Here is a 144,179-nt window from a genome sequence, read left to right on the forward strand (position 1 = left end):
TTTTTTCATATATATGTAAATTAGAACATATCATATTGCCGAGGCGTCGGCTCCGATTCATTTAGCCACATATATCCCGCGTCCGGGATGATATTAACCGATGTGGGATTTGCCTGAACCAATGTGGGATTTGCCTAAACCAATGTGGGATTCGCCTAAGGCAAGCCTTACACTCACCCCCTTTTGGGACACAGCGTTCTTGCTGAGGTTTGCCCCACCATTGGGTTTGCCCCACCACCGGCTCTGATACCAACTGATCAGGTGGCAATGCGTCTATAGCGCCTCACCTTTCCCCTTACCCCATATACATATACATATCTCATGTTCATGTAGCGTGTATATATATATATATATATATATATATATATATATATATATATATATATATATATATATATATATATATATCATGTAAGCAGCATGCAGGAGAGCCCAGAGAATGTTATGCCTCTATCGGAGGGACGTAAGGTCGGTAACCTCCGAATATATTATGGAAGACTCTATGAACAAGTATACTTACTGGCACCTGAAGGCTCAGAAACAAGTTTCGGGTCAATCCGACTTAGTATAAGAAAGTTACGAGCGTTTGAAGTACAAAACCTTCCATGAACGTTTCAGAAGCTATTTTTGGAAAATCAAAGCAATAATCATATCAAGTACCTTTCGAATATAGCTATGAATCAAATCAACATAGAACTTTTGGAACCACACACTTGTATCAAGACATAGAAAAATAGTTCTTCGAAAATCAAGAACATTAGCCATCCTAGTGGCTCTAAGAATGGGAATTTCTTTGAAATAATACATATACTTTGTCATGTTGGTTTCACAAAGATCATGCCAAAGGAAAGAAAGGGTAAGCCTTACATACCTGTTCCACGTCCTATTAGCTATGCTTATTCATCCAAACTTGCTAGTCTACATTCAAGAGAATTGACATAATCATTAGATTCATCGACATATACTTGTCTTAGTCTTTCAAATGAATTCATTTATATTCCACCGAAATTTCGGTAGCATTTCCCCTGTAAATACACCATCCCTGAGAATTTAACTCGGCCAATTTATCGACGACAATCCGAGAATTCAACTCGGCCAAATTATCCGCAACAATACCAACAATCATACTAACAACTTCAACAATCAATCCAAAATATATTCTAACATTAGCAACCTTCGTCACACAATTCAACGGTATTTCATTTATATTCAATTCAATCACATATTATCAAGCTAACACCAATGATCAAACATTCAAGTATTAATCCGAAATCTTTCTAACATGATTCAAAAATACTTAAAACTATTCACATAACATTCAAAACAACCCAATCAACCTACTACTTCACCCGAGACCTTCCAAATTCAACAAGAACAATAACAACCTATTTCCTTCTTTCAATTTCAATTACAACAACCCAACTTACAATCTTCCAAACACATGTCTCACTTCCAAATTCATGAATTATATTTACAACCTACACATTAGCAATATCATTCCTACAAATATAAGAAACCATACTAATGTCACATTAACTTCTTCAACTATCCCACAATGATTCCAACTTCATTTCAATTCATCAAACCTTCATTTTTATTATGGAATCCACAATATCAACAATCAAACTACTAAATAAAATCAATTCATCATACCTACACAACATGGCCCTATTCGGCCACCACCTCCACATATATAAATCATGAATTTCATCCATTTCCACATACTTCAACACTCACAAATCATCCATAACACATGAAAGAAGGGGTTAAACCTTACCTTTATTCTTTGACTCCTCTATTCGGCTAGAGCTTCCATCTTGCACCATGAATATTTTGCTTGTTCCAACAACCACTCCATGTTAATTAGGGCCTTCAAATTAGTTGGAATACTAGAATAAAATAATGTTTCTTGATAAATTTCCTTGGCACCAAATTTTGGAACCTTGGCCGAATTGCCCTATTTTCTCTCTCCAAGTTTTCTTCTTGAAATTTCATGAATAATTTTTCTTGCTTGGTCATCTCTCTACATATATATATATATATATAGCTCCTCCCAATACCAAGTGGACACATGCCCCCTTTCTTGAAGTTTCTTAAATTAAAAAAAAGGATGACTAATTATCTTATTTTGTCATCACTTTTCCATATATATATATATATATATATATATATATATATATATATATATATTTATATGGCTCCTACTAATACCATGTGAACCTTCTTGAATATTTTGTGAAATTCCCATTTTACCCTTAGCCTTTCTCAATATTTCCATACCAATAAACAACTTGTTCACTAAAATAATTTGGAAAATAGTCTTACCTTTAACTTCTCGCAATTATCTTGAATTATCCGATCGTATAAAATACGGGCTATAACATCCTCTCCCCCTTTAGAACATTCGTCCTCGAATGTTCAACTGACCTCATGGGGTGTCATAATATTTCGGGAGGGTCCCTTTTATAGTTGTTCTTTTCTTCATGCCCATTCCTTATCCTTTACCCTATTCTCCTTATAATCGAACTCCTGGGTCTTTACACGAGTCCTTATTCCACGTCATGGGTTTTCTAACCCACTGCTCCAACTCATTATCCTTGTCCTTCCCAGGTCACCTCTTCTCTGTTATTGTTTCGTCATAATATCTTAATAGAAGTCATGTCTTTGGCATGCAATCTTCACTTGACGATCCAATATGGCCACAGGTTGTTACTTGCTCTCACATTTCTTGACACAAGTATACTTGTCTTTGATTTCTTTGTATCGACGCTCGTTTCGTCCATTGCTATTCCTTGTTGGCTCTTCGGTGTGGATTCCTTACGAATATGGTTGGGCATTGCTTCACTTCGATGATTCATATGATTTCACAGCGTATATTCTCATGCTCCGTATAATTAATGGTCCATGAACCATTTTCTGGCATCCGATGAACTTTTTTATTTCACTTGTAGACACAGCGTTCTTTCTTTCCTTCAAAAATTTCCAAACTACCAAGTGTTGGCACTTTCATTATAATAGTCGTTGTTGTCCGAAATATCCTTTGAATCTTATCATTTTCTCTGTTATCCTTTGTGCACTTAGCTTTTAGCCATTTTCTTGCTCTTCTTATGACTCTTTAAAACATGTCGTTGCATACTTAGATACTGCACAATTTTTTCTCGATACGGGGGATTCAAATTATGGCCTAAACATATCGTAATTCATGTTGGCATGAGGCATTCTCTTAAGGTGTCTTCCATCCTTTCCCTTCATGTCGGCCTCACGGTACACTTCATTGTCAGCTCGTTTCTATCTTTGTCATGTATTCTCTTGGTATGCCGATATGTTTTGAATTCTAGCCCCGAGCTAATAAATTTCCTTTTCTGGCGCTTGAAATTGTTGTGATTCCTTTTTAAGCCTAATATAATATGGTCTCCCCCCCCCCCCCCCGCCCCCCTTTAAGGGGGCTCCTTATATGCCAACAGTCCTTTTTGTGAAGTCTTCGTTATACCTTACTCCTCATCTTTCTTCCCAACTCTGTGCCTAACATATCGAAAACTTCTTATCCTAAGTTTTTCTTTTACTTTCTGTCTATGTCATCATTTTGTCCACATTTCCATACCCTTCCATCCACTATTCGTCCTTTCACTTGCTTAGCTCACTTGCTCGTAATTCTTCTTTAACTACGCGTTTGTGTTGTAGCTGTGCGTCCATATTTTTCAAGCGTCCTGCTACTTTTGTTCTTACCACAGAATCCTTACAATTTTCACTCTCCCTATCCTTGTTCATCGAACCTTTAACTATATTAATATAGCTACACATTTATTCTTTTATATATCTCTCACCTTAACATCATCGCAAGGCCTAAGCATTCTTTCTCTTACTTCACATCCCCTGTCCTAGTCACTATTCCTTTAGCCCCACTTATTGAAATTGGTTCTCGAACCTCACACATTCCTCTTTTGTTCACTTTATCCTTTTCACGTGCCTATCCTTGAATTTTTATCCAAGTAGTCTTGTGCTTTTGCCGGTAGTTTCTCTCGGGGTTTCACTCACCGAGGTTTCTTACCTCTCACCTTCTTCCGACATTTTAGTCTTTTTTGCCTTCCATTTACTCACTCTTTTTTTTTTCCCAAATATCGTTGTATTAAAACATTTCCAATCTTAACCTGTAGTGAGCATAGCATTAGTTTAGCTCGTAACGCTTGTTCCGTTTATTTTTGTTGTCACTTGAACTCTGGTACCCTTACTCGATTGGTGCCTTCCATACCGTAACACCGGTTGCTGGCATACACATGCCCGCCGATACAATCATATATGGGATATCATACGCATTCATATATATATTTATATAATTACTACCAACTAGCCCACAAAATACTTCCAAACGCTATTCAAGCCTATTCTAATTCTGGAGCTGTGATGCACTTTCTGTCTCTTCACCAGTCTAGTCTGCCTCGTCCTGCATGACCTCTTATGGTCTCCAACCATCCTGTATACTCTAGTTCCCCTTAGTCTACTCTAGCTTCTCATTTGCCTCTTATATCTCAATTTATAGGACTTTTAGTTCACTTCCCAGGGGGTCACCCATCCTAAAATTTCTCTCACCTCAGCACGCTTAACCTCGTAACTTCGATGGAATCCGGTGCCTTAATGCTGATATAATCGCGTCCACCTCCTCGCATGACCTTTATTACATGATCTGGAGCAAGTTGAAGTCTTACAGATTCCGAGACAGTTTCATAACACATCTTTCCTTTTACAATTACTACTTTACCCTTTTCAGTCCTAAATATTCACCCTTCACCTTCGTGTATTACTACCTTTCGTCCTAGATTCCCAGATTCCCGATGGTAACGAATATACATTTGTCACTGTTACTTATGAATACTTCGGGTATCAGTCTGTTCGGATTTCCACTCACCATCCTTACAAAACAATCTACAGCAAAACTAATTGTCAACTTTCTCTGAATCCTCCAGCAGACCTTGTTCTTACTATACCTCGAATATTATCCATCTTAATCCTTTGGGCTGCTAATTGTCTTTCTCACAATCATTTTTCGCGCCATGCCCAAATCCGTAGCTCCCTTAAAATGTCACATCCCATTTATCGTCTGTTTACAGTATTTTCTTTCCACGCTTCCTTATGTTAGGCATACCAAACCAAATGACCTGATTTTGAAAATTTTCTGGCAGAATCTCCTTTACAATTCTTACTATTCAAACTCTGCACGCAGCAAATACCAACAATGCCTCACAGGGCATACATATGCATACTACACATTCCAGCCATCCAGAGCTCCCAGTCTCAGATAACAGAACAAATATATCAAGACTTACCTTTATGACTTTCCATATCATCCCTCACCTTCTTCCGTCGTATGTAAGGCTTACATAAGTAGTCTCATTTTCCTATGACTTGGCTCTATCGCACGATCTAAAACAGAAAGAAGGTCAACAATCCCTAGATGCCCTGTAGCCCCCTGTTTATAAATGTGGCCGGCTTCACACCCATAAACAGGACTCTACTGGACACGACTTTGCAGACAACCCCTAGGACAACTTGCTCTAATACCACTTTGTCACACCCCGATCTTACTAGGGTGTGATGGGCACCCGACCCCATACTCGGAGCCGAGCGAACCCGCTGACTCTTATTACACACATAGTCTCCTTGAACTCTTAAATCAAATATAATGAAATACATAGTAAAGCTTTCAAAATCTTTCTTTTCATCGTACTCAATTCAAATAAATTCTATCGTCACATGAAACTTGTAACATGAAACTCAATAACACATCGGCTAGTGGAGCCGCTTACAATACCGACATTCTATACCCACGACTCTGTGTGCAAAGTCTCTAACTTCGAACAAGACATCATAGCATAATACTCTGACCCGGCAACTCTCCAGGGGCAAATGGAGCTTGCCAACTTCGCTGGAACATCTTCTATAATGGCTTCTACTCATCTGGGTGTACCTGTGCGGCATGAAACGCAGCCCCCGAAGAAAGGGAGTCAGTACGAGCAATGTACTGAGTATGTAAGGCATGAATAGTAAGATAGTAACAGATGTAATTATGAATAATAACAGAATGGAGATATAGAGCACATCATAGGGTAAAAGAGTAACCTGTACATCTGAATGCCTTTTAGGCGGGTACCATGCATGCTTAGTGCTGCGGAACGTGCAGCCCGATCCATATATATACATATCATATTTTACTTTCTTTGAAAACATTTCTTTTTCATATATATGTAAAATAGAACATATCATACTGCCGAGGCGTCGGCTCCGATCCATTTAGCCACATATATCCCGCGTCCGGGACGATATTAACCGATGTGGGATTTGCCTGATCCAATGTGGAATTTGCCTAAACCAATGTGGGATTCGCCTAAGGCAAGCCTTACACTCACCCCCCTTTGGGACTCAGCGTTCTTGCTGAGGTTTGCCCCACCACTGGGTTTGCCCCATCACCGGCTCCGATACCAACTGATCAGGTGGCAATGCGTCTATAGCGCCTCACCTTTCCCCTTACCGCATATACATATACATAGCTCATGTTCATGTAGCGTATACATATATCATGTAAGCAGCATGCAGGAGAGCCCAAAGAATGTTATGCCTCTATCGGAGGGATGTAAGGTCGGTAACCTCCGAATATATTATGGAAGACTCGATGGACAAGTTTACTTACCGACACCTGAAGGCTCAGAAACAAGTTTCGGGTCAATCCGACTTAGTATAAGAAAGTTACGAGCGTTTGAAGTACAGAACCTTCCATGAACGTTTCAGAAGCTATTTTTGGAAAATCAAAGCAATAATCATATCAACTACCTTTCGAATATCGCTATGAATCAAATCAACATAGAACTTTTGGAACCACACACTTGTATCAAGACATAGCAAAATATTTCTTCGGAAATCAAGAACATTAGCCATCCTAGTGGCTCTAAGAATAGGAACTTCTTTGAAATCATACATATACTTTGTCATGTTGGTTTCAGAAAGATCATGCTAAAGGAAAGAAAGGGTAAGCCTTACATACCTGTTCCACGTCCTATTAGCTATGCTTATTCGTCCAAACTTGCTAGTCTACATTCAAGAGAATTGACATAATCATTAGATTCATCGACATATACTTGTCTTAGTCTTTCAAATGAATTCATTTATATTCTACCGAAATTTCGGCAGCATTGCCCCTGTAAATACACTATCCCCGAGAATTTAACTCGGCCAATTTATCAACGACAATCCGAGAATTCAACTCGGCCAAATTTTCCGCAACAATACCAACAATCATACTAACAACTTCAACAATCAATCCAAAATATATTCTAACATTAGCAACCTTCGTCACACAATTCAACGGTATTTCATTTATATTCAATTCAATCACATATTATCAAGCTAACACCAATGATCCCACATTCAAGTATTAATCTGAAATCTTTCTAATATGATTCAAAAATACTTCAAACAATTCACATAACATTCAAAACAACCCAATCAACCTACTACTTCACCCGAGACCTTCCAAATTCAACAAGAACAATAACAACCTATTTCCTTCTTTCAATTTCAATTACAACAACCCAACTTACAATCTTCCAAACACATGTCTCACTTCCAAATTCATGAATTATATTTACAACCTACACATTAGCAATATCATTCCTACAAATATAAGAAACCATACTAATATCACATTAACTTCTTCAACTAGCCCACAATGATTCCAACTTCATTTCAATTCATCAAACCTTCATTTTTATTATGGAATCCACATTATCAACAATCAAACTACTAAATAAAATCAATTCATCATACCTACACAACATGGCACTATTTGGCCACCACCTCCACATATATAAATCATGAATTTCATCAATTTCCACATACTTCTACACTCACAAATCATCCATAACACATGAAAGAAGGGGTAAAACCTTACCTTTATTCTTTGTCTCCTCTATTCGGCTAGAGCTTCCATCTTGCACCATGAATATTTTGCTTGTTCCAACAACCACTCCATGTTAATTAGGGCCTTCAAATTAGTTGGAATACTAGAAGAAAATAATTTTTCTTGATAAATTTCCTTGGCACCAAATTTTGGAACCTTGGCCGAATGGCCCTATTTTTTCTCTCCAAGTTTTCTTCTTGAAATTTCATGAATAATTTGTCTTGCTTTGTCATCTCTCTACATATATATATAGCTCCTCCCAATACCAAGTGGACACATGCCCCCTTTCTTTAAGTTTCTTAAATTAAAAAAAAGGATGACTAATTATCTTATTTTGTCATCACTTTTCCACATATATATATATATATATATATATATATATATATATTTATATGGCTCCTACTAATACCATGTGAACCTTCTTGAATATTTTGTGAAATTTCCATTTTACCCTTAGCCTTTCTCAATATTTCCATACCAATAAACAACTTGTTCACTAAAATAATTTGGAAAATAGTCTTACCTTTAACTTCTCGCAATTATCTTGAATTATCCGAAAGTACAAAATACGGGCTATAACATATGATTCTAAAGAATTTCAAAATCAGCTAGAATTTTTTTTAATGGAAGCTGAGAATCAGTTTTTGTCTCGGCCTTGGTTCAATTCTACGAATGTAAAGTTCTAAACCTCTTTTTGATTAAATTAACTTTGAGAGATGCAGTAAAGTAATTTTCAAACTAAAACCAGATTTTTAAGCTTTCTTTGGAATCTTGACAATTTTTTGCTCCATGATCATCTGAAAGCTCATTTTTTTTTAGAACTTTCGAATTTGCACATTTACAATGACCTTTCCGATGTAATCTTTTGAGCTATCTTTAGCCTTTCGGCCTAAAGTTCAAACAAACATTTTGGATTTACAATAGCGTCTATTTCAAGTTTAAATTGTTAAAGTCAGGCTTATGTGATTAAAATTCTTTGTTCTAAATGTCCAAATGTTGCCTTATGTGTATCGTTTGTCTAATCTTTAACATGTTACTTATTTTTCTCCAACATTCTTTCAAAGTACTATATTTCGTGTTTTTGCATATTTTTAACTAACCTAAGTTTGGCCGGTTAACCGTAGTTATCTTAAAGGATGCTTAACCCCTTCCCTTTAGGATAACTAAGAACCCTTACCTAGAATCATTAAGTTAAGTAGACCATTAATCGAAGTTAACTTTTAGCATTACTTAGTTAATTATTAGGTGTCCTAATTCACCGTTAAAATAATTAGATGGTGACTCCTTAAGTTAAATAATTAGGAATCACCAATATGTTGTACTCCGCTTTGACCCGATTAAAATGGGGTATAATAGATGGACATAATTGTTGAAGATTATATAGAGATGTGTCGTTATATTGTGATACATGTCTTACAGATTTTGATATCCAGGAGCTATCTTTATTGTCCACCTAGAAATGTTTATGAGATGTATGTTTAGAGGTGCTCGGTGTGTTAGCTCCGAGGGCACATCATGGCCCTCTGGTTGGGTCGTGACAGTCACCCCAAGACAAGCATTATGAGTAGAAGTTAAAGTTCATCAAGATCAAGCATAGTAGTTGTGTATATGTGGCACTCTATGCGTGTAGGTGATTCAGTTGTCCCCAATAAGAGAAGGGCATAGTAAGGCGGGCGATAAGTTATTAGAAGCAGGAAGAGTTAGAAAAGGGGAAAAGGTAACAATTGGACTTTAGAGGAATAAAATCTTTAAGCTTGAGATATTAACCATTCTCCTAATTGGGAGATAAAGGGGTAAAATATCGAGGTAGATTCATGTGTTCGCATAATGATAAAGTGAAAATGAGGATTACGACAAAGGCTTGGGAATGAATGAGATGGTCTTGATTCAAACTCTTCAAATGTGCCGCAACTCTAGAACGATACGTTAGCACAAATACTAGGGAGGAGACGGTAACAAAAACCTGGATGGAGGTATCAACTGGTAGTAAGCACAGTCGGGCATTTCAGACTTAGAAAGTTAGTATGAGGTGTAAGTGAAGGCGGAAGGATATGACCCTAAGAGGAAGTATTCAAAATTAACATATGAAAGCTAGTTCGACATGAACAATCGTAAATTGACTTGTGGAGGGCCTAGGTGTGGCGAGATAAGAAGTCACATACAAGACACTAGATTATATAGAATTACATATAGGATTCAAGTGTATGGAGTTTTCGTTTCATAAAACACAATTGCGACCCTTGGAGAGTACTTCAGATAGAAGTAATAGCAAATAAAGTTCTGTATAAGCATTTCAAAAAGTACAAAGGGGACCATTGAGCCTAGGATATGAGGTAAGCATTTAAAATTTATATTTGAAAGTAAGACTCTTGGAATAAGGCAGAGAATGGAAGTAACTACACTTTGGGCAGTTCAAAAATCGCCTAAGGTTCTACAAGGATACCTGACATAATAAGTTCGTAGCTTATTGTGAATAAGAGAAACCTTTCTATGTATAATTGATCAGGGATGTTAGTTAAGAGATGGGGAAGGAGATTTCGTGTTACACCTCGTACTATTTTGCATCGTTTGCATCGTAAGTAAACTAACATAATTCCAGAGAAGCCATGGAACCCCTATAAGGTTAAGAAAGGTCTTGAACAAGTCTGATATGTATGTCGTAATGGTTAGAGGTTAAAAAATTGAAGGAAACGAGTTTTGTCGAAGTTCGGGAGTGTTGGAAAGGTGTTCTGTGTCGCATAATGGGATGCAGATAAAGGCAAACAAATGCCAAACTTTCTACTGATAAATGCAAAAAGGGATGTGACTACATCTTATGAAATGAATCGCATATCTCGGCACAATTTCGATGCTGTGCAAGCTTATCCAATTGTATATAACGATAGGGACTTCATAAACATTTCATTTTCAACCCAAGTTGATCCTGTACACCTCCAAAAATCTTTCCAAAGGTTCTTGAGTTATTCAAGGTCAAATTCATAGGTAGATTACATAAATCTTTAATTAACAATCATGGGAAGCTAGTAGCTTGTAGTTTTCCTCATTGTGGTTGAGTGGAGAGGTACCTAAGGTTGAAGTAAGCTCAGATTCAAGGCTGCTCTTGTTGTTTAAGGTATGATTTACCCTCCCCTATATGCTTAAGCTTATCCAAGTCTTAGCTAGTTTATTGATTAAGAACTTGTGAGATAAATATTGGAAAATCATAGTTGAAGTCTTGTTGAAGTTGCTAGGTTGTTTTGAGTTGTTCTTGTCGCGACCCAATTTCACTGAGTCGTGCGGGCACCTACCTTTCCCACCTCGGCAGGCGAACCCTTAACCCAACATTCACAAATGATGGAAAATAGCGGAAGAAGGTAAAATAACTTTGTCTCACAAATATAACATAAATAAGTACGGAAGCAAATGAAATCCACCCCAGTATGTGGTCTGGTCATACAAGGGCATCTAAATCCAAATACTACAAGTCTGAATAATAATACAAAAGTGGTCTCAAAATCATGTCGCAGAATGGAAAGCAAGACATAACAATAGGAAGAGTCTTTCGGGCAGCGAGCGTCCTCATGCTCACCCTGAAGAGACTCAAATTAGCAATCCTCAAATATCAGCCACGAGGGGTAGAAGTGGATCCAGCCTAGTACTTTGCATTCATAAAAGAATGCAGCAAGTGCAGGTCAGTACAAACAACAAGTACTGGTAGGTATCGTAGGACGAATAAGACTAGCCAATGTATATAAGGACAACAAAGCAAGATAAACATGTAAAACAACAAGGTACAAGATAACACAAATCTATATCCACGGTACAAGTCATCACCTATATTATAGCATCTAAACCCAACTGTGCCAAGTCTCAGTATAACCATTTTGAATCAGTATATCACAACCATATCACAGAAAACCAAGGGATACAATGCAATGCAATAATGTATGAATGATGAATGCAATATCTATACACCGTACACATGCGCTCCGACCAATGGAACATCACATCTCGGCAGCACAACCTATGGGGGACCCGCGAAGTCCATGTACCACTCGTCTCAGCAACGACCTCGGCGATGAACACTCTTTCGACCCCGACAAGAGACCTCCAGCATCGAGCACTCATTCATTCCTAGCCAGAGACCTCGGAGGCTACACCCTCTCACTCATCATCATTAGTACCATACCAATGCAATATCAATGCATCATGGAAATGAGTATGAATAAAATGCAATGTTTTATCAACAACCAATTCAATTCCAAATAGTACCACACATAACACTCAAGTAATATCAATACTAAAGCAACACAATGGGCCACAATGGAATCGCAATTCTCATCTCACTATCAACCTAGTAAAGTACCACAATATTATGGCCATGATATATCACCAATATCCAATGTCTCAACGTGCCAACGAGCCAATAAGTAAATCGAAAAAGATAGGTCAACAACGCAATGGGGTGGCAAGCCCCCAATCACACAACAAGGCCCAACCTAAGATAATATCCAACCCAACTTCGAAGGTTTACATGCATTCTCTGACAATATCATCTAAACATAAGCTTCGCTAATCGAAGTCTCACCATAAGGTAAACCGTAACCTACATGGAGAGCTGAACAACAAAGTCTCCAATAGTCAAACCTTAGTCTTTCCCTTCCTTTGAGCCTCGAGATAATGGAAGTCTAATCATATAAAAATGATGAAATTTGAATCAAGAAGAAGCATCTTTCAACCTTACTACTATTCAAGACCCAAATCCCAATCTATGGAATGGGGTTTATGAACTTTGAGATGAAATTAGGAATCTATAGGTCTCAACATGAAATTAATGCTCTAGGTGAGCAATTCTCATCAATTATAAGCTAGAAGAACCAATAGTGAACCGTGATGGCACCTATACTGTCCCCCTAGGTAGGCGAACCATTCCCAATTCATTTTAATCATTTATAAGAATTATGCAGAAGTAGACAATAATTTAGCTAACAGATTCGAATCATATAGATAATAAATGCGGAAGTAATAACAACCCTAAAATCTAGTCTAGACTAGTACAAGAGCCATTATTACATAGATACAAGTCTGATAGGAAGTACAAATCTAAAATATCAATATTGTCTCAGAAATATAAAGTAGACAGTTAAATACATAGAAGAGTCTTCGGGTTGCAGATCTAGCCAAAGCTCACCCTGGAATCTATGTCAAATAGACTCGGATCACTCTCAACGACAGGATCTAGAGCTAGTAACAAACTCTACACTCAAAAGAAGAGTACAACAAGAGTAGCATCAGTACAAACAACACGTACTGAGTAAGTATCACAGGCCGACTAAGATTAGTCCACACATAAAAGCATAAAATCAACAAGATAAGCAAGTAAGCACATAATACTCAAACCAAGTCACAGAATATCCCAGAACCGAATCACCACCTAAGATGAAGCTTCTAAACCACAAGTCTGTATTATCACAATAATCTCAATCGATAATCATAACCCAAGTTCTGACCTAGGCATAGTCACTACCCAGTGATCTAACCCAGTCCATAATCCGATCCATGCAACCATAACAATACTAATCGACCATACCAAATCAGAAATATAGAGTCATATGAAGATGCATGATAATATGCAACGATGTGCAATGCAATACACTGGCCAACACCTCAAAACATTACACACATGCTAATGGTATTGTTTGCCCAACAGTCATGACCCATGGGGACCCGCAAAGTTCATGTAACCATCGCCCCGAAACAGACCTCGGATCAGGAGTTCACAAGCAGGCCACACCCTAACCCCCTGTCAAATGTGCCTTCGGTATATACCAAGATAGGCCATATCCTCATCGCCTGTAAGGTGTGCCTTTTAAAAACCTAATGTATGCAAGATGAGTGTTACAGATGTGGTTCAAGTCTAGAACCCTAGGATTAAACATCAACTTAACAGTAGCACGATAAATCAATGAAATCAAATGCCAATGAAAATGCAAGTCACAATGCCATAAGCCATATTAGTACTTATCTAAATCAGCTCAACCATGGAACAAATCATACAGCCCATCTCGATCGTCATAAAGAGTCTTTGAGACCTTTTACTTCCAAATATAGCACGTACATTTGAGAACTATGTCTTGTGTCACCAAGTGCTCCAATTTCTCATGTATCATAATCAGTACCAAGTCATAATTCGATATCAACATATTTGTGAAATGAGAATGTATGCCATGCATGATGTCATCATAATTATACACCACGATTCAGGCCAAATCTCATTATCCTTCCTATCTCCGATGATAAATGACATAACGAGAGAAAAATGAGTGCAACACGTATCACAACACAACAAATTAAGTAACAAGCCTAATCACCATAAAAGGGCAACGAGCCACAATCAACAACACCAATATATATAAACCTTTTCCTCCTAATATCACAACAAATACATCTCCTATTCAATATATAAAGTAATGGCGACAAGCCCACATAATCAGAAGTCATACCAACCTAGGTAATATCCAACCAAACATTTTTTTTTGAACACCTATTAATGCTTTCTGTCGACAATCCTACACAATATATACGTTTCGCTAATCAAAGTCCAACTAAATTAAGTTGTAACCTACCTCGATGCCGAACAGGTGTCACCAACTAATCCACTTGAACCGTGCCTTTCTTCTTTGGAGAGCCTTGGAATAATTAACGTCTATCAAGTACGAATTACCCATACTACCATAATTTTACCCAAAATCCAAAAATGGACCCAAAAGAGTCAAATTCGAGCCACAAGGGAAAAACTATAATTTCATTAAAAAAATGGAGTTCAATATAGTCAAAATACTACCCTACGAGTTTAAACGAGTCCAATGATACCCATATTTCTATACGCGGATTCAAAACCCCAAAACGGTAACCCCGAGCCCGCAAGGGAAAATTGGAAATTTATCATAAAAATAGTTTACCCATAGCTTAATTAATATAGATCTAGAAAACCCATTCAAAAAGCCATCATCTTGATCTTCAAAATCATGATTTACCATTTTTTAACTTTTGGGTTCTAAACCCCAATTTTTCCCAATCAAACTCGGATAAAATCGATAACCAACGAAAATAAACTTGAGGAAACATCAAAATAAGGGTTACATACTTACCTCCTCGTTGAGACGAGAATAACACCATGAAAATCACTTCAAACGAAGCTCTAGAACTCAAGATATGCCTAAAATACAAAATTAACGCAGTCTGATCTTTTTATACACAGATACTTTTGCTACAACGGTCCAATGTTTGCTAAAGTGGACCCACATGGTACAGCTATTATACCCAGAAAAATTTCGCGTTACCAAGACTGTAGACTACTTAGTATAAGCTCAAGGGAAAGCAAAGTTATACAAGGACTAGGGATGAAGATTATATTATCTGAGTATAGAAATATATATATATATATATATATATATATATATATATATATATATATATATATATGGAGTAAATCAGTTAGCACGTTACTTGATGAATAACCCTCGTAACCGTAAGTTAAGGTGGGGCCCACATGTCAGGGTTTTATAAAGGACATATGAAAAGTGATATGAGTAGTACATGGGACGTTGAACAAGTTCAAGAAGGACCCTTAAGCCAAATATGTGCATAAGCCCTCCAGAAGGATGATTTAAGGATACGTTTTCAGATAATCTGAATTAGAGGGGCCAAAACGCTATTATAAGTTTGGAATTTGAAAAAACCCCAAAAATAAAGTTGTAGATAATTGAAAGAGATTTCCAACCATATGTCGTGGGCCCTCATACGATAGCGGGATAAAGAATTATGGTCATTTTAAGATAAAGACTCCAAGCTGCCAAATGGCTTCCGCAGGTCCCACTTGAGAAGGTCGGTGGAACCGACTTATGAGGGGTATAAATACCCCATTAACTCCATTTTTTCAGTATTTTACATTCTCAATAGTCCTAGAAACTTCTCAACACAACCCCAAAACATTTATAGCCCATTAAATCAAGAATTTAACTAGATTACACCAAACTAGTCCATGAAAGGTGATTGTTCTTGCTTCTACTTGATGTTGTGGTAAGTTTGGTCTTGAAGCAAGTTGGTGTGGCTGAATTTCTTCAAGTATAAGGTATTTGCTTCATCCTATATCTTATGTTGAGTTGATTTGAAGGTTTAGCAAGTCTTAAAAGTGAAAATAGTTATGGAGGAAAGGTCATAAAGTGTTGTGTTGTAGTTGTTGTGTTTATGGACTATTTTGAGTATGTTGTGGCCGTCTGGCTGGGATGATTTACAAGTATAGAGATGGTATCTAATGTTTTTGGTGTGTTTATAATATTATGCTCCTTGATTGGGAAGAAAGGAAGTGTATATTGTTATTGTATGTTGAAAAACAACGTGTGGGATGTTTATGGAATATATTGGTATGGATAATAGTGTTATTGATTTTGGTATTGTTATTGTTGTTGATTGGTTGCTGAATTGTGATTTCGAGATAGGCATATAGACAGGGGAGATGCTGCCCGAATTTCGGCAGATTCTAAATGGATTTAAATTGAAGGCTTAAGACAAGTGTATGATGGTGAGCCTGATAATAGTATGAATGGTTTTATATGTAGATTTCAAGATAGAAGGTAGGTTGAAAAGTCGAGAAGCGAGCTTCCAGGTATGTTAAGGCTTGTCCCTTTCTTTCAAAGGCATGATTCCATACATGACATCCATAATATTTTTACTCCTAGAAATGCCAGAAGTCTATAATTTCTGAAGATTCTTATGATGACTCCAATCCTATAGATTTCCAAGCCTAAGGTTCTAGATGATTTCATGGCGTGACTGAGCGTGCTAGATAATTTTGGATTATATTTAGAATATATGGCCTCGGCTTATGTCTGGGCGTGCTACATAATATGTTACATCCCGTACTTCTGAAGAAGCACTTGTTAAATTTAAGCGTAAGTATGTCGAGCTATGGCTAAGTAAAATAACTTTGGAATATATGAAGCGAAGCATTATTAAGTATATTTTATGAGTAAATATGTATATAAGGAATACCGGAAGATCCTATAAGGAAAAGTGTAGAAGAAATTGAGTAGTATGACTTTGGAGAAAAGATGGGCAAGGTTTCATACGATAATTCTGGTCCAAATTGGGGAAGGAATATCTCTTAGAGTATGATGCGTTTTGAGGTGAAACAAAAGACTAAAATGAAGTTCGTCGAGTCTAGTTTCAAATGCAACAAACCGCTCATCGATACGATATCGGAGAAGAGAATTATGGACGTTACAAGTTAGGCTGACAGAGCAGAACCGCGTGCTACAGTAACTGCTACAGTACGACCCTGAGCTCCTATTTAAAACCAAAATCTGGTCTTTGGCTTCAGTTTCCCCACTCCTCTCCACCAAAAAGCTTCCAAGATACCCAAGAAGTATTGAAGGATCATTTTTTTAGCGGATTAAAGTAACAGGACTACATCCGAGGCTCGGGAAGCGTAGAGAGTTTTGTTGTTCTTGTTTTATACATCTTGACGGATCAAAAGAGCCTATTGAAGATAAATAAGACTTCAAGTTCTTCCAACCTTGATTGAGGTAAGGATATTCCTTATTATTGATATTACAAATTGTATCAAGGAGATTTAGTTGTTAAAGCTTCATAAAGTCAATTGATTGGTTGAGAAATTGGGTAAACATCGTGTGGGATGTTTTATTGAGTATATTTTGGTATTGATGATGATGTTCTTGATGTTAGCGTTGTTGTTGTTGTTTTGTTGGTATTGTGATTTCGGGCTAGGGATATAAACAGGGGAGATGCTACCTAAATTTCAGTAAATTTTAAGAGGATTTAATTTGAGGGCTTAAGAAAAGCATAGATAATGAGCCTAACAATAGTATGAATGGTTTCATATGTAGATTACGAGACTACGAATGATCTTATGTAGATTGCAAGACAGAAAGTAAGTTGGAAAAGTCAAGAATTATGCGTCCAGGTATGTTAAGGCTTTGCCTTTCTTTCATTTTGGCATCATCCTATGACATGAGCGAACAACGAGTAATCGATCCTCCATATTAATCTACTCTTAAAGTACTAGGAGTATCTCAGTTCTTGATAATCCTATACCCCTTGTTATGATTATTCCCTTCTGTTCATGGGTCCTGAGTTAATATCATGATTATGTTAGTTCACATTCATGCATTGTATTCATTTACATATATGCATATTGACCGGTGACTAGAAGGCTTTATATACGCGTATATTATGTGTGTACATATATATGGGGTATGGGGAAATGGGTGAGGCGTTATATACGCATTACCACCTGATCAGCCGGTGCACAGTGATGATGATTATGATGCCCGAAGGGGCCATTATGCTATTATGCCTGAAGGGGCCATTATGTTATTATGCCCGAAGGAGCCTATATAGGTTATGGATCGGGCCGTACATTCCTCGGCAATATGACCTATGCATATCATACGCCCTCAGAGGCATTTTTAGTAAGCAGATGCATTCATACAGGTATGTTCAGATAGATAGACATATAGATGCATTCGTACAGATATGTTCATACAGTCAGACATATAGATATATTCAGTCAGTCAGTTTAGCTTATGATTTTCAGATTTCATTCATGACTCCTATGTGTATGCTACTCTTCTGACCTATATACTTGATACATTTTTCGTACTGACGTCCCTTTTGCTGGGGGGCACTGCATTCCGGCCTTCAGGTACAGATCGACAGATTGACAGAACTCAGCAGTAGACAGTACTTGACATCCGCTGGTGGTGAGCTCTCTTTTGTTCGGAGTTACTGGGTCTATGTGGAGTCTTTCTTTTGTGTTTATGGAGGACGGTTGGGCTGGAGCCCTGTCCTGACCATGACTCAGTTATGCTTCTTTAGAGGCTTGTAGACACATATACAGTACCGTCAGTCAGTCTGTGGCCCTGTGGCCCATCCTTTGATGCATAGTTACTTATGAGAGTCGTTTCGGCTCGTATAGTGGTTTGAGCAGTTTCGCATATATTCCATGAGGCGGCCGGACCGCATACAGTTACGTTTTGCTTCTTGAGGAGGCGGCCAGACCGTACAGAGTAATATGTATATATCTGTGTGGGGATTGTTTTCTGAGTGCAGGTGGTCACTTTAGGCCTATCCACATTCTTAGCTAAATGTAATTTTAAATGTTGGTTCGCCCGGTCCAGGTAGGCACCGGGTGACGGTCGCAGCCCTCCAGATTTGGGGCATGACAAACTTGGTATTAGAGCAGTTCTGTCCTAGGGTTGTCTATAAGCCGTGTCTAGTAGAGTCTGTCTTATGGTGTGTTGCGCGCCACATTTATAAACAGGAAGCTACAGGGCATTTAGGATGGTTACTCTTCTTTCTTATCTTAGATCGTGTTGTAGAGCTAAGCCATAGGATATGAAGTCCCTGATTGTAACCCTAAACATTTTGGGTTGTGGATGAGCAGTTGATTATACAACTTGGAGAAATTGATGAGAATTGAAGTTTGTTGACCCGAAAGGTATGTTCCCTACTTTATTGATATTGATGTATATGGACGACTAGTACATGAGCGGGATGCCACTTGTATTTGTGATTGCCCTGAGAGACATTGGATGTGTTTTCTGGGCTGTGTGCAGGGTTGAGGTAGTAAGAATTATAGAGGAAACTCTGCCAAATTTTTTACAAATTGAATTGTTGGAATGTCTATGCCATAGAGAAAGAGTAAAGGAAACGTCATAACCACACATTTGGTAAGCTATGAGTGAGTAAACAATTATGAGATACTTTTAAAGAGGAGTTTTAGAATGATTTTGATTTGAATTAAGGGATGAACCCAGGGGAAAGCTAATTAGTTGTTACAGGAACTAGAATGAGTTGCATTCAAGATTTCAGAGGACTGAGGCTCATTGAAGATATAGGGAAAGCCGACCTTAAGAACTAAAGTACAGTATTACGATTCATAGATTGACAAGTAAGAGATAATGAAGAGATATTAATAAGGAAAAAGGAAGTTAATGAGTAGGAGAAGGCTCCATTTTAGAAGTATGTATATATAGGATCAGGACGGGTTGATAATATACACGTGGACTCGTTTTATTGAAACTTCCCTATATGATGTAAGTTCTCTTTGGGATTCAGAAGTCAGTAGTTATTCAACTTCAAGGGACTCTGAGTATTCGATAGTTGGTACTATTCTGACAATCATTATGACCAAGTTACTTTTGATACTAATGACGACCTCGGACCCAGGAATGAGAAGTGGTTACGTAAGCTGGGCTACAACTATGATTGCCTTCTAGATTATTTATATAATTCCTAAAATGCAATGTTGTTGACCGATTAAAGAAATGAAGGTCATACCAACTTCAGGAAATAGTTGAACCTTATGAGAAGGTTTCACCTTGATTTTTTTTCAGACGAATGTTGTGAAGGTCACTTGATGACAGAAAAATAAGAGCGATGTTGGATTATGAAAAGAAAAGTAGAGTAGGTATTCGAGTGGAGGTTATTCATCTATATCGCCAGAAACTCATAATCAGGACTTAGAAAAATATGCTAAGAAGTCTTACAAATTCAAACATGCAAAAGGTACGAGAAATCAGAATAGCTGAGGGGAAATTCAGAGCATATGAGCCTTACGATTAGAAATTCAAAATGATTATAAGTTAGGAGTCCAGCTAGCTGGTTAAAAAGAGAGGAGATGTAATAAGTCACAGACTCAGGATAGAGTTAAAAAGCAAAGGGAGTATTTTGTAAGTCAGATATTGAAAAGCGACGCAAATGATAATTCATGTGTGGCTACGTTAAATATTATGTGTGACCTTATGATCAATCTTATGATGTGCTAAAGGAATTGATTGGGTTGGATATTGAAGCTAAGGTAGCAAGTGCTACAGGGCAGATCGAGATTGGTTTCCTCTGAATATTAAAAGTTAGATAATCATGATGCAGCAATAACAAGGGGAATAGGATTAGGTATGCATAATAGTAAGGAGAAGATTGTGATGTCAAGATAAGAAATGAAACGTGGGCAGGAGAAATATATTCCTAGTAAGGATCGAGCAAAGTATTCGAGGGAAGGGTTAAGGTGGCGGTAGAGATGGAAAGCCATTCGGATAAATTTTTAAAGTAAACGAGCAGAAAGGATAGAGTGTGGCAAAAGGTAATAAAGGGCGAATGCGAAAATCCCGGAAAACAGATTGTGGTAGATAGGATCGAAGTATAATAACGATGGATATGGATGAAACCTGAGGAAGAATAATCAGATTTTATAAAAAGTGTCAAGGGATTTCTGAATCTTAAGGTATACCCGGAGGGGTAAATATGAAGCCATATTGATACGCCCGCCTAGAAAATGGAAAAGCGCCCCAAGAAATAATCTTTGGAATAGAACGGATTTGTACATATAGTGAAATGTTCTACAGAATCCCAGGAAATTGTTATAGAATGGAAAATGGGAAAAGGGAATTTATTGAGTAAAGGGAAATTCAGGGAAACTATAAGGATAAGAGTAAGAGAAGGTGTGTTAATGAATTGGTTAAAGAAGTGACACGATTAATAAAGTTCGCTGGTTTGGCCAGAAGCAAGCATTGATGCTATAAAACAACGGTCTTGATATGGAGTGCAGAGATACGATACTAAAGGAAATAGGATGAATATGTGAGGGATATATATATGAATATGAACAAGTTATGAAATCGAAAAGGGAAGTCAAGAAAAGGATGAAAGGAGGAAGAAAAAGAAACATTTTATGGGTATTTATGATTAGGACAAGGATCGACAAGATGTTTGAGGAACTATGACACATGACTATGGTACAACCACTTAGTAAAGAAGAACTACAGAACAGTATAAGATGGGCAAATGAAAGAGCGGGTCGTGGGAGATAGATGCGATAGTACATTGACTTACGATGGTATTGAAAGAAGAAACCAGATTTGGTTGGCTAAAGGATAAGGTTAGTGTAAGAGAGGGAAACAAACAAAAGCCTTAAATCGCAAAGATAAGCAGAGGAAATGAGTATCTCAGAACATTAGATATCTATGTGACTGATAAACTCAAACAACAAATAGGGTATGCCCGACTATGGGGAAGACTTATCAATAAAAAAAAATTAAGCGAAGGCCAAGAGTCAAAGAAGAACCTCAAAGGAGGTAATAAAGAGATGATATGTCTGATTGGAACAAATCTAGTGACAATGAACTCTCATGGAACGAGTAAAATAGCGGTTCTTCTAGGAAGGAAATGTCTATGATTGAAAACTGCAGACAAAGGAAAGAGTGAAATGATATGAATTCGCTGCATGATAACGAGCCTGGTTCCCATTTAGCCAAATTTCTAAATTTATCCCTAATTTATTAGCTAGATTAAGGGATTAGCAACCTTAAGAATAAATTGAAAGAAAAGGATCCTCGAAGAAGAGATTTGAGATACTCTTGGAATAGGTACAATAATTACCGATAGCCAGACCGAGCATAAGAAGCCTTATCAAGAACAAGAGATAATCAAGTAAAGTGTATGGCTGAAAGGAAATTTCGGCGTGAAATTAGCTGGAAGATAAAATACCGCAAAGATCGATTCAGTTGCTACAGGAAAGCAAGGGATACTACATTACCAGTTTCTAAGGTTATCCTTAAGGGGGAAGAATAAGTTAAATCCTAAGAAGATGAGGGCACGGAACATCTGTGAAGCATAAGAAGGCTACATGAAGATCAAAAGAAACAACGATTTCTAGTATATTGGGATAAAAGGGAAGATAAGACCAAAATTGAATAAAAGTATATGATAAGTATTGGGTAAATGAGTATATGAGGATGTAAATGACAGAAGTCGAAGAGACAACCAGGATGACAAATTATGAGGAGTTAGTCGGCAGACGAGTGAAACGAAAAAGAGATGACCATGAGTACAAATATAAATTTTAGCCTCAAAAGGAGGAGAATAGTACCCAAAAATTGATTGGGCAAGGAATTCGGTGAACCCGGGAATACACCCATTGATAGAAAATCAACAGTAGTCAAGAAACACCAAAGGAATTGTGAAACCAAGAATATAGAGTCTACATGTACGTGAGGACGATGAGCTAGTAGTTGCACAAGAAAGAACTGTATATGTTAAGAAGAAACCATGTTATTGCTCATACAAGAAGAAACCATGTTATTGCTCATACAAAGGAACCAAAGAAGATTACTCGTCAGAAATTGAGGCGCTCCAGCATAAGGAATTATCGAGTACTAGTGCAGTAAGACTGGAAATGCCACAGATTCAGTGTAAGAATACCCAAAGAGGGTAAGGAATATTAACTAGTTGAGCAGAATTAATCAGTGCCGACACAACTGAACGGTATGCAGACGAGAAATAGAGTAACAATTCAGCAGAAGAGCTCACAATACAACTGGCGATCAACTGGGAAATAATGTCACGACCCGACTAGGGGCCGTGATGGGTACCCAGGCTAACCACTGAGCACCACTCGTTCTACACCTCATCATACTCATTAAATGTTCTTTTATCAAGTTCATAAGAAAATCATTTTTCTTTTGAAAACATAAATACTTTTATATACATAAGCCTTCCGGCTAACAAAGTAATGTATGTATTTACATAATAGCAACCTCGTGAGACCATATAACCCACACTGCTATCTACGAGCCTCTACTAGAGTGCTAGATATAGGGACGGGACAGAACCCTGTCGTGCCCAAAATATACAAATATACACAAAAGAATAATCAAGGCACCTCCGGAACAATGGAGTGCTCTCAAATCAACTACTAGCTCCTACGAGTCTGGATCAAGATCACCTCCCTGTCTACCTGTGGGCATGAACACAGCGTCCAAAGAGAACAGACGTCAGTATAAACATTGTACTGAGTATGAGAGACATAAGTAATGAAAATACATCAATGAGATAAAAGAAGTATCAATAAATAGCAACTGTATCTGACTATCACTTATAAAGGAAATAACACATTCTGGCTTACTTCATAATCATCATCATAATTGAACTCATAATGTATCTCTTATCTCATGTAGCTATTCAAGGACATAGACTCTTAGCTTTCCGGGATATAGAAGATTCATAGAGAAGAAGGAAAGTCATACCATAGGATTCATGCCATAGAAAGAAAGGACTAGCCTCACATACCTTTTACGTTTAAATAATCTATCGCTTGCTTGTTCTCCTTCAACGCCCACATTTCTACCTTCAAGAGAAGTTGCATGAACATTAGCTAATCGATTACTTAAACGCGCTTACTAAGGTTAAAGAAAATTGGGCAGCATTTCCTTTGTTTCTACTATTTTTCCCATATAATATATCAACTCCCAAACATCCATATCAACATTCATAATATAATAGGCAACAATTAGCATTCACCCACATTATTCGCATTTCACAATTCCTCTTCAATTTCTCCATAATCGTGGTCATAATTCATTATTGCATTTTCTCACGTATAATACTTATTCCATGTTCTAAATGTCATTCATAACATATTTACAATCACAATTCATCAATTATCATGACTCAATCCCAAACTACTACTCAACAATGACACTATTCACTCATTTATGACCCAATTCCAATATCTTTCTACAATCCATGTGTTTTTAACTTTCAACACCTTAAACAATCAAGAATGATCATAAACTCACCTTGGATGATGGCTGAACAACACTTGAGTGGAACTTCTCTTCTTGCACAAAAACCTTAACTCACTTCCCTTGAGTTTTCTTGGTGTAGATGAACTTTTAATAGGTCTCATACACTTGATTTAATGGTTTTGATGTAGTTGATCATGGATTTCTCTTAGTTTTCTTGTGGATGAATAATGGAGAGTGTTCTAGAGGTTTCTTGAAGAGAGGAGAGTGGAGAATGAAATGAATTAATAAGGGGAGGGTCCTTATGTTAAATCATGAAATCAGTCCCGACCACATTATACAAACCAACATGCGGTCCGTACATTTTATACGGGCCATATGTTTGGTCCAGAGAGGTATGGCATTCTGGGCTAATTATACGGCCAGGCATACGGCCAGTATGTTGGGCCGTATAATGCCAATTCATCCGAACTCTTTCTCGTTGACTCGTTTGATCTCCAATCCTTATGGAACCTTCTTGACACTTGTTTAACACCTCAATACCAATCTAAGGAACGTTATCACTCGTCTCTGAAACATCTTTCAGCCATCATTAGCTCGTCACTCATAATTCTTACCCGACGCGCAACATATCCTTTGCTTTCCTAAACAACTTTCCTCCATTACGTCAAATGTCTTTGAACCTGGATTAGGATCAAAAATGCTATCTCTTACTTATAAATTCATCGTATACGTCGTGCTCTTCGCTAGCCTATTCACTGTACGTTAACGGGGAATTTTCCAAGGTGTAACAAATAAAGAGTAAAGCTCAGAGTATTTTAGGAACTATTGGTGATGATAATTAAATATCAGGTTGATCGCTATGTATATGAATGATGGGGTTAACAGATAAGTTATCGAAAATCATCAGCAGAATATGAGGGAAGATTGAATGGACCATAAGTAGAAAGGTTTCAACCCCGAAATGAATAAAGGAGGACTGTCGCTTCAGGAAAATGATACAGCGTCATAAGTCTATAAATTATAGTCGCGATTTATTAATCTAAGGTGTATATCCTCCAAGGAACCGCGAAGAGGATCATAAGTTGCATAGTTCGAATAAATTCAACTCTGAATGCATGAGTAACACTACAAGTAAATTGAGTCAATACCAGCAAACACCGGTGATAATATTGATAGCAACGTCAGAATGAGCTCTATTCTAACATTCGTCATCGAATGATCCTAAAGGGGGAAGGATGTTACATCCCGTACTTCTAAAGAAGCACTTGTTAAATTTAAGCGTAAGTATGTCGAGCTATGGCTAAGTAAAATAACTTTGGAATATATGAAGTGAAGCATTATTAAGTATATTTTATGAGTAAATGATGTATGTAAGGAATACCGGAAGACCCTATAAGGGACTGAGTACAAGAAATTGAGTAGTATTACTTTGGAGAAAAGATGAGCAAGGCTTCGTACGATAATTCTGGTCCAACTTGGGAAGGAATATCTTTTAGAGTATGAGGAGTTTTGAGGTGAAACAAAAGACTAAAATGAAGTTCGTCGAGTCTAGTTTCCAATGCAACAAATCCCTCATCGATACGATATCGGAGAAGAGAATTATGCACGTTACAAGTTAGGCTGACAGAGCAGAACCGTATGCTACAGTAACTGCTACAGTACCGACTTGCTGCAGTACTGCTATAGTACTGCTACAACAACTGACCTTGAGCTCCTATTTACGACCAAAATCTGGTCTTTGGCTTCAGTTTCTCCACTCCTCTCCACCAAAAAGCTTCCAAGATACCCAAGAAACATTGAAGGATCATTTTTTTAGCGTATTAAAGTAACAGGACTACATCCGAGGCTCGGGAAGCGTAGAGAGTTTTGTTGTTCTTGTTTTATGCATCTTGACGGATCAAAAGAGCCTATTGAAGATAAATAAGATTTCAAGTTCTTCCAACCTTGATTGAGGTAAGGATATTCCTTATTATTGATATTACGAATTATATCAAGGAGATTTAGTTGTTAAAGCTTCAGAAAGTCGATTGATTGGTTGAGAAATTGGGTAAACATCGTGTGGGATGTTTTATCGAGTATATTTTGGTATTGATGATGATGTTTTTGATGTTAGCACTGTTTTTGTTGTAGGTTTGTTGGTATTGTGATTTCGGGCTAGGGATATAAACGGGGGAGATGTTGCCCAAATTTCGATAAATTTTAAGAGGATTTAATTTGAGGGCTTAAGACAAGCATATGATAATGAGCCTAACAATAATATGAATGGTTTTATATGTTGATTACGAGACTACGAATGATATTATGTAGATTGTAAGACAGAAAGTAAGTTGGAAAAGTCGAGAATTAAGCTTCTAGGTATGTTAAGGCTTTCCCTTTCTTTCATTTTGGCATGATCCTATGACATGAGCGAACCACGAGTAATCGAGTCTCGATATTACTCTACTCTTAGAAGTACTAGGAGTACTGTTACACCTCAGAAATTTCTCCGTGAACGTACAACGAGTAGACCAATGAAGTGTATGAGTGTGCGATGTTTTACTAAGTAGGGAGTGACTATTTATGAATTTTGGAAATGAGAAAGTTACAGATTTGCACTTCAGCCCAGTTGGTCGTAAAATAGAATACGGCCCCGTAAAGTGGTTTACAGACCGTAAACTGCTATCGTCCTCCAATATACAAAATTTCAACTTTCTGCCAAATGTCTACATGGTTAAATACGACTCAGAATACGGACCGTAAATCGAAATACGGCTCGTAAATTGTGACTGTAAACCGCCATAACTCCAGTAAACCTTTCTATTCCTGATATGCTTAAATACGGTCATGAAGGACGGACCGTAAACCAGAATACGGCCCGTAAAATGGGTTTACGACCACTGTGCACCCGACTACTGTTCACTAAAAATTAGGTTTTGAGTTATTAAAAGGGACCCTAAGCTCATTTATTCATTTCTCATCTACACGACTCAAGAAGTCTCTAGAACACTCTAAACACTTCGTTCATAAGAATTCAAGAGGACCAAAGGAAAATCATGGTCAATAACATCAAATCCATGAAATCAAGTGTAAGAATCACATCAAAGTTCATCTACACGAAGAAATTGCAAAGGAAGTGAAGAAGGGTTTTTGGTATAGAAGAGTATTGCTACTCAAGGCTTGTTCCTACAACCTCTAAGGTAAGTTTTATGACTTTCTCATGATGATTGAAGTATTTATACGTTGAAACACTTGGATTATAGAAGAGCGTAGTAAATGGGTTATAAAATGTGAATAATGCCATAGTTGAATGATAGTTGGATTAAATTATGAATGTTGATGAGTTGGGAGTATAAATATGTTATAAATGACGTGTAGACCATAAAATAGGTGTGATGTATGAGAAAATGTGATGATGAGCTAAAACCCATAAATGTGGAGAAATTGGAGAAAAATGGTGGAATGTGGTAAATGTAGATAAATGACGATTGTTGATACGATATTGTGAGTGTTATTGTGAATGTTTTGTAGTTGGAATGAAACATGGGAAAAGTAGTAGAAACAAAGGAAATGCTGCCCAATTTCCCCCTAGAAAATAGTCACGCGTTCTTAGATTCGATTTACTGACGTTGATGCGAATTCTATTGAAGGTAAAGACGCGAATATTGAAGAGGAACGACCAAGCGGTAGAATAGTTAAAGGAAAAGGTATGTAAGGCTTATCTTTTCTTTCAAAAGGCATGAATCCTTCAAGTCTTATATAATCCTTCTACAAAACGAAGCCTATGAGCCCTTCAATATATTGAATTACATATGAATAGGATGGTGATGATAATGGGCTAGAGTATAGCGATTCAAGAAATTGTGGCATGATGTTCCTATAAGGCTGATGATGTTATCTTTGTTGACACTCGACTTATGCTCTATTTCCTTCAAGGCGAGGCACGATACTCATAAACGTTCATAATATAAGCGGGGGCTCTCGACCGTACGTCACCCCGACATTGTTCTAGCTTGTTCATAAGCCTCAATGCATGTCCTATGACCAACGTTTCGAGAAACTACGAGTCTATGTTTATAAAGGATGTCATGTGAGATAAAGATAAGAGATACGCTATAGAAATGATAATGGGAATGATGAGCTTAAGCCCAAAGATTATAAATACTATCATACGATATTTATACGAAATTCATGCTACGAATATGATGTGATTTTCATAGATTGTCTTTAAATTTAAATGTGTGCATTAATGAAAGGTTACGATAAGATTATAAGATGTACGTGATGGCAATGATAATGATGAGATATATTGGTCCTTGTATGATGCATGTGATATGGTCAAGCCACTACGTGGCCGAATATGGAAGATATGTATGTGATATTGTCGAGCCACTACGTGGCAAAATACAGATACTGTCGAGCCACCCCGTGGCCGAATGTGGATGTTGTCGAGCCCTACGTGGCCGAATACGGATAATGTATTACGTGTATGAGAAGCTACGGTACTACGATGATGATGTATACGCTATGATGATTCATGTACGACGATTATGTATATGTGATATATGTATGAAATGTTTTCATCCCTAAGGGTCGCGCAGGTTTTACCTCCACCTTATGACTTATGATTTCTCTACCATGTTTATTTCATTCATGCTTTACATACTCAGTACAATATTCGTACTGACATCCATTTTCTTTGGACCCTGTGTTCATGCCCACAGGTAGACAGGGAGACAGCGCAGACCTTTAGGAGCTATCAGCAGATTTGCGGAAGTACTCCATTATTCCGGAGGTGCTAGTCGGGTTCATACTTTTGTGTATATATATATATGTATAAGTATTTTGGGCACGACAGGGTCTTGTCCCATCGATATGTCTAGTACTCTAGTAGAGGCTCGTAGATACGTATGTGTGGGTTATATAGTTTCACAAGGTCACTACTGTATATATGTAGATATGTGTACATTATCTTTTGATAGCCAAAGGACTTATGTATATAAAAGTATTTATGTTCCCTAATGAAAATGATTTTCTTATGATTATGAGTTTATGAACGGAAAAGGAGGCTTAATGAGTATGATGAGTAGTAGAACGAGCGGTGCTCGGTGGTCAGCCCCGGGTACCCGTCACGACCCCTAGCTGGGTCGTGACAGAAGTGGTATCAGAGAAGTTCGTCATAGGAAGTGTCTACGAGTCGTGTCTAGTAGAGTCTTGTTTATGGTGTGTTGCGCGCCACATCAATAAACAAGAGACTACAGGGCATTTAGGAAAAAAATGAATGACCATCTTTCTTCTTATGAGATCGTGCGATAGAGCCGTGTATAAGATTTTATCCTCCCTAATAGTGTGTTGTGATTTCAGAATACCGCCAAAGGGAAAAGCTACAACCGCCCAGAAGGGCAAAACTACGGCAAAGTGGCGGGTAGAATGAGAGCCTCCGGTGTATGTAGAAGAGGGCGAGTCACATAATGAGGCCCTATCTAATACTTCTTCCACGCCGCCTGATGTGGAAGAACAAGGAGGAGCTCCAGCTCCAATTCCTCCCCCGGTTGCTTCGGGTCAACAAGTGACCGAGGCTATCTGCTTATTGACACAGCTAGTTGCCGCCCAGGCACAGCTACAGGGTTCGGGTTCAAGTGACAGGGCCGTTAGTACTAGAGCCCGCGATTTTATGACTTTAAATCCTCCGGAGTTCTTTGGGTCAAAGCCGGACGAAGACCCGCAAGGCTTTATTGATGAGATGTTGAGGACATTGAAAATTATCCATGCCTCCGAGACTGAATCCGTGGAGTTATCATCTTACAGACTCCGGGACGTGGCAGTCTTATGGTATAATAATTGGGTATTATCAAGAGGAGAAGAGGAGAGAATGCACCTCCTCCGGTTTGGCAAGAATTTGTAGAAGCCTTTATCTGCCACTACTTTCCACCCGAGGTCCGCTGAGCTAGAGTGGATAGGTTCTTAAACTTGAAACAAGGAAATATGAGTGCTCGGGAGTATAGACTTCAATTCAATTCGTTGGCTAGATATGCCCCGGCTATAGTGGCTGAAATGGGAGATAGAGTGCATAGGTTTGTGAATGGCCTAGGGCCACATTTGTTCAAAGATCGCTTAACGACTTCATTGCAAGACGGGATGGATATCTCCCGCATTCAAGCCCATGCTCAAAATCTCGAAGATCAACAACATCCGTAAAGGGGTGAGTGTGATATGGATCAGGGGCCATGTAAGAGGGCCAGATCCATAGGTGTTGATAGCGACCGTAGGAGGGGATCGAGGCAGACGTATTCTAGGCACTCAGGTCAATCGGTGACTAGTATACCTCCACGAGTTGCAGACCAGGGGTCCGACTTCTCTAGTCATCCCGGAGCGGATCAGAGTTTCACCGAGTCGGGCTCTTGGTATAAGAGTGATTCAGGCCAGAGGAGATCATCTATACCACAATGTACCTAGTGCGGTAAGCTACATTGGGGACCATGCCGATTGGGCTCGGATGTTTGTTATGTTTGCGGCCAGTCGGGTCACATTATTAGAGAGTGCCCATTTCGAGGCGGTAGGCACGCGGTTCAGCCCGCAGGATCAGCAGCTGGTTTTTCTTCGGTGCTCCCAGGAGGGCAGACTTCCCCGGTTTCGGCAGGGCGAGGTAGAGGCAGAGGGGGAGCAACTACTTCAGGTGCCACTCAGCCCCGTATATATGCTTTTGCTGAGCGACAGGATCCAGAGTCATTTCCCAATGCCGTCACAGGTATATCTGTACCTTTGATAATGAGTGAAAGGGAAATAAATATTTATCATATTAAACAAGTATGAATTGAGAGGTTTTATGCTATGTAGCGACGGTAATCGGTAAAGTACGATATGTGGTATTAACAATTTTTATATATATATCCTTGAGGATAGTATTGATCCACCACTGGTAATCTATATGAAATACCATTAGAAATACTACCGATAAGACTTAAAGAGGATTGTGAGGACGATGCTACACAAGCTTTAAGGAAGTAGGGTGTGAAGGGTAGGACCTCTACGATAGCAGTTGCTAAAGAATAGATAAAATATAGGATCAGTTAGAAAAAGTAAGAGAGTGACATGCGCTACCGAGTGAGTTAGTTATTAATGAAAGCTTCTTTATCGTGCAGACTATATTGTCAATATATATGTTCTATGAAGATGTGAGTGTAAGGAAAATATCCGAGACATGAGTTATAGCACGTTACAAGTTACCACTATAGGATTATTGAGTTAGTAGTACGAGGCTGCATAATCAAGGAAGGACATGAGAGGTGTCCTAGAAGAATCTATTGTATGATAAAAAGGGAATGGGAAAGATGTAAGTTAAGAACCAAGCTTGAAAAAGGTATGTACGTTTTCTTTTCATGCCTTTGGGTCGTGTGTGGCCATAGATATGTTGCTATTATGTTGTGGCCCTGTGAGGCAATGATATTATGGGTTGTTGTGTCAAAAGTGGTAGTACCATTTTACAAGGGAAACTCTGGCGAATTTTTCGTAGAATCCCGAGTGATTAACAGTCGAGGACGAATGTTCCAAAAGGGGGGAAGAGTTTTACACCTCGGAAATTTCTCCGTGAACGTACAACGAGTAGACCAACGAAGTGTATGAGTGTGCGATGTTTTACTAAGTAGGGAGTGACTATTTATAAATTTTGGAAATGAGAAAGTTACAGATTTGCACTTCAGCCCAGTTGGTCGTAAAATAGAATACTGCCCGTAGAGTGGTTTACGGACCGTAAACTGCTATCGTCCTCCAATATAAAAAATTTCAACTTTCTGCCAAATGTCTACATGGTTAAATATGACTCAAAATATGTTATATCCCGTGTTTTCGCACATTTAGAAAATTAGAAATAATCTTGACTTGTATGAAATAAAGTCATAATTGATTACATCTAGCACATGAGTTATTTGTGAAAGAATATTAATGTGAAAGTGTCGGCGAAGGTTAAGGGCAAAAATTGGAATTTCGGAAATTAGTTTCGGGAATTGTAAAACAAGGATTTAAATCCATTGGGCCAAGAAAAATTGAAGAGAAAAATTGGGCCCAATAATAGGGGGTGGCCGGCCATGCCAAGGCCCAAGCCTTGGTTAATTAATTCCCCATGTGTTAAATAATTATAGGGGTCATATTCTTTAGAAGGTTCAAGAATTGAAAAGAAGAGAAAAACAAAGAAAAACAAGAGCAAAGAAAAGAAGAGGGTTCGGGTTTGGCCATGGAAAATTGACTCTCAAAAATCTTGCTTCTAAAATTTTGTTCTTGTTGAATTCCTACTAAACTAAGTGCCCTCTTCAACTTGGTGTAGTTGTCTTGGAGGAAGAAGCACTTGGATCCTCAATTTGATCACCTATTCAAGTGAAGAAGACTAGGGAAAAAGGTAACAAATTATCCCTTGTTCTTGTGTTATGAAGTCATGTTTATGTTGTAGTATGTAGAAATGAATTGATTGTATAGAAATATGGAAGTTTGCAAAGTGGGTAGGAGATATAGTATATGGCCGTGTGTGTATATATGTTGTATAATTATGGTGAGTTTAAATTATGTCATATTTTAGTTGTGATTGTGGTAAAATGCATATTGGGAATGAAAGTTGAATGAAATTGATAGAAGTGGTTAGTGGGGTGTTTGGCCGTGTGGTTTGGAGTGTGCGGAATGGAAATGGATTAAATTTGTTTAATGTTTTATTATGATACTTGCAATGTATATGGAGATAAAATGATATAAGTTTGTATCGAAATGGAATATTGAAGCTTATGTCGTTTTAGTACGATTTTACGACATTATGAAAATGAATTTATTAGGTTGCTAATTATGACAAGTATTGATGAACTTGGAAGAAGGAAACATGTTATGAATACGTATGCCAAAGATTAGGAGTTTTGGATAAATTATGACTTTGGCGGAAAGTTTGTATATTATGTATATCGTGTGTATAATTTGAGGAAAACGATATGAAATGCTTCTAAACTATGTTGTGGTGATCTAGATTGATAATGAATGTGAAATCGTTGAGATTAGTTTGAAAGTTAAGGTTAAAGTAAAGGTTATGGCATTATGTCGGCAAGTTGAACTAGTTGTGCCATATTGTGTTTCTAGTGTTTGTTGTTGATGTTGATGTTGTTGTTTGGGTTGTTGTTGATGATTGTGAGCCGAGTTGAATTCTCGGGGGTGCTATATGTATAGGGGAAGTGCTGCCGAAATTTCGGTAGACAAATATGAGTTGAATTGAATTCGTAGCATCTATAGCTTACAATTGGTAAATGTGACCATTTGCAGATTTTCGACGAAACGGAGAGTGAGCTTGGATAGGCTTAAAAAGCTCAAAAGGTATGTAAAGCTACCCCGATCCTTCTTTTGGCATGCCTAAGTGTATTAGGATCGAATTCGAGCCTCGAAAGACTTTCTGCCCCTCGGAATCCGCAAGTGAAAATATCACTTTTTCTTTCAGTAAGATTGAACTCTTTTGGTATGTTTTCTTGGAAATTATGCAAACCTTCTCTAAACTCCTTGGAAAGCTACAGAATGTCCGTAGAACCTTTATAGGTGATCCCATAAGCTTAAAGGGCGTAATTTGGACCCATCGCCTTGCTTGTCCCGAGGTGGGCCCACTATTCCCGGTTTTGCCCTTAATGTACTTAAGTCTTCTTTTCGAATAGTTCTTAAAAGAAACGTTTTGACTACCATTCTAATTACCTAACAAACGTTGTTTTAAATATTCCTTTAAGTCTGATAAATTGTTTTGATGCTCGAAACTCATTTACTATGATTCCTTCCGACTTCATTGGATCGGTTTGTCTTTGATATGCCTCATCGAGTCTATGGAAACATTCATGATATTTTAATTGCATTAGTCTCTCACTACTCCATTCGTGGATGCCCCAATGTTTCCCACACTGAGCCCGGGCCAGGATATGTTGTCAAGCGTGATCCTTTGCATTGTTCGCCATGCCTCGATGTGAGGGGGCAGGTATACGCGTACATGGGTTTGTGGAGTATGCTGTGCCATGTACGCTTGTTCTGATATGATTTGCTATGGCCATCTGATATGATATAATATGTGACGGGGTTATGCCCCATTCTGATTCTTCTGTGTTGTGGCACCAGCGTCGGGAGGGTGGCCACGTTCTGTCTACCGAGTCCCTTGGCAGGGGCCAGATTTGATATGACATATGTTTCTGTACACACTCTGCATGTTTTGAAATTATGTATCTGATACTTTGGATTTTTCTGTTTATTTCTGTACGTTCTATACAAGTTATTATTTTGTTTCTACAACTCAGGCTTTACATATTCAGTACATATTTCGTACTGACCCCCTTTCCTCGGGGGCTGCGTTTTCATGTCGCGCAGGTACTGACGACAGGTTTGCTGATCCGTCCGCTTAGGATCTCATTCTGCTATTTTTGGAGCGCTCTTTTATTCAGAGCCACCTTTTGGTATAGTCTGTCACTTCTATATATGTATATTCTCGTTCACGGGTACGGCGGGGCCCTGTCCCGTCATATGATTCTGTCGGTCTGTTAGAGGTCTGTGGACATGTTTGTGGGTTGGGATCTTTCTGTACAGCTGTGTGTATATGTTGTGTTTGGGCGATCCCATTCGCCGCGGCGGCCGGTCCGCATATATTTAAATGTTACTCTGTTGGCCCTGTGTGGCCTTTGTTGGTATTTTCTGCGTGCAGGGTATATGGGATAGTCCGTAAAACAAAGGAAACTCTGCCGAAATTTTTCTAGGGATTATCTAAATTGGAATTAAAGCCTTGTCGGCATCTGCTATATACTAGAATGTGATTGAGTGCCCAGATCGGGCACTAGTCACGGCCTACGGGGTTGGGTCGTGACAGAATAAGGACCATAAATCAAAATACGGCCCGTAAACTATGACCGTAAACCACCATTACTCCAGCAAACCTTTCTGTTCCTGATAAGCTTAAATACGGTCGTGAAGTCGGACCGAAAACCAGAATACGGCCTATAAACTGGGTTTACGGCCATTGTTCACCCGACTACTGTTCACTAAAAATCAGGTTTTGAGTTATTAAAAGGGAGCCTAAGCTCATTTATTCATTTCTCATCTACACGACTCAAGAAGTCTCTAGAACACTCTAAACACTTCATTCACAAGAATTCAAGAGGACCAAAGGAAAATCAAGGTCAATAACATCAAATCCATGAAATCAAGTATAAGAATCACATCAAAGTTCATCTACACCAAGAAATTGCAAAGGAAGTGAAGTAGGGTTTTTGGTATAGACGAGTATTGCTACTCAAGCCTTGTTCCTACCACATCTAAGGTAAGTTTTATGACTTTCTCATGATGATTGAAGTATTTATACGTTGAAACACTTGGATTATAGAAGAGTGTAGTGAATGGGTCATAAAATGTGAATAGTGCCATAGTTGAATGATAGTTGGATTAAATTATGAATGTTGATGAGTTGGGAGTATAAATATGTTATAAAGGACGTGTAGACCATAAAATAGGTGTGATGTATGAGAAAATGTGATGATGAGCTATAACCCATAAATGTGGAGAAATTGGAGAAAAATGGTGGAATGTGGTAAATATAGATAAATGACGATTGTTGATACGATATTGTGAGTGTTGTTGTGAATGTTTGGTAGTTGGAATGAAACATGGGAAAAGTAGTAGAAACAAAGGAAATGCTGCCCAATTTCCCCCTAGAAAATAGTCACGCGTTCTTAGATTCGATTTACTGACGTTGATGCGAATTCTATTGAAGGTAAAGACGCGAATATTGAAGAGGAACGACCAAGCGGTAGAATAGTTAAAGGAAAAGGTATGTAAGGCTTATCTTTTCTTTCAAAAGGCATGAATCCTTCAAGTCTTATATAATCCTTCTACAAAACGAAGCCTATGAGCCCTTCAATATATTGAATTACATATGAATAGGATGGTGATGATAATGAGCTAGAGTATAGCGATTCAAGAAATTGCGGCATGATGTTCCTATAAGGCTGATGATGTTATCTTTGTTAACACTCGCCTTATGCTATATTTCCTTCATGGCGAGGCACGATACTTATAAACGTTCATAATATAAGCGGGGGGCTCTAGACCTTACGTCACCCCGACATTGTTATAGATTGTTCATAAGCCTCAATGCATGTCCTATGACCAACGTTTTGAGAAACTACGAGTCTATGTTTATAAAGGATGTCATGTGAGATAAAGATAAGAGATACGCTATAGAAATGATAATGGGAATGATGAGCTTAAGCCCAAAGATTATAAAGATTATCATACGATATTTATACGAAATTCATGCTACGAATATGATGTGATTTTCACAGATTGTCTTTAAATTTAAATGTGTGCATTAATGAAGGTTTACGATAAACTTATAAGATGTATGTGATGGCAATGATAATGATGAGATATATTGGTCCTTGTATAATGCATGTGATATGGTCGAGCCACTACGTGGCCGAATATGGAAGATATGTATGTGATATTGTCGAGCCACCACGTGGCCAAATACGGATGTTGTCGAGCCCTACGTGGCCAAATACGGATAATGTATTATGTGTATGAGAAGCTACGGTACTACGATGATGATGTATACTCTATGATGATTCATGCACGACGATTATGTATATGTTATATATGTATGAAGTGTATTCATCCCTAAGGGTCGCGCAGGTTTTACCTCCACCTTATGACTTATGATTTCTCTACCATGTTTATTTCATTCATGCTTTACATACTCAGTACAATTTTTGTACTGACGTCCGCTTTCTTTGGACACTGTGTTCATGCCCACAGGTAGACAGGGAGACGGCGCAGACCTTTAGGAGCTGTCAGCAGATTTGCGGAAGCACTCCATTATTCCGGAGGTGCTACTCGGGTTCATACTTTTGTGTATATATATATGTATACGTATTTTGGGCATGACGGGGTCTTGTCCCGTCCATATGTCTTGTACTCTAATAGAGGCTCGTAGATACGTATGTGTGGGTTATATGGTCTCACAAGGTCACTACTGTATATATGTAGATATGTGTACATTATCTTTTGATAGCCAAAGGGCTTATGTATATAAACGTATTTATGTTCCCTAATGAAAATGCTTTTCTTATTATTATGAGTTTATGAACGGAAAAGGAGGCTTAATGACTATGATGAGTAGTAGAACAGCGGTGCTCGGTGGTCAGCCCCGGGTATCCGTTACGGCCCCTAGCTGGGTCAGGACAAGTATCTCAGTTATTGATGATCCTGTACCCCTTGTTATGATTGTTCCCTTCTGTTCATGGGTCCTGAGTTTCATATTATGATTATGTTAGTTCACAGTCATGCATTGCATTCATTTACATATATGCATATTGACCTGTGACCCGAAGGCATTACATACGCATATATTATGTATATATATATGGGGTATGGGGAAATGGGTGAGGCGTTATATACACATTACCATCTGATCAGCTTGTGCACAGTGATGATGATTATGATGCCCGAAGGGGCCTATATGAGAGTCGTTTCGGCTTGTACGGTGGTTTGAGCAGTTTCGCATATATTCCATGAGGCGGCCGGATCGCATACAGTTACGTTTTTTTTTCTTGAGGAGGCGACCAGACCGCAGAGAGTTATATATATATATATATATATATATATATATATATATATATATATATATATATATCTGTGTTGGGATTTTTTCTGAGTGCAGGTGGCCACTTTAGGCCTATCCACGTTGGTTCGCCCAGTCCAGGTAGGCACAGGAAATCGGTCGCGGCCCTCCAGATTTAGGGTGTGACATAATATGTGGCCTCAGCTTATGTCTGACTTTGCTACATAACATGTGGCCTCAACTTATGTCTGAGCGTGCTACATAACATGTGGCCTCAGCTTATGTTTGAGCGTTCTACATAACATGTGGCCTCAGCTTATGTCTGAGCGTGCTACATAATTCTTGATTATATTCAGGATATGTAGCCTTGGCTTATGTTATGGATCATTCAAAGTGAGACATGACAGTGATGATGGTTATGGTAGTGATGATGATCCTTATTACCTGAACGAACCCAACAAATAAATAGATTCCAAAGACTCTATTCCTAGAAAGTGTAGGGATATTTGTATCCTTGACCTCTTATGTCCCGAAGGGGCATCCATAAGTTGTACGTTTTTATAATGATGTCTAAATCCCCAAGGGGACATTCATAAGTTTTTTTCTTTCCTATGCATTATACATTTAATTTTTGAATCTCGAAGGTGACAAATGAAAAGGGGAAGAAGTTCCCATTTTGAACTAAAAGTTGCTCCGAAGGGAGTCTATTGATGGTTTTCAAAGATTTTCATGCATTTGCATATTTACATACATGCATGACATCATTTCATGGGGAAGGGGAAAAGGGCTAAGGCGTTATATACACAAACCACCTAATTAGTTGGTATACGATGATTATGATGCCCGAAGGGGCCATTATGCTATTTTGCCCGAAGGGTCTGCGAGCAGGGTGAAGGCATGCATTATATATATATATATATATATATATATATATATATATATATATATATATATATATGCACACATACTCATGCGGCATCAAAATTTCATATGCATACATGTTTATCAGAGTTGGTTACAGGTACAGATTGAGTCTGTTACTCTTTTATCATCCGAGTCGAGATATATTGTTCCAGTTCTACCTTACATACTCTGTACATTGTTCGTACTGACATACCTTTGCCTGGGGGCTCTGCGTTTCATAGAACGAAGGTGCAGACAGATGAGTAGAAGACATTGGCTATAGAATGCTCCCAGGCTATCAGCTGGATTGGTGAGCTCCATCTCAGTTCGAAGTGTTGCCGAGTTAAAGTACTTATGTCATGGTATCTTGGTTCATGTTAGAGACTTTTGCAGACAGTGTCCTGTAGATAGTGCGTCGAGATGTCGACAGTAGTGTAAAGCGACCTCGATGTGTTTTTATGCTTTATTTTTAAAAGATTTTATTTTTACTAAAGGTTTTCTTCGAGTTAACCATAAGGGAGAAGTCCCTGATTTGACGAAAGAGTTTTATTGAAGAGTTTGTCCTGTTTTACTTGATGGAAGCTTCATTTCATAAATTAAAGGTTCACAAAAAGTTGTGACTCGTGGATGGAATGGTAGTATGGTACTCAACCGAGTAGGGTCTTGGGTGTCAGTCGCGGCCCTTCGGTTTGGACCGTGACAACAACAAGAGTTGTCCGCGCTAAAATGAGCATAACTTCCTCATACAAAGGGGAAATGCGACGATTCTTTTTGCTACAACTTTGTAATTACTATACGGATCTAATGGTTCAATCGAAACACAAATCAAAGGTTGTTTGATCAATATGGTGCCCTTTATCGCAAAAGAACTACGGCAAAAACATCGAATACGAGCGTGACACAACCCAAATTCATCTGAAACTCTTCGGAATCTCACCAAAACTTGTGGATAAGTCCAAAATAATCATACGAACTTGTTGGAACTTTCAAAACATCGACAAGGGGTCTTCTTAACCCGATGTTGACCGTGGTCAACTCTATCTATTTAAGTTAACTAGTTCCTACACCAATGACTCAAATCACACTCAAAACTTTCGGGAACCAAACCAATGACTTCACTAAGTCATAAATCACGATCCGGACCTAATGAAACTATCAAAATTCGATTACCGCCACTTTTACCCAAAAGTCAATTAATGGTAAAAGGTTTTTTTCAATTTAAGACTTGAGATTCCACAAATCCTACTAGAACTTGCAGATGACCTAGGGAACCGTGTCACCTATCCCCGCGAGTCAAAATTATACTAACATGACTCGGGGAAGGGTCCACAAGAGTAAATGGGTCAAAAACACTATAACGACAAAACAGGTCATTACATCAGATACCAATTAAACAATCGTTCGTCCTCGAATAAAGAAGGGGAGTACGAAGGCTGACGATAACCTAAAAACGTGTATTATAACCACCTGGAAACCTCTAAGGCAATAGGTGCGCCAAAACACTGCTTGTTCATCTAATCACCCAAACTTCTTTTATTTGGCTCAAAGATCTAATCGGCTGTATTCCCCATCCTCAAATTTTCTCATAATTGACCTCCAAATACAAGAACTGTTTCTGCTGGAATTCTATGTTTCGATATAGCCATACCTCTAGGCGCGATAAACAGCTCCAATAACATTTCTCAAAATAGCACAAACCTCTAGATATAGACACAATCAGAACCCACTCGAACTGACTCCAATCTTTTAGAAACCCGTCACAGTCCTATCACCCATCTGGAGAGACTAATTCTAGTCCTTTAATATTCTTAAAATGCTCACTAAAGCTGTCCGATTTGGTAATACCCATAACATAGCACAATACCTCGAATATGGTCTCATCTCAAAGAGACAACTCTAACCTTCACGTTATAGAGATTTCCAAAAACCCTTTCCTTTAACCCACATTAACTCCTCCATTGTAGTGTGTTACGAAAATATCAAACTGCGTATCACACAAGCCACTTCCCATAAGCCTTAACATACCGGTTACCTGAATTTTTCTTCTCGCTAGTCGCTGATCCCGAATCCTCATGAAACTCTGTCATATCACTTAATCATTTTTTTTGTAAACTCATTTCCTTAAGTGTACTCATGATCACACCTCATCTAAAATATGTAAGACAACATCTCCACGATCTATACTGACCCAAATAATCCCGTAGTGTACCTTATTTATATTGATCTCCATAAACTATACTTTTCCAACTTCTCAATCCCCATTTCTAATCAACTCGCAAGCATCGTCACCGTCTAGCCATTTCTCAAACCCACTCGACAGGATTCCGCACATCATAAGTCTTGCCAACTAACCGAGTCAATCCTAGATATAGTAGCATGTTACACATTCTACACCCTAGAGTTCCCTTAACCCACTAAACTCTAAAACTAAAAACTTTGTAATTCCAACATATCACATATACAGTCCTACTACTACTCTGACTTATATCCACCAAGGTGCCTTTGCTCAAATTCCCTTAACTCAAATTTTGAAATGTTTTCCACAACTAGAATTTATTCAGACCTCATTATTGATGTATCACTTCGAATGTCCCAATTGTTGAACCAGAACACCACTAACCATTCACGCGATTATCCATTTCATTCGATTAACTCAACGGAGTAGTACCACTAGTCGTAGTAGGAACTAGCTAAACTCACACAATAGGTACAAGGCTCTCAACATCGCCCAGATACGCTTAGAGAACGATGAAGGGAAGATGACAAGGGTTTAAGTTTTTTAACATAGGAAATAAGAATAGAATCTGCCCGCACGTCCGCTACAGCGGTAGGACTGTATCTACGGCGGTACCACCACCGTGGTTCTGGTACCACTGCGGCAGGCACTAGACACCAAAAAATTCTCTTGATTTTTGACATGTCTCAACCCCGACTATTACCCGGTAGTTCCTTGAGTACTAAAAACTCCGCACTTGACTAATACCAAATTCGTTCTTATTAGTCAAACACCGGCTCCCATTAGCCCATGGTATAACCATACATACCAACTCGACACAAAACCCTTATGTCCATTCTACCATGCTTGACCGTAACATAATCCTCAAATCACTAGTTCCCGATTCCACGATATCCTTATCCTTCCTCTAAACATGAAGAACGGATGAACGTACCCTTTACTGAAGGACTAGGACCATAGCTACATGACATCTTAACTATCCACTCGTCACAAGTAACATTTCTTCCCGATCTAAAATGGACAACCACCTTCCTGAAAGAACCCACAAACCACTACCATATAGTCATGTCGAAACCCAAATTAACTTTTCATGACCGAATACTCAATCCACTCTCATACAACTTGCAACCTTACCCGACGAGTACGTCAGATACCAATTGTTCCCTGAGAGAATAGGAGTGAAGTCATACACTAATTAGAACATCCAAGATACCAATTTGAATAAAGTAGCATGAAAGAATGAAAAAATTTCATGTTTCCTCAGTGTCCTTTAGCCTCTCGCATATAAGTACGCAGCTGATCGTACCGATCCTTCTTATTACACCTCTTTCCCATTAACACGAAAGTACTCATACCCAGTACCCTAAGAATCTCACTTGCTACGCGTTTCACACAAAGTCATCCTTCATGTCCTTATTCGCAATTTCTCTTCTTTATTACTCGCGGTCACTACACCTTTGTCCAAATCCTATGATCGTTACCGAACTTACATTCGTGCCACGCACGGCATCATAATACCTTGACGAAGTTGAAATTTATTCCCAGCACCAATCATATTTCTAAAAAATCATACTTGTTAAGTCATAAATGCACTTTTGCGACTTCCGAGTAACTAATCATTGAAAACACGGTGTCACGACCCAACCCGCCATGACTGGCACCCACACTAATTTCTATTGGGCGAACCAATACGCCTAACCTTCTACTCGTTCAAGTCCATTTTTAGTTAACCAATTCATAATAGTTAAACACAAGATAGATCATTAAATAGTCATGCCATAAAATAATAACATAAATGCGGAAGTCTTAACTATTACCATCCTAAAATCTGAAAGTCACCGCACAAGGACGCTAATCCAAACATGTCTAAGGAATGTGTACTGTCTGAAGTAAATAACTATCAATATCTGGAATGGAAATAGACATTAGGAAAAAGGAGATCTTCGGGCAGCCTGGCATCGATAAAAGCTCACCCTAAATCTTTCAGTAAACGGCCTCAACGCTAAATATAAGGTTGGGTAGCAGTCTCTGGATCATAATCTGCACTAAAAAGAATGCAGCAAGGTAATATCAGTACAAACACTATGTACCGGTAGATATCATAGGCCGACTAAGATTAGTATCATGCATGAATCATAAAATCAATAAAATAGAAAGACTAGTGAACAACACATAATCAAATAACCCAACAACAAGTCAACTAATGGTATTACAATCAAGTCACCCAATAATATCAAATATCAAGTCAACGGAAGCAAACAACGGAAATAAGTCTACCAACAACATTCTCAATACTCAATCACTGATCACTTGTGTACACACATGCTAATCTTTGTCATTTCCTAATAATTATGACCTGCAGAGCACCTATGGTGTCCATGTACCACTCCTTCCGGATTCACTCCTTGGACCTGAGCTAACAACTAGGCCACATCCTCACCCCCAGTTAAATGTGCCTATTCCTAGCTAGGTCTCATCCTCACCCCCGGTCAAATAAGCCTTTTCATATATATATATATATATATATATATATATTCATATTTACTATCACATCGCTTTCAATAATCATTTTATCATTTTGTACCTCAATTTCACCAAGAAGATCATATTAACTTCTCACCACAACATCATCAACCTGTAGGTCCCAACATATCGAATAGTGGCACAAAGCCCACATAATCACTCAATCAATAGCAATTAGGAATTTCAACCACACACATTATGCTTGAAGACTAGATATGCTTTCTCCTATAAATTTCACAACACATACGATCCCTCTATAAAAAATAAGAAAAAATTAAAAAAAAATTAAAAAAAAAAACTAATCAAAGTCTAACTCAAGTAGACCGTAACCTACCTCAATTGTAGAGCTGGAACAATGCAGATTACTCCGCTATATCCTTTCCCTTCCGTAATGCCTCGGAACACTCAAAGTATAGCAATTAAGATGCTAAATAAGTCACATTCACTCTAGTCAACAATATCAATCCAAAGAACACCCTTCCCATTTTCCCCATTCTAATGGGTGAATGCTTTCTAGGTGAAAATCAACCTAACCCTTTCCTTAACAACAACGAACTATCAATTTACAAGGCTATTTAATCAAATTATCTCTTATAAGCAGTTTGTATGGTCAAGCAACCATTTTTTATGAAACCCTAAGTCCCAATTCACTTAGTTCATGTCTCTAATGGTTCAATTCTTGATTAAAAAGGGATGACCCAAGCCATTAGATGATAAACACTCAATAGCAATCATAACCCACCAACTATTGAAAGTTTATTAAGTTCTAGGGTTACTATTCCCAATTCACCATTATAGACCCACAAAAGGGATGATAATCATAAAGATGAAGGCATAAAGATGGAAAGAATGGTTGAGACCTACCTCTCAAGGATATTCTTGTCCTAGCTTATAATTTCGCCGTAGGTTCTTGTTGGGAACTGTTTTGGAATTTTATGAATAAAGAATTCGAAACTAAGTGTTTAAAACACGGCTGTTGTTTCCCGTCGACCACTGCAGGGGTCGTTCTACCGCTGCAGCTGTCTCGCTATAGCGGGCAATTGCCCGCCGTAGCAGACCATACCAAACCGTCCCTCCGCTATGATGAGCCAGGGCCAACTGCAGTGGCCCCGCTACAGTGGTCCAATGCCCTCCATAGCGGACACCTCATTTCCCAACTGACAGTTGCTGCGAGATGACCACCGCTATAGCGATCCCGCTGCAGCGGTACATGCCCCACCACAGCGGTACCACTGAGGCAGTAAGCTCACAATTTTTCCTAGTTTTCCACTCTACCACATAACACTTCATCCGAGGCCTCACAAATATAAACAAAACATGCACATTAATGTAATAATACCATACAGACCCACTCGTGGCCTCAGAATCCCCAACGGAGGTCTAATTTCCTACTTCACCCCCCAATGGACTCAATAAAATCAAACAATAAACACAAACAAACCAATTTACCAGCTCTTAAGCTTCTACATTTGAGTTTATATTAGCTCGTTCTACCATTGGAAGGGCTCTATTTGGTAGGATGATCCTAGATTTTCCATAATGGCCGGGAGGGTCCTTACATCATATACTAATTAAAACACCGTTCGTTCCTGAACGGACATGGATGAGGAATCTGTAAAAAAGGTTCATGTCTCTGCGAAAAGCTGAGGATACTTGCTAAACATATCCGATTTTGTTTCCTAAGTAGCTTCCTCAACTGGGCGATTCTTCCATTGAACTTTTACGGAGGCTATTTCCTTCGACCTCAACTTACGGATGTCCCTATCTAAGATAGAAACAGGATCTTCCTCGTACGTCAAGTTCTCATCTAGAAAAACTGAATCCCAACGAATTATGTAGGAACCATCGCCATAATACCTCTTCAACATCAAAACGTGAAATACCGAATGAACGCCTGATAAGCCGGGAGGTAAAGCCAACTCACAAGATACCTCCCCCACACGCTTGAGAATCTCTAATGGACCAATGAATCTTTGGCTAAGCTTTCCCTTATTCCCAAACGTTATCACACCCTTCATGGGTGAGACTTTCAAGAACACTTGTTCTCCCTCTCCAAACTGAAGATCTCGGACCTTACGATCCGCATACTCCTTTTGCCTACTCTGTGCTGCCAGAAGCTTAGCTTGAATCACCTGCACCTGCTCTAAGGACTCTCTCAGAAGATCCGTACTCTAAGGTCTTACCTTAAAGAGATTGAACCAACCAATAGGAGACCTGCACCTTCTCCCATACAACGACTCAAATAGAGCCATGTCGATGCTCGAGTGGTAACTATTGTTATATGCGAACTCGGCCAATGGTAAGAACTGATCCTAATGACCACCAAAGTCTATCACACAAGCCCGAAGAATATCCTCAAGAACCTAAATAGTCCACTCGGACTGCCCGTCAGTCTGAGGGTTGAAATCTGTACTAAGGTCCAAGATAGTACCCAATTCCTCATGCAGATGCTTCCAAAAACGAGATGTAAACATTGTGCCCCTGTCGGACATGATGGAAATAGGAACCCCATGAAGTCTAACCACCTTACGAATGTAGATCTTGGCTAATTTCACCGTGTCATAAGTTATTCAAGTAAGAATAAAGTGAGCAGACTTAGTCAACCTATCAACGATAACTCTGATAGAATCAAACTTCCCTAATGTCTTTAGAAGACTAACCACGAAATTCATTGCTATTCTTTCCCACTTCTACTTAGGAATAGGCATCCTCTGAAGTGTACCCCCTAGGTTTCTGATGTTCATATTTCACCTGTTGGCAGTTTAAACATTGAGCAACAAACTCTACTATATCGCGCTTCATCCTGGTCCACCAGTAGTGCTGTCTCAAATTGCAAAACATCTTAGTAGTGCCAGGATGAATAGAATACCTAGAAATATGAGCCTCTACTGTTATACCCCGTATATTTATATGTCGAATTATTCGCGAGCAAATCGACTCGAGCTAAAAGCAGAATCATTTTCGGACCAAAAGTAGAAACGTTTAATTTTCAATTTTAATTAAAACATAAATTGTTTATAAATTTAATTTAGTGTAAAAATATAAAGATTGAAAATAATGTTAGTCATATTTCAATGGCAATTTCAAAGTAAAGATTGAAAAGAGAGAGAGAGCAACATTGCCATGGCATTCACGGCCATGGCAGCCACCGAATAAAAAAAATGTTCTTGTTAGATTAATCCCAAGGTGATTTACAAGTTCAAGGAGGTGATATCAACATTGGGTGTTGAATCGAGGAAGGAGAAATTGCGAAATTGGAGCAATTGAGAGTAGAAATTCCTCCGAGAAAAATTTGGTAAGATTTTCGTATTTTATGGTGTAATTATGTTAATGGTGTTGTAATGGAATTATAAGAATTGGATTGGACGAAATTGGAATTAAGGAAATGCATGAAATCGATGTTATAGGAAATTATGGGTTGAAATGGATTAAGAGAAGTTGTTGGGTTGTTAGAATTGTTATGGGCTGAATTGTCAGAATTTTATATGTATATCTCTGTATTTGGTATTTGTGTGCTAACAAGAGAATAATGGGAAATTCGGGTTAGGCGAATATATAGGGGAAGAGCTGCCAGATTTTCGCTAAGTCTTTAGCTAATAGAAAACCCTAAACGAGAATATATAAGCTAAAATATAGGTTCTGTAAGAAATGGGCTATATATTTGTGAACTAGAAAATATAGTTACGAACGATAACGTTACTCTTATATTAAATAGGCTAAAAGAGCGACGAGGCGAACGGGTTACGAATAGCCGCCAACAGGTATGTAAAGCTGTCCCTTCTTTCTTTTGGCATGTCCTAGATCTAAGTGATAAATGATATGAACTTTGGGGTGATTCTATTCATAGACTTTGGATGTGATTTATAATCCTTATTTACTTCTTGATGTTAGAACTCTCGAGGGATTGAGCCTCCCTCTTCAGTTTTCTGTGCGTTGGATACTAGTCGATATACATCCGTTCCTATTCTTGGAAACTTTATGATAACTTGTGACTGGACTCCTTTAAGGTGTTTCATACTATAGTGACATATGACTATGATCCCTAAGGCTTTGTAATATTATTATGATGACATTCAAGGGATGTTTGATATGTTTCCGAGTGCCATTCGAAAGGTATTTGATACGACTTTTGTCTTGATTTTCAAATGGAAAATTCGTGTTGATTACTCTATTGGGTCATGAAAATATTTTAAATTGCATATAGTTTCTCACTACTCTGCTCGTGCATGCCTCAATATGTCTTTCACTGAGTCCCGGGCAAGGATCTGTTATCGTGCACACTTCCACTGCATTTTTCACCGAGTCCCTCACTAGAGGGCCGGGTACGGTATATATTTGTATATTATGGTGTTATGCTGTGTTACGGAGTTATGCTGTGTTATGTTGTTATGTTGTGTTACGGAGTTATGCTGTGTTACGGAGTTATGCTGTGTTCTGGAGTATGCTGTGCTATGGAGCCAAAGACGGGGTGGCGACCATGTTCACCGAGTCCCATAATGGGCTGGATATGATATATGATATTGACATGCATGATTTGTGTCTCAAAAGTAAGCATTTTGATATTTTTGTTATTGTACTCGTTTTCTGTACTTCTTATTTAAGTTATGATCCTGTTTACTGTATCTTATGCTTTACATGCTCAGTACATATTCCGTACTGACCCCCTTTCTTCGGGGGGCTGCGTTTCATGCCCGCAGGTGCAGATACTCACTTTGGTGGTCCGCCAGCTTAGGATTTCCCTTCTGCTGTCTTGGAGAGCTCCGTTGTTCCGGAGCCCAGATTTTGGTATAGATCCTTTTTGATGTATATATGTATATATTGTCCAGGGGTACGATGGGGCCCTGTCCCGTCATATTTCACTGTTGAAGCTCTTAGAGGTCTGTAGACACGTATGTGCGTTGTATTCAGATGTGATCAGTTATGTCTATATGATCATCATGGATGTCCTGTCACTGTAGCAGCCTTGCCGGCTTGCATATATAGTCGTTTTGTTGTAGCAGCCTTGTCGGCTTGCTTATATTATCGTTTCGTAGTGGCAGCCTTGTCGGCTTGCGTAGTATATTAATATATATACAGTGGCAGCCTCGTCGGTGTGCGTATGTTATCACGATGTGGTCGGTTGCAAACCTATAGTATCCGTCCGATTATGTTTGACAGGTACATATGGGTGTCCAGCTCGAGTACTAGTCATGGCTCACGGGGCTGGGTCGTGACAAAAGTGGTATCAGAGCAGTTCGTCCTCGGAGTGTCTACAGACCGTGTCTAGTAGAGTCTTGTTTATCGGTGTGTTGTGCACCACATCTATAAACAGGAAGCTACAGGACATTTAGGATGTTACCTTTCTTTCATATCTAAGATCGTGCGATAAAGCACAGTCATAGGAAATGAAATTCCTTATAAGTACCTTTGATTTCAGCTGAAGAACGACATCGACAGAAGAAAGCGACTGATGATATTGGCAGTTACACGGTACACAGGTAAGTTACGGTGCGAAAGAGGCATGTTGGATAAGGTAAGAATATTGAAACATGATTGAAACGTTAAGTTGGGGGATGGAAGAGGAGGTGGATAGGAAAGTATAATAGAACAGATCGTTAAAGGATCAGGTACGTCTCGAGGTGCGATATGTGAGGTAAGTTCCGACACCTTTATACCTTTTACTTGAAGTGGGAGCCCTGTGTGGCTATGATACGATATGATATATGTGTATATATGTTGGCCCTGTGAGGCATTGTTGGTATTTCCTGCGTGTAGGTTCTGGGATAGAAGTACAGAGGAAACTCTGCCCAAATTTTCCCAGAAATAGGAAAAAGGAAGAGAATGAAACATAAGTCCATAATATGTTTTAAAGGTTGATACCGACAAGGTAAATCTATTAAGTTGGACTAAATAGTTAAGAAATACCCCCACGTCATTTATAAGAGGCGTCATTCTTGTTTGGAAGGCCTTGTTTTGAAGAAGCGTATATGAACAGCGAATTCGAAATTCACTTGAACGGACGCGAATACGTTCCAACCACATTTTTCCTTAGAAGAAGGCTTATGTTGGAGGGCAAAAACGTTCGCTAATTAAGTTTCACCTTATTGGAAGAGTATAAGGCATACAACAAGTAGTTGTGACCTAAATGGTTCGCTCACGACCCAAGGACAAATATGGAGGTAAACTATGTGAATCAAGCACTAAGAAGTCCTGTGGTGCTTGTTGGATTCTAGTTTGATGTTATAGCCCGTATTTTGGACGTTGGAATATTTTAAAGTCGTCGCGGAAAGTTAAGGGAGAAACCAATATCAAATATTTCATTAATGCACAAGTCGTTAAGAATACTATTTATGACCATTATTAGTATGAAAATAATGTGAGAGCCTAGGGGCAAGAGGAGAAATTTGCAAAATGACCAATGGAAACAATGTGGAAGGCTAGGGGTAAAATGGTCATATTGAGAAAAGTCAAGGGACGGAACGGGAATTTCACAAAAATTTTATGAAAGTTCAAAAGGGCCACATTGGCCATGTGATGGAAACTATATGGGCCAAGGTGTACATGGCAAGACTTTGGTTCATCGTTTATGCTAGGAAAATTTCAAGAAATTAAAGGAAATTTCTAGAGAGGGGCATGTGCCCCTCACATGCTTGAAATTATAACTATATATATGTGACTCCCTTTCTAATTCAAGACAAGATAAAGATGAACAAAAATAAAAGAAAGAGAGAGAGGTGAGTTCGGCTAGGGCCTGGCCGAAACCAGCCCCTCAAATTTGATCATGGAGGGTTGTTTTCTTCTAGTTTCTTGCTATGGGGAAGATTCTTGTCAACAAGGTGGAGTTGTTGGAGCAAGTAGAATACTTATATGGATGGTTCATGAGTCATAACCAAGTGGAGAAGATGAAGAATGAAGGTAAAGAACTAACCCTCTTTTATGTGTTATGAATATTGTTGAAGTATTGTAGTATGTAGAAATGAGTGAAATTTGTGAAACATGTGTGTATTGGTGTGTGTAGCCGTGTGTATGGGCAGTTTTGGAATAGAAAGAATAAGCAAATTTTACTTCGTATTAAAATTGTTGTTATGAAGGATTCATGCGTATTGTAGTATATGGAATTGGAAGAAATTCATGAAATATGGAATTGTTGGGGGTTGGCCGTATGGTCCCCTTTTGTGTAGTTGGGAATGAATAAATTGTTGTTAGTATTTTGGTTGTCGTCGTTGTGAGTTCTATGATGGAAAATGAAGTTTTGATAATCCAAGTTAAGATTTTAATTATGCGGGCTGATTTGGAAGATAATGTGATTGTAATATAGTCGTGATGCGGTTTCTTGAATTTATGAAATGAAGTTGTAAATGAATGTATTGTAACATAATGTGTGAATTTGGGAGGAAAGAATGTGTTTAGTGTTGTTCTCGGGTTTGGGAATGAATTCGGGTAGGTCGGGGTGTTGGTTGAGTTGTTTGTAATATCGTGTGAATTGTTTAAAGGGTCTGGAATATTGTTTCGATTGGGTTCGGATTAGAAATGGAATGTATGAACGATGATGTTGGTTTGAGTGTAAGTAGTCGAATTAAGTATAAGATTATGATGTTGAATTGTGTAGGAGTCGCTAATGTGAAAATGTGTTTTGAACCTCTTATTGGTGTGTTAGTATCCTTGTTGGTTTGGCCGGGTTAAATTCCTGAATGGTTGTTGTTGATTTGGGGCCGAGCCTTATTCTCGGGATTGGTACATTTACAGAGGAGATGCTGCCGAAATTCCGGCAGAACATAAGAAAACGTGTTTGAAAGGTTAAGGCAAGTATGTGACAACGAGTCTAACGAATGAATGAATCCTTTTGTACGTAGATTGACAAGATGGATGAACCCTCTTGCGTGTAAGAAAACAAGTTGGATGCGTAAGCACAACCAGTTGGTCATCGCCCAGGTATGTGAGGCTTACCTTTCTTTCCTTGGCATGCCCTAGAGCCATGTAGGATATGATATGATATGTATCTTGAGGTTATTCCATTCTGTAATTCGAAGTCTGTTTGTGATCTGTATGTTTTCCCTAACTTAAGTGTCAAATGAGTCTGATAGGTGAATCGTGATTTAAGTATTTTTTATATAAACACTCTGGACTAATCGTACCGACACAAATGTTCTGACGTAAGTATTTGGCACAAGTGTTCCGATATGAGAAATTCAGATACAAGTATGGACTCTGACCTGAATATTCCGACATAAGTAGGTTGAATTAAGTATCCTGGCATAACCCTTTTGATATATTTATTCTGACTTAAGTATTCCGACGTACGTATGATTCCAAAGGTTCTATTTGGTTTGATCCATAAGCATGTCTAAAAGGGTAGTTAACCTGATTACGGCTTTGGTTTTCCAAGAAAAGCTTCTGAAATGATTGGAGAGCATTTTGTACTTCGAACGCTCGTAACTTTTGTATACTAACTCCGATTGACCCGAAACTTGTTCTGGACCTTCACATGTCGATAGGCATTCTGTCATAATCCATTTGATATATGTATTCGGACCTAAGTACTCGGTTAGAGGAAATCCGATGCAAGCAATTTGGAACATGTATTCTGATTGAGTAAAAGCGATAAGTACCTTGATAGAAATATTCTGTTAAGAGTAATTTGACATAAAGTATTCTGTAATAAGGAATCTGTTATGCATATTCTGAGAATATGTTTGAATAATCTATAAGTAATCGGTAATAAGTAATCTGTATGGACATTCTGAGAATACGTTTGATTAACTTATTAAGCTCGAGTTATGCGCATTTGATTCTTCACGACTCTGCTCGTGCATATGTTATGATTTCCTTCACCGAGTCCCGGGCCGGTATGTATCGTGCGGATGGTTCGCCGGGTCCTCTGTTGGGGGCCGGGTTCCATATATGAATTCTGAAGTATGATGTGTCCGGTTCCGGGGTACTGTGTTATATGTCCGTCCCCGGTTACCGAGGTTATGTTACGAAGTATGATGTGTCCGGGCTCGGGGTGTTGTGTTATCTGTCCACCCCCGGGTACCGTGGTTATGTTGTGATGTGTGACGGAGATCGGAGAAAAACTTCTGGAAGTTAGATGTGTTGTGGCGCCAAAGGCAGGAGTGGCAGCCACGTGCCTATGTTATCGTGCGCATTCATTGGCACTGTCCATCAGTTCCTCGGCGTGTTATCTGTCCCCGAGGCCACCATGCATATGATATGATGTGACCGTTCCTCGGAGTGTTATTTGTCCCCGAGGTTATCGTCTGTATGATATGGTACTTGTCCCGGTGTGTTATTTGTCCCCGGGGTTACCGCGTATGTGATACGATATCCGATTCTGATATGCATGACTTATGTGGGAAAGTAAGTATTCTGACCTTCCGTACATTCTGTATTCCGTCTGCTATGTGATGTCATTCAAGCAATTTGTACGTTCTGTAATCTGTCTGGTATACGAGATGAGTAAGTATGATTCGTGTCTGGAAAAGAAAAATGATAAGTGTTTGATATTTCTGAATAAGTTTTTGTATGTTGTTCTATCTATATCAGTCATGGTTTCGTTTTCTGTACTTATGCCTTACATACTCAGTACATATCCGTACTGACCCCCTGTTCTTTGGGGGCTGCGTTTCATGCCGCGCAGGTACCCACAAATGGCTAGACGAGATGAGCTGAAGATGGTCCAGTGGATTGGCGGGCTCCATTTCCTCTAGGAGTGCTGCCGAGTCAGGGTATGTATGTTGTGATGTCCGATCAGTATTACAGACTTTGCAGACAGCGTCGTGGGTAATGATAGTCAGTCTGTAAGCGGTTTCATCAGCCGATATGTTATTTTGTGTGTCGCATAATAAATTTCGTACAATTACAGACTTGTTAAATTCTGGAAATAGTAAGCGGAAGATTTCGAAAGCACAATATGTATTTTATTTGTAATTGACTTTCAAAAAAAAAAAAATTAGGTGTGTAATCAGAGTCTGCGGGTTCGCTCGGCTCCGTATGTGGGGTCAGGTGCCCATCACACCCTAATAATATCAGGGTGTGACATTTTCTTCTGGTGGTGATTGGAGAATGCTTCATAGTAACATTTTATTAGTTCTTAATCAACTAATTGGAGATGGAATTTGTGGGAGGAAAACTTAAACTTGTGGGCTGTCTAGGATCATGTATTTCATATGTTGTTGGTGAAATACTAGGATAATTTGGAAGGGCTTGTGATACTAAGGGATGAGTTAGAAAAAGTGGCAAATCTTAACAAAACATTTTATTGAGGTATCAGGTGAATTGACAAGTAAGGATAAACTACTTGTAGAACGAATAAGAAAGACTTGCAAAGTTCTATAGGGAAAGTTCAGAATAAAAGTCAAATGGTAACGAAAGTGAAAGTGAGCACAGGAAGAGAAGGAGTTAATAGAAAGAGGAAGATAAGAAGAAAGCGAGTGGGATTATAGTGTAGCGATGTGTTATGACATGTATAGCTGGAAAACGGGTAATATAAGCGACAGAATTGTGAAAGATCAAATTAAAGAAAGATGAGCAACGAGGCAGAATGAGTGCCAGAAGTGACTGGGATGATAAGAACAAATAGGGATGAACAGAATATGTTTTGAGAATGATAAAAGAGGTTATGCAGAAATAATGTTTTCCGAAGAGTACAGGAGTAGCGTGAGATTCCTCGTGCATAAAATAAAAGATTGACATAGACTGGAGAAATGAAAGGAATACTGAAGGAAACACTCAAGATAGACATAATTAATTAAGTATGAGTATAGGACAAAAGGGAAAATATAGCTACTAACTAAAGGTGTAGTATGACGAGAATGTGATAAGACAACACCACTATTAAGATGAATTTGATATGATTTTAGGCAAGTTAGAAGTTAATGTTGGGTATACAACAAGGGTGAAAGAGCATAAGGCATAAAGGAGTACTGCATGTGTATGACTTCACCTCGGAAATGGTAAAATACTTAAAGGACAAGGATTGCGGGTTTGCGAAACAACTGATGTATTATAAATTTATTAGAAGAAACAGACGATATCCGTTGGGATAAAGATAGTGTTATGAGAAAGCTTGAGACACTTATCATTAGAATATAAGTGCTACCGAATGGATAATTTAAAATGACTATATGCACTAGCTAATTATTGATTGGAATGAATGGAATGTAGCTTCGGACAAATTAGGCTACTTTAATTATATTACTTGAGTACCAACCATCATACGAGGTTTTGTACTATATATCGAGAATTCTCATCACCTCGTAATTGTGTTAAGGTTTCGTACATGGGTAACCTAAGTTATAGATGATAAAGAAAAGACATGGATATGGCGCAGTATACCAAATGCATTGGAAAAAGAATCATAGGAATTTAAAAATTGGAAATGGAGGCATAGAGCGGAATATAAATAGATAATGATGTGAGTACACCCAAAGGGGGGGAAGCGGATGAGAGAAATGCAAGTGTAAGAAGAAATTAACTGACACTGCGACACGTTTAATGTGAATACTTAAACTTCAAGTGAGATCCCATGCTGAAACAAGTTAGTGCGATCTGAAAGCCAGCGACAAACGGATAAAAGCCAAGATGGTATTTGAGACAGTGCTGAGAATTATTGGTAAAAACCTTGGATAATATGACATCAGAAAGTGGATGCTTATAAAAAGGAAGGATACGACAAGAAAATGGTAACAAGTAACTTAAAAGATATTATACAGGATAGCGAGGCTATACTAGATTAGAGGTTAATATGTTGACAACGGAGTTATTGGCTAATGATATTGTGACATATAAGTAGCAAAGGAGAAAGGATAGGAAAACTTTCCTATAGAAGGATATGAGAAAACCAAATGCTAAATAGAGGAAGGGAAAGGAGTATGGCGAAACAGACAGCAAGTGAGTGTTAGTACAATAAGATAGGTAGAGCAGAATAAGCCAGGAGAAGGAAAGACTCTACCTAAGATTAGATACACTTTATACAAGTTGTACAAGAATAGTTATGCAACCTACGAATATTTGTGTACTGAGAATGAGACCAAGTAAGTACTTGATAAGACGGGTAAGAATTCAGTAACAACAATGCGGTTGCGATATTTTGGATACATCAAAGAAAGGTGTAAGATGTTTTGAGGAAAAACTATAGAGATATAATTAGTACTGAGGGAAAAAGCCATAGTTGAGCCTTGATATCAATTGAAAGATACAAGAGAAGGATGTATGGTCTATATAAAGACTAGTGAGGCGACGCTAAGATATTTCTTGGGCTGATTGGAACACCTACACATACTCCTGTAAAGATTGCAGTATGATGCGTGATAGGAGAACTAAGAGCAAATTTAGGTAAAGGGGCAATAGAAGAGTTGAAGTAAAGATAAAGAAATGACACGAGATAATATGCCTAAAGTATTTCCAGTTAGGGTAAAGGAAATTCCGAAACGATCTAATCGAGACGATCAGAACAAGCGGGTTACTGGTTACTGGATGACAGTAAAGTTATAGTATGGGGGAACCCTAGCGCTAATTGACAGCCAACCTACAGATCGAGATCAAGAACTAAAAGCAAGTGACAGTTAAAAACCTTTAAAGGAAAGTTAGAAAGTGACACATGATGCTGAGGATTCCAGAATACGGACTGAGTAAAACAAGGATATTGGAGTACAAAAAAATGTTACCTTCTGTGAAATTTCGTTTTACTAGTAGAACCTGCGAAGGGTTCACAGGTTACCAGAAGCATGTGATACTCCAGGGAATATCAAAGTCTAATGAACCGACGAGGGACGTCTACGCGTTACAAAAAGCTTAGTTAAAGATTTTGAGTTAAGATAAGAGAAAAGATATCTTAAGGGAATAACTATAGGAAAAGAAGGAGTCGAGTTAAGACTAAGCGCACAAGGAAAAGAATAAGATCTCAGCGGAAGAGCTCGTAATACCATTGACAACGGACTGCGAAGTAAAAAGAAGAGTAAAGATAATGACGTGGAGTTATTACCTCGGGAAACAACAGAAAGAGGAGATATTACAGGAACGACTATGTAGAAGCCTGGAATGCGTTATAATGAATTATAGCAAATCGACCGATGGAAGAAGTATGTGAAGAGCATAATTAAATAGAAAGAACACTTGAGAAAGTAATGGGAGTTCAGGACCAGTTTAACATTCGAGGACGAATGTTCTAAAGGGGGGAAGGATGTTATACCCCGTATATTTATACGTCGAATTATTCGCGAGCAAATCGACTCGAGCGAAAAGCAGAATCATTTTCGGACAAAAAGTAGAAACGTTTAATTTTTAATTTTAATTAAAACATAAATTGTTTATAAATTTTATTTAGTGTAAAAATATTATTATTGGAGATTAGGGACTAATTAAATATGATTAAATTTCTAAGTAAGGGATTAAAATATATATATATATATATATATATATATATATATATATATAATTAAAGGGCTGCCACGTGGCACCCATTAAGCAAAGATCAGTGGCAGTAACGTGTCCTAAAATGGGGCAGCATATATAAGTTACAATTCATGATTAATGTTAGTCATATTTCAATGGCAATTTCAAAGTAAAGATTGAAGAGAGAGAGAGAGAGCAACATTGCCATGGCATTCACGGCCATGGCAGCCACCGAATAAAAAAAATTTGTTCTTGTTAGATTAATCCCAAGGTGATTTACAAGTTCAAGGAGGTGATAACAACATTGGGTGTTGAATCGAGGAAGGAGAAATTGCGAAATTGGAGCAATTAAGAGTAGAAATTCCTACGAGAAAAATTTGGTTAGATTTTCGTATTTTATGGTGTAATTATGTTAATGGTGTTGTAATGGAATTATTAGAATTGGATTGGATGAAATTGGAATTAAGGAAATGCATGAAATCGATGTTATAGGAAATTATTGGTTGAAATGGATTAAGAGAACTTGTTGGGTTGTTAGAATTGTTATGGGCTGAATTGTGAGAATTTTATATCTATATCTCTGTTGTTGGTATTTCTGTGCTGACAGGAGAATAATGGGAAATTCAGGTTAGGAGAATATATAGGGGAAGTGCTGCCGGATTTTCGCTAAGTCTTTAGCTAATAGAAAACCCTAAACGAGAAGATATAAGCTAAAATATAGGTTTTATAAGAAATGGGCTATAGATTTGTGAACTAGAAAATATAGTTACTAACGATAACGTTACTCTTATATTAAATAGGCTAAAAGAGCGACGAGACGAACGGGTTACGAATAGCCACCAACAGGTATGTAAAGCTGTCCCTTCTTTCTTTTGGCATCTCCTAGATCTAAGTGATAAATGATATGAACTTTGGGGTGATTCTATTCATAGACTTTGGATGTGATTTATAATCCTTATTTACTTCTTGATGTTAGAACTCTCGAGGGATTGAGCCTTCCTCTTCAGTTTTCTGTGCGTTGGATACTAGTCGATATACATTCGTTCCTATTCTTGGGAACTTTATGATAACTTGTGACTGGACTACTATAAGGTGTTTCATACTATAGTGACATATGACTATGATCCCTAAGGCTTTGTAATATTCTTATGATGACATTCAAGGGATGTTTGATATGTTTCCGAGTGACATTCGAAAAGTATTTGATACGACTTTTGTCTTGATTTTCAAATGGAAAATTCGTGTTGATTATTCTTTTGGGTCTTGAAAATGTTTTAAATTGCATATAGTTTCTCACTACTCTGCTCGTGCATGCCTCAATATGTCTTTCACTGAGTCCCGGGCAAGGATCTGTTATCGTGCACACTTCCACTGCATTGTTCACCGAGTCCCTCTCTAGAGGGCCGGGTACGGTATATATATGTATATTATGGAGTTATGCTGTGTTACGGAGTTATGCTGTGTTATGGTGTTATGTTGTGTTATGGAGTTATGCTGTGTTACAGAGTTATGTTGTGTTACGGAGTTATGCTGTGTTCTGGAGTATGCTGTGCTATGGCGCCAAAGACGGGGTGGCGACTATGTTCACCGAGTCCCATAATGGGCCGGATATGATATATGATATTGACATGCATGATTTGTTTCTCAAAAGTAAGCATTTTGGTATTTTGGTTATTGTACTCGTTTTCTGTACTTCTTATTTCAGTTATGATCCTGTTTACTGTATTTTATGCTTTACATGCTCAGTACATATTCCGTACTGACCCCCTTTCTTCGGGGGGCTGCGTTTCACGCCCGCAGGTGCAGATACTCACTTTGGTGGTCCGCCAGCTTAGGATTTCCCTTCTGCTGTCATGGAGAGCTCCGTTATTCCGGAGCCCGGATTTTGGTATAGATCCTTTTTGATGTATATATGTATATGTTGTCCAGGGGTACGATGGGGCCCTGTCCCGTCATGTTTCACTGTTGAAGCTCTTAGAGGTCTGTAGACACGTATGTGGGTTGTATTCAGATGTGATCAGTTATGTCTATATGATCATCATGGATGTCCTGTCACTGTAGCAGCCTTGCCGGCTTGCATATATAGTCGTTTTGTTGTTGCAGCCTTGTCGGCTTGCTTATATTATCGTTTCGTAGTGGCAGCCTTGTCGGCTTGCGTAATGTACCGATATGTAGTGGCAGCCTTGTCGGCTTGCGTAGTATATTAATATATATACAGTGGCAACCTCGTCGGTATGCGTATGTTATTACGATGTGGTCGGTTGAAAACCTATAGTATCCGTCCGATTATGTTTGACAGGTACATATGGGTGTCCAGCTCGAGTACTAGTCATGGCCCACGGGGCTGGGTCGTGACATCTACTAGAATAGTCTTGATCAAATCACCCACATGTGACATGCAAAATCGGCCCTTAATCCGTAACACCCCCTCTTCGTCGATCACGGCCTCCTTGGCCTCACCACGCAACACCGTGTGACGAATTTTACACAACTCAGTATCCTCAAACTGTCTAGCCTGAATCTGCTCAAGAAATGATGACCGAGAGTCAACACAAGAAAACACCCTACCCGTGTTAGAAATATCCAGCCTCATAAAACTGTTAGCCAGAGTCTGAACCTCTCTAGCTAACAGACGCTCCAAAAAGATCAAACGAGCCAGACTTCCCATACTAGCTGACTTCTTGCTCAACCTGTCGGCCACCACATTCACCTTACCATGATGATATAGGATGGTAATGTCATAATTCTTCAGTAACTCCATGCATCTCCGCTGCCTAGAGTTCAGATTCCTCTGAGTGAACACATGCGCCAAGCTGCGATGATTGGCGTATACCTCACAATGGACACCAAACAAGTAGTGCCTCCAGATCTTTAACGCGAACACCACTGCTGCCAATACTAAGTCATGAGTAGGATAGTTCTTCTCATACACTTTCAGCTGTCTAGAAGCGTAGGCAATCGCCTTCTTTTCTGTCACGGTCCAAACTGGAGGGCCATGACGGGCACTCAATTGTACTAGTCAAGTACCACCTGACCTACATCTGACATGCATATGAACATAGGTAGGCCAATAGGGCCATCATATGACTCGCAACATCTCATAGGGAACATGCATATATCAAATACTCTGAAAGACTCATCTGTATGAAAATACTGAACATGTTATATGAGCTGGTAAAGCTATCATAATCGATCGTGATGAGAAATGCATTTTCAAGTGTGGACACCATCTGACTGTACATAACTGTCTACAAGTCTCTACTGGAAACATAACATAACATGGCTGGGACAGGGCCCCGCCATACCCATAAACATATATGCATGTACATATTTGTATATACGTAAGACCATGCTGACTCCTCGCACCTCTGAAACAAAAAGTGTGCACCATATTCATCCGTTGAGCTGACATCCTAATAGATAGGTCACCAACCTGTATCTGCAGACCTGCGGGCATGAAACGCAGCTCTCCGAGCAATAGGGGAGTCAGTACGGACAATGTACTAAGTATGCAAGGCATAAGAGCAACATATATAAATAAGAATCATGAGAGGAATTTGAAACTCATAACAAACTGACAGTCTGAATGCATCTGTATGACTGAAAATACCTATGCGGTATATGATATGCATGTACACTGTAAAAAATAATATATATCAAGTAATAATGCCGAGGAACGTACGGCCCGATCCATATATCATATAATAGTGCCGAGGAACGTACGACCCGATCCATATCTCATCATATAGAAGTTAATATTTTCTAAAGGGGTGTGCAAATGGCTAAGTGGACACTATTTTTGATCGAGAGGGAGTATTATTTTAAGTTATATGTTAATTATTAAGTGTGCTTAATATAAATTTTCAAATTAAAAAAAGACACGTGCCTCTATTAATCGAAAACTAACTTTTTTTTAATCTCTGGCCCTCCCTAAGTGAGTGAGCACACTCTCTATGCCACCTCGTCCCCCAAGGGTATGTTTGTTCCATTTTTAAAAAGTTCAAGGGGCTAATAGAACGCCCGAAGAGGTTAGGTGTGTCGTAGCAAATCCGGACAAACGTTAGGGTGCACTTTAGCCATTTTCCTAATATCTAAGTTGGCCAATTAGAGTGAGATATTTTGTATCTTCAGTTGTCGGCTGAGATTTATTTTTTGAATCAATCTTCGATTGTTTCCTCATCTGTCTCATCTCTGAAATCTTTTAGTGCCTTTTTATGAGCTCTTATGGATTTTCTTCAGACCACTTTTTTGAGAACATCTGAGGGCGAGTATTTATCATAGATCTCTAACTTGTCTCTGTGGATTGAAAAATCTTTCCTTCCTTATATATTGCATGAAGAATGTCCCATATTTGTTTCACACTAATATGTGAGAGAATTTATTCATGAATTGCATGAACAGTTGCTTTGATGCGTGAACGGGAAATTTCCTTGTCTTTGCCAACTTTTGTTGAGAATGTTTCTTGGTTGTAACGCCTCGTACCTTTGGGCTAAGGTTTGACCCGCTAGATGAGGACAAAATGGAACCAACATCAGAACTGTAGGACGTGTATGGAAACCTATAAAAATTAGAAGAAAGTCTTAAGAAAAAGTAAAGTTGGAAGCAACTCTACAGAGCATGTTTTCAAGTGAGTTTGCATAAGGCTTCACTTCAAGCGAGTATAAATATTAGTTGGAAATTTGGGAATTCTTCCTGGATAGATGTTTTAGCCCTTTAAAATACCTTTCCATCTATATAAGCATCAAGTCAAACGAATCTATGTGCATAAGGTTATACCCATTTTACTGGACACTGCCCAATCTACGTGGCCAAGCTTTAGGTGCGCGATCGTGCATTGGAGGTAGTCTTACTGCCTTTGATGTGCATTCACTGAATGGTTTGGCCTTCCAGCTTCGTGGCTGCGCATGGGAAACACGTTCTAAAAGCCCTAGGTCATACCTCACACCTCAAATACAAAACATTGGTTTAGAAAGGGAAGCCATCAAGAACATAACTTTCTCCAAGGTCCCTCCAACATCCAAGGTAAGATTTGGCCATAGAATGTTGATGATTTCTTCATCTTAACACAAATTATACCTCCTACTCATGTGCAATCAATAGATTTTCATGGAATCTTATCAAGAACTCGAGTGAAGGATTTTACAACCTCAAACTCTTGTGCATGACTAATTGATAATAATGTGATTAAGATTTTCGTGTAGCAACTTATTAGATGGTGATTGTGTCACACCCTAATCTTACTTAGGGTGTGATGGGCACCCGATCCTTATATAGGGTTGAGCGAACCCGCTGACTCTTATTACATACATAATCTCTTTGAACTCTCAAATCAAATAAAATGAAATACATAGTAAGACTTTCAGAATCGTTCTTTTCATCGTGCTCAAATTGAGTAAAATCTGTCAACACATAAAACTTGTAACATAAAACACAATGACACATCGGCTGGTGGAGCTGCCTACAATACTGACATTCTATTCCCACGACTCTGTCTGCAAAGTCTCTAACTTCGACAAGACATCATAGCATAATACTCTGACCCGGCAACACTCCAGGGGCAAATGGAGCTTGCCAACTCCGCTAGAACATCTTCTATAATGGCTTCTACTCATCTGGGTGTACCTGCGCGGCATGAAACGCAACCCCCGAAGAAAGGGGGTCAGTACGGAATATGTACTGAGCATGTAAGGCATGGAATACAGAAAAGAGGATCATAACTGAAACAAAGATTTATCAGAATCAAGTATGACTTCTTAAAAACGTCAAAGCACTTGCCTTTTGAAACGAAAATCATGTATGTCATCATTATAAATCATAAATGAAAATCATGTATGTCATCATTATATATCATATATCATATAACATGCCCCGACCCTCTAGTGAGGAACGCGGTGAATAAAATCATGTATGTCAATATCATGTATCATATATGCATGTAACATGCCCCGGCCCTCTAGTGAGGGACGCGGTGAATAAAATCATGTATGTCAACATCATGTATCATATATGCATGTAACGTGCCCCAACCCTCTAGTGAGAGACGCGGTGAATAGGATCATCATATGCCATCCTCGCCACCACCCCATCATCATATCATCACATATATATAACGTGCCCCGGCCCTCTAGTGAGGGACGCGGTATAACATGCCCCGGCCCTTTAATAAGGGACGCGGTGAACAATGCAGTGGAGTGCGCACGAGAACATACCCTGGCCCGGGACGCAGTGAAGGATATATTGAGGCATGCACGAGCAGAGTAGTGAGAAACTATATGCACACAAATCAATTTTCTTTCAAGACTCGAAAGATAAGTACACAAACCGACACTTGAGGATTGTAAACACGTTTCAAATCAATCCGAGTTAGTATGAGAAAGTTATGGACACTTTTACCACAGAACCTCTTCGAACGTTTCCAAAGCAATCCAAGACTGTATACAAAAGTTAGAGACATTAACACTTACATGTTACATCCGACGTTTTTGCTTATTCGAAAATTCAAGATAAATTGACTTGAAATAAATAAGGCCACAATTGGACATTACTTGGTGTGAATGTGTCAGTTATAAATACGTTGGTGTGGAATTACGGAAGGAGGCCAAGGGTAAAATTGGAATTTTGGGAACTTGCTTCATGAATTACAAAATAAAGCCAATTGGACTAAAAAAAAAATAAGATAGTGAGGCCCAAATTTAAGGGCCCAACCGGCCACACCATTGATCCAAGCCCATGGATTAATTAAATTCCATGGGAAATTATATATCATGGATAAGTATCAAGAAGTTTCAAGAAAAAGGAAAACAAGAACAACAAACAAAAAGAACAAGAGGGTTCGGGTGAGAGAGAGAAAAAGAAAGAAAAGAAAGAAAAAAGATTTGGAGCCTAATCCTTTAGTTTAAAATTCAATTCTTGTTGGAATATTACCAAGTGAGAAGCCCTCTACAAGTTGATATAAGTATTGTGGCAAGAAAGCAATTTTATCCTCCAAGTGAAGAACTTGAAGAAAGGTAAGGATTTTATGCTTTTGATATGTTATGGAAGGTATATGTATGTTGTAGTATGTGTGAATGAATGAAAAACATGGAAATTTTGTGTGTTGAAAAATATGCATGTTGGCCGAATACATGTACATGTATTACATGTCTTGGATGATTTGAATTCATGTTGTAATTTAGTTGAAGTATGGTGGAAATTGTATTAGAAATGGAAGTGGAATGAATTAGTGAAAATTGAAGAATGTAGGAGGTGGCCGTGTGGTATTGTTATGTGTTGATGGAGTATGAATTTGATCTTGTTTGTATGTTAAGTATGTTATGGTGAAGTGAATGGAAAGATAACAATCTTTATTGTCTTGGAAAAATGGTTATCAAGTTGTTGTAGGAAAGTATGCAACTTTGTTATGATTTATGTAAAAATGGAAATGAATGTATCAAGAGGCAAATTATGATTATTGTTGATGAATTTGGAAGATGGAATTGTATAATGAACTTGTATGTTGAAGGTTAGGAGAATTGGATAAATTGTGGCTTTGATGGAAAGTTTGTAAATTTGCATATCTTATGTATATCTTGTGAGAATGGTATGATATGCCTCCAAATCGTGTTGTAATGAATTTGATGGGTAATGAACATCAAAATAATAAGTTTGGTTTGGAAGTGTAAGGTCGGAACGGAAAATGTTAAGTTATGACGGAAAGTTGGCAAATTGTGCCTTATTATGTATTTTGAGCTACTTGTCGTTATTATGAATATTGTTGTTGGGTTGTGTTGATTGTTTGGCTGTGTTTAACTTTTGGGGATGTCATATATACAGAGGAAATGCTGCCGAAATTTCGGTAGGCAAGTATGTGTTAAGTTTGGACTATGGAAAAGTTGAAACTAACAAATGGTAAACTTGACGATTTCTAGATTTTGGACGAACTTGGGATCGACGCCAAGCGAGCGTGAGGCGCTATCGAGGTATGTGAAGCATTTCCCTTTGTTCCTAGGCATGTTCTGGATGTGATAGGCTCGGCCGCGAGCCTTAAGTACGACTCCCTTCCCCGGAATTTGAGACGGAAAACCGCTCCAATTCCTTCAATTCAATTGAAGCTATTTTCTTATAAATTGCCTTTAAAGTGAGTTTTTGTACAAAACTTCCCTAAACGGAGTCGGAACACTTCCAAACGATTATGGGTGACCTCATAAGGTCTATTAGCGATGATTTACATATGTTGCCTCGAGTTGGTCCGAGGCGGGCCCGCAAGGCCCGATACCTTCGGTAATACTTTAAATACTTCCGTTTTGTCCGATTTTCTCAGAAACCATCTGAACTATTATTTTGATTATGATACAAATATTTTTATGAAATTCTTACAAAATGATTTCTGAACATCTGAGAATCTGATTCTGATAATAATCTCTCGTGCCTTCCCAAGTAGGATATAGGCGCGTACTATGCATACTATCCGGATACTCTGATTTTGACTCGTCGTTTGGCACCCTTCAGTTTGATTGAGTCTGTATGTAAGTAGTTTCTCATTTATCGGTTCGTGTCTGTCTCAATGCATTCCTTCACTGCGTCCCGGGCCAGGTTCTGTTATCGTGCATATTTCTCTGCATTGTTCACCGCGTCCCTCGGCGTGCGGGCCGGGATCTCTATGTCTGTATGATATTATGATCTGTGTATGGGGATGGCGGCCAGGATGGCATATGATCTGATCTGATTCTGTCTGTCCACCGCGTCCCGTACTAAGAGGGCCGGGTTCTGTTACCGCGCCCCCAGACAGGGCCGGGATCTGTATGAATGTATGCGTGTGCCATCTGTATTTATTTAAGCACATGCCTCTGTATGACTCTGTATGACTCCGTACTACTCTACATGCATAATTTTGTCCGACATACTTTTGTCTGTCCGTCTGGATTACGACTATGTCTGTATGTCCGTATGGATTCTGATTATGTATGTCCGTATGGATTTTTATTCGGTACGCCCGTATGGACTCCGATTCTGTACATCTGTATGGATACTGATTTTGCTCGTCTGTCCGTATTATGATTCCGTTTGTCTGTCCGAACCATGATTCTGTTTATCTGTATGAACCACGACTCTGTATGTATGTATGGATCATGACTCTGTCCGTCCGTCTGATTCATGGTTCTGTCCGTTATATTTCTGTGACTCCGGTTCGGACTATGTTTATATCTGCTATGTTTCTGCTTTACATACTCGGTACATTTTTCGTACTGACCCCCGTTCTTCGGGGGCTGCGCTACATGCCCGCAGGTACAGACACACCAGGTGATACGCCGCCAGCGTAGGTTTCTGACTCTGCTGTTTGAAGAGCTCCTTCGATCCGGAGCATATACTTTTGGTATATATCTTCTGTTCTTCCGTATGTTCTGTATGTATGGAAATTTTGGGTACGGCGGGGCCCTGTCCCGTCATATGATTCTGTATGTCTGTAGAGGCCTGTAGATAGATGTGTGGGTTACGGGTTTCGTCGGTATGTTAGCCTTATCGGCTTATATGTAAATGTCTGTATGTTCAGGTATGTATGTATATATATGTATGTTTGCGCGCGTGCCGTATTTGTATCGACCTACTTCTGTAACTTCTGTTTTAAAAAGAGAAAACAAAATCCGTATGATTCGAAAGTCGGTTGGGTAGGTATGTACGGGTACCCAGTTAGGGTACCAGTCGCGGCCCACGGGGTTGGGTCGTGACAAAAGTGGTATCAGAGCGGTTAGTCCTCGGAATGTCTACAGGCCGTGTCTAGTAGAGTCTTATTTATCGATGTGTTGTGTACCACACCTATAAACAGGAAGCTACAGGGCATTTAGGATGTTACCCTTCTTTGGATTCTTAGATCGTGCGATAAAGCAGTATGATTAGGATAATTCTCCCCTACGAATTGCTGTACCTACAGCGAGGCTCCAAAGAGCAGAAGTGTCGGTATTTGGGGAAAATGTTTCTGACCCTCTTCCTGCAGGTGATTGTAGGTTGATAAATAATGAAGAGGAGCGCTTCGGATGATGGGGATGGGGGTGCTAATAAGGCCCCTAGGACATCACCAGGACCGAGTAGGCAGATCCCCAGCTACTCGATTGAGACAGACCCTTCGGAGGATCCAGAGACAATTCCTCCAGAGTTTTTGATCCCCAGAGCAGAGGCTCCCAGGGAAGACAGTTATGACACCGACCCTTCGGAGGACCCAGCGACGATACCTCCAGAGTTTCTTACTCCCAGGGAGGAGGATAGCCCCGATGCTGAGCCACCAGAGCATCCCTCTGGGACGCCGGAGGAGGAGGTTCCCGAGGGTGTGCCAGAAGCTCTGGTAGTGGAGCAGTATGTTAGACAGGCTTCCCCGGAGAGTGTTACGCCCTACTCCAGCCCTTTGTCCTGGCCGTCGGTGAACCAGGAATTGCCAGGCTATCTACACTCCTCCGATTCAGATGCAGGTAATAGTGGGGGCCAGACAGACGACGATGATGAGGGACACAGTTCCCACGGCAGCTCCCCAGGTTAGACCCGAGTTAGATTAGTTATGAGTACGTAAGTTTCCTGAAATTCTCGGTATGTGTATGATATCTGTAAAACGTTGTTCAATGACGATAACGGAAATTTAAAAAGATTAGAGACCTAGTGACCAACGGCAAGGGCGACTGAGATGTCCCCACCACCAATGTGAGTCTAGAAATCCCGGATGAAAGTAAACAGGAAAGTGCCTCCGATGCTGTTTGAGTTGGGCACGTGTGGTAAGTGTCGACGACGTTATAGTTCTTATTTGAATTTGTCAGCCCGTGTGGATGCGATACGACATGATATGATATGTATGTGTGTGTATATGTGTTGGCCCTGTGAAGCATGATTGGTATTTCTGGTGTACAGGTTTTGGATAGTAAGAAAAACAGAGGAACCTCTGCCCAAAGTTTTCCAGAAATATGGAAGTAAATATGTAGACTAAGTACAAAAAAGTCCCGCGATACTTGTCGGACTTTAGTTTTCTTCTGTCGGTGGCCGGAGAACACCTTACGGTGATATTTTATCAGATTCCACCGACTATTTGGAGGCGGAATTCGTGGGACGAAGACTTAAATCCGTGGGTTATCCGTAATCATATGTATATATGTATGAAAGTGAATGTTGAAGATTCAGAAAGGCAGCACGGTAATTGTACGACTTAGCCGGGGGTGGGACCCGCTACAAAATTTTTCTGAAAATTTGCTAAGATCCCGATTTTCTCTAAAATTACGCGACAAAGGTCGTGCGGGGCGATCGATGAAATTACATCAGCCCTAACGCGTCGAAATGCATGAAAGTTTTGGAGTTAAGCGTGCTCAAGCCAGAGCAATTCTGGGATGGGTGACCCCCTGGGAAGTAATGCAAAGTTTTGCACAAGTGTAGGTATGATGGATATAAATGAAAAGTTTGGGGTAATCTAAAGGAAAAGAGAATGTGTGGAGTAATTAGTGCCTTTACAAAAGCCACACAGACCGACGCGGAATTAAATGGGCAAAAAGAAAAGGGTACAACCCCGCTCGGGAAATTGAGCGAATTCGAATAACAGTCAGAGACGCTCGCCAGTAAGATATTAGTACATATATCTGTATGTGTGTATGTGTGTGTGTATGATTTTCGTCTGGTGCCCATATGGATCAAGAGCCGATTCCCGGCAACTAATGTTGTGATAGATGAAAGGTTTTACTAAACCGAATACATGAAACGAAGCGGGGGCGAGGACACAAATGCTGTCAAGGACTAGAAAAACCCCTATCCCATTATAACTCAGTCTGGTATGACGATGTCTGAAAAGGAAAATGAGTATGGATGGTAGGAAAGACGAAAGATAAGAAATGCGAATAAGCGGAATCTTTGAAAGAGTCGATAAGCGACATGCGAGACGATTTGTATGATAACTTGGCTAACCAGGTTACCAATAAGGGAATTTTCCATAAATCACTGGAGCCTTACTCAGAGTGATCTGATTCGGCTTCAGATTCTATCTGTTATACTTCTGCACTTCCGATTCTGCTATGGCTCTGTCTATTACGCCTCTATGCTTCTGAACTCGATTATGTTCCCACCTGATAAATCTTCGTACATCCGATTCTGAATGTGTTTCTGGTCGACATACTTCTGTATGATTGATTCTGAATACGTTTCTGTCTGACATATCTCTGTACGATTAACTCTGATTACAAATCTGTCTGACTTTTATCATGATTCCGTATGATACATTTTTGTACGTCTGACTCCGATCTCAAATCTGTCTGACATACCTCCGTACCCCTGACTTTGACTACAAATCCGTCCGCCATGGTTTAGTACGTCTACCTCCGATTACGAATCCGTCCGATATGCTTCTACGCGCTCGGTTCTAGTTCTGAATCTGTTGGTATGAAGTATCTAGTATGAAGTGGGATTACGAAAACGTGGTAGGAATCTCAGGAGTGTAACAAGAAATGATATGGACTATAAGGTTTGGAAAGCGTTTGTCTGTTACAAGAATATAGCTTATGGTTTGATGATTATGTGGGGTATGAGAAAATATATTATGAAGGCATTTGAATCAGTAATGTGAAAAATTACCCCATAATGTTGGTAAAGAAGCCAGGCCGGAAAGTCAGTAAAGGACGACTATAAAGAGAACCCTCCCGAAGTAGTATGACGCCCCATAAGGTCAATTTAACATTCGAGGACGAATGTTTTTAAAGGGGGGGAGGATGTTACATCCGACGTTTTTGCTTATTCGAAAATTCAAGATAAATTGACTTGAAATAAATAAGGCCACAATTGCACATTTCTTGGTGTGAATGTGTCAGTTATAAATACGTTGGTGTGGAATTACGGAAGGAGGCCAAGGGCAAAATTGGAATTTTGGGAACTTGCTTCAAGAATTACAAAATAAAGCCAATTGGACTCAAAAAAAAAAAAGATAGTGAGGCCCAAATTTAAGGGCCCAACCGGCCACACCATTGATCCAAGCCCATGGATTAATTAAATTCCATGGGAAATTATATATCATGGATAAGTATCAAGAAGTTTCAAGAAAAAGGAAAACAAGAACAACAAACAAAAAGAACAAGAGGGTTCGGGTGAGAGAGAGAAAAAGAAAGAAAAGAAAGAAAAAAGATTTGGAGCCTAATCCTTGAGTTTAAAATTCAATTCTTGTTGGAATATTACCAAGTGAGAAGCCCTCTACAAGTTGATATAAGTATTGTGGCAAGAAAGCAATTTTATCCTCCAAGTGAAGAACTTGAAGAAAGGTAAGGATTTTATGCTTTTGATATGTTATGGAAGGTATATGTATGTTGTAGTATGTGTGAATGAATGAAAAAACATGGAAATTTTGTGTGTTGAAAAATATGCATGTTGGCCGAATACATGTACATGTATTACATGTCTTGGATGATTTGAATTCATGTTGTAATTTAGTTGAAGTATGGTGGAAATTGTATTAGAAATGGAAGTGGAATGAATTAGCGAAAATTGAAGAATGTAGGAGGTGGCCGTGTGGTATTGTTATGTGTTGATGGAGTATGAATTTGATCTTGTTTGTATGTTAAGTATGTTATGGTGAAGTGAATGGAAAGATAACAATCTTTATTGTCTTGGAAAAATGGTTATCAAGTTGTTGTAGGAAAGTATGCAACTTTGTTATGATTTATGTAAAAATGGAAATGAATGTATCAAGAGGCAAATTATGATTATTGTTGATGAATTTGGAAGATGGAATTGTATAATGAACTTGTATGTTGAAGGTTAGGAGAATTGGATAAATTGTGGCTTTGATGGAAAGTTTGTAAATTTGCATATCTTATGTATATCTTGTGAGAATGGTATGATATGCCTCCAAATCGTGTTGTAATGAATTTGATGGGTAATGAACATCAAAATAATAAGTTTGGTTTGGAAGTGTAAGGTCGGAGCGGAAAATGTTAAGTTATGACGGAAAGTTGGCAAATTGTGCCTTATTATGTATTTTGAGCTACTTGTCGTTATTATGAATATTGTTGTTGGGTTGTGTTGATTGTTTGGCTGTGTTTAACTTTTGGGGATGTCATATATACAGAGGAAATGCTGCCGAAATTTCGGTAGGCAAGTATGTGTTAAGTTTGGACTATGGAAAAGTTGAAACTAACAAATGGTAAACTTGACGATTTCTAGATTTTGGACGAACTTGGGATCGACGCCAAGCGAGCGTGAGGCGGTATCGAGGTATGTGAAGCATTTCCCTTTGTTCCTAGGCATGTTCTGGATGTGATAGGCTCGGCCGCGAGCCTTAAGTACGACTCCCTTCCCCGGAATTTGAGACGGAAAACCGCTCCAATTCCTTCAATTCAATTGAAGCTATTTTCTTATAAATTGCCTTTAAAGTGAGTTTTTGTACAAAACTTCCCTAAACGGAGTCGGAACACTTCCAAACGATTATGGGTGACCTCATAAGGTCTATTAGCGATGATTTACATATGTTGCCTCGAGTTGGTCCGAGGCGGGCCCACAAGGCCCGATACCTTCGGTAATACTTTAAATACTTCCGTTTTGTCCGATTTTCTCAGAAACCATCTGAACTATTATTTTGATTATGATACAAATATTTTTATGAAATTCTTACAAAATGATTTCTGAACATCTGAGAATCTGATTCTGATAATAATCTCTCGTGCCTTCCCAAGTAGGATATAGGCGCGTACTATGCATACTATCCGGATACTCTGATTTTGACTCGCCGTTTGGCACCCTTCAGTTTGATTGAGTCTGTATGTAAGTAGTTTCTCATTTATCGGTTCGTGTCTGTCTCAATGCATTCCTTCACTGCGTCCCAGGCCAGGTTCTGTTATCGTGCATATTTCTCTGCATTGTTCACCGCGTCCCTCGGCGTGCGGGCCGGGATCTGTATGTCTGTATTATATTATGATCTGTTTATGGGGATGGCGGCCAGGATGGCATATGATCTGATCTAATTCTGTCTGTCCACCGCGTCCCGTACTAAGAGGGCCGGGTTCTGTTACCGCGCCCCAGACAGGGCCGGGATCTATATGAATGTATGCGTGTGCCATCTGTATTTATTTAAGCACAAGCCTCTGTATGACTCTGTATGACTCTGTACTACTCTGCATGCATAATTTTGTCCGACATACTTTTTTCTGTCCGTCTGGATTACGACTATGTCTGTATGTCCGTATGGATTCTGATTCTGTATGTTCGTATGGATTTTTATTCGGTACGCCCGTATGGACTCCGATTCTGTACGTCTGTATGGATACTGATTTTGCTCGTCTGTCCGTATTATGATTCCGTTTGTCTGTCCGAACCATGATTCTGTTTATCTGTATGAACCACGACTCTGTATGTATGTCTGGATCATGACTCTGTCCGTCCGTCTGATTCATGGTTCTGTCCGTTATATTTCTGTGACTCCGGTTCGGACTATGTTTATATCTGCTATGTTTCTGCTTTACATACTCGGTACATTTTTCGTACTGACCCCCGTTCTTCGGGGGCTGCGCTACATGCCCGCAGGTACAGACGCACTAGGTGATACGCCGCCAGCGTAGGTTTCTGACTCTGCTGTTTGAAGAGCTCCTTCGATCCGGAGCATATACTTTTGGTATATATCTTCTGTTCTTCCGTATGTTCTGTATGTATGGAAATTTTGGGTACGGCGGGGCCCTGTCCCGTCATATGATTCTGTATGTCTGTAGAGGCCTGTAGATAGATGTGTGGGTTACGAGTTTCGTCGGTATGTTAGCCTTATCGGCTTATATGTAAATGTCTGTATGTTCAGGTATGTATGTATATATATGTATGTTTGCGCGCGTGCCGTATTTGTATCGACCTACTTCTGTAACTTCTGTTTTAAAAAGAGAAAAAAAAATCTGTATGATTCGAAAGTCGGTTGGGTAGGTATGTACGGGTACCCAGTTAGGGTACCGGTCGCGGCCCACGGGGTTGGGTCGTGACAAAAGTGGTATCAGAGCGGTTAGTCCTCGGAATGTCTACAGGCCGTGTCTAGTAGAGTCTTATTTATCGATGTGTTGTGTACCACACCTATAAACAGGAAGCTACAGGGCATTTAGGATGTTACCCTTCTTTGGATTCTTAGATCGTGCGATAAAGCAGTATGATTAGGATAATTCTCCCCTACGAATTGTTGTACCTACAGCGAGGCTCCAAAGAGCAGAAGTGTCGGTATTTGGGGAAAAGGTTTTTGACCCTCTTCCTGCAGGTGATTGTAGGTTGATAAATAATGAAGAGGAGCGCTTCGGATGATGGGGATGGGGGTGCTAATAAGGCCCCTAGGACATCACCAGGACCGAGTAGGCAGATCCCCAGCTACTCGATTGAGACAGACCCTTCGGAGGATCCAGAGACAATTCCTCCAGAGATTTTGATCCCCAGAGCAGAGGCTCCCAGGGAAGACAGTTATGACACCGACCCTTCGGAGGACCCAGCGACGATACCTCCAGAGTTTCTTACTCCCAGGGAGGAGGATAGCCCCGATGCTGAGCCACCAGAGCATCCCTCTGGGACGCCGGAGGAGGAGGTTCCCGAGGGTGTGCCAGAAGCTCTGGTAGTGGAGCAGTATGTTAGACAGGCTTCCCCGGAGAGTGTTACGCCCTACTCCAGCCCTTTGTCCTGGCCGTCGGTGAACCAGGAATTGCCAGGCTATCTACACTCCTCCGATTCAGATGCAGGTAATAGTGGGGGCCAGACAGACGACGATGATGAGGGACACAGTTCCCACGGCAGCTCCCCAGGTTAGACCCGAGTTTGATTAGTTATGAGTACGTAAGTTTCCTGAAAATCTCGGTATGTGTATGATATCTGTAAAACGTTGTTCAATGACGATAACGGAAATTTAAAAAGATTAGAGACCTAGTGACCAACGGCAAGGGCGACTGAGATGTCCCCACCACCAATGTGAGTCTAGAAATCCCGGATGAAAGTAAACAGGAAAGTCCCTCCGATGCTGTTTGAGTTGGTCACGTGTGGTAAGTGTCGACGACGTTATAGTTCTTATTTGAAGTTGTCAGCCCGTGTGGATGCGATACGACATGATATGATATGTATGTGTGTGTATATGTGTTGGCCCTGTGAAGCATGATTGGTATTTCTGGTGTACAGGTTTTGGATAGTAAGAAAAACAGAGGAACCTCTGCCCAAATTTTTCCAGAAATATGGAAGTAAATATGTAGACTAAGTACAAAAAAGTCCCGCGATACTTATCGGACTTTAGTTTTCTTCTGTCGGTGGCCGGAGAACACCTTACGGTGATATTTTATCAGATTCCACCGACTATTTGGAGGCGGAATTCGTGGGATGAAGACTTAAATCCGTGGGTTATCCGTAATCATATGTATATGTGTATGAAAGTGAATGTTGAAGATTCAGAAAGGCAGCACGGTAATTGTACGACTTAGCCGGGGGTGGGACCCGCTACAAAAATTTTCTGAAAATTTGCTAAGACCCTGATTTGCTCTAAAATTACGCAACAAAGGTCGTGCGGGGCGATCGATGAAATTACATCAGCCCTAACGCGTCGAAATGCATGAAAGTTTTGGAGTTAAGCGTGCTCAAGCCAGAGCAATTCTGGGATGGGTGACCCCCTGGGAAGTAATGCAAAGTTTTGCACAAGTGTAGGTATGATGGATATAAATGAAAAGTTTGGGGTAATCTAAAGGAAAAGAGAATGTGTGGAGTAATTAGTGCCTTTACAAAAGCCACACAGACCGACGCGGAATTAAATGGGCAAAAAGAAAAGGGTACAACCCCGCTCGGGAAATTGAGCGAATTCGAATAACAGTCAGAGACGCTCGCCAGTAAGATATTAGTACATATATCTGTATGTGTGTATGTGTGTGTGTATGATTTTCGTCTGGTGCCCATATGGATCAAGAGCCGAGTCCCGGCAACTAACGTTGTGATAGATGAAAGGTTTTACTAAACCTAATACATGAAACGAAGCGGGGGCGAGGACACAAATGCTGTCAAGGACTAGAAAAACCCCTATCCCATTATAACTCAGTCTGGTATGACGATGTCTGAAAAGGAAGATGAGTATGGATGGTAGGAAAGACGAAAGATAAGAAATGCGAATAAGCGGAATCTTTGAAAGAGTCGATAAGCGACACGCGAGACGATTTGTATGATAACTTGGCTAACCAGGTTACCAATAAGGGAATTTTCCATAAATCACTGGAGCCTTACTAAGAGTGATCTGATTCGGCTTCAGATTCTATCTGTTATACTTCTGCACTTCCGATTCTGGTATGGCTCTGTCTATTAAGCCTCTATGCTTCTGAAATCGATTATGTTCCCACCTGATAAATCTTTGTACATCCGATTCTGAATATGTTTCTGGTCGACATACTTCTGTATGATTGATTCTGAATACGTTTCTGTCTGACATATCTCTGTACGATTAACTCTGATTACAAATCTGTCTGACTTTGATCATGATTCCGTATGATACATTTTTGTACGTCTGACTCCGATCTCAAATCTGTCTGACATACCTCCGTACCCCTGACTTTGACTACAAATCCGTCCGCCATGGTTTAGTACGTCTACCTCCGATTTCGAATCCGTCCGATATGCTTCTACGCGCTCGGTTCTAGTTCTGAATCTGTTGGTATGAAGTATCTAGTATGAAGTGGGATTACGAAAACGTGGTAGGAATCTCAGGAGTGTAACAAGAAATGATATGGACTATAAGGTTTGGAAAGCGTTTGTCTGTTACAAGAATATAGCTTATGGTTTGATGATTATGTGGGGTATGAGAAAATATATTATGAAGGCATTTGAATCAGTAATGTGAAAAATTACCCCATAATGTTGGTAAAGAAGCCAGGCCGGAAAGTCAGTAAAGGACGATTATAAAGAGAACCCTCCCGAAGTAGTATGACGCCCCATAAGGTCAATTTAACATTCGAGGACGAATGTTTTTAAAGGGGGGGAGGATGTTACATCTGACGTTTTTGCTTATTCGAAAATTCAAGATAAATTGACTTGAAATAAATAAGGCCACAATTGGACATTACTTGGTGTGAATGTGTCAGTTATAAATACGTTGGTGTGGAATTACGGAAGGAGGCCAAGGGCAAAATTGGAATTTTGGGAACTTGCTTCATGAATTACAAAATAAAGCCAATTGGACTAAAAAAAAAATAAGATAGTGAGGCCCAAATTTAAGGGCCCAACCGGCCACACCATTGATCCAAGCCCATGGATTAATTAAATTCCATGGGAAATTATATATCATGGATAAGTATCAAGAAGTTTCAAGAAAAAGGAAAACAAGAACAACAAACAAAAAGAACAAGAGGGTTCGGGTGAGAGAGAGAAAAAGAAAGAAAAGAAAGAAAAACGATTTGGAGCCTAATCCTTTAGTTTAAAATTCAATTCTTGTTGGAATATTACCAAGTGAGAAGCCCTCTACAAGTTGATATAAGTATTGTGGCAAGAAAGCAATTTTATCCTCCAAGTGAAGAACTTGAAGAAAGGTAAGGATTTTATGCTTTTGATATGTTATGGAAGGTATATGTATGTTGTAGTATGTGTGAATGAATGAAAAACATGGAAATTTTGTGTGTTGAAAAATATGCATGTTGGCCGAATACATGTACATGTATTACATGTCTTGGATGATTTGAATTCATGTTGTAATTTAGTTGAAGTATGGTGGAAATTGTATTAGAAATGGAAGTGGAATGAATTAGTGAAAATTGAAGAATGTAGGAGGTGGCCGTGTGGTATTGTTATGTGTTGATGGAGTATGAATTTGATCTTGTTTGTATGTTAAGTATGTTATGGTGAAGTGAATGGAAAGATAACAATCTTTATTGTCTTGGAAAAATGGTTATCAAGTTGTTGTAGGAAAGTATGCAACTTTGTTATGATTTATGTAAAAATGGAAATGAATGTATCAAGAGGCAAATTATGATTATTGTTGATGAATTTGGAAGATGGAATTGTATAATGAACTTGTATGTTGAAGGTTAGGAGAATTGGATAAATTGTGGCTTTGATGGAAAGTTTGTAAATTTGCATATCTTATGTATATCTTGTGAGAATGGTATGATATGCCTCCAAATCGTGTTGTAATGAATTTGATGGGTAATGAACATCAAAATAATAAGTTTGGTTTGGAAGTGTAAGGTCGGAACGGAAAATGTTAAGTTATGACGGAAAGTTGGCAAATTGTGCCTTATTATGTATTTTGAGCTACTTGTCGTTATTATGAATATTGTTGTTGGGTTGTGTTGATTGTTTGGCTGTGTTTAACTTTTGGGGATGTCATATATACAGAGGAAATGCTGCCGAAATTTCGGTAGGCAAATATGTGTTAAGTTTGGACTATGGAAAAGTTGAAACTAACAAATGGTAAACTTGACCATTTCTAGATTTTGGACGAACTTGGGATTGACGCCAAGCGAGCGTGAGGCGCTATCGAGGTATGTGAAGCATTTCCCTTTGTTCCTAGGCATGTTCTGGATGTGATAGGCTCGACCGCGAGCCTTAAGTACGACTCCGTTCCCCGGAATTTGAGACGGAAAACCGCTCCAATTCCTTCAATTCAATTGAAGTTATTTTCTTATAAATTGCCTTTAAAGTGAGTTTTTGTACAAAACTTCCCTAAACGGAGTCGGAACACTTCCAAACGATTATGGGTGACCTCATAAGGTCTATTAGCGATGATTTACATATGTTGCCTCGAGTTGGTCCGAGGCGGGCCCGCAAGGCCCGATACCTTCGGTAATACTTTAAATACTTCCGTTTTGTCCGATTTTCTCAGAAACCATCTGAACTATTATTTTGATTATGAGACAAATATTTTTATGAAATTCTTACAAAATGATTTCTGAACATCTGAGAATCTGATTCTGATAATAATCTGTCATGCCTTCCCAAGTAGGATATAGGCGCGTACTATGCATACTATCCGGATACTCTGATTTTGACTCGCCGTTTGGCACCCTTCAGTTTGATTGAGTCTGTATGTTGAGTCTGTATGTAAGTAGTTTCTCATTTATCGGTTCGTGTCTGTCTCAATGCATTCCTTCACTGCGTCCCGGGCCAGGTTCTGTTATCGTGCATATTTCTCTGCATTGTTCACCGCGTCCCTCGGCGTGCGGGCCGGGATCTGTATGTCTGTATGATATTATGATCTGTGTATGGGGATGGCGGCCAGGATGGCATATGATCTGATCTGATTCTGTCTGTCCACCGCGTCCCGTACTAAGAGGGCCGGGTTCTGTTACCGCGCCCCCAGACAGGGTCGGGATCTGTATGAATGTATGCGTGTGCCATCTGTATTTATTTAAGCACATGCCTCTGTATGACTCTGTATGACTCTGTACTACTCTGCATGCATAATTTTGTCCGACATACTTTTGTCTGTCCGTCTGGATTACGACTATGTCTGTATGTCCGTATGGATTCTGATTCTGTATGTCCGTATGGATTTTTATTCGGTACGCCCGTATGGACTCCGATTCTGTACGTCTGTATGGATACTGATTTTGCTCGTCTGTCCGTATTATGATTCCGTTTGTCTGTCCGAACCATGATTCTGTTTATCTGTATGAACCACGACTCTGTATGTATGTCTGGATCATGACTCTGTCCGTCCGTCTGATTCATGGTTCTGTCCGTTATATTTCTGTGACTCCGGTTCGGACTATGTTTATATCTGCTATGTTTCTGCTTTACATACTCGGTACATTTTTCGTACTGACCCCCGTTCTTCGGGGGCTGCGCTACATGCCCGCAGGTACAGACGCACCAGGTGATACGCCGCCAGCGTAGGTTTCTGACTCTACTGTTTGAAGAGCTCCTTCGATCCGGAGCATATACTTTTGGTATATATCTTCTGTTCTTCCGTATGTTCTGTATGTATGGAAATTTTGGGTACGGCGGGGCCCTGTCCCGTCATATGATTCTGTATGTCTGTAGAGGCCTGTAGATAGATGTGTGGGTTACGGGTTTCGTCGGTATGTTAGCCTTATCGGCTTATATGTAAATGTCTGTATGTTCAGGTATGTATGTATATATATGTATGTTTGCGCGCGTGCCGTATTTGTATCGACCTACTTCTGTAACTTCTGTTTTAAAAAGAGAAAAAAAAATCCGTATGATTCGAAAGTCGGTTGGGTAGGTATGTACGGGTACCCAGTTAGGGTACCAGTCGCGGCCCACGGGGTTGGGTCGTGACATTACAGAAACCTTTTAGGGACATGAACTCTTTATACTTTACTCGTTATTCAACCATACAGTAAGCTCAACTATACCGCACGTACTCATGTCAAGAAATGAATGAGGATCATAGACAAACTCTGAAACATATCAAATAGAACTTATGAAATCATAGATACGTATCAAAACCATATGAAGTAGCTTATAGAAAGCAAGAATATTAGCCATCCTAGTGGCTCTAAGAATAGGAGTTCCTTTGAAATCATACATATACATCGTTTGTTTGTTTCATAAGGATCATGCCAAAAGAAAGAAAGGGTAATCCTTACATACCTGTTCCACGTCCTATTAGGTACGCTTAATTGTCCAAGCTCGCTATCGCTAGTCTATATTCAAGAAGATTTACACAATCATTAAACACATCGTCACACACTTGTCTTAGTCTTTCAAATAAACTCATTTATAATCTGCCGAAATTTCGGCAGCATTTCCCCTGTAAATACAACCATCCCCGAGAATCCAACTCGGCCAAATCATCAATCAACAATACCAACAATCATACTAACAACTTCAACAATCAATCCAAAATATATTCTAACATTAACAACCCTTGTCACACAATTCCACGACATTTCATTTATATTCAATTCAATCACATATAGTCAAGCTAGCACCAATGATCTCACATTCAAGTATTATTCCGAAATCATTCTAACATGATTCAAGAACACTTCAAACGATTCACACAATATTCCAAACAACCCAACCAACATACCACTTCACCCGAAACCTTCCAAATTCAACAAGAACAATAACAACACATTTCCTTTCCTTCCAAATTCATAAACTAAACCAACAATCTACACATTAACAAATCCATTCTCATTATTATAAGAAACCATACTAATGTCACATTAACTTCTTCAACAATCCTTCAACAATTACAACTTTATCTCAAGCCATCAAATCTTCATTTTTATTATGGAATCCACAACAACAACAATCAAAATACTAAATAAACTCAATTCATCACATCCTACCAACATCACTCCTATTCGGCCACACCACACACATACATATTTCATGAATTTCACCCATTTCTACATACTACAACATTCACAAATCATCCATAACACATGAAAGGGAAGATTAAACCTTACCTTTATCCTTTGATTCCTTCACTCGGCTAGGGTTCATAATTTGCCCAATGGATGCTTTGCTTGCTCCAACAACCACTCCATGTTAAAGAGGACCTTCCAATTGGTTGGATTGCTAGAAGAGAATAATTTTTCTTGATCAATTCCATGGACACAATTTTTTGGAACCATGGCCGAATGGCCTCTATTTGTTTTCTCCAAGTTTTCTTCTTGAAGTTTCATGAATAATTTGTTTTGCTTGTAAGCTCTTATATATATATATATATATATATATATATATATATATATATATATATATATATATATATATATATATATATGTATGTATAGTCCACACAAGGGTGGCCACATGTCCCCACCCTTGGCATGAGTCAATTGGCCAAGACTTGGAGTGGGGCCACACCCACACACCACACGGCCAACATGGCCCTTTCAAGAACCTTCTTGAATATTTTGTGAAATTCTCATTTTGCCCCTAGCCTTCCACAATATTACCATGAACCTCCTTGTGAATTTCCCTTTTTACCCTTATTCTTTCTCAATATTTCCATACTAATAAACAATTTGTACATTAAAATAATTTCTGGAAAATAGTCTTTCCCTTAACTTACCACGACTACCTTGAAATATCCTGTTGTACAAAATACGGGATATAACATCCTCCACCCCTTTATAACATTCATCCTCGAATGTTCAACTGGCTTCATGGGGTGTTATAATACTTCGGGAGGGTCCCTCTTATAGTTGTCCTTTTTTTCATGCCCATTCCTTATCTTTCACCCTATTTTCTTTATAATCAGACTCCTCGGTCTTTACATGAGTCCTCGTTCCGTGTCATGGGTTTTCTGATCCACTGCGCTAACTCATTATCCTTGTCCTCCCCAGGTCATCTCTTGACACAAATATACTTGTCTTTGTTTTCTTTGTATTGGCGCTCGTTTCGTCAATCGTTATTCCTTGTTGGCCCTCCGATGTGAACTTCTTACAATCATAATTGGATATAGCTTCACATTTATGGTTCATATAATTCCATAGCGTATATTCTCATGTTCCGTATAATTAATGGTCCATGAACTATTTTCTAGTATCCGATGAACTCTTTTATTTCATTCATAGGCACTGCGTTCTTTCTTTCCTTCAAAATTTCCAAACTACCAATCGTTGGTACTTTTATTATAATAGTCGTTGTCATCCTCTCCATTATCCTTTGTGAATTTAGCTTGTAGACCTTTCTTGCTCTCTTTGTTACCCTTTAGAGCACATCGCTGCATACTTAGATACTGCGCAGTTTTTACTCGATACGGGGTTTCAAATTATGGTCTAAACATATCATAATTCATGTCATCATGAAGCATTCTCTTAAAGTGTCTTCCATACTTTCCCTTCATGTCGGCCTCATGGTACACTCATTGTCAATTCGTTTCTACTTCTTTCATGTATCCTCCTGATATGCTGATATGTTTTGAACTCCAGTCCTGAACCAATAAATATTTCCTCTTCTGGCGCTTGAAATGTTGTGATTCCTTTTTATGTCCAATATAATATGGTATCCCCCCCTTTTTAAGGGGCTCCTCATATACCCTCGTCTACGATAATTACCCTATTCCCCGTCTTTCTTCCTGACTTTGCTCATAACGTACCCAAACTTCTTCCCCTAGATTCTTCTTCTATTTATGTTTATATCATCATTAGTTTTTCTCCAACATTTCCATACCCTTCCATCTACTACTAATCCTCTCTCCCGCTTAGTTCACTTACTTGTAATTCTTCTTAACTACGCGTTTGTATTGCAGCTGTGCAACCATGTTTTTTCGAGCGTTCCGGTACTTTTTGCTCTTGGCATAGAATCCTTACAGTTTACACTTTCTCTATCCTTGCTCATCGAACCTTTGACTATATTTATGATGCTATGATCGAGCGGTCTCCCCTGCACGTTCCTTGCATTTCATTCCATTTCCTCTAAGATCGAATCTCTCAGACTCACATGAATTCTCATTCTATACCATTAGTTTCCCAATCAACAGTGTCGACCCATGATCCTTGTTCTTTCCTCGATGCGTAATCAGATTCCTACCACTAACTCGTTAAGGTATTCTTCTTACTCCTATGGTTAAAGATTTCCAATTATTTTGCTCCCAAATGTTCTCCTCTTCCTTCGACTAGTCCGTTAGTATACCTTTTCTACTTTCATCCTTAACCCTCCTTGGGTTTCTTCCTACTCGAGCACCTTTCTTCTTTTGCCATTTGTGGCATCGGCTCTGAAGTTCGTGAAATATTCCTTTAGACACGCAAATCCGTCCTATTCTTAAGGCATCCTCTCAGGACAGCTCCTTTATTCCCGCGGTGACCACATTAATATGGCTACACATTTATTCCTTTACATACCTTTCAAGGGCCTAAATCTCCTGGCATCGTCACAAGGCCTAAGTATTCTTTCTCTTACCTCACCTTCCTTGTCGCAGTCACTATTCCTTCACCCCCCCCCCCCCACTTATTGAAATTGGTTCTCGAACCTTACACGTTCCTCTTTTGTTCCATATTACCACACTTTATCCTTTTCACATGCCTACCTTTTAATTTTTATCCAAATAGTCTCGTGCTTTGCCCGTCGTTGCTTTTGGAGGCTTTGCTCAATCATGTTTCTTACTTTTAACCTTTTTCTGACATTTTGATCTCCTTGCCTTCCATGTACTCACTCTCTTTCTTTTCCAAATATCATTGTATTAGAACTTTCCAATCTTAACCTGTAGTGAAAATAATAGCAGCTTACCTTGTGACACCTGTACCATTTATTTTTGTTACCTCTTAAACTTCGATATCCTTGCTCGATTGATGCCTTCCATATCGTAACACCGGTTGCTAGGACACGCATGCCCACCGATACAATCACATGTGGGATATCCTACGCGTTCATATATATGTATGTATAATTACTACTACCTCACTTACAGAATATCTCCAAATGCTATTCAAGCCTATCCTAATTCCAGAGCTGTGATACACTCTCTGTCTCTTCACCAATCTAGTCTGCCTTGTCCTACGCGTCCTCTTATGGTCTCCAACCACCCCGTATACTCTAGTTTTCCTTAGGCTACTCTAACTTCTCATTTGTCTCTTATGTCTAAATCTATAGGATTTCTTGCACACTTCCCAAGGGGGTCACCCATCCTAAGATTTCCCCCACCTTGGCACGCTTAACCTTGAAACTCCGATGAAATCCGGTGCATTAGCGCTGATATAATCGTATCCACCTCATCGCATGACCTTCATTACATGATCTGGAGCAAGTCGAGGTCTTACAGATTTCGAGACATTTTCGTAACACGTCCTCCCCTTTACAATTACTATTTTACCCTTTTCAATCCTCAATATTCACCCTTCACTTTCGTGTATAACTACCTTTCGTCCTAGATTCCTAGATTCCCGATGGTAGTGAACACACCTTCGTCGCCGCTACTTATGAATACTCGGGTATCAGCCTGTTCGGGTTTCCACTCACCGCCCTTATATAATAATCTACAATAAAACTCATTTGGTCAACTTTCCTTGAGTCGCCCAATAGTCCTTGCTCCTGCTAAACCTCGAATGCAACCCATTTTAATCCTTCAGACTGCTAATCGTCTTTCTCACAATCATTTTTCACGCCATGCCCAAATCCGTAGCTCCTCTAAAATATCACATCCCACTTATTGTCTATTTACGATATTTCCCTTCCACGCTTCCTTCTGTTAGGCGTACCTAGTTAAATGACCTGATTTTGAAAAATCCTAACCGGGTCACCTTTACAATTCTTACTATTCAAAATCTGTACGCAGCAAATATCAACAATGCCTCACAGAGCATACGGCTATATAACACATTCCGGCCATCCAGAGCTTCCAATTTCAGGTAAAAGAAAAAAATATCAATACTTACCCCTGTGACTTTCCATATCGCCACTCACCTTCTTCCGTCGTATGTAAGGCTTATATAAGGAATCTCATTTTCCTATAACTTGGCTCTATCGCACGATCTAAGACAGAAAGAAGGTCAACAATCCCTAGATGCCCTGCAGCCTCCTGTTTATAAATGTGACCGGCTTCACACCCATAAACAGGACTCTACTGGACACGGCTTTGCAGGCAACCCCTAGGACGACCTGCTCTGATACCAGTTTGTCACACCCTAATCTTACTTAGGGTGTGATGGGCACCCGACCCTTATTTAGGGTTGAGCGAACCCGTTGACTCTTATTACATACATAATCTCTTTTAACTCTTAAATCAAATAAAATGAAATACATAGTAAGACTTTCAGAATCGTTCTTTTCATCGTGCTCAAATTGAGTAAAATATGTCATCACATAAAACTTGTAACATAAAACACAATGACACATCGGCTGGTGGAGCCGCCTACAATACTGACATTCTATTCCCACGACTCTGTCTGCAAAGTCTCTAACTTCGAACAAGACATCATAGCATAATACTCTGACCCGGCAACACTCCAGGGGCAAATGGAGCTTGCCAACTCCGCTGGAACATCTTCTATAATGGCTACTACTCATCTGGGTGTACCTGCGCGGCATGAAATGCAGCCCCCGAAGAAAGGGGGTCAGTACGGAATATGTACTGAGCATGTAAGGCACGGAATACAGAAAAGAGGATCATAACTGAAACAAAGATTTATCAGAATCAAGTATGACTTCTTAAAAATGTCAAAGCACTTTCCTTTTGAAACGAAAATCATGTATGTCATCATTATAAATCATAAATGAAAATCATGTATGTCATCATCATATATCATATATCATATAACATGCCCCGGCCCTCTAGTGAGGAACGCGGTGAATAAAATCATGTATGTCAATATCATGTATCATATATGCATGTAACTTGCCCCGGCCCTCTAGTGAGGGACCCGGTGAATAAAATCATGTATGTCAATATCATGTATCATATATGCATGTAAAGTGCCCCGGCCCTCTAGTGAGGGACACGGTGAATAGGATCATCATATGCCATCCTGGCCACCACCCCGTCATCATATCACATATATATAACGTGCCCCGGCCCTCTAGTGAGGGACGCGGTATAACATGCCCCGGCCCTTTAATAAAGGACGCGGTGAACAATGCAGTAGAGTGTGCACGAGAACATACCCTGGCCCGGGACGCAGTGAAGGATATATTGAGGCATGCACGAGCAGAGTAGTGAGAAACTATATGCACACAAATCAATTTTCTTTCAAGACTCGAAAGATAAGTACACAAACCGACACTTGAGGATCGTAAACACGTTTCAAATCAATCTGAGTTAGTATGAGAAAGTTATGGACACTTTTACCACAGAACCTCTTCGAACGTTTCCAAAGCAATCCAAGATTGTATACAAAAGTTACAGACATTAATACTTACAGAACCCTTTTAGGGACATGAACTCTTTATACTTTACTCGTTATTCAACCATACGGTAAGCTCAACTATACCGCACGTACTCATGTCAAGAAGTGAATGAGGATCATAGACAAACTCTGAAACATATCAAATAGAGCTTCCGAAATCATAGATACGTATCAAAACCATATGATGTAGCTTATAGAAATCAAGAATATTAGCCATCCTAGTAGCTCTAAGAATAGGAATTCCATTGAAATCATACATATACGTCGTCTGTTTGTTTCATAAGGATCATGCCAAAAGAAAGAAAGGGTAAGCCTTACATACCTGTTCCACGTCCTATTAGCTACGCTTAATTGTCCTAGCTCGCTATCGCTAGTCTACATTCAAGAAGATTTACACAATCATTAAACACATCGTCACACACTTGTCTTAGTCTTTCAAATAAACTCATTTATAATCTGCCAAAATTTCGGCAGCATTTCCCCTATAAATACAACCATCCCCGAGAATCCAACTCGGCCAAATCATCAATTAACAATACCAACAATCATACTAACAACTTCAACAATCAATCCAAAATATATTCTAACATTAACAACCCTTGTCCCACAATTCCACGACATTTCATTTATATTCAATTCAATCACATATAGTCAAGCTAACACCAATGATCTGACATTCAAGTATTATTCTGAAATCATTCTAACATGATTCAATAAAACTTCAAACAATTCACACAATATTCAAAACAACCCAACCAACATACCACTTCACCTGAAACCTTCCAAATTCAACAAGAACAATAACAACACATATCCTTTCCTTCCAAATTCATAAACTACACCAACAATCTACACATTAACAACTCCATTCTCATAAATATAAGAAACCATACTAATATAACATTAACTTCTTCAACAATCCTTCAACAATTACAACTTCATTTCAAGCCATCAAATCTTCATTTTTATTATGGAATCCACAACAACATCAATCAAAATACTAAATAAACTCAATTCATCACATCCTACCAACATCACTCCTATTCGGCCACACCACACACATACATATTTCATGAATTTCACCCATTTCTACATACTACAACATTCACAAATCATCCATAACACATGAAAGGGAAGATTAAACCTTACCTTTATCTTTTGATTCCTTCACTCGGCTAGGGTTCATAACTTGCCCAATGGATGCTTTGCTTGCTCCAACAACCACTCCATGTTAAAGAGGACCTTCCAATTGGTTGGATTGCTAGAAGAGAATAATTTTTCTTGATCAATTCCATGGACACAATTCTTTGGAACCATGGCCGAATGGCCCTTGTTTTTTTTTCTCCAAGTTTTCTTCTTGAAGTTTCATGAATAATTTGTCTTGCTTGTAAGCTCTTATATATATATATATATATATATATATATATATATATATATATATATATATATATATATATATATATATATATATATGTATATTCCACACAAGGGTGGCCACATGTCCCCAGCCTTGGCTTGAGTCAATTGGCCAACACTTGGAGTGGGGTCACACCCACACACCACACGGCCAACATGGCCCTTTCAAGAACCTTCTTGAATATTTTGTGAAATTCCCATTTTTCCCCTAGCCTTCCACAATATTACCATGGACCTCCTTGTGAATTTCCCTTTTTACCCTTAGCCTTTCTCAATATTTCCATACTAATAAACAACTTGTACATTAAAATAATTTTCGGAAAATAGTCTTGCCCTTAACTTACCACGACTACCTGGAAATATCCGGATGTACAAAATACGGGATATAACAGATTGGAAGCGATAAGTCCTTGTTTTGAATATCTTAGAGAATGGAAGAATGGTTTTAATGGTGGAAGGGTTGGTTGATAGTTTGTTGTTGACCACATGGCTGATGATGGGAGATCTTACACACCTATGGGTGATTGTTGTATCATTGTCGACAAGAGGATGGGTGTGGGGTGAAGAAACACCATTAATGAATGTTGTGGTGCTTCATGTCCAGTAGGTGCTAGATAAAATGCTTAGATGACCAAACCATGAATGTTTTTTGTAATATTGGTTTCCTTTGACGCATGTTGTTATAGATTAAAGTCATAAGGGTGACCGAACGTTCTAGTACGCTTAAAGGACGAAATTCAGGTATGCTATGTGACCGTTGGTCTTCCCCATGCCATGTTGGTTATTAAGAAATTGCAGTAGAAGTAGAGTTATGCCCTATGGAAAGCCTTAGAATTTCTATACGTCAAAACGTTATCTTATAGTTCACTCATGTATTTAATACCGAACATCGTGAAATCAATACGTAATTTATGTATGCTCATGTTTATATTCCATGAGTCTCAGTCATGAATAAAAAATGCATGTATCAGTTAATACTCATAATTCCATGATTCCATGTCTCTTGTTAGTAATGCTCAGTATCCATGTTAGAACTACAGTATGATTCCCATGTTTGGGTTATGAGTTATGAAATGATGAACACATGTATTTAGGCCCGAGGCCACAGTTTATGTGTCACAACCCAATTCGATGATCGTGATGGCACCTACAATGTCCCCGTAGGTAGGAGAACCATTCCCAAATCATTTTAATGATTTATACGAATTATCCGGAAATAGACAATAATTTAGCTAACAGATTCGAATCATATAGATAATAAATGCGAAAGTAATAACAACCCCAAAATCTGGTCTGGACTAGTACAAGAGCCACTATTACATAGATACAAGTCTGATAGGTAGTACAAATCTAAAATATCAATACTGTCTCAGAAATACAAAGTAGATAGTTAAATACAAGGAAGAGCCTCCGGGTTGCGGATCTAGCCAAAGCTCACCCTGGAATCTCTGTCAAGTCGACTTAAATCACTCTCAACGACAGGATCTGGAGCTAGTAACAAACTCTACACTCAAAAGAAGAGTACAACAAGAGTAGTATCAGCACAAACAACACGTACTGAGTAAGCATCATAGGCCGATGAAAATTAGTTCACGCATATAAACATAAAATCAACAAGATAAGCAAGTAAGCGCATAATACTCAAACGAAGTCACAAAATATCCCATAACCGAATCACCACCTAAGATGAAGCTTCAAAACCACAAGTTTGTATTATCACAATAATCTCAATCGATAATCACAACCCATGTTCTAACCTAGACAGATTCACTACCCAGCGATCTAACCTACTCCATAATTTGATCCATGCACCATAATAATACGAATCAACGATACCAAATCAGAAATGAAGAGTCGTATGAAGATGCATGATAATATGTAATGATGTGCAATACAATGCACTAGCCAAATACCTCAAAGCATTACACTGATGCTAATGGTATTATTTGCCCAATAGTCATGACCCATGGGGGTTCCTCCAAGTGCTCCACTTTCTCATGCATCATCATCAGTACCAAGTCATAATTCGATGTCAACATACATGTGAAAAGACAATGTATGCCATTCATGATGTCATCATAATTATACAACACGATTTAGGCCAAACCTCATTATCCTTCCTTTCTCCGATGATAAATGACATAACAGGAGAAAAATGAGTGCAACATGTATCAGAACACAGCAAATTAAGTAACAAGCCTAATCACCATAACTGGGCAACAATCCACAATCAACAACACAAGTATATATTAACTCTTTCCTCCTCATATCATAACAAATACGTCTCTTATTCAACACATAATGTAATAGCGACAAGCCCACATAACCAGAAGTCACACCAACCTAGGTAATATCCAACCAAATATCTTGTCGGAAGACCTATTCATGCTTTTTCCCATCAATCCTACACAATATATACGTTTCGCTAATCAAAGTCTAACAAAAGTAAGTTGTAAGCTACCTCGATGCCGAACAGGTGACACAAACTCATCTACTTGAGCAGTGCCTTTCTTCTTCGGAGTGCCTTAGAACGATTAGCGTCTATCAAGTATGAATTCTACATTAGAATAAAAATCTAATGATACCCATATTGCCGTAGTTATACCAAAAAACTAAAAGTAGACCCAAAATAGCTAAATCCAAGCCACAAGGGCAAAATTGTATTTTCATTGAAAAATCAGGTTCAATATAGTCAAAATAGTACCTTACAAGTTTAAACGAATCAAATGATACCTATATTGCTATACTCAAATTCGAAACACCAAAACGAACCCAAAATGATAGCCCTGGGCCTGCAAGGGAAAAACTTGAAATTTATCACAAAATAAGCTTACCCATAGTTTAATTAGTCCAGATTCAGAAAACCCATTCAAAAATCCATCATCTTGATCTTCAAAACCATGATTTACCATTTTTCAACTTTTGGGTTCAAAACACCAATTTTCCCTAATCAAACTCAGATAAAAGCAATAACCAATGAAAATAAACTTGATGAAACATCAAAATAAAGATTAGATACTTACCCTCCCGTTGACACAAGAACAACGCTGCGAAAATCACCTCAAACGGTGTTCTAGAACTCAAGATATGCAAAAAATACAAAATTAACACAGTTTGATTTTTTTTATACACAGATACTTTCGCTACAGTAGACCAGAGATTTGCTACAGGGTTCCAATGTCTGCTACAGCAAACCCACCTTGTACAGCAACAGCTGTCCGCGCTAAAATGACCACAACTTCCTCATACGAAAGCGAACTGCGACGATTCTTTTTGCTATAGCTTCGTAATTACGATACAGATCTAATGGTTCAATCGAAACACAAAACAAAGGTTATTTGATCAATATGGTTCCCTTTATCGCCAAAGAACTATGGCGAAAATATCCAATACGAGCGCGACACAACCCAAATTCATCTCAAACTCTTCGGAATCTCACCAAAACTTGTGGACAAGTTCAAAATCATCATACGAACTTGTTGAAACTTTCAAAACATTGACACGGGATCATCGTAACCCGATGTTGACCGTGGTCAACTCTACCTCTTTAACTTATCTAGTTCCTCCACCAATGACTCAAATCATACTCAAACATTTCAGGAACCAAACCAATGACTTCACTAAGTCATAAATCACGTTCCGGACCTAGTGAAACTGGCGAAATACAATTACGGCCACTTTTACCCAAAAGTCAATTATTAGTCAAAGGTTTTTCAATTTAAGACTTTAGATTCCACAAATCCTACTAGAACTCGCCCGATGACCTCGGGAGCCGTGTCGCCCATCCCCGCAGGTCAAAATCATACTAACGAAACTCGGGGAAGGGTCAACCAGAGTAAATGGGTCAAAAATAATATATCGACCAAACGGGTTCTTTACATCAGATACCAATTAAACAATTGTTCGTCCTCAAATGAAGAAGGGGAGTACGAAGGCAGACGGTAACCTAAGAACCTGCATTATATCCACCTGGAAATCTCTACTGCAATAAGTGCGCCAAAACACTGCCCGTTCACCTTATCACTCAAACTTCTTTATTTTGGCTCAAAGATCTAACTGCCCATGTTCCCCATACTCGAATTTTCACACAACTGACCTCCGAATACAAGAACTGTTTCTTCTGGAATTCTCTATAATATAGCCATACCTCTGAACTCGATCAATAGGTCCTACAACATTTCTCAAAACAGCACAAACCTCTAGATATAGACAGAGTCATAGCCCACTCGAACTGACTCCAAACTTTTCGAAACCAATCGAAGTCCTATCGCCCATCTGGGGCGACTAATTGTAGTCCTTTAATATTCTGAAAATGCTCACTCAAGCTATCCGATTTAGTAATACCCACAACATAACACACTACCTCGATTACGGTCTCGTCTTGAAGATACAACTCTAACCTTCACGCTATAGGGATTTCCAAAAACCCTCTCCTTTAACCCACACTAACTCCTCCACTATAGGGTGTTACGAAAATAAAAAAACTACGTATCACACAAGCCACTTCCCATAAACATTAACATGCTGATTACCTGAATTTTGCTTCTCGCTAGTCATTTGATCGCGAAACCTCACGAAACTCTGTCATATCACTTAATCCTTTTTTTTTGTAGACTCTTTTCCTTAAGTGTACTCAATATCACACCTCATTGGAAATATGTAAGAAAACATCTCCACGACCTGTATTGACCCAAGTAATCCCGAAGGTGTACCTTATTTTTATCGATTCTCAATAAACTATACTTTTTCCAGCTCCTCAATCCCCATTTCCAATCAACTCGTAAACATCATCACCGTCTAACCATTTCTGGAACCCACTCGACAGGATGTCGCACATCATAAGTCTTGCCAACTAACCGAGTTAATCCTGGAGATAGTAGCATGTCACACATTCTACACCCTAGAGTTCCTTTTACTCACTCAACTCTAAAACTGAAAACTTTCTAAATCCAACATATCACATATTCAGTCCTACTACTACTTTGATTTATGTTCACCAAGGTGCCTTTGCTCAAATTCTAAAATGTTCTCCACAACTCGAATTTATTCAGACCTCATTATTGATTTATCACTTCAAACGTCCCAATTGTCGAACCAGAACACCTCTAACCATTCATGCGATTATCCATTTTATTCAATTAACTCAACCGAGTAGTAACACCAGTCATGGTAGAAAGTAACCAAACTCACACAATAGGTACAAGCCTCTCAACATCGCCCAGATATGCTTATAGAACGATAAAGGGAAGATGACAAGGGTTTAAGGTTTTCAACTTAGGAAAAAAGAAGTGTCACGAACCGGCTAGGGGCAATGACGGGTATCTGGAGCTGACCACCAAGCACCACTCATTCTACTAGTCATCATACTTATCCTGCATTCATTTATTACTCTCACACTGCTAGTCATAGGGAAAACCATTTTTCACTTTCAAGCATATCTACATTTATATACATAATCCCTTTGGCTATCAAAATAATATATATACAATGAGGAAAATCATGAGACAATATTGCCCACACATACGTATCTACGAGCCTTTACTAGAGTACTACCCATAAGGACGGGATAGGACCCCGTCGTGCCTGAATATGTACACAAAACAATAAATCAAATAGCACCTCCGGAATAATGGAGTGCTCTCGTATTTCTGCAGGTCAGCTCCTATGAATCTGGGTCACCTCCCTGTCTACTTGTGGGCATGAACACAGCATCCAAAAAAGAAAGGACGTCAGTACGAATATTGTACTGAGTATCTAAGGCATAAACAATAATAACATCTCAATGAAACAAGGAGACATCAAGTGAGGAACAACTTGTAACTGACTGCCACTTAAGATTGATTAATGCATGCTAACTTACCTCATAAACATCATCATATCATGTATGCATATATAACCTTCCCGACCATATTGGTACAGCGTGATCATTATTAGCCCACGTCTAGGCCTCCCGCGTCCGGGGTAAACATCTCATGCCACCCACTAGTGGTGTCTGCCCATGCCATCTAGACATGGTATATATGCTGCCCACCTTAGCGGTGTCTGCCCGGCCATATAGGTGCGGAGTAATATCATTATCACTTACTATTCATGAATCATACATAAAAACTCCACGACAGACTATAGCCCTATCGTGATGATGTAAGGTCGTGAACCCCCGATTCCCTTATGGGGTATTCATAAGAAGTCTGCCTTACTTTGAAGGAACTATCATGATAAAGTGAGTGTAACCCAATGAACAACATCAAAGAATCATAATTAGGATCATTAGCTTTGTGGAAACATCATATCATGGGCTTTCGAATTTTTAGACTTAAACTCATCATCATCATTATCATACTAGTAACGTATCTCTTTTCTCTATTTCATAAGAAGTTCTTTATAATCATATACTCATAATTGTCGGAATATAAGAAGGTCATGGAGAATAAGGGAAGTCATGTCATGGGATTCATGCCTTGGGAAAGAAGGGACTAGCCTTACATACCTTTTCGTTTAGTTACTCTATCACTTGAACGTTCCTCTCCAATATTCACATTTCTACCTTCAAGAGAGTTCATACTAATATTAGATAATCAATAACATAAGCGTGTTTGAACTAAAGCTAGAGAAAATTGGGCAGCATATCCTTTGTTTATACAACTTCCTCCATATCATATATCAACTCCCAAACATCAATAATAACATTCATCATATAATAATTAACAATGTTTATCCACCCTACATTATTCAAGTCTCCCAATTCCATTTCAGATCATCCATAACCATGGTCATAATACAACATTACATTCATACTCATATGGTGTTTCTCCCATGTTCTTAATGTCACTTATAACATAATTATAATCACAACATATCAAGAATAATGATTCATATTAAGCTACTACTCAACAATGTCACTATTCTCATGTTTGTAACCCATTTTCTATTTACTTCCATAATCCAAGTCTTTAAATCCCTCAATATTCTAAATAACATGAATTGATCATAAAACATACCTTTGATAGTGTGAGAATAAGCTTTAGGTGAAAACACTTCACTTGAGCAAAACCCTAGTTCCACTTCCAAAAGAGATTTCTTGTCTTGGATGAACCCTATTTAGTTTCTTGCACTTGATTTCCTTGGTTTGATGAAGTTTATCCTTAATTTCTCTTGGATACTTGTAAATGGAATGTGTCGAATGTTCTAGAGACTTTGCGAGAAGTGGAGAAGTGTGGAAAATGAAAATAATGAAGTGGGAACATCATTTTATACTTGAAATTAACTCAGCCCGTCGGGACTTCTACGGACACTTATACGGTCCGTATAACATTGTACGGTCCGTATAAGTGACCGTGGTTCACATCATGGAAAACAACATTTCTTTTGGGTGTTATACGGACCCTTATACAGACCGTATAAAGTTATGCGGACCGTATAAACGGTCGTTTAACCCCTCCCTTCAGAAATTATTTCCGTTGTTCGTTCGATCTCCAATCCTTATGGAACCTTCTTAGCACTTGTTTAACATATCATTAACAATCTAAGGGGCATTATAACTCTTATTTAAGACATCATTAAGTCAAAATTAGCTCGGTACTTTATGAAACTTTTCCAAAACACAACATATGCTTTGCCTTTCTTAAGGAACTTTCTCCTCTTACTTCCAACGTCTTTGAAATCTTAATTAGAATCGTTAAGTAGCCATTCTTACTTGTAGGAACATCGTATACCTCTCGCGCTACATTGTTCTGTTTACTATGCAATAACATGAGATTTTTCCGAGGTGTAACATCCTTCCCCTTGTAGATCATTCGTTCTCGAATGTTAAGCTCTTTGGAATTCTACGAAAATTTCGCCAGAGTTTCCCCAGTAATATGGCACTACCATCTTGTCACAACAGCCCACAATAATAATGCCTCACAGGGCTATAAAATAATAGCAACAAATTATGGCCACACATGACCAAAAACATGAAAAGAAACATACATACCTCATAATATTGATGCCTCATCATGGATCTCTTCCCGGGGGGGGGGGGGAGAACAAGTGTGGGTATTTGGACTTCATATTTTCTTTTTCTTCCCTAGTCATTTCATCTCGGTTATTGTTTCTCCATAAGACCTTGACTGAAGCTACTTCTTTATTTCTGAGCTTCCGTACTTGCCGATCTAGTATGGCAATGGGAACCTCTTTATAAGCCAACTTCTTAGTAATCTGGTCATCATCTACCAACACGATTATAGTAGGATATCCAATGCATTTGCGGAGCATTGACACATAAAAGACTAGGTGGACTGATTCAAGTTTTGGGGGTAAGTCCAGTTCATAATCTACTTGGCCTATCTTGCGGACAATCTTATAAGGTCAAATATATCGAGGACTTAATTTTCCTTTCTTGCCAAATCTCATCACGCCTTTCATCGGTGACACTTTTAGAAATACCAAATCATTAACTTGAAATTCTAAGTCTCGCCGATGGTTTTTCGCATAAGATTTCTAGCGACTTTGGGTTGTCACTAATCGATCGCGGATAACCTTGACCTTTTCCACCGCTTGTTGAATCAACTCCGGACCTATTAGATGTTCCTCTCCTACTTCAAACCACCCAATTGGGGATCTACACTTTCTTCCATATAAAGCTTCATACGAGGCCATCTGAATACTGGAATGATAGTTATTGTTGTATGCGAACTCAATAAGAGGTAAGTGGTCATCCCAACTACCACCGAAATCTAGTACACATGCCCGTAACATATCTTCCATAGTTTGACTAGTGCCTTCGGCTTGTCCATTAGTTAGTGGATGGAACGCTGTGCTAAGCCTCACCTGAGTACCCAAACCTTCTTGGAAGGACTTCCAGATTTAGCTATAAATTGTGCTCCTCTGTCTGTGAGAATAGATATCGGGACACCATGAAGTCTCACAATCTCATTAAGATACAACCTTGCATAATATTCTACCGAGTATGTGGTTTTGACTGGAAGAAAATGAGGTGTTTTTGTGAGTCTGTCCACGATCACCCATATGGAGTCATATCTGCTTCGGGAACGAGGCAACCCTACAATAAAATCCATGTTGATCACTTCTCATTTCCAAGTAGGGATTTCCATGGCTTGTAATAAGCCTTTTGGTTTTTGATGTTCGGTTTTCACTTGTTGGCAATTTGGACATTGAGCTACAAATCCTGCAATGCCTTTTTTCATTCCATCCCACCAATACATTAGCTTGAGATCATGGTACATCTTTGTCACTCCCGGATGAATAGAATAAGGAGAATGATGAGCCTTCTCTAGAATTCGACGACGTAATTCTGCAACATCCGAAACACATAGCCTGTCTCTGTATCTAAGAACTCCATTTATAGAAACTTCAAATGGCGACTTCTCTGTCTCATGAAGTGTATCTCTATGGTGTCTTAACTGGTAATCTTCGTATAGGCGCTCTTTCACCTCCACATCCAAGGAGGAAACAGCGGGGTTGTGAATACCAATTCTTGCATTGCCTGAATCAATTAGACGAACTCCGAGGCTGGCTAGCTGGTGGAGCTCACTAATCAATTCTTTCTTCTCTGGAGGGACCTCACATAAATTTCCCATTGATTTGCGGCTTAGTGCATCAACTACTAAATTCGCTTTTCCGGGGTGATATAAGATACTTACATCATAATCTTTTAGTAATTCCAACCACCGCCTCTGCTATAGATTTAACTCCTTCTGCTTGAAAATATATTGAAGACTCTTGTGATCGGTATAGATGTCGACATGTATGCCATACAAATAGTGTCTCCACATCTTTGATGCATGGATAACCGCAGCCAATTCAAGGTCATGGGTTGGATAATTCTTCTCATGTCTTCGCAACTGCCTTAAAGCATAGGCAATGACTTTACCGTGCTGCATCAACACACATCCTAACCCAACACCAGAGGCATCACAATATACAACATAACCATCTGGCCCTTCTGGAAGTGTCAAGACTGAGGCTGAAGTTAATCTATCCTTTAAATTCTTGGAAATTGTGTTCACAAGCATCGGTCCATTGAAATTTCCCTAATTTCTGAGGGAGTTGTGTCAATGGTGCCGAAATAGAGGAAAACCTTTCCACAAATCTTCTATCGTAACCTGCCGATACCAAAAAGCTACGGACCTCTGTAGGCGTTGAAGGCCTTGGCCAAGTCTTCACAACCTCTATTTTCTGAGTATCAACCTGAATGCCATCAGCTGAAATAATGTGGCCTAGGAAAGTTGCAGAATTCAGCCAAAATTCACATTTTGAAAACTTAGCATACAATTCTTGGGTCTGAAGAATTCCAAGAACAATACGCAAATGGTCAGCATGCTCTGATTCTGTCCGAAAGTATACTAAAATATCATCGATGAACATGATCACAAATAGATCTAAGAGAGGCTTCAATATGTTATTCATCAGATTCATAAACACCGCCGGAGCATTGGTCAACCTGAATGACATCACCCAAAATTCATAGTGGCCATATCTCATTTTGAAAGTTGTCTTAGGAATTTCTTCTTCTCTAACTCTCACTTGATGATACCCTGATCTTAAGTCAATTTTAGAAAACCATTTGGCACCCTATAATTGGTAAAACAAATCATCAATTCTTGGAAGCGGATATTTATTCTTTATCGTCACCTTGTTCAGCTGCCTATAATCAATGCACATCCATAGGGAACCATCCTTCTTTCTCACAAATAGAACAGGTGCTCCCCACGGTGACGAACTGGGCCTAATAAACCCCTTCTTGAGCAAATCTTTTAGTTGTGCCTTTAGCTCTTTCAATTCTACAGGAGCCATTCTGTAAGGAGGGATAGATATAGGCTTGGTGTCCGACAACACATCAATAGCAAAATCAATTTCTCTTTTCGGAGGAAGGCCTGAAAATTTATCTGGAAATACTTTCGGAAATTCATTCCCTACCGGAACGGATTGAAAGGTCGGTGGCTTTGCTTCAGTGTCATGAATTCTGACTAGGTGATAAATTTGGCCTTTGCTATCATCTTCCTTGCCTTAAGATAGTAAATAAACCTACCTCTTGGAGATGCTGTATTACCTTTCCATTCGAGCACGGGCTCTCTCAGAAATTGGAATCGAACAACTTTCATTCGGCAATTGATATTGGCATAGCAAGAAGCCAACCAATCCATACCCATAATCACATTGAAATCTAGCATTTACAGCTCAACTAAATCAACTTTAGTCTGACAATCAGATACCACAGTTACACAGTTTTTGTATACTTATCGAGCTATTACGGGATCACCAACAGGGGTAGATACCTCAAAAGGTTTCATTGGCTCGGGTTTCACCTCAATACGGCAAGAAATGTATGGAGTAATATAAGACAACGTGAAACCCGGATCTATCAACGCATAAGCCTCATGAGAGAATATAGATAATATACTTGTAACCACAACCGGGGAGGACTCAAGATCCTGTCGTCTAGCTAGAACATAGATACAGGGCTGGGTACTACCTGAACTGGACGCTCCCCCTCATCCTCTACCTCGACCTATTGGGATCTGGGGAGTCTACCCTATCGGGCGCACAGAAGAAGAACCAGCCACTGATCCTGTGGGCTGAACCCCAACTCTACCACCCATCGATGGACAATCTCGCATAATATGCCCAACTTGACCACAGGCATATCAAGCGTCCGAACCTCAGCGACACTGACCAGAATGTAACTTACTGCACTAGCTACATCGCAGTACTGGTGGTCTCCACTAGCTAGGATCACCCCTATACTGAGAACCTGAGGCTCTCGAACTATGACCCTGTCCTGAATGAATGGAGCGATCAAATCTCCTACCTACATATCGAGGAGGTGCACAAGTCGCTGACTGGCCTGAATATCTAGAATGTGACTATCTCGATCCCCCTCTATAGTCACTACCGGCACCCATAGATCTGGCCCTCTTACTCTGCCCTCTGTCAATATCGCGCTCACCCCTTTGCGGATGTTGCTGGTCTTCTAAGTTCTGGGCATGGGCCTGAATACGGGAAATATCTATCCCCTCCTGTAATGAAGCCGTCAGACAATCCTTTAACAAATGTGGCCCTAAGCCACTCACAAATCTATGTACTCTATCTCACATGTCAGCCACCATAGTTGGAGCATACCTAGAAAATGAATTAAAATGAAGGCTATACTCCCGGGCACTCATATTCCCTTGCTTCAAATTCAAGAACTTATCAGCTCTGGCCTGACGAACCTCGGGTGGCAAATAATGGCGAATAAAGGCATCTACAAATTCTTGCCAAACTAGGGAAGGTGCATTTTCTTTTCTTGAAGATATCCAATTGTTATACCAATGAATCGCCACATCTCGGAGTCTATAAGATGCCAACTCCTCAGATTCAGTCTCGGAGGCATGAATAACTTTTGATGTTCTCAGCATCTCGTCAATAAAACCTTGCGGGTCTTCATCCGGCTTTGACCCGAAAAACTCTGGAGGATTTAAACTCATAAAATCCCAGGCTCGAGTACTAGTCACCCTGCCACCAGAACCTGTACCCTGACGCTATGCCTGAGCAGAAACTAACTGTGTCAATAAATGAATAGCTTTGGTCATTTGTTGACTCGAAGCAGCCGGTAGAGGAACGGTAGGCATAGGAGCTGGAACTGAAGCCCCCTCTTGCTCTTCTACAATAGGCGGAGTATGAGAGGTATTAGATGGAGCCTCACTTTGGGATTCACCTTCTTCTACATTAATTGGCGGCTCTCTTTCTTTCCGCCTTTCGGTCATAGTCTTGCCCTTCTGGGCAATTATGGCTTTTCTCTTTACCGGCATAACTGAAATCATAACACACAATTAGGGAGGAGAAAATCTTACAACATGGCTCTACCGCACGATCTCATAAGAAGAAAAATGGTCATTTTTCCTAAATGCCCCTCGGCCTCTTGTTTATAAGTGCGGCGCGCTTCACGCCCATAAACGAGACTCTGCTGGACACGGCTCGTAGATATATCCTAGGACGGAACTACTCTGATACCACTTTTATCACGACCCGGCTAGGGGCCAGACAGGTACCAAGAGCTGGCTACCAAGCACCACTCATTCTACTAGTCATCATACTTATCCTGCATTCATTTATTACTCTCACACTGCTAGTCATAGGGAAAACCATTTTTCACTTTCAAGCATATCTACATTTATATACATAGGCCCTTTGGCTATCAAAATAATATATATACAATGAGGAAAATCATGAGACTATATTACCCACACATACGTATCTACGAGCCTCTACTAGAGCACTAGACATAAGGACGGGACAGGACCCCGTCGTGCCCAAATATGTACACAAAATAATAAATCAAATAGCACCTCCGGAATAATGGAGTGCTCTTGTAAATCTACTGGTCAACTCTTATGAATCTGGGTCACCTCCCTATCTACCTGTAGGTATGAACACAGTGTCCAAAAAATAAAGGACGTCAGTACGAATATTGTACTGAGTATGTAAGACATAAACAATAATAACATCTCAATGAAACAAGGAGACATTAAGTGAGGAACAACCTGTAATTGACTGCCACTTAAGACTGATTAATGCATGCTAACTTATCTCATAAACATCATCATATCATGTATGCATCTATAAGCTACCCGACCATATAGGTACGGTGTGATCATCATTGGCCCGCGTCCGGGGTAAACATCTCATGCTACCCACTAGTGGTGTCTGCCCATGCCATCTAGACATAGTGTATATGCTGCCCGTCTTAGCGGTGTCTGCCCGGCCATATAGGCGCTGTTATACCCCGTATATTTATACGTTGAATTATTCGCAAGCAAATTGACTCAAGTTAAAGGCGGAATTATTTTCGGACACGAAATAGAAATCTTTAATTTTCAATTTTAATTAAAACATAAATTGTTTATTAATTTTATTTAGTGAAAAAAATATTATTGTTGGAGATTAGGAATTAATTAATTGGGATTAGATTATTAAGCAAGAATTAGTGATTAATTAAATTAATTAAGATTAATTAATAAAATGGGCCCCACCCGATTTTTAAATTAAAAAAAAAAAGGAAAACACATGCCACATAAGGGGGCACGTTTGGGGCTTGGAAGCCTCACATATATGTGTCATCAAGGAGCCATTTAATCATCAAAGTTGAACAAGAACAAAGCAAAAGAAATACTTAGAACAAAAAAAAAGGAAGGGCTCTCGGCCATGGTTGCTTGGCCGAGAATGGGGTGAACTTGGAGGAAATTAAATGTTGTGATGTTGTGCACATTCAAGAGATTAACAATACTGAGGAGCCAAGTTTGTTAAGGTATGATTTAATCTTTTTTTAGCACCTTTTGGAGGTGACTAAACTTGTATGAATTGGTAAATTGTGATGAATGTAAGAAGTTATAGATGTTGATGTTAAAATGTAAATTTAGCTGTGTAGGGGGGTGCTTTAATTAGACATGGTAAATTAATATTAAGTTGCATTATAGTTGTTGTTGCTGTCATGGATTATATGGTGAAGGGGTGAAAAGAATTAGAAAGTTAAGGTTGAAGTTGTGTTGATATGAACATGCTATTATCCTTATGGAATTGAAGGAATTGAAGATATGATTATGTCCATATGTTGTTGTTGTTGGTATTTCTGAGTCAACAGAGAAGCAATTGGAAATTCGGGATAGGCGAATATATAGGGAAAATGCTGCCCGATTTTCGTTAAGTCCCTAACTAACAAAAACCCTAAACGAGAATGTATAAGTTAAAGAATAAGTTCTATAAGCGATGGGCTACGGATTTATGAACTAGAAAGTATAGTTACTAACGATAACGTTATTTGACGTTAAATAGGCTAAAGGGGGCGACAAAGCGAACGGATTTGCGAATAGTCATTAAACAGGTATGTAAAGCTGTCCCTTCTTTATTTTGGCATGTCTTAGATTTAAGTGACGAATGATATGAGCTTTGGGGTAACTCTATTCATAAGTTTCGAGTGTGATTCATGATTCTTATTTACTTCTTGATGCTAGAGCTATTAAGTGATTGGGTTTTCCCCTCGAGTCCTTTGTACGTTGGATAGTAGTTGATGCGTGAAAATTCCTATTCTTAAAGGATTCTGTAATGATTAGTGTCATTGACTTCTATAAGCTATTTCACACTATATTGACATGAGTCTACGATTCCTAAGACTCTTTTGATACGAACTATAATGACATTCGAGGGATACTTGCAATAATTGTCGATACTGATACTCAGGTGTTAATCTCTTATTTTTACTTTGTTTGAGTCTTGATAATGATCTAAATTGCATATGGTTGCTCACTACTCTGCTCGTGCATGCCTCAATATGTCTTTCACCGAGTCCCGGACCAGGTATGTTATCGTGCACAGTTTCGCTACATTGTTCACCGAGTCCCTCACTAGAGGGCCGGGTACGGTATATATATATATATGATGATATGATGATATGTTATGGTGGCCAGGAGGGCATATGATGACTTTATTCACCGAGTCCCTCACTAGAGGGCCGGGTACGGTATATATGTATATGATGATGATGATATGATTATGTCACCGAGTCCCATAATGGGCCAGGTATGATATATGATATTGACATGCATGATTTATGTTTTAAAGACAAGCATTTTGGTATTCTGGCTATTGTACTAGTTTTCTGTACTCCTTATTTCAGTTATGATCCTATTTACTGTATTTCATGCTTTACATGGTCAGTACATATTCCGTACTGACCCCCTTTCTTCGGGGGGCTGCGTTTCATGCCCGCAGGTACAGATAGTCGGTTTGGTGACCCTTCAGCATAGGACTTCTACTCAGTTATCTTGGAGAGCTCCGTTGTTCCGGGGTTTAGACGTTTAGTACAGATCTTATGATATATATATATATATATATATGTATATGTTATCCAGGGGTACGACGGGGCCCTGTCCCGTCATATTTCGCTATTCGTACTCTTACAGGTCTGTAGATATATGTGTGGGTTGTGTATGAGTTATTTTTAGCCGTGTCTATACGATGTGTTGTGGTATGATGTTCGTTTATAGTGGCAGCCTTGTCGGCTTGCATATGTTATTGATATGTGATGGCAGCCTTATCGGCTTGCGTATTATTTCATGATATGATCAGTTGTGACTCCTCAGGAGACAGTGTATCTGAACATGCATATATGATAACGCTATGAACCTTCAGAGTTCTTTTGTAAAGTTCCATATTGTTCGTAGTTTCAGTTTGACTATATCTGATAGGTAGGTATACGGGTGTCCAGGTTGGGCACCAGTCACGGTCTACGGGGTTGGGTCGTGACAAAAGTAGTATCAGAGCAGTTCGTCCTCGGAATGTCTACAGACCGTGTCTAGTAGAGTCTTGTTTATCGGTGTGTTGTGCACCACATCTATAAACAGGAAGCTACAGGACATTTAGGATGTTACCTTTCTTTCATATCTAAGATCGTGCGATAGAGCCCAGCCATAGAAAATGAAATTCCTTATACTAACCTTTGATTTCAGCTGAAGAACGACATTGACAGAAGAAAGCGACTGATGATATTGGTAGTTACAAAGTACACAGGTAAGTCACGGTGCGAAAGAGGCATGTCAGATAAGGTAAGAATATTGAAATATGATTGAAATGTAAAGTTTAAGAATGAAAGACAAGGTAGATAGTAAGGTATAACAGGACGGATCGTTAAAGGATCAGGTACGTCTTGAGGTGCGATATGTGAGGTAAGTTTCGACACCTTTATACTTTTTACTGGAAATCGGGAGCCCTGTGTGGCTATGATATGATATGATATATGCGTATATATGTTGGCCCTGTGAGGCATTGTTGGTATTTCCTGCGTGCAGGTTTTGGGATAGTAAGAAGTACAGAGGAAACTCAGCCCAAATTTTCCCAGAAATAGAAAAAAAAATGAGATATAAGTTCATAATATGTCTTGAAAGTCGATACTGATAGGGAAAATTTATTATGCTGGGCTAAAGCTTTAAGAGATACCTCCCCACGTCATCCGTAAGAGGCATCATTCTTATTTGGGAAACATTTATTCGAAGAAGCATATATGAGCATCAAATTCGCAATTCATTTGAACGGACCAGAATACTTTCCAACCACATTTTGCCTTAGAAAAAGCTCATGTCGAAGGATAGAAACGTCCAGCAATTAAGTTTCAATTTATTGGAAGAGTACAAAGCATACAACAAGTAGTTTGTGAACTAAATGATTCGCTCACGACCCAAGAACAAATATGGAGGTAAACTATGTAAATCAAGCATTAGAAGTCCTGTGGTGCTTGTCGGATTCTAGTTTTTCTTCGGGTGGTGGTTGGAGAATGTTTCATGGTGACATTTTATTAGTTCTTAATCAACTAATTGGAGATGGAATTTGTGGAGGGAAAACTCAAACTTGTGAGCTGTCATGGATCATGTGTTCCACGTGTATTGATGAAATGCTGGGATGATTCGGAAGGGCTTGTGAAACTAAGTGATGATTTAGAAAGAGGTGGCAACTCGTAACAGAATATTTTATTGAGGTATCGAGTGAACCGATAAGCAGGGACAAATTACGATGAGTTTACAATTAAAAGGAGTAATAGTATGATTGAGATAAAAGTACGGAGAAGGAAGAGTTATGACAAGTCATGAAGGTATTGATGAGACAACATGCGAGATACTAAGGGTAGGATCGATCATAAAGGCTGAAGGGTTAAGTACGCCTAGTCCACAGAGTGTAATTGAAACATAGTAAGAATCACGAATAAGATTAAGGAGTGTTACATTATTGGATGGATTACGAACAGGATGTGATGTGAATACCATAAGGATTGCTCTAGAAATGAGTAAAGCCTAGCAAGGAAGTAACTAAAGAATACGGCGTGATTAGTGTGAAATGGAAAAAGAAAATGTAGAACGAATAAGAAAGACTTACAAAGTTGTACCGGGAAAGTTCAGAATAGAGATCAAGTGGTAACGAAAGTGGAAGCGAGCACAGGAAGAGAAAGAGTTAATTGAAAGAAGAGGATAAGAAGAATGTGAGTGGGATTACAGTATAGCGATGTGTTATGACATATAGCTAAGAAAACGAGTAATATAAGCGACAGAATTGTGAAAGCCCAAACTAAAGGAAGATGAGCAACGGGACAGAATGAATATCAGAAATGACTGGTATGATAAGAACAAATAGGGATGAACAGAATATACTATGAAGATAAGAAGGGGTTATGTAGAAGTAGTGTTTTCTGAAATATACAAGAGTAGCGTAAGAATCCGCGTGCACAGAATAAAAGATGGACATAGACTGGATAAATGAAAGGAATACTAAAGGAAGCACTAAAGACGGATGTAATTAATTAAGTATGAGTATAGGACAAAAGGGAAACATATAGCTATGGACTTAAAGATGTAGTACGACGAAAAGATGATAAGACAAGACCACCATTAAGACGAATTTGATATGATTTTGAGTAAGTTAGAAGTTATCGTTGGATATACAACAAGGGAGAAAGAGTATGAGGCATGAAGGAGTGCTGCGTGTATGTGACTTCACCTCGGAAATGGTGAAATCCTTAAAGGATAAGGATTGCGGATTTGCGAAACGACTGATGTATTGTGAGTTTATTAGAGGAAACAGGTGATACCCGTTGGGATAAAGATAGTGTTATAAGAAAGCTTGGATACTTATCATTAGAATATAAGTGCTACCTAATGGAGAATTTGGAACGACTATAAGCACTAGCTAATTACTGATTGGAATGAATGGAATGTGTTTTCAGATAAATTGTTACATTAATTATATTATTCGAGTACCAACCATCAGATAAGATTTTGTACTATATATCGAGAGTTCTCTAAGTTATAGATGATATAAAGGAAGACATGGATATGGGGTAGTATACCAAATGTATTGGAAGAGAATCATATGAATTTGAAAATTGGAAATGGGGACATAGAGTGGAATATAAATAGATAACGATGTGAGTACATCCAAAAGGGGGGATGCGGATGAAAGAAATGCAAGTGTAAGATGGAATCAACTGACGCTGCAACACGTTTAATGTGAATACTTAAACTTTAAGTGAGATCCCTTGCTGAGACAAGTTAGTGAGATTTGAAAGCCAGCAATGAACGGATAGAAGCCACGATGATATTTGAGACAATGCTGAGAATCATTGGTAAAGATCTTGGATAATATAACATCAGAAGGTGGATGCTTATAAAAAGGAAGAATACGACAATAGAATGGTAACAAGTAACTTAAAGGATATTATAAGGGATAGCAAGGCTATACTGGATTAGAGGTTAAGATGTTGGCAACAGAGTTATTGGCTAATGACATTGTAACACATAAGTAGCAAAAGAGAAAGGAAATGGGTATGACAAGAAAGGCCACAAACGAGTTTTAGTACGGATATGTAGAGCGGAATAAACCAGGACAAGGAAAGACTATGACAAAGATTAGATACACTTTATACAAGTTATACAAGAATAGTTATGCAACCTACGAATATTTATATGCTAAGAATGCGACCAAGTGAGTACTTGATAAGAAGAGTAAGAATTCAGTAACAACAATGCGGTTGCGATATTCTGGGTACATCAAAGGAAGGTGGAAGATGGTTTAAGGCAAAACTGTTATAACCCGTATTTTATAAGTTCGGATAATTCGAGATAATTGCGAAAAGTCAAAGGCAAGACTATTTTCCAAAAATTATTTCGATGAACAAGTTGTTTACTAGTATGGAAATATTGAGAAAGGCTAAGGGTAAAAAGGGAAATTCGTAAGATGACTAATAGAAATATGGGGGAAGGCTAAGGGCAAATTTGGAATTCGGAAAATAAAATTTCATGAATTACAAGACAAAACAAAAAAAAAAGGAAAAGAAAGTGGGCTTGACTAATTTGGGCCAAAGTGGCCGGTCATGTGGGGTGGCCCAAGGCCCACATGGAGGCCTAGTATATATTCCCAAAAAGATGATTATTTAGTCACTTTTTTCATTCTTAATACTTGGAAAATAGAAGAAGCTTGGAGAAGGGCAAAGAAAAAGGCCATTCGGCCATGGTGAAAAAAAAAAAAAAAAATTTGAAGCCTCCAAATTTGATCCAAAAAAATATTTTCTTCTAGCATTCCTACTAATTCAAGGGTCCTCTTTAACATGGTATAATTGTTGGAGCGAGAAGATCTCTATTTGTTGTAAGTTCATAATTCTAGCCAAGTGGGAAATTAAGGGAAAAAGGTAAGAATTAATCTTCTTTTATATGTTATGAATGGTTTGGGTATGTTGTAGTATGTAGAAATGAATGAAAACCATGAACTTTGTGTGTTGGAGTAGTGGCCGTGTGGTGTAGAGCTTGGCCGTGTGTGTGTGTTGTGTTTTATAGGGATGATGAATTAATTTTATCTAGTATTTTGGTTGTTGTCATGAATTCTATGATGAAAATGGAGGTGTAATGATTCTAGTGAAGTTGTAATGGTTGGAGAGTTGTTTTAGAAGTTAATGTAATTTGAATATAGTCTTCTTGTATTTATGGAAAATAATGTTGTTAGTGTGTGAATTGTAGGTATAATTTATGAACTTGAAAGAAGGGAATGTGTCGCCATTGTTCTTGTTGAATTTGAATGGTTTTGGGTGAAGTAAAATGTTGATTGGGTTGTTGGAATATTATGTGAATTGTTAGAAGCATTCTTGAATCATGTTAGAAAGATTTCGGATTAATACTTGAATGTGGGATCATTGGTGTTAGCTTGAATATATGTGATTAAATTGGATAAAAATGAAATGTTGTGAATTGTGTAACAAGAGTTGTTGATGTTAGAATATGTTTTGGGATTGATTGTTGAAGTTGTTAGTATGATTGTTGGCAATGTTGTTAATAGTTTGGCCGAGTTGAATTCTCGGATTGTTGATTGTTCATTTGGCCGAGTTAGATTCTCGGGGATGGTGTATTTACAGAGGAAATGCAGCCGAAATTTCGACAGATTATAAGTGAGTTTACTTGAAAGATTAAGACAAGTGTGTGACAATGTGTCTGATGATTATGTAAATCTCCTTGAATGTAGACTAACGAGCTTGGACGAATAAACGTAGCCAATAGGACGTGGAGCAGGTATGTAAGGCTTACCCTTTCTTTCTTTTGGCATGATCTTTATGAAACAAACAAATGACGCATATGTATGATTTCAAAGAAATTCCTATTCTTAGAGCCACAAGGATGGCTAATATCCTTGATTTCCATAAGTTGTTTCATATGATTTGGATGCGTATCTATGATGTCCGAAGATCTGTTTGATATGCTTCCGGATTGGCATTCGAAAGATAAGTGGTATGATTAATGTCTTGATTTTTAAATGATACCACGTCTGATCATTCCGTTAAGTCTTTGATACATTTTGATATGTACATATGATTCCAAAAGTTCTATTTGATTCGATCCATAACGATATCCGAAAGGTACTTGACATGATTATGACTTTGATTTTCCAAAAATAGCTTCTGAAACGCTTGTAGAACGTTCTGTACTTCAACGCTCATAACTTTCTGATACTAAGTCGGATTGATCCGAAACTTGTTTCTGAGCCTTCAGGGGTCGGTAAGTATACTTATCCATCGAGTCTTGATTTATGTGCATATGGTTTCTCACTACTCTGCTCGTGCATACTACTATTGTATCGTTCGCCGGGTCCCGGGCCGGTATATATCGTGCGCATGGTTCGCCGGGTCCCTTGCTTGAGGGCCGGGTGCCATATATGTATTCCGGAGTATGATGTGTTACGGTGTTATGATGTGTTCATGGTTCGCCGAACCATATATGTGTATATGTATATTTTGATCTTATGATGTGATATTATGATGTGTTACGGAGCAAATCTTCTGGAGTATGATGTGTGTGCCGCCAAAGGCAGGGTGGCGCCACGTTCCCCGGGTCCCGTAAGGGGCCGGATACCGTTCCTGGCTGTTACACCTTGGAAATTTTCCTTTGGTATGCAAGTAAATGGACTAATGATGTGTGCGAGGAGTGTTAGTGTATAATGTTTCATGATCAAGGTGCGTAAATGGACGAGAATGATTAGAATGAAAAGTCGAGAAATGAGAAAAATTGAAAGTTGGCAAAACTGCCCAGTGGTCGTATAGTGCAAAATACGGACCGTAAAGTGCAATACGGTCCGTAAACTTGACGTCGTAAACTGGCATGTCCAACTTCAACTTTCTGCCAGCTGAGGAAATGGCTAAAATACGACCTGGTGGACGGACCGTAAAGTGATTTACGGCTCGTAAACCATGGTCGTAAATCACCATGCATGCAGGCCAAAGTTTCAGGTTCTGCTTAAGCTTAAAAACGACCACGAGGGACGGTCCGTAAACTGAAATACGGACCGTAAACCTCCATGGACGACCACTGTTCACCCAGCACAGATTTTTCAATTCATTAAATATGAGGATCAAGACTTATCTTATTTCATTTATAACATTACACCACTTCTCTCTAGAACTTCGCTCTACATTTATTTTATGAGTTTTCAAGGATTATAAGTCATACATAACATTAAGACAAGTAAATCAAGGATAAGGGAATCATCAAGGATCATCCAAGTCAAGAAATCCAAATGGAGAAAAACTAGGGATTTGCTCAAAGAAGAGTATTATCAACCAAAGCTTGTTCCTACAACTTCTAAGGTAAGATTCATGATTTTTACAAGATGTTTGAGGTATTGGAGAATTAAAATACATGGATTGTAGAAAATGTGGTCAACTAGGTCATGAATGATGAATAGTGACATTTTGAGAAATAGTTTGAATTGAGTTATGAATGTTGTTGTGTTGTGATATGAATGTGTTATAAATGGTATTAAGATCATGAACTAAACACTTTAGACGAATAGACGAAGATGGGTGTTATAATCATGAATGTGGGTGAATTAGAGGCAAATTGAGGAATTCTAGATAATGTGGATAATGTGAATGACTAATGGCCATTGTTATGATATTAATGAAGGTATAAACGCTAGCATTGAAAGGGAACGTGCAAGCATAGAATAGTTCGACGGAAAGGTATGTAAGGCTAACCCTTCTTTCATAAGGCATGGTTCTTGGCCAAATTCCTAAATTCCCCTATATGAGTATGTTGTCTTCACATGGTTGACATTTCGAGCTCATAAGCTCACGACCCTTGATATGTACTATGCTTATACTACCTTCCTCGTATGACGAGTAAGTCTATAATGTAAATGTAACGATAATGATTAGGATAGAAATGATGATGAGAGTAAAATGAGACTAGAGATGCTTACGAGATACGATATATATGTATGTGTGCCTATGAAGGGCTATAATAAGACCCCGAGCTTATGATGCCGGGTAAGACTATATGTACATGACTATGTATAAAGTATGTATACGATTACGAAATGCGCGCACACCTCTGCAGAGGGTACGGATAACCCTGATGCCTTGGTAGGGCCAGGTATGTATGACCTTGAGCCTTGGTTGGCCAAGTATGTATAAGACACCGATCCTATGAGGTCGGGTATGCTATGTAAATGCTATGTATATGAAATGACTAAGTATATAATATGAATATGAATGTGAAAAGACTAGGTATAGGAATACGAATAAGGACATGTATACGAATATGAGCACAAGTATGGTACGAGTATTACTATAGGATACGAACGACGATGTATGCAAGTAAGCGACATGATGATGATATTACTGTCTCCCCTCCTATGATATCTTCATATGATATCTATTATGCTTCTATATTGATGTTGATCACGCTTTACATACTCAGTACATTCTTCGTACTGACATCCTTTTGTTTGTGGACGCTGCGTCATGCCCGCAGGTGCGCAGGGAGACAGATTTGATCCTTAGCTGCCTATTCGGAGATTTCATAGAGAGCTCCATTTCCTTCGGAGCCATATCTTTTGGGTACTCATTCTTTTGTGTATATAATTATGGGCATAGCGGGGTCCTGTCCCGCTAATGTGATATGTTATACTCTTAGAGGCTCGTAGACGTATGTGTGTGTGTGGGTAGATGTGTTTGGCCTTGTCGGCCTATGTTTTGTATATCATTTTGTCGGCCACGTTGGCCCATGTATATTGATGTGGCATAAATGCCTATGATGATCTAAATGTGCGGTTGTCCATATGGGACTAGTTGACGAATGAATGGAAATGCATGTATAATTATGTGGATCACCTAGATGTAAGTATAAGAGTAAGCTAAGAGGGTGCTCGGGTGGGTTAGCACCGGGTGCTCGTCGCGGCCCCGATTCGGGTCGTGACAAAAGTGGTATCAGAGCAGTTCAGTCCTAGGATGTGTCTACGAGCCGTGTCTAGTAGAGTCTTGGTTATGGGTGTGTTGCGCGCCACACTTATAAACGAGAAGATGCGGACATCTTAGGAATATATGACCTTCTTTCTTCATAAGAATCGTGCGATAGAGCTATGATGTAAGAAATTCTTGTTCCTAAATCGTGTGTTGTGTATTTCAGAGATGCCTAAAAATAAAAAGGCTACAGCCGCCCAAAAGGGCAAGACGGTGGCAGAAAAGCGGGCTGAAAGAGCACCGCCACCGGTAGTAGAGGAAGATGAGTCCCAGAGTGCTGCTCAATCTCAGTCCTCCCAGACAGTGCCTATTACTGAGGAGCACGTGGGAGCCTTAGCCCCAGCTCCAGCTCCTCCACCGAATGCTTCGGGCCAAGACGTAAGAGAGGCCATTAATTTGTTGACTCAGTTGGTTGCGGCCCAGACTCAGAGGCCAAGCGCAGGGCAAGGTGACAGGTATGTTAAGGCTCGTCCTTTTCTTTCAAAGGCATGATTCCTATTGTATGATTCCATAAGTGTTTTCATAACCTCCTTGATTTCAAACCTAGAAGTTTATGACTCTTAAAGCTTCTTATGATGTTAAGAGCGAGAATGTTTTATGAGGATTACGTTGAGGATGATTCTATGCTTAAAGGTATCAAATATGATTTCAACAATGATATGAAAATGTTAAGCTATTTCATGATTTTCTCCATTTATTTCATTATTGTTGATCTCACCTTATAAATTGTTCCTCCAAGGTGGGATAGAGCGCTAGTTTTCATTTGATCTCCTATGAATGCCATGACTACAATATATGTATATGGCTACTTTGTGACATTACAGAGAGCTCTATTATTTCATTTTGATTATGCACTGCACTCATTTTCATTCTTCATGTATATGTAAGGCACAGTTGACAGGGGGTGACGCTGTTACCTTTGTTGTGTATTACAAGGCCCAGTTGACAGGGTGATGTTGTGGCCCTTGTTGTGATGTGTATATATATGGTACAGTTGACACAAGGTGTGCTGTGGCCTTTGTTGTGATGTGTATATATGGCACAGTTGACAGGGGGTATGCTGTGGCCTTTGTTGTGATGTGTATATATGGCACAGTTGGCAGAGGGTGTGCTGTGGCCTTTGTTGTGATGGGTATATATGGCACAGTTGACAGAGGGTGTGCTGTGGCCTTTGTTGTGATGTGTATATATGGCACAGTTGACAGGGGGTGTGCTATGGCCTTTGTTGTTGTCACGACCCAACTCCGTAGGCCGCGACTAGTGTCCATGCTGGACACCCAGACGTACCCGATAACCCAAATTAGCAAAATGACAGAATATTTCAAATATAAAAGTCACTTGACGTTAGTAATTAGCATAAAAGAACCGACACAGTACATGGAGGCCGATGAGGCTGTCACAGATCGTATCATACCCGAACATATACAGAACCCACACAAGTATGTCTACAGACCTCTACAGATCATAACAGAATCATAAGACGGGACAGGGCCCCGTCATACCCCTGAATATCATACATATACATAATAGCGGCAGACTGTACCAATATACAGGCTCTGAACAAAAGAGCGCTCCCAATATAGCAGTATAGATGTCCTAGGCAGGCGGTCAGCAAATCTGTCTTCTGTACCTGCGCGGCATGAAAACGCAGCCCCCGAAGAAAGGGGGTCAGTACGAAATATGTATTGAGTATGTAAAGCACAGAACGTAGTAACAAAGTCATAATCAAAGCAGAAGGTACAGAAAATGGACAGAATATCCAGACTAGCAAAATGTTGATCATAAAGCATAAATAGTATTTGTTGAAAACATATGTCGTACCTGGTCCCATTACGGAACAAGATCATAACCGAAACAGAACTTACAGAGAAGTGAGTGTGACGTCCGAAGTATCAAATGCGTATTTTCAAAACATGAGGAGTATGTGCATAAACATATACCATATCATATCCGGCCCCAGCCAAGGGACTCGGCAAACAGAACGTGGCCACCCCCCCGACGCTGGTGCCACCATACATAAGGAACAGAGTAGGGGATAACCCCGTAACATAACATAGCATACAGATGGCCATATCAGATCATATCATATCATATCAGAGTGTGTACATGGCACAACATACTCCACAAACCCATGTACATGTATACCTGCCCCCTCACATCGAGGCACGGCGAACAATGCAGAGGATTACGCTTGACAACAAATCCTGGCCCGGGCTCTGTGTGGGAAACATTGAGGCATCCACGAATGGAGTAGTGAGAAACTAAATGCAATAAAAATATCATAGGTTTCCAGAGACTCAAAGAGGCATATCGAAGGACAAATCAAATCAATGAGATCGGACAGAATCATAGTAAGTGTATGTCGTATGTCATAATGAGTTACGGAAAATAATCCCTCTGGGATCGTTTTCATATTCCCAAAATGGTTCACCAGACTCGAGGGAATCATTAAAATAATTTTCCTTCAGAAGTTAGAAGGATAGTTAAAACATTTCATTTTATATTGTTCGAAAATAAAGCAATAGTATAATAATAGAGCAAAGTGGGAATAGTGGGAAACTAAATGTAATACGAAATATCGTACCTTTACAGAGACTCAATATAGTATTTAGAATAAGTATCATTAGTAGTTGGAAAAGTAGTTAAGACGTTTCCTTAAAAATCGCTTGAAATCAAGTTACAAATTACCATAAGGGTAAAATCGGAAATAGTGGGCCCACCTCGGGAAAAACAAAGCGGCGGGCTCAAATTACGTATATTAAGCTTATGAGGTCACCTACAGCGGTCTTAGGGATATTCCATAACTTTCTAGGCAGTTTGGAGAAGTTTGCATAATTTTTTAATAAAGCATACTTAAGGGGTTCAATTCTATTGAACGAAAAAAGAGTATTTTCAAATGCGGGTTCAGATGGACAGAATGTCTTCCGAGGTGCAAATCCAATCCTAGTACACCTAGGACATGCCAAAAGAAGAATCGGGATAGCTTTACATACCTTTTACGCACTTTACGCCTTCCCAGGTTTACTTCTCGTTTCGTCCAAAATCTGCAAATGGTCACATTTACCAAATGTTAACCATAAGGCTTTAGGCTTAAATCTCAAATCAACACTTTTCTACAGAAATTTGGGCAGCATTTCCCCTATACATATAGCACCCCCGAGAATTCAACTCGGCCAAAATAATCATCAACAACCCAACAACAACACTAACAACAACAACAACAACTACAAAACACACAATATGGCACAACTAGCCTTCTTTCCGACATAATGTCATAAACTTCATTCCCACTTCATATTCTCAAATCAATATCAACATTCTCGTATTCATTACTAATCAAGATCTTTACAATAAAATTCGGAAGCATTTCATATCATTTCTACAAAATATTCACAAGATATACCAAATATACAAACTTTCCACCAAAGTCATAATTCCTCCAAAACTTCTAATCTTTAACAAACATTTTCATAACATGTTTCCATCTTCCAAGTTCATCAACAATCATCATAATTTACACCTTAACAACTTCATTTCCATAATTTCATAAAATCATACTAAAATGGCTTAAGCTTCTACATTCCATTTCAATGCAAACTTACATCATTTCACCTTCATTTACATTGCAAAGATCACAACAACACAACTAACATATTAAACAACATTAATTCATTTCCATTTCAATTTCAATACACCACTCGGCCAACACATACATTTCCAACTTCAACCAAATTCATTCAACTTTCATTCTCAATATGAATTCCATCATACTCACAACTAGAATACAACATAAATTCAACTCACCATAGGTATACAACATTTATACACACATGGCTACATGCCAACTTATATACCTACTTTGTAAACTTCCATATTTCCATACTTTCTACTCATTTCTACATACTACAACACAAACAAACCTTCATAACATAATAACATGGAATGAATTCTTACCTTTTTCTCCAATCTTCTTCACTTAACCAAAGTGCGGAAACAATGAAACGGATGAACCATCTTCCGAAATAATTATACCACGTTGTAGAGGGTACTTGAATTGGTAGGAATACTACAAGAAAATAATTTTTGGAACAAAATTTAAGGTACCTAATTTCCATGGGTCTTGGCCGAAATGGCCCTTAGTTTTTGTTCTTGTTTGTCTTGTTTTTCTCCTTGTTAATTTCATGAACCTTCTAAAGGATAAAGGCTACTTATAATTAATTGGCACATGGAAAATATTCATTAATTTGGTGGTCTTGGGCCTATGATGGCCGGCCACCCCTTCTCTTTTGGGCTTGATTTTTGTTTTCATTTTTCTTGGGCCAACCCGGTTGGTCCCGAATTGGGCATAGCCCACTGACCTTTCGACCTTAAAACGTCCATATCTCCTTGTACCGATGTCACCTAGGAACCCACGACCTATGGTTGGAAAGCTAATTCAATTATCTATAACTTCTGTCTCTTGGTATGTTTCCATATCCCAAACTTATAATACCGTTTTTGCCCCTCAAAGTCAGGTCACCCGAAAACGTTTTCTTAAAAATATTCGTTTGGAGGGCTTCCACTTTGATTTGGAACAAGGGTACTTCATGAGTTGTGTTTAACTTTGCATATGTGATTCATATGACTTTTCAGATGTTCCAAAAAAAAAAAAAATCTCGGTGTGTGGGCCCCACCCCAGCAGATACTCCGAGGTTCAAAAATACGGGATATAACATCCTCCCCCCCTTTAGAACATTCGTCCTCGAATGTTAGATTAGTCTTATTGGGTCTGTAAGTACTTCGGGGCAGTTTCTTCTTATGAGTAGCATAATTGATACACATTCGTCTTTGAATATAATCACGTAAGGAATTTAGGTTACCGGTAAGCATAAGAAAAAAGTGAGGACACTTCTTTTTCATTCCGTCCTCTACTTCCAAGGTCATTGCTTCTCAATTATTGTTTTACCATAAGACATTAACAGAGGGTATATCTTTAGTGCGTAATCTCTGCACCTGGCGATCCAGAATAATTACAGATTGTTCTTCATCAAACAATTCTTCCGTCACTTGAATATCCTTTGCTGGAAATATTCTAGGAGGATTACCGACACACTTGTGGAGCATAGATACACGAAATGCCGGATATATCGTTTCCAGATCAGATGGCAGATCTAATTCATAGGCGACGTTCCTAGTTTTCCGAAAAATCTGATAAGGTCCGATATATCGCGGACCGAGCTTACCCTTTTTGCCGAATCGCATTACTCCTTTCATAGTCGATACTTTCAAAAATACCCAGTCACTAAGCTAGAATTACAAGGGTCGACGTCGCTTATCAGCATACAAGTTCTGTCGACTCTGGGCTGCTAATAATCTCCCTCAGATAAGTTTCACCTTATCAACTGCCTGTTGGATCATATCTGGGCCTATTAATTCTGTTTCGCCAATATCAAACCAGCCGATGGGTGACCTGCATTTCCTGCCATACAAAGCCTCGTATTGAGCTAGAATGGTAGTGGTTATTATAAGCAAACTCGATCAACGACAGATGATCATCCCAGCTACTTCTGAAATCAATAACACAGGCCCGTAATATATCTTTTAGCATCTGTATAGTGCGCTCGGCCTGTCCGTCGCTCTGTGGATGAAATGTTGTGCTCAGACTCACCTGAGTCCCTAATCCTTCCTGAAAAGATCTCCAGAAATTAGTCGTAAACTGGGCACCTCTGTCAGTGATAATAGATATAGGAACTCCGTGAAGTCTCACTATTTCTTTAATATATAGTCTGGCATAATCCTCAGTTGAATAAGTGGTTCTGACAGGGAGAAAAGGGGCTGATTTTGTCAGCCTATCCACAGTAACCCATATGGAAATCATACTTCCGTGGGGTGCGAGGCAAACCTGTACTGAAATCCATATTAATTATCTCCCACTTCCAAGTCGGAATATCCATTGCCTGAAACAGTCCACCCAGTTTCTGATGCTCAATTTTGACTTGCTGACAATTTGGGCACTGGTCAACGAGATCTGCGATGCCCCGTTTCATGCCATCCGACCAGTATAGACTTCTGAGGTCATGGTACATTTTAGTGGATTCGGGATGAACAAAATACCTAACATTATGCGCTTCGCCCATAATTGGCCGTTACAGCCCTACAACGTTGGGCACACATAATCTGCCTCTGTATAACAATACCCATCAGGTAAAACCTCGAACTGGGTCTTTTCCTTGTCAAAGGTCGTATCTCTGTACCATACCAGAATAGAATCCTTGAACTGACGCTGTTTTACCTCTTCCATAATCGATGATTCAGCAACTTCTCGGACAAAAATTTCAATATCTTCTAAATCGACCAAACGGACTCCAAGGCTAGCTGACTGATGAGTTTTACAAACCAATTCTTTGTTTCTGAATGTACGCCGGTCAAGCCATCCATAGATTCACGACTAAGTGCGTCTGCCACAACGTTAGCTTTTCTAGGGTGGTACGAAATATTAACATCATAATCTTTCAATAATTCGAACCGTCTTCTCTGCCGCGAATTCAGCTCCTTTTTATTAAAATATATATATACTGGAGGCTCTTAGGGTCCGTATAAATATCAATGCGGACCCCATGTAAGTAATGCCGCCATATCTTTTCTTTCTAACCAACAACTTGATTTTCTCCGTACGAGACCTTAACAGAATCACAATTATATAGTACACAATCTTATCCGATAGCTGGCACTCAAGTAATATAATTAATGTAGCAGTTTATCTCTTAATAATCACATTCTTCCTTCATACCCATTCCTTATCTATCGTTCTGTTTTCTCGATAATCGGATTATTTGATATTCACATGATTCATCATTTCATGCCATAAGTTTTTCTTTGCCCTGTACTATTCCATTTTTTGTTTGCTTTCGCAATTATTTCGTGCTTTGCCCGTCGACTCTTTCAGAGGCTCCGCTTAATTACGTTTCTCGCGGTTCACTTCTCCTGACATTTGGATCTTCAAATCTCAACCGGTAGCAAAATAAGTATCAATCTATTTCGTAACATTGGTACCACACCTTTCCCCTTTTCTCGTAAATTCTGTCCAGCTAATGTTTTTCGTAAATGACAACACTGGCTATTAGGGTTCACCAATCGATCGACATCATCATAAATGGGGGTCCTACACATACGTATATATATCACTGCCATTTCTTTTACAATACATCTCCAATCATTTATTCAAATTTACTCTAATTTCAGAGCTGCGCTGCTTTTTCTTTTCTTTTTAGCAATCCAATCCGTCCCAGCTCGTGTGACCCCTATAGAGTTTGTAGCCATTCCACATATCCTAATTCCCTTTCGGTTACCCAGAATTTCCTATTCGTCTGTCATATCTAATTTTGCGAAAATTTTGTACATTTCCCAGGGGGTCACCCATCCCAGAATTGCTCTGGCCCTAGCACGCTTAACCTTACAACTTTAATGAATTTAGGCACGTTAAGACCGGTATAATCACACTGATTGCCCCGCACAGCTTTTGTCACGTAATTTAAGACAAATCGGGGTCTTAACAGCCTTTTCAAAGCGTTCTCGTAGCGGGTCCCGCCCTGACCTAGCGAGAATTCTTTTACTTTTATGACTATATGGTTACCGTGTCGCCCCCTGTAAACCCTCAATATTTACCTTCATGTATATATATGTTCCTAAACAGCCCACGAGTTTGAGTTTTTATTCCACAAATTCCACCTCCCACCAGTCGAGGAAAACTGATAAAATGTGTAGTAGGGTATCTTCCGACCACCAGCAAAAGAAAGCTAGAATCCGACGAACTTCGCGGAATCTTTTAGTACTTAATTCACATAATTACCTCCATATTTTTATATATATATTTGAGTCGTGAGCGAACCACTCAATTCCCGACTGCTTGTCATACGTTTTGTATTCTTCCAATTAGAGGAAACTTGCTCGTCGGACATTTTTGCCCTTCCGCATATTTTGCCCTTCACATGGGCTATGCTAAAACAAAATGGGGTTAGAACATATTTCTGGTCCCTCCAAATAAATTGTGAATTCGCTACTCGTATATGCTTTCTCGAGATAAAATTTTTCATATGAGGATAACGCTTCTTACGAATGACATAGAGGGTATGTCTTAAACTTTTAACCCAACATAAGAGATTTACCCTATCGGTATCGACTTTCAAGACATATTAAGAATTTATATCTTATTTTCCTGTTTATATTTCTGGAAAAATTTGGGCAGAGGTTCCTCTGTATTTCTTACTATCCCAAAACCTGTACACAGGAAATACCAACCATGCCTCACAGGGCCAACACATATACGTATATACATATCATATCATATCGCATCATAGCCACACGGGGCTAACAATTTCAAATAAAAGTATGACGATGCCGAGGCTTACCTCACATGCCCAACTCAAACTGCACCTGTTACACTTTCGTGTTTACTTTCCCTTACGATTTTAAACTTTATGTTTCAATCGTACTTCAATACCTTACCCAGCATACGTCTTTCATACCATTGCTTACCTGTGTACTGTGTAGCTTCCAATATCATCAGTCGCTGTCTTACGTCGATACCGTTCCCCAGCTGTAATCAAGGGCTAGTAACGAAAGGAATTCATTTTCTACAGCTGGCTCTATCGCACGATCTAAGAATCAAAGAAAGGTAACACCCTAAATGTCCTGTAGCCTCCTGTTTATAGATGTGGTACACAACACACCGATAAACAAGACTCTACTAGACACGGTCTGTAGACACTCCGAGGACGAACGCTCTGATACCACTTTTGTCACGACCCAACTCCGTAGGCCGCGACTAGTGTCCGTGCTGGACACCCAGACGTACCCGATAACCCAAATTAGCAAAATGACAGAATATGTCAAATATAAAAGTCACTTGACGTTAGTAATTAGCATAAAAGAACCGACACAGTACATGGAGGCCGATGAGGCTGTCACAGATCGTATCATACCCGAACATATACAGAACCCACACAAGTATGTCTACAGACCTCTACAGATCATAACAGAATCATAAGACGGGACAGGGCCCCGTCATACCCCTGAATATCATACATATACACAATAGCGGCAAACTGTACCAATATACAGGCTCTGAACAAAAGAGCGCTCCCAATATAGCAGTATAGATGTCCTAGGCAGGCGGTCAGCAAATCTGTCTTCTGTACCTGCGCGGCATGAAAACGCAGCCCCCGAAGAAAGGGGGTCAGTACGAAATATGTATTGAGTATGTAAAGCACAGAACGTAGTAACAAAGTCATAATCAAAGCAGAAGGTACAGAAAATGGACAGAATATCCAGACTAGCAAAATGCTGACCATAAAGCATAAATAGTATTTGTTGAAAACATATGTCGTACCTGGTCCCATTACGGAACAAGATCATAACCGAAACAGAACTTACAGAGAAGTGAGTGTGACGTCCGAAGTATCAAATGTGTATTTTCAAAACATGAGGAGTATGTGTAGAAACATATACCATATCATATCCGGCCACTGCCAAGGGACTCGGCAAACAGAACGTGGCCACCCCCCCGACGCTGGTGCCACCATACATAAGGAACAGAGTAGGGGATAACCCCGTAACATAACATAGCATATCAGATGGCCATATCAGATCATATCATATCATATCAGAGTATGTACATGGCACAACATACTCCACAAACTCATGTACATTTATACCTGCCCCCTCACATCGAGGCACGGCGAACAATGCAGAGGATTACGCTTGACAACATATCCTGGCCCGGGCTCAGTGTGGGAAACATTGAGGCATCCACGAATGGAGTAGTGAGAAACTAAATGCAATAAAAATATCATAGGTTTCCAGAGACTCAATGAGGCATATCGAAGGACAAATCAAATCAATGAGATCGGACAGAATCATAGTAAGTGTATGTCGTATGTCATAATGAGTTACGGAAAATAATCCCTCTGGGATCGTTTTCATATTCCCAAGATGGTTTACCAGACTCGAGGGAATCATTAAAATAATTTTCCTTCAGAAGTTAGAAGGATAGTTAAAACATTTCATTTTATATTGTTCGAAAATAAAGCAATAGTATAATAATAGAGCAAAGCGGGAATAGTGGGAAACTAAATGTAATACGAAATATCGTACCTTTACAGAGACTCAATATAGTATTTAGAATAAGTATCATTAGTAGTTGGAAAAGTAGTTAAGACGTTTCCTTAAAAATCGCTTGAAATCAAGTTACAACTTACCATAAGGGTAAAATCGGAAATAGTGGGCCCACCTCGGGAAAAACAAAGCGGCGGGCTCAAATTACGTATATTAAGCTTATGAGGTCACCTACAGCGGTCTTAGGGATATTCCATAACTTTCTAGGCAGTTTGGAGAAGTTTGCATAATTTTTCAATAAAGCATACTTAAGGGGTTCAATTCTATTGAACGAAAAAAGAATATTTTCAAATGCGGATTCAGATGGACAGAATGTCTTCCGAGGTGCAAATCCAATCCTAGTACACCTAGGACATGCCAAAAGAAGAATCGGGATAGCTTTACATACCTTTTACGCACTTTACGCCTTCCTAGGTTCACTTCTCGTTTCGTCCAAAATCTGCAAATGGTCACATTTACCAAATGTTAACCATAAGGCTTTAGGCTTAAATCTCAAATCAACACTTTTCTACAGAAATTTGGGCAGCATTTCCCCTATACATATAGCACCCCCGAGAATTCAACTCGGCCAAAATAATCATCAACAACCCAACAACAACACTAACAACAACAACAACAACTACAAAACACACAATATGGCACAACTAGCCTTCTTTCCGACATAATGTCATAAACTTCATTCCCACTTCATATTCTCAAATCAATATCAACATTCTCGTATTCATTACTAATCAAGATCATTACAATAAAATTCGGAAGCATTTCATATCATTTCTACAAAATATTCACAAGATATACCAAATATACAAACTTTCCACCAAAGTCATAATTCCTCCAAAACTTCTAATCTTTAACAAACATTTTCATAACATGTTTCCATCTTCCAAGTTCATCAACAATCATCATAATTTACACCTTAACAACTTCATTTCCATAATTTCATAAAATCATACTAAAATGGCATAAGCTTCTACATTCCATTTCAATGCAAACTTACATCATTTCACCTTCATTTACATTGCAAAGATCACAACAACACAACTAACATATTAAACAACATTAATTCATTTCCATTTCAATTTCAATACACCACTCGGCCAACACATACATTTCCAACTTCAACCAAATTCATTCAACTTTCATTCTCAATATGAATTCCATCATACTCACAACTAGAATACAACATAAATTCAACTCACCATAGGTATACAACATTTATACACACATGGCTACATGCCAACTTATATACCTACTTTGTAAACTTCCATATTTCCATACTTTCTACTCATTTCTACATACTACAACACAAACAAACCTTGATAACATAATAACATGGAATGAATTCTTACCTTTTTCTCCAATCTTCTTCACTTAACCAAAGTGCGGAAACGATGAAACGGATGAACCATCTTCCGAAATAATTATACCACGTTGTAGAGGGTACTTGAATTGGTAGGAATACTACAAGAAAATAATTTTTGGAACAAAATTTAAGGTACCTAATTTCCAAGGGTCTTGGCCGAAATGACCCTTAGTTTTTGTTCTTGTTTGTCTTGTTTTTCTCCTTGTTAATTTCATGAACCTTCTAAAGGATAAAGGCTACTTATAATTAATTGGCACATGGAAAATATTCATTAATTTGGTGGTCTTGGGCCTATGATGGCCGGCCACCCCTTCTCTTTTGGGCTTGATTTTTGTTTTCATTTTTCTTGGGCCAACCCGGTTGGTCCCGAATTGGGCATAGCCCACTGACCTTTCGACCTTAAAACGTCCATATCTCCTTGTACCGATGTCACCTAGGAACCCACGACCTATGGTTGGAAAGCTAATTCAATTATCTATAACTTCTGTCTCTTGGTATGTTTCCATATTCCAAACTTATAATACCGTTTTTGCCCCTCAAAGTCAGGTCACCCGAAAACGTTTTCTTAAAAATATTCGTTTGGAGGGCTTCCACTTTGATTTGGACCAAGGGTACTTCATGAGTTGTGTTTAACTTTGCATATGTGATTCATATGACTTTTCAGATGTTCCAAAAAAAAAAAAAATCTCGGTGTGTGGGCCCCACCCCAGCAGATACTCCGAGGTTCAAAAATACGGGATATAACAGTTGTGATGTGTATATATATGGCACAGTTGACAGGGGGTGCGCTGTAGCCTTTGCTATGATGTGTATATATATGGCACAGTTGACAGGGGGTGACGTTTTGGCCTTTGTTGTAATATTTCTATGGATATATGTGTTTCTTTGATATAGTTATACTGATGCATTTATTTTGCCCATTCATTGACATGCCTCAAATGTTTTCTAGGATTTTATGTATATGTTGATTTCATGCCTTACATACTCAGTACACTATTCGTACTGACCCCCTTTCTTCGGGGGCTGCGTTTCATGCCCGCAGGTACAGACACTCAGTTTGGTGATCCTCCGGCTTAGGACTTCTGCCCAGCCGCTTGGAGAGCTCCATTGTTCCGGAGCTTGAGTTATTTTGGTACAGATCCTTTGGACGTAGACTTTGTTATACTCTTAGAGATCTGTAGACATATGTGGATTGTGTCTATACGGTTTTGTCAGCTATATCGATGCAGTTCGTCTTGGATGTCCCCGTGTATAGTGGCAGCCTTGTTGGCTTGCATATTTGTTATGTTTTGGTTAACTGTGACTTCTCAGGAGATAGGTTCTTTCTGATGTATGACATGATGATTTCATAACATGCGTTTACAGAGTGCCATATTGTTTTCAGTTTCAGTCGGATTATATCTAGCGAGTCGTATATGGGTGCCCAGCTCAGGCACTAGTCATGGCCTATCGGTTTGTGTCGTGACAGAATCCGTAACCAATCTTAGTCATAACTATTCACCGTCTAAATTTATCTGATTGGATGTAATTATTTGTAACGAATCACATATCCTCATAGACGTACTGATCCTAGATGGGCCTATGCTTTCATCAAAAGGATCTTCATAGTTTCCTTACTGTTCTACCAAAAATCCCCTTTCTCCTATTGTTCGCTTTCTCTATCTCAAATTTTGCCCTGATTCGTAATGCTCCTCCTTCTCCTTGCAAAATAAACGCTTAGTCTTTAGACACACCTCCCTTAAACTACAAATTCATCTCCCTAATGAAGGGTATATCTTATATCTATTTGCGACTTCCAACTCATTCATCTACCATTACATAACCAATTCCTTAGTCCTAATTTCGTCTTCCATCCATATAGCCTTATACTCGTACCTCCGTACGACTTCCTTGCCCATACACTTTATATGAATAAAAGGCCCTAATCGATATCTAGCTCTTTTAGCACGCACATCGTTCTCTTACCTCTTCTACCCTTTTGTGCCCATAAATTATTAGCTTATTTATACTCAAGGGTCATGCATAAATATATACTTATCCCTTCCACCTCTTATTTCAAGAAGAAGTTACAACTCTCATCTAATCATAGTAACATCTCACTAATGAAACACTTTGAAAGGTTTAATCAACTCAAATTTAGCCCCAATCTAACCAGAAATATAAGGAGTAGCATATAACAATGTAGAACTCGGGTCAATCAACGCATATGCATAACGAGAGAGTATTGACAATATACCTGTGTCAACATCGGGGGAAGACTCAAGATCCTGTCATCCAGCTAGTGCATAGATACAGTTTTGAGGACTACTTGAACTGGGTGCTCCTCCTCTACCTCTACCACGACCTGCTGGCGCCCGCGGACCTTTCCCCACCAGGTGTACGGATGATGAAGAACCAACTGCTGATCCTCTGGGCTGAGCCTTATCTCCGCCATTCCTCAATGGGAAATTGCGTATCATATGACAATCCCGACCGCAGGCGTAACAAGAACCTAAACCTAAGTGGCACTGTCCAGAGTGTGGCCTACCACACTGAGCACATCGGGGTGAAGGTGGTCTCACCCGGCCTGAATCATCCCTATACTAGAATCCCAAAACTCTGGAGCCCTGGCCCCGTTAAGAATAAATAGGGAGATCAAATCTTTTGCCCGCAAATCGAGAAGGTGCACTGGCCACTAATTGGTCTGAATGCCTAGAATACTGTTTCCCTTGACTCCCTCTGAACTCGCTAGCAGCACTGAATGGTATGACCCTCTTGCTATACTCTTTATCACAATCAAGCTCGTCCCTTTGCGGATGCTACTGTTCCTCCAAATTCTGAGCATGGGCCTGAATACGAGCAATATCCATCCTGACCTAGAGCGAGGCTGTCAAGCACTCCTTAATCAAATGTGGCCTCAACCCACACATGAATCGGTGTACATGGTCTCCCATGTGAGCTACCATGGCTGGGGCATACCTAGCCAGAGAATTAAAGTAGAGACTATATTCCCGCGCACTCATATTCCCTTGCTTGAGATTCAGGAAATTATCGGCTCAGGCCCATCAAACCTCCGGTGGTAAATAATGTCGAATGAAAGCATCCATGAACTCTTACCATTCTGGGGGAGTTGCGTTTTCCACTCTTGAAGACATCCCAGTGTTATACCAGTGAGCGGCTACATCCTGCAATCTATAGGAAGCCAATTCCACTGATTCGGTATCAGAAGCATGCATTAGTATGAACGTCCTCAGCATCTCATCTATAAAGCCCTGCGGATCTTCATCTGACTTTGACCCATAAAATTCTGGAGGATTCAGACTAATAAAATCGCGGGCCTTTGCAGTAACCACTCTATCACCTTGGACCACGCCCTGCCGCTGAGCCTGAGCGGCAACCAACAGGGTCAGTAATTGAATAGCCTCGGTCATCTGCTGGCCCAGGGTATCTAGTGGAGGAACTGGAGGTACTGGGGCTGGAGCTGAAGCCCCTTTATGCTTCTCTGGTAGGGGTAGAGTAGGATAGGTCCAAGATAGAACCTCATTATTGTCACACCCTAACCTTATTAGGGTGTGATGGGCACCCGACCCCACATACGGAGCCGAGCGAACCCTCAGACTCTGATTTCATACATACTCTTTCCAAATTTCCAGAATCTGATCACACGAAACGTACAGTAGACCATATAACAGAAATTGTAAACAGATAGTGTCTTAAGCAGCCACGTGTATCAAACATATCAGACATATCGTATCAGATCCAGAAGGCAGGCGGAATGTACATCGCCTGAACATATACACATATACGAACATATAGGCCGTTTAGGCCATCATAGCAAACAGGGCCGCTTAGAACACAGATTTCAGACCAGACCAAACAGAATCTGTAGACATATGCAGCTGCTTACGGACTGACTCTCTGAACCCACAACTCTGTCTGCAAAAGTCTCTAATACAACTCAGAAAACACAACATATGTATACTCTGACTCGGCGACACTCCGATGGGAAGTGGAGCTCGCCAATCCCGCCGGAATCTCCTAGCCAATTCTCCAGATCAACTGAGTGTACCTGCGTGGCATGAAACGCAGTCCCCGAAGAAGAGGGGTCAGTACGGAATATGTACTGAGTATGTAAGGCAAGAAATACAATAAATAGAATCACAATCAGAATAAAAAATACGGAGATATAACAGACAGAATCAGAATCAGACCCAAAAGTACAGGAGTATAACAGACGGGATCATAATCAGACTCAGATACACAGATCGTATGTACAATATACAAAGTAGCAGAATCAACTTACTGAACACAGACCATGCATGCCAAGAACGGTATCCAGTCCTTTGCAGGACCCGGGGAAAGCGTGGCGCCGCCCTGCCCTCGGCGCCAACCACATCATACTTCAGAAGATTTGCTCCTGTCTCCGACACACATCATAATATCCGGATGTACAAATACATATAGGCGGTTCAGCGAACCAAACACATCATACTTCGTAACACATCATATTTCAGAATTCATATACGGCGCCCGACCCTCAGGCGAGGAACTCGGGAACCGTGCGCACGATATAAACCGGCCCGGGACTCGGTGAAGGAAGTAGACTCTATGCACGAGCAGAAAATGAGAAACTAAATGCACATAACCAAGACTCAATGAATTAATCTAACGTACTATCCGAATATCCGTAACAGATTACTTATATCAGAAGGATTATGTCAGAATACTTATCACAGCGTATTTATGTCAGAATACTTACTTCAGAATACTTATTTGTATCGGAACTTTTCATATCAGAACGCTTATGCCATATACTTACATCAGAATATTTATGTCAGAATTCTCAGACCACAATACTTATGTCAAAATACGGATGTCAGCATACTTAAGTCAGAATCCGTCTATCAGGATTATTAGATAATTAAACTAGGGAGGACATACAAATCATAAACAGACTCGGAATCACAGAATGGAATAGCCCCAATATATCAATATCACACCTTACTTGGCTCTAAGACATGCCAAAAGAAAGAAAAGGGTAAGCCTTACAAACCTGCGTCGCGACCAACTAGTTACGCTTGTGCCTCCAACTCGTTTGTCTACATGCAAGAGAGTTCATCCATTCATTAGTTTCATTATCAAATACTCGCTTTAACCCTTCAAGCACATCCCCTTATATCCTGCCGGAATTCCGGCAGCACCTCCCCTGTAAATGTACCAACCCCGAGAATACGGCCCGGCTCCAAATCAACAACAACAATCCGAGAATTTGACCCGGCCACAATATCAATAGCAACGACAACAAACATTCTAACATTAAGCGCTCCTACACAATTCAACTACATAACTCATATTCAATTCCACTACTTACATTCAAACCAACATCAACGTTCATACATTCAATTACCAATCCGAAACCATTCAAAACAATATTCAAAACCCTTTAAACCATTCACACAATATTTCAAGCAACCCAACCAACACTCCAATATACCCGAATTCTTCTCCAAACCCGAGAACAACACCACACATTCTTTCCTTCCAAGTTTACACATTATGTCACAATACATACATTTACAACTTCATTTCATAAATTCAAGATACCATATCATGACTACATTTCCTTCCAATTCGGCCCATACGATTATAATCTCAACTTGGATTATTAAACTTCATTTCCCAACTACGAAAAAGGGGAACCATACGGCCATCATCACAATACACCCATTCCATGATTTTTATTCATTTTCCATACATTACAACACTACATAATCATGTTGCATACACTTAATTCATCACTTACACACAACACAACCTATACACACGGCCACACTTCAACACACACATATATTTCATAACTTTCATTCATTTCCACATACTCCACAACATACACAATCATCATTAACATATAAAAATAAGGAGTAACCTTACCTTAATACTAGTCCCCATTCTCGGCTAGAAATTTATTCTTGCGAAACGAATACTTCCCTTGTTCCAACGACTACTCCACATCGACGAGGGCCTTCCAACTAGTGGGAGAAACATGAAGAAAGAATTTTCCGTGATCAACTTATGGGGCTGGTTCGGCCATCCCCTATTGCCGCCCCTTCTTTTTTTTTTCCTCTCCCTTTCTCTTAAATTTCCTAGAACTAAATGATAAATTGTCTTGTTTTTCTTTCAAGACTTATACATATATATATATATATATATATATATATATATATATATATATATATATATATATATATATATAATTAGTGGCATGTGAGGGGCACATGCCCCTCTCTAGATTTTTCTTGATTTTTCTCCCTTTTTCTTGAATTCGTTTTCTAAGCAAAAGATGACTTATTTTGTCATCTTCTTTTTCCCTTTTTTTTTTTTTTTCAATTCGGCCACATTGCCATTCCATGGAATTCTCAAGACTTTGTGTAGAATTCCCGTTTTACCCTTAGCCTTTCCACAAAATTACCATGACGCCCTTTTATAAATTTCCCTTTTTGCCCTTAGTCTTTTCTCAATATTCCCACACTAATAATATTCATGAATAGTATTCACCACCAACTTGCATTTATAATAACCTTGAAAGCTAGTCACCTTCTTAACTTCCCACGATTACCTCGAATTTTCAGAACGTTCGAAATGCGGGCTATAACATCCTCCCCCCCTTTAGAACATTCGTCCGCGAATGTTCAACTGACCTTACAGGGGCTTATAACATTTCGGGAGGGGGTTCCTCTACGGTTGTCCTTTCTTTCCATGCCCGTTCTATATAATCGAGCCTCTCCGTCCTTATATGGGTCCTTATTCTGTGTCATGGGTTTTCTAATCTGCTGGGCCGACATATAATCCTTGTCTTTCTCAGGTCATCTCTTTTCTGTTACTGTTTCGTGACCATATCTTAACAAAAGTCACACTCTTAGATTCTTACTACAACTCTTCTTTTAGTCCCTTCTCTCATATCCTTCGATACAGATATACTTGTCTTTGACCTCATGTGTTGGTGCTCATTTCGCTCCTCGTTCTTCCTTGTAAGCCTAATATGGCCTCCCCCCCTTTAAGGGGGTTCCTCATACACCACGATCTTCAAGTACTCTTATCTTTAATTATTCTTCATCCCTCGTCTCTCTCTCTAACTCTATACATAATGTATCGAAACCTTTCAACTTAAGTTTTTCCCTTTCACTTCGCACTTATATCGTCATTTTGCCCACCTTTTCATTCCCTTTCATCTCTGCTCCTCGAATCTCACACACTCCTCCTTCATTCCATATTATCGTACTTTATTCTCGCCCCATGCCTGTATTTAAACCTTTATCTGATAATCTCGTACCTCGCCGGAAATTTCCTCTCAGGGGTTCCATGCACCGAGGTTTTCTTGTCTCTCACCTTTTTCCCGATATCTTGATTTCCTTACTCCTCAGTTACTCACTCACTTCTTTTTCTTCTTTTAATATCGTAGTATTAAGACTTTCCTATACTTAACCTGTGGCGAAGATAGCGGCTTATCTTATAGTACTTACATCATTTGTTTTCTTACAACCGCTCAGGTTTCGGTACCCTTTACCCGATTGAGGCCTCCTTTACCCGATTGAGGCCTCCTTTACCGTAGCATAGGTTGTTGGGGGCACACGTGCCCACTGATACCATCACAAATAAGCCATCATACATATTCATATACATACACATAATTATTATCAAGTATCCCACAAAATGCTTCCAAACTTTATTCAAGCCTATCCTAATTCTCAAGCTGTGACACACCATTTGTCCCTTCTCCGAGCTAATCTACCTCGTTCTATGCGTCTTCTTATGGTCTCCAGCCATCCCATATACCATAGTTTCACTTAGGTTACTCTAGGCTTCCATTTGTTCCTTGAAATTTTAATTTTGCAAAATCTCCCCAATTACTTCCCAGGGGGGTCACCTATCCTGAAATTGCTCCCACCTGAGCACGCTTAACCTCGAATCTTTAGTGGAATCCGATGCCTTAATGCTGATATTCTCGGGTCCACTTTCTCGCATGACCTTTACTACATGATTCGGGACTAATCGAGGTCTTACAGATCCCGGGGCACCCTCGTGGCACGTCTTTTCTTCCACAATTACCATTTTACCCTTTTTGGTCCCCAGTGCTCACCTTTCACTTCCGTGTGTAATTACTTTTCATCTTAGGTTCCCAGACTCCTTATGATAACAGATACACCTTCGTTGCCCTTACTTCATAAATGTCCGGATATCAGTCCGTTCGAATTTCCTACTCACCGCTTTTACATAATAATCTGTAACAAAATCTATTGTCAACTTTCTGAATCCTCCATCAGACCTTGTTTCCTCTTATATCACCCCCTGTACACAGCAAATATCAATAACGCCTTACAAAACATATGGCTATATAACATTCTGGCCCTCCGGAACTGCCAATTCCAGGTACCAGGTCAAATACGTCAATACTTACCCTCATGACTTTCCGTGTCATCACCTACCCGTTCCGCCGTATGTAAGGCTTACATAAGGAATTTCATTTCCTATAGCTTGGCTCTATCGCACGATCTAGGACAGAAAGAAGGTCGACAATCCCTAGATGCCCTGTAGCCTCCTGTTTATAAATGTGGCCGGCTTCACACCATAAACAGGACTCCACTGGACACGACTTTGCAGACAACCCCACAGACAGACCTCACTCTGATACCACTTTGTCACACCCTAACCTTATTAGGGTGTGATGGGCACCCGACCCCATATACGGAGCCGAGCGAACCCTCAGACTCTGATTTCATACATACTCTTTCCAAATTTCCAGAATCTGATCACACGAAACGTACAGTAGACCATATAACAGAAATTGTAAACAGACAGTGTCTTAAGCGGCCACGTGTATCAAACATATCAGACATATCGTATCAGATCCAGAAGGCAGGCGGAATGTACATCGCCTGAACATATACACATATACGAACATATAGGCCGTTTAGGCCATCATAGCAAACAGGGCCGCTTAGAACACAGATTTCAGACCAGACCAAACAGAATCTGTAGACATATGCAGCTGCTTACGGACTGACTCTCTGAACCCACAACTCTGTCTGCAAAGTCTCTAATACAACTCAGAAAACACAACATATGTATACTCTGACTCGGCGACACTCCGATGGGAAGTGGAGCTCGCCAATCCCGCCGGAATCTCCTAGCCAATTCTCCAGATCAACTGAGTGTACCTGCGTAGCATGAAACGCAGCCCCCGAAGAAGAGGGGTCAGTACGGAATATGTACTGAGTATGTAAGGCAAGAAATACAATAAATAGAAACAGAATCAGAATCAGACCCAAAAGTACAGGAGTATAACAGACAGAATCAGAATCAGACCCAAAAGTACAGGAGTATAACAGACGGGATCATAATCAGACTCAGATACACAGATCGTATGTACAATATACAAAGTAGCAGAATCAACTTACTGAACACAGACCATGCATGCCAAGAACGGTATCCAGTCCTTTGCAGGACCCGGGGAAAGCGTGGCGCCGCCCTGCCCTCGGCGCCAACCACATCATACTTCAGAAGATTTGCTCCTGTCTCCGACACACATCATAATATCCGGATGTACAAATACATATAGGCGGTTCAGCGAACCAAACACATCATACTTCGTAACACATCATACTTCGGAATTCATATACTGCGCCCGGCCCTCAGGTGAGGAACTCGGGAACCGTGCGCACGATATAAACCGGCCCGGGACTCGATGAAGGAAGTAGACTCTATGCACGAGCAGAAAATGAGAAACTAAATGCACATAACCAAGACTCAATGAATTAATCTAACGTACTATCCGAATATCCGTAACAGATTACTTATATCAGAAGGATTATGTCAGAATACTTATCTCAGCGTATTTATGTCAGAATACTTACTTCAGAATACTTATTTGTATCAGAACTTTTCATATCAGAACGCTTATGCCATATACTTACATCAGAATATTTATGTCAGAATTCTCAGACCACAATACTTATGTCAAAATACGGATGTCAGCATACTTAAGTCAGAATCCATCTATCAGGATTATTAGATAATTAAACTAGGGAGGACATACAAATCATAAACAGACTCGGAATCACAGAATGGAATAGCCCCAATATATCAAAATCACACCTTACTTGGCTCTAAGACATGCCAAAAGAAAGAAAAGGGTAAGCCTTACATACCTGCGTCGCGACCAACTAGTTACGCTTGTGCCTACAACTCGTTTGTCTACATGCAAGAGAGTTCATCCATTCATTAGTTTCATTATCAAATACTCGCTTTAACCCTTCAAGCACATCCCCTTATATCCTGCCGGAATTCCGGCAGCACCTCCCCTGTAAATGTACCAACCCCGAGAATACGGCCCGGCTCCAAATCAACAACAACAATCCGGGAATTTGACCCGGCCACAATATCAATAGCAACGACAACAATCATTCTAACATTAAGCGCTCCTACACAATTCAACAACATAACTCATATTCAATTCCACTACTTACATTCAAACCAACATCAACGTTCATACATTTAATTACCAATCCGAAACCATTCAAAACAATATTCAAAACCCTTTAAACCAATCACACAATATTTCAAGCAACCCAACCAACACTCCAATATACCCGAATTCTTCTCCAAACCCGAGAACAACACCACACATTCTTTCCTTCCAAGTTTACACATTATGTCAGAATACATACATTTACAACTTCATTTCATAAATTCAAGAAACCATATCATGACTACATTTCCTTCCAATTCGGCCCATACGATTATAATCTCAACTTGGATTATTAAAACTTCATTTACCAACTACGAAAAAGGGGAACCATATGGCCAACATCACAATACACCCATTCCATGATTTTTATTCATTTCTATACATTACAACACTACATAATCATGTTGCATACACTTAATTCATCACTTACACACAACACAACCTATACACACGGCCACACTTCAACACACACATATATTTCATAACATTCATTCATTTCCACATACTCCACAACATACACAATCATCTTTAACATATAAAAATAAGGAGTAACCTTACCTTAATACTAGTCCCCTTTCTCGGCTAGAACTTTATTCTTGCGAAACGAATACTTCCCTTGTTCCAACGACTACTCCACGTCGACGAGGGCCTTCCAACTAGTGGGAGAAACATGAAGAAAGAATTTTCCGTGATCAACTTATGGGGCTGGTTCGGCCAGCCCCTATTGCCGCCCCTTTTTTTTTTTTCCTCTCCCTTTCTCTTAAATTTCCTAGAACTAAATGATAAATTGTCTTGTTTTTCTTTCAAGACTTATACATATATATATATATATATATATATAATTAGTGGCATGTGAGGGGCACATGCCCCTCTCTAGATTTTTCTTGATTTTTCTCCCTTTTTCTTGAATTCTTTTTCTAAGCAAAAGATGACTTATTTTGTCATCTTCTTTTTCCCTTTCTTTTTTTTTAAAATTCGGCCACATGGCCATTCGATGGAATTCTCAAGACTTTGTGTAGAATTCCCGTTTTACCCTTAGCCTTTCCACAAAATTACCATGACGCCTTTTTGCAAATTTCCCTTTTTGCCCTTAGTCTTTTCTCAATATTCCCACACTAATAATATTCATGAATAGTATTCACCACCAACATGCATTTAAAATAACCTTGAAAGCTAGTCACCTTCTTAACTTCCCACGATTACCTCGAATTTTCAGAACATTCGAAATGTGGGCTATAACAATTATGGGACTCACCCTCTTCTATCTCTGTCGGTGGCTCCCGTTCAGTCCTCCTTCCGGCCACAGTCTTGCCCTTCTGGACCGCTACAGCTTTCCTCTGCACAGGCATTACAGAAATCATAACACACGATTTGGAAGAATGGAATCCTTCTAAAATAGCTCTATCGCACGATCTAAGATTATAAGGAAAGGTCAATCATTCCTAAACGCCCTGCAGTCCCCTGTTTATAAGTGTGGCGCGCTTCACACCCATAAACAGGACTCTACGGGACACGACTCGTAGACACGCCCTAGAACGAACTATTCTAATACCACTTTTGTCATGACCCAACTAAGGGCCATGACGGGTACCCGGGACTAGCCTACTGAGCACCTCCGGTCTGACACTTTATAATCTGTTCTAGGTGGGCCACACAGACAACTCGTGAATAACATACTTAGTACAGTCATCAACAATGATGCCTTAAGGATAACTCAATAAGGCTAACAATGTTATACAACAACAAGAACTGATAAAGCTAAGGAACACCTAGTTATATATATTTTTCTATGAGCCTCTAAATTGAATACGCAAATCCATAAGGACGGGGCAAGACTCTGCCATACCCAAGTATAGGTACACAAATGAGTAGTACCAATAACTGCAGCTCCGAAACAACTGGAGCGCTTCTGAAATTCCGCTGATGGAGCTCCTAAGGATCAGGTCCATCAACCTGTCTACCTGCGGGCATGAACGCAACGTCCATAAGAAGGGACGTCAGTACAAATAATGTACTCAGTATGTAAGGCATAAATAACAAAATAGAAAGAAATATGGGACATAATATGAAAATAAAGAGATAACCTGTGCATCTGATTGCCTTGTAAGGTGGATATCATGCATGCTTAACTTTTTGAAAACTTTTCTTCATATATACATAATAGTGCTGTGGAACGTACAGCCCGATCCATATATATATTATCTTGCAGCGGAATGTGAAACCCGATCCATTTATCCATATATCCCGCATTTGGGACGTTATCCAGCTGATCAGGTGGTTATGCATATATAACGCCTTACCTTTCCCCATACCACATACGTTACACCCCTTAGTTTCTGTACGTTGAGATTCGTTAGGTATTAGCTACTCAATTGCAGACATCGGAGTTATTGTCGAGAAGAAGCAAGATCATAGGTGCTCGTGTTACGATTATAAGAGTCTGAGTTCGCGTAATAGGTTATAGGAGGATTGGAAAACCAGTGAACTAAGGAGATTAAGCTTCCGATGCTTTGAAGGAATGTTGGGCAAGGTTTGGTACGGAAATTTTGGTCTAACTGGAAGAAATAATATGTTTTAGTATATTAAGAGTTTTGAAGTGAAACAAAAGTCTAACGTTAAGTTCGGAAAGTCTAGTTTCCAACACAATAAACCGCTTCTCAAAAGGACATCGAGGTAAGGAGATATGGACGTTACAAGTCGGGCTGGCAGGCCAGAAAATGGTCTACGCGAACGCGCCAGGGAGTGATGCAAGCGTGCAGGAGGCCAAGGACTAACACAGCGAGAAAGCGCTGAAGGAAAATTAAGTCGGTCCAGGCAGAACCTGGACCGTTCTATAAAAGGGGGAGGCCCCCTATATTCACACCAAACACCGTCAAACCTCCCCAAAACATCCAGAATATTCACCAACTTTCCAACATCAACTTTTTAGCCCGAAACCAGGTATAATTCCCAAATCCTGGTCCAGACGGCGTATAGTTGCAACTACAAAATTGTGTATTGAGGCGTTGTGGCTTAAGTTCAAGGTGGATAAGTGAAGATATTGCAATATTACCAAGAGAAAGGTATGAATCGCTTTCTATTTATGTTAATACCGACTTATTTATGAAGAAAGCGTGGTTAAATAATTGAATACTGGTTTGGTTAGTTATGGAAGTTAGAAAACAGCGTGTGGGCTGTTCTATAGAATACTTTTGTGTTGGAAAAGATGCTATTGATGTTAGTATTATTGTTGTTGTTGTTGGTTGTTGAATTGAGAATTCAGGCTAGGCTTATAAACAGGGGAGATGCTGCCCAATTTTCGGCAGAATATAGAATAGTTTGTTTTGAAACTTGGAATAAGTGTGCGATAAAGAGGCTAACGTTAGTGTAAATCCTCTTAAATGTAGACTTGTGAGCTCAGACGAATAAGCGTAGCTAATAGGAGGTTGAACAGGTATGTTAAGGCTCGTCCCTTTCTTTCAAAGGCATGATTCCTATGTTATGATTCCATAAATGTTTCCATAATAGCCTTGTTTTCAAAAGCTCGAAGTTCATGACTCTTAAAGCCTCTTATGATGTTAAATGGAATATGTTCTATGATGATTGTGACGATGATGATGATTCTCTTCTTTTGAAACTCCGAAATTATGATTTGAGGGCATTATGAGATTATTGAGCCATTCCATGAATACCTTAATCGTACTTATTGTTGATAGTCTCACCTCATGTTACTCGTTCCTTCGAGGTGAGGTATAGCGATGATAACGATTCTATTTCCAGTGCTAACTATGTTCATGATTCTCGAGACTCCCGTGACGTCGTCGATTTCATCTTGCGATGGTTGATCCTTCAAGGATTGATATGATGATAATGGTAATGCTAATGATGATGTTGATTTCATTTATGCATTTATATATATATATATATATATATATATGTGTGTGTGTGTGGGTGTGTGTGTGGGTGTTCGTGTGTGTGTGTGTTTCCTCTCTCTGATCAGTTGGGGATAACACCGAGTCCAGAAAAGGCCGGGTACGGGTAACACCCAGTCCCGAAAGGGCCGGGTACGGATAACACCGAGTCCCGGAAGGGCCGGGTACGGACATGACAGATGTATGTATAGTAAGTGTATGTGAATGCATAGGTATGTATGTTGTGTACAGATGTGTATGAAATGTTATTCCTGTAGACGAGTAGTTTACACGACGGAGATCTTAAGATGAGTATGAGGTATAATTACTTACTTATCTTATGTTATCTTTATTCTGTTATGATAATACTATGCGTTCATGCCCACAGGTGTAGATAGAAGAGACAAGGATCTTCCATAGTAGGCTGCCTTCAGGTACCAGTTCTGATTGGTGAGCTCCATCTCTTCCTGGAGCACTGCCGAGTATATATATATATATATATATATATATATATATATATATATATATATATGTATATGTATATGTATGATTTTATTCAGGTTATGTCGGGGGCCCTGTCCCGACTTGTATACTTCAGTCATGTTCATAGAGGCTTTGCAGACAGTTCCTGTGTACAGCTTAGTCAGAGTGTGATGATAGTAATGTTTGCATCATGGGTCCAATGTACATATACGTATGCATGATATTATGTTCGCATTTAGCCTCTCGATCCTATTGTTTCCATTTGAGACACGACGGATGTAAGTTATAAGTTGGTTCGCTCGGTTTTCGTAAGGTGCCGGGTGCCAATCACGCCCTACTAAGGGTGGGGTGTGATAAATTGGTATCAGAGCAGTTCTGTCCTAAGATTGTCTGCAAGCCGTATCAAGCAGAGTCCTGTTTATGGGTGTGAAGCCGGCCACATTTATAAATAGGAGGCTGCAGGGCATCTAGGAATCATTGACATTTCGTTTCATCTTAGATCGTGCGATAGAGCTAGAGTCTAAGAGAGATCGTTTCTGATCCATTTCGTGCAGGTAAGTGCAGACTGACGAGAGATGAAAAGATCGGCTTCAGACAGTGGGGGTGCTAAGAAGTCCCCTAGAGTATATCCAGGACTCCAAGCTCCAAGGCCGAGTCAGATGAGCCTCAGTTATTCCATTGAGACTGATCCCTCGAAGGACCCAGCGATGATTCCTCTAGAGTTTTGACTCCCAGGGAGGAGGACCCCCCCCCCCCCGTGAGGGCAGTTATGACACAGATCCGTCTGGGACACCGGAGGAGGAGATTCCTGAGGCCGAACTAGCTGCTCCTATGGTAGAGCACTACATCAGACTAGCCTCCCCGATGAGTGTTACAGATTACTTTAGCCCTCTATCCTGGCTGTCGGTAAACCAGGAGTTACCCGGTTATCTATACCCTTCGGACTGAGATGAGAGAGATGATGAAGGCCAGACGAGCAGATGTGGGTAGACGATGATGAGGAGCACATATCACCTTATAGTCCACCAGATCAGACTAGAGACCGATCGGCTACAGGTATATGAGCCTTTATTAGAATTTTCTATGTATGTGTAATTGCTGTAGACTAGCACTTAACAGTGGCGAGCGGAAATCCAAAGGGGTCGATAGCCAAGTGTTTATAAGTAACGGCGACCAAGGTGTTCTCGCCACCATTGGGAATCTGGAAACCTAGGATGGAAAGTAGTCATACGCATAGGTGAAAGGTGAATATTGAGGATTGAAAAGGCCAAAATGGAAATTGTGTAGTCGGAAGAGTAAGTGACCCTTTCTAATTCGGAGGGTGATGCGTTACGAGAATGGTTTGGAATCCGTTAAGACTTCAACTTGCCCTAGATAATATCATGAAGGCCATGCGGTGAGGTGGATACGACCATACAAGCATTAACGCGCTGGATTTTATCAAAGTTTCAAGGTTAAGCGTGCTGGAGTGAGAGAAATATCAGGATGGGTGACCCCTGGGAAGTGTACTAAAATGTCCTATATATTCAGACATAAGAGACAAATGAGAAGCTAGAGTAGACTAAGGGAAATTAGAGTATGTGGAGTGGTTGGAAACCTTAAGAGGTCGCGTAGGACGAGGCAGACTAGACTGGTGAAGAGTAAGAAGGTGCATCACAGCTTTAGAACTAGGATGAGGTTAAGTAGCGTTTGGAAATACCTTGTAAGCGAGGCATTAGAATACATACATATGAATGCGTATGATATCCCATATGTGGTTGTATCGGCGGGTATGTCTATCCCAGCAACCGACGTTGCGGTATATTGAAGGCATTGATCGAATAAGGTAATAAAGTGCAAGTGACGGAAGAACGTTACCAGATAAGCTGATGTTACTTTCACTACAGGTTAGGCTTGGAAAGTTCTAATGCAACGACATCTGGAAAGGAGAGAAAGTTAATATATGGCAGGTAAGGAGATCAAAATGTCAAAAGTAAGATATATGAGTGAGTGGAGCCTCCAAGAGAGACGATGGGCAAAGCACGAGACTATTTGGGTAAAAATTTGAAGGTAGGCATGTGAAAGGGATAAAGTGTGGTAGTATGGAACAAAAGAGGAATGTGTAGGGGTTCGAGAACCGAATTCGATAAGTGGGGCTAAAAGGATAGTTACCACGACAAGGAATGTGAAGTAAGAGAAAGAATGAATAGGCCTTGCAACGATGCTAAGAGATTTCCAACTCTCGAAAGATATATTTATGAAGGGATAAATGTCTAGCCATATTGATATGGTTGCCTTTGACATGGAGAAGCTTTCTTAAAAGATGACTTAAGAATAGAACGGGTTTATACGTTTAAAGTAATATTTCATGAAATCTAGAGACGATACCATAAATAACAAGAGAAGAAAGGTGCTCGAGGAGGAAGAAACCCAAGGAAGGTTAAGGATGAAAGTAGGAAAGGTATACTAATGGGTTGGTCGAAGGAAGAGGAGAGCATTTAGGAGTAAAGTAACTGGAAATATTTAACCATGGGAGTAAGAAGGATACTTTAACGAGTTGGCGGTAGGAAACCGATTACTCATCGAAGAAAGAACGAGGATGATGAGTCGACACAATTGATTAGAAAATTAATGACATGGAATAAGAATTCATGCGAAGACCGAGAGATTCGATCATAGAGGAAATGGAATGAAATGTAAGGAATGTGCATGGAAGACAACCTGGCTGTGGCATTAGGAAGATAGATGAAGGCTCGATGAACGAGGATGGAGAGAGAGTAAATTGCAAGAATTTTGTGCTAATAGCAAGAAGTAGCAGGACACTCGGAAAAACTTGGATGCATAGCTGCAACACAAACGCGTAGTTAAGAAGAATTATGAGTAAGTGAGCTAAACGGGCGAAAGGACTAGTAGTGGATGGAAGGGTATAGAAATGCTGACAAAAATAATGATATAGACATAAATGGAAGAAGAACTTAGGGAAAAAAGTTTTAGATATGTTATGAGCAAAGTCGGGAAGAAAGACGAGGAGTAAGGTATAATCGAAGACTTCATAAAAGGATGTGGTGAATCTCGATGTCCCCAGTAACTTGTGGGTCCAGGACACCGTTAGTCATAAAAGAAAGAGGTATGAAAAGATGAAAAGACGAAAAAGAAGGCATCAGAATTGGATACCTTTATGAGTATTCCAATTGAACACAAGAGTGTAACTAGCAAAAAGGATAAATAAGGCAGACCATACGATGACAGAACCCCGGCCTTGAGAAGGTCGTGAAGGGCGGCAGATAATTGCCGAAGACGATGGATATTCGAAAGCTATTGGTGTATTAGGACCTCCTTAATAAGGGGAGAAGAACATATTGGACTTGAAAGGAATTATGATGTTCTCAAGCTCCAGAAGAAGAAATTTATTAGCTCAAGGCCAAAGTTTGAGGCGTATCGGCATATCAGAAAGGTACCAAAAAGAAACAGAAATGAATGGAGAATAAGTGTGCCATGAGGCAGACATAGAAAGAAAGTATGGAAGACAACTCAAGGGAACTCTTCACGCCGACATGAGCTACGACATTTCTAGACCATGATTTGAATCCCTCGCATCGGGTAAAATTGTGTCGTACCTAAGTATGTAGTGATATGCCTAAAAGCGTAGTAAAGGGAGCAAGAACGGGTTCCAAGTCAAATTCAGATAGGATGACAGAGAGGATAACAGATCCAAGGATGACAACAAAATTGGATTTTACACCAGAAGGGATAACAATTGTAACAAAAGCAACAAAGATTGGTAGTTTGGTAATTTTCTGAGGAAAGGAAGAACGCTACTCTTGTGGATGGAAATAAAAGAGTTCACTGGATATTAGAAAATACTTCATGGATCGCTAATTATACTGAACATGAGAGTATATGCTATGGAATTATATGAACCGTCAACGTGAAGCTATGCCCAACTATCATTGCAAAAAGGTCATATCAGAAAGCCAATAAGGAATAACGACAGATGTAGTGATCACCGGTACATACATACATACATATATATATATATATATATATATATATATATATATATATATATATATATATGTATGTATATATATGTTGTAAGAGAGTTGTAATGGATTGAGAATTGCCATAATCCTATGCTTCTGGGTTCATATCGCGAGATTTGGGAGCAGAAAGTTGTTGCAGGAGCCCCAGGGATTTAGCTTGAACTCGAATTATAAGTTTGCCATAAGTATAATGGTACTGCGAAGGATATTAAAGGGTGAAGAAACATTATGTATACATGTACTTTGGATCGATGGAAGTGGTCATGGAAAGGAACTGGGAGGAATAGTTTAAGAAACACAACCATTATGCCCACTAGCGACAAGGTCATGTTGGATAAACACTCGGAATGTAAGGGTAAGAGAGATGGTGGCAAGGATGTAAGGACTAATGAAGCTGACCAATAAAATACAAGGAGTCAGTATAGTGTATATCCAAGACCAACAGATATCAAAAAGAGTAGCCCGAGATGGTACCAAAGGAATAAACGTAGAAAGGGCACCGTATATGAGAAAGGTAGTGGGTCACTAACAAGGAAACAAGGACCGAGAAAAATAGAAATACTTACAGGCTGATGAATAATTATGGCACGATAAGTCAAGACTACAATAATGGAGACAAAATGAGAGCAAGATGCTAGTTAATTTCCGACCATGTATATGAAGCCAAAGAAGTGAAAGAAGCTGATTGATGGCAATGAAAGAGACTGGACCAAGTTATAGTCTAAGCAAACGGTAATCGGACCCTAAGGGAAGAATAACGGTTCTAAGGAATAAAAGATGGTGTTGTGGGTTGGAAATACTCCTCGAATGTTTCTAAGGGGGGAAGGATGTTACACCCCGTAGTTTCTGTACGTTGAGATTCGTTAGGTATTAGCTATTCAATTGCAGACATCGAAGTTATTGCCGAGAAGATGCAAGATCATAGGTGCTCGTGTTTCGATTATAAGAGTCCGAGTTTGCGTAATAGGTTATAGGAGGATTGAGAAACCAGTGAACTAAGGAGAATAAGCTTCCGAGGCTTTAAAGGAAAGTTGGGCAAGGTTTCGTACGGAAACCGCTTCTCAATAGGACATCGGGGTAAGGAGATATGGACGTTACAAGTTGGGCTGGCAAGCCAGAAAATGGTCTGCGCAGACGCACCAGGGAGTGGCGCGAACGCGCAGGAGGCCAAGGGCCTACACAGCGCGAATGTACTGAGCAATTTTGAGGCCCGGGTTCGGGACGAAGGTTATATTACAAGAGTGTAATAATATATATATATATATATATATATGACATTTGGAGACCATATGGTGTGAATTGGTTCATATGTCACTTGACGAAAAGCCTCGTTCCTGTAAGATAAGTGGGGTCCACACGCCCGAGTTTTATAAAGGAAATATGAAGAAATTTATGAGTAATACATGGAAAGTTGAGCAAGTCCTAAGAAGGACCCTTAAGCCAAAAATGGGCATAAGCCCTCCAAAAGGACGATTTAAGGAAACATTTTCGGATGATATGACCTTTTTACTGAACGAAGGCGCAGGCAGAAAAACTAAGGCGACGCGAACCTGCCCAAAGGGGGAGCGAACGCGCTAAAGGAAAATTAAGTCGGTCCAGGTTCTGCCTGGATCGTTCTATAAAAGGGGGAGGCCCCCTATTTTCACACCAAACACGCCCAAACCTCCCCAAAACGTCCGGAATATTCTCCAACATTCCAACATCAACTTTTTAGCCCGAAACCAGGTATAATTCCCAAATCCCGGTCCATACGGCGTATAGTTGCAATTACAAAATTGTGTATTGAGGCATTGTGGCTTAAGTTCAAGGTGGATAAGTGAAGATATTGCAATATTACCAATAGAAAGGTATGAATATCTTTCTATTTATGTTAATACCGACTTATTTATGAAGAAAGCGTGGTTAAATAATTGAATAATGGGTTGGTTAGTTATGGAAGTTAGAAAACAGCGTGTGGGCTGTTCTATGGAATACTTTTGTGTCGGAAAAGATGCTATTGATGTTAGTATTGTTGTTGTTGTTGTTGGTTGTTGAATTGAGATTTCGGGCTAGGCGTATAAACAAGGGAGATGCTGCCCGATTTTCGGCAGGATATAGAATAGTTTGATTTGAAACTTGGAATAAGTGTGCGATAAAGAGGCTAACGTTAGTGTAAATCCTCTTAAATGTAGACTTGCGAGC

Source organism: Lycium barbarum, chromosome 1 (assembly GCF_019175385.1).
Source record: "Lycium barbarum isolate Lr01 chromosome 1, ASM1917538v2, whole genome shotgun sequence".
Classification (NCBI taxonomy): Eukaryota; Viridiplantae; Streptophyta; class Magnoliopsida; order Solanales; family Solanaceae; genus Lycium; species Lycium barbarum.